Source organism: Triturus cristatus, chromosome 1_1, assembly GCF_964204655.1.
Source record: "Triturus cristatus chromosome 1_1, aTriCri1.1, whole genome shotgun sequence".
Classification (NCBI taxonomy): domain Eukaryota; kingdom Metazoa; phylum Chordata; class Amphibia; order Caudata; family Salamandridae; genus Triturus; species Triturus cristatus.
In genome coordinates, this window is record NC_140579.1 from 298,778,424 (window position 1) to 298,922,602 (window position 144,179).

The 144,179-nt window shown below is 44.9% G+C and overlaps 1 long non-coding RNA gene across 1 annotated transcript; it reads right to left on the bottom strand.

Annotated features, from left to right (window-relative positions):
- Window positions 1-28,393: 28,393 nt before the first annotated feature.
- LOC146870148 (uncharacterized) lies at window positions 28,394-97,001 on the bottom strand. The gene is made up of 4 exons (XR_014959055.1): window positions 96,801-97,001; window positions 82,039-82,149; window positions 29,879-30,026; window positions 28,394-28,977 (listed from the first exon to the last, which is right to left on the bottom strand). It is a non-coding gene; the product is annotated as an uncharacterized LOC146870148 (long non-coding RNA).
- Window positions 97,002-144,179: the final 47,178 nt, after the last annotated feature.

Sequence of the window (144,179 nt, forward strand, 5' to 3'; positions counted from 1 at the left end):
AAAAATATCTCAGAGGCCATCATCCGGCCGGGTTGATCATTCAGAGGTAAACTTAAGATACAATAAAATCTTCAGTGTTTACAGTGCATCTCTAGCGAGTAAACGGTCTTACTTTTCTTACAGTGCTGCTGACAATTGAAAGATAGCGAAAATCAATGAAGCCGCCCCCGAGTAAGCAGCAGTCAACCACCCGCTGCAGCAGCCTATAAAAAGGATGTGTCTGTCAGCACCATGTTTCTCCCAACAGGACCCCCCAACAAGCTAAACCAGAAACTTCAAACATAGGTGCAAGTACTTGGAAACAGCATCCATACAACACTCCAGTTCACAAAGGGGTCGCGCGGGCCCGCCACAGGTTGTCCAGATAGAGGGCCAGCCATGTTCAGGGCGGGCACGGAAAGGCATCTTGGCTGTGTACGAATTAGCGAAGGACGTATGGGGTGGGGGGGAGGGGGGGAGGGGCAGTGAATTGTCCACAGGAGGACCAGTAGGACGGGGGGGGGGCAGGGGACTCCATCCGGGTCAGTGGAGGCAGTAAACGCAAAACTTGCGTCTGGGCAGTTCCTGTCAGTGTAAGCGCGGGACAGCGGGACCCCTATCATTAACCTACGCAGCGCGTACCTTTAGCCCATGTCGTCTGAAATACTCGTAGCACGTGAGGTACCTGTGGAGTCAGGGGCCGTGCGTTCTGTAGTCCACTGTACAAACGGGCCCCATATGTCAGTGGGTCTGGAAGCGGTGGGCATGGTCTCCCAATAGTGCGTCAGTTGTGTGTGGCCGTAAGTCACATCCCTGATCCAGCTCTCAAGCGTGGGGAGGGCCGGCCTGCCCCAGTGTATAGCGATCTGTCGTTTGGCATATAACAGGAGTAATGCATGTAGTTTCCTGTCGCAGGGCTCAGTGTGCTTAACATACCCCAGCAATCCCAGCAGTGGAGACGGTGAGTCACTCCTTTGTGTGATTTGATTGATGGCATTGAAGATCCCTGACCAGTATGCCCTCAGCTTGGGGCAGCTCCAAGCCACATGAATAAAGGTGGCATCGTCACCCCCACATTTCCAGCAAGAGGCATCCTCACGGATACCCATACGGCGTAGTAGTGTCGGAGTGCGGTAGTATCTGTGTAGGAATTTGAAGTGGATAAGCCGCAGTCGGTAACTAGGGGATAGAGCTGTGAGTTGCGCGCAGCACTACTCCCATGCGTCATCCGGCAGCTGGTCCCCCAGGTCCTCAGCCCAAGCGGTCTCGGCCGTGGCTACTGTCACCGGGGCTTGTTCCTGCATGCAGTTATATAATCTGGACACCAGCTTCTTAGGGGAAGGTCGTGAGAGCAAGTTTTGGAGGGCGGCTAGTGCGCAAGGCTCTTCCGGGAAGCACGGTCCTATCTTCTTGCAAGATTCCCTAAGGGAATGATATAGTAATTTGTCAGCAAACGTGCAGGGCTGGTCATCCCCATCCGCAGGCATCTCGAAAAATGAGCCATCTGGATATAGGTCAGCGAAGGTGAGAAGTCGATTCCCACGGATAGTGAGGACGTCACCTCTTGCCGTCAAACAAGGCAGCATCGGGTTGCCCCTCAGAGGAACCGCCGGCGCATAAAGCAGGGAGAGACCAGCTCGTTTCCGAAGTTCACGCCAGGACCAGCGGACCATTTCCACTGTGTCTACACCACGCGACGGGCACGTAACCTCTCCATATAGTGCCACTCGTAATGGCAAGGGGGCGACCACTGCCAGTTCCACCGCCACATGCGGCTGGTAGGGGGTGGGGTAGGCCCAGAAATGCAGGAACTGAGCTTGTGCACAGAGTGAATAGAGCTTCAAGTCCGGGGCCCCCAGGCCTCCCTGTCGGAGCGGAAGCGTGAGTAGGTCCCAGGAGACTCTGGCTTGGCCGCCGGCCCACACCAGTTTCAGCAGTAGTGAGCGGACCCGGGTGTGGAAGTGCGTTGTCATAGGTAGTGGTACGTTGACGAACAAGTACAAGAATTTGGGAAGGACCACCATTTTGGCCAGTGCAATTCTAGCGACCAGGGACAGCGGTAGCCTATTCCAGACTTCGACCTTTCCTTCCAACCAGTCCACCGCCCTACCAAAATTCAGCGACCACAACTCCTGCACATCTCGGCTGATCCAGATGCCCAAATACTTGACAGCTTCCGTCTCCCACCTGAGGGGGTAGTCAGGGGCAGGTCTAACAGTGCTCTCCGTCAGGGGGAAGGCCACTGACTTCGACCAATTAATGGATATCCCTGCCAAACCCTCAAATCTCACAAATTCTCGAAGTAGTGGGCTCAGGTTGTCTTTAGGGTTCAGGACGTACAAGGTGACATCGTCCGCGTACAGCGAGATCAGTAAGCTTCTAGCACTAAATCCGATGCCCCTGGCAGTGTGGTGCTGCCGAACTCGAGCCGCAAGTGGCTCCATCGCAATCGCAAAGAGGAGCGGGGACAGAGGGCAGCCCTGCCTAGTACCCCTCGAGACATCGAATGGCTTGGAGACGAGACCATTAACGCTCACTCGGGCTCTGGGTTTCGTGTAAATGAGCTTGATAAGGGTCAGGAAGTTTTGGCTGAATCCCATCCGCCTCAGTACACTGAAGAGGTAGGGCCATTCTAAGGAGTCGAAGGCTTTGGTGGCGTCCAAAAACACCACCGCTGCCTGTACTGACGGGTGTAAATAGTGAAGGACCGAAAAGATCGTTCTGAGATTATGTGATGTTGCTCGGCCAGGGATGAATCCCGATTGATCTGGGAGCGCTATCATCGGCAACATCGGTTGTAATCTATCGGCAATTACTTTTGCGTATATCTTGGCATCTACGTTTATAAGGGACAGGGGCCTGTAAGAGTCCAGCTGCTGGTCATCTTTGTCTGGCTTGAGGAGCGTGACAATGAGAGCCTCACGCATGGAGTCTGGGAGGGAATTTGACTCGAGAGCCTCGACAAACACAGAGTGTAGTCTCGGCGCTAGTTCAGCCACGTAGGTTTTATAAAAGGAGGTGGTCAGGCCATCTGGGCCAGGAGCTTTATTGGCCGGCATGCTTTTAATCACCTGGGCGATATCTTGCACTGTAACGGTGAGGTCCATGTATTGTCTGTGGTTGTTGTTGAACCACACGAGTGCTATGGAGTCAAGGAAGTCCCGCAGTGACGCCGGTGTCGTGGGCTGTCTTGAGGTGTACAGGGCAGCATAGAAGTCTGCGAAGGCGCCTAACACCGCCTCTTGGCCTACTACTAGACGTCCGGTGTTATCATAGATAGTGTGTATGTAGTTCGACTGTGTGCGAGGAGCAATCAGTCTGGCAAGAGTCCTGCTTGGCCTATCTCCCTCCCCATACCTGCGCGCCTCTGCCTGCCTCCCTAGAAACCGCACCTCTCGCTCCGCCTCCTCATTAAATGCCAACAGTTTAGCTTTCAGAGCGCCAGCAGTCGCCAACGATGGGCCGGAGCTAAAAGCAACATCTAGGTCCTTCAGTTCCCCCTCAAGTTTAGCTAACGCGTCTCTTATGGTGCGTAGGACCCCTGCTTTTCGTGCAATACATTGACCCCTTATAACAGCTTTAAATGCATCCCACACAATGGCTTCAGAAGTGGCAGACCCAGCATTCTCAGCAAAGTAATTAGTGATATCCTCTCTTATCTCCTCTACAAACACAGGGTCTGTGAGCGCGTGTGGGGGAAGGCGCCATTGGAACGCCCTATGTGCAGCGTCGGGGGGATGCAATACCAACATACACGGAGCATGGTCTGATAGTGATCTAGCCATAATATCAACATTTGACACCCATGTCGCAACCTCAGGAGACACCAACCAGAAATCTAGTCGCGACCAAGCAGCCTTATGAGAGGTGTAGCAGGTCCCTACTTTTGCACCCGGATTTCTAACTCGCCACACATCTGAAAGTAGACCCTCACTCATGATATCAGAGATCGCTTGGCGCGCTCTAGTGTGCTGCGGTCTGCTCACACCTCTGCGATCCGTGTCATCATTTAACACAACGTTGAAATCCCCCCCCAACACAACCGCCTGGCAATCCAGCAACACAATTTTCGCCCAAACATTTCTAAAAAAGTCAGGATCATCCACATTCGGGCCATAGATTGCAGCTAGGACAATGGGTCGCCCCTGTAAAGCCCCATGGAGCAGGACATATCTTCCCTCCGCATCCCTCACATGGGAGTACTCCCGCCAATCCAACCCTCTGCGAATGAGTATAGCTACGCCCCTCGCATAATTTGAGTAAATGGAAGAATAAACGTGCGCCCATCTTGAATTCTTCAATCTAGCTGAGGGGGTGACATTCAGATGTGTTTCTTGTAGGAAGCAAATATCTACATTGTGTCTTGACAACACGCCATGCAGCAAGCGGGCTTTTTTGAAGTCCCCAAGGCCTCTAATGTTCCAAGTCCAGATTTTGATACCTCCCATTAAAGCATTTGACAGCCCCGAACCCCCATCTCATAACCCCGCCCCCGGAAGCCATCCTGGCACCTAGACACCATAGCCGCAGACCCAGCGCACAGAAATATAGGCATGTGTAGTAGTACATTGCACCCAATACGAACCAAAACTCGCAACATATTAAAACCCCCCCTCCACCCCCTTCCCTCAGCAACCCCCCAATCAGGTCGTGACATATCCCAGTTACATGTACGCAATGCGTAGAAATACCCCAACATCAACAACAAAGGGAGGCACCCCATGAGGCGTGGTGCGCTCGGCTAACACCCCCGTATACGCGGGGTGGCTACTATCAAACTTTAGTGGTCCTGGGTTCTGGCAGTGCCCCCACCCCGTAGTCCTCAAGGTCCGCAGCCAACCAGTGTCCCAGTGGGAGCGCGGAGACGGCAGCACAAGCCGGTGCACAATGGCGTCTCAGTAACTTACCCCCAATTAGTCAGTTCGGGAGGAGCAAACCTGTGCGAGAGTTCAATCCGGCTTTCAACTGTGACACAAAGAGTAAATTTGCAGCCTTGCAGGGTGAGCATGTCAGAGACCTCAGTCGTTGTCACTCAGGTGCTCCGAAGCTTCCTCGAGTCTTGGCGATTTTCTCCTGGCCCCAGCACAAATGTGTTTAGCGAATTTGAGGGCTGATTTGGCGTCAGTGAAGAAGTGAGAGGTGTTTTCGTGGTGGACCTTCAGCTTTGCCGGGTATAGGAGAGAGTAGGGCACGCCGGCTTGTAGTAGAACTTTCTTCGCTGGTAAGAATTCCTTCCGGGCCGCTTGCACCAGAGGGGTGAAATCTGGGTAGAAGGAGATGTGATTACCCTGATGCGTGATCTTACCCTTCTCTCTCGCCAAACGTAGAATGACGTCCCTATCTTGGTAGTTAAGTAGTTTAGCCAGGATCGGATGCGGTGGGGCTCCCACCGGGGGTTTCTTCCCCAGGGACCTGTGTGCCCTCTCCAGCGTGAACACCGGGGACAAGTCCGGGTCGAACAGTTCATGCAGGAGGCTCGACACAAACGATTCCATCTTTCCCGTGTTTGTAGTCTCTGGAATGCCCGTAATGCGGATGTTGGATCTTCTGGAGCGCGCTTCCAAATCGTCCGACTTGGCGCGCAAATTGTCGAGTTCACGCTCCAGCGTCGTGATGTGCCGCTTAGCCTGTTGCTGGAATTCGCAACATTCAGTTTGCCTATTTTCGAGACAGTCCAGTCTCTTCTCGTGGGTGTCCACCTTAGCCTTCACGGTTTCGAGTTGCGCCGTCATGGTATCAAGTTTTGCATCTATGCTCTTCAGGCTGGTCCTCACCTCCATGATGAGGGCCCCAAAGTCTATGTCCGGGGCAGCACCCTGCGATGCCGATGCGCCAACATCCGGCTCCATTGTCGCGTTCTTCGGAGGCTTTCTACTGTCAAAAGTCAGCTTAGGTTGTTTGGCGTCATTTTTCCCCATCTCAGCAGTCAAGAGATATCCACCGGCCAAGCAATGGGGCAGCACCCCTCTGTGCCACCGCTAGCAAGTGCCCCGTATGAACGTGACTGTCCAGGCGGTGCCAGTGCGCGCCAGGCGTGACTATTAACACGCGGCAAGTAGGGCCAGCCGCGTTAGTGACCTCTGTAGGTGCCCAGTGAGCTCAGCAAGCTTCAGCGTTTAACTAGGGCCTTCTCCGGATTCAAAGTGGCGGGCTCCCGCAGTGCAATGAGGGGTCCGCTCACACCACTAGAAAAGCGCAGCACCGGGGCTCAGGGGATTCAGGGCTGCAAGGTGCTTCTCCGTGCGTGCAATTGTGTGTCCCGCCGAGCTGAAGATCAGCGGGAGGTCCCGGCGCTGCTGCGAAGCGGCAGGATCGACAGGGCTCCTCGTCCCTCCATGCCACCCTCTCACCTCCTCTCCGGTCGTCGCCTTGATGTAGCTGGCGCAGGCCAACTTCTCCGATCTCCACCGGGCTCGACACCGGCCAGCGCCGCCTTCGGCGGCTGCAGGATCACCGCACCACGGCGCGGCTGTTCTGCCAAGCCGCGCCGGTCTCCTCTATCTCCCTGCAGCCTTCCGCCAGGGTAACTCTCCGTCGGCAGCAGTGGGGGTTTAACAGCGAGGTGCCCACAGCAAGTACCGCTCAATCAGCTGGGGCCTCTACAGCCGCGGCCCACCGTGTCTCGCGGCTTCCAGCGAGAGGCACTTCCGGCTCGGGTCAGGACCAGCCCGCCAGCCGGCAAAAAAGTCGTCCGCCTTCGCTTCGAAGGGGAACCGTCCCCGCGCTCCCAACTCGGGTCGGAGGATCACCAGGGTGTAGGTAGCAGAACCCGGGAGGTGTGGGGTTCCGCAGTCGCCAGGAACAGGATTATGCAAGGATCAATCGGAGTAGCCGGCGGAGCTCACTCAAAGAGCGGCCATCTCGCTGCTCGGCTAGCCACGCCCCCTAGAATAAATGCATTTTAACATTTTGGAATTTTAAAAGAGGGGGGAAGGAGAACGAGGGAAGGGCTGGAGGGAAGTATCATGAGGAAGTTAAACAAGTATGCGTAATAATGAAAAGCAATTAAATATAATAACATTAAGAAGAAATACAAAATAGATGAAGTAGTCAATCTGGAAAGAAATGTGGTTAGTGGTGACCAAAGCAGATCTTTTTTAATCAAAAGAGGTATTGAAGTAGCATGTGCACGGTCTAGTCTATGATGGTTACAAAGCAAGTTCCACCAGGCTTGATATGAAATTTTTTGTTGTATCCTTCCAGTTGGTGGTAATGATCTGAAAAGTAATAGCTATAAATAAATCGATAAATTTACCCACGTTTCCCTGGGTATCCCATATAGGAGAGGAGATACCCAGAAAAACATGCACAATGTCAAAAGGAGCATTGGTAGATAAAATGTCATTCAATTTCTTCCAAATGAGTAACCAAAAGCTCTTAACCAGAGCGCAAAGAAAGAACATGTGAAGTAAATCACTGTTTACATGAGGGCAAGACCAGTATTTCTTAGAATCCAACAAGCTGAATTTATGCAAATCTGTATGGTGAGAAAAAGCCTATTATAGAAATAGTCTAAAGTCTGCGTTGTACTAGCTGAGCGTGAAGAGGTGTGAATTTTTGTCCCGATGGAGCCCCATGTCTGAAATGAGAATTCCTGTGCCAAGTCTTTTTCCCAGAGAAGTTCTATATTGGATTTGGTTCTAGAATCGGTGGGGCGAGAGAAGAGTGGAGAAATCATTCCAAAATACTAAATCAATACCATTGGGACCATACACATTATAAATAGAGAGCTGGTTATTGTTAACTTCAGTATTCAAAAAAAGCCATCTACAGTGAGTGTCCTTGACCTCATTTTGCAAAAGAACATTTAGTGACTTATGAAATAAAATTACTACACCTTTCATGTTGTTCACTGCAGGGAAAAAAAAAACATCCCCAACCCATAGTTTGCGCAAGGAAGGCAAATCTTGCAATTTAAGATGCGTTTCTTGTAGTAACGCTACGTGACATTTCAATTTAGCAAGGTGAGACAGAATTTGCTGGGTTTTTTTTTCTTTATTTTTTTTTTCGTTGTAGTTATGCATACATTAGAGACGATGCTTCAGCAATCAAGTAGTACATTCGCACATTAACAAGGAAAAAATGGTCACATTTAGATATCATCAATTGCTCGATTCGTATTCCGCCTCATTTCCAGTTCCCTCGTTGGGGAGATACAAAGATTCCCACGGTACACATTCCATTTGCCCCATTTCCTATCCCACTTCTTAGGGCATCCCCGAATTATAAAAACGTCCTTTTCTGCAATCATACATTTATCTACTTCCCGTAGCCATGCTCGTGTGGTTGGAGAACTCGCCACCCCCCACCCCTTAGATATTTCTCTGTTGACCAGGGTATATCCAAGCGTGGCTAGCTGTTGTTCCACCTCTGTAAGATCCGTTTCCGCCCAGATATTGAGCAGCCCCATCCCCGGCGTGAGAGTCATTTCTTTCCATAGGGCCGCTTGGATATGAGTCGTGGCCCCCTCCCATAGCTGGAGAAGCCGAGGGCATTCCCATATCGTGTGGGAAAAGGAAGCCGTAGAGTTACAACCCCTGAGACAGAGTGAGTCAGTCCTGGCTCCTATCTTTGCTAGTGTTACTCCCATTAAATATGATCTATGTAGAATCTTGAATTGTATTAATCGGAAGCAGAGGGTGATGGCTGCCTCTCTAGGGGACATCAGAGCAGCCTGACAATCGTCATCTTCAAGTGATCCAAGGTCCCCCTCCCATTTTTCACTGAGCTTATGCAATGTGTCAGGTATGTTATTGCACAGTTTCTTATAAGTCAGCGAGATGGCTTTGGAATATAGTGGCCCATCAAGCAGTCGATCTTCCAATGGTGACGACTCTGGTAGCTCTGCGGGGTTCGGCAGCGCTGTGGTGAGGGCGTGTCGACTCTGCATATATCAAAACTGCTCCCCTTGTGCCATTGCATACTGATCCTGAAGCACCTTAAAACTTTTTGATCAAGTCACCGACGACGGAGATCCCAATAGTGTCCCACCTATCAAAGCCGGGTTGATGACAGAGAGAACCCAACCGTTGGGCATACCATAGTGGTGTTGCCTTTGTGAGGACGTTTGACCAACCCAATTGGGAGGTAGCCCAATGCCAGATAGCCAATGTATGAGAAAGAGGCCCGAGGTATCGCCCTCGTTTTGCTTTGGAGTACAGCGCTCCCAGGTAACCCGACCGTCCAGTTTGATATCTGTCTAGCATATATGCTGGATCATTAGGAGAGCGGTAAATCCAATGGTTTATCACCACTAATTGCGAGGCCCAGTAGTAGAGTCTAAGGTCCGGGAGGGCTATACCTCCGTCGTACCAACCTTTTGTCAGTTTATTGGTGGCAATGCGGGGGGCACTTCCATCCCAGAGCAAGGTACGAATTGCACTCTCCACCTCTGTGAAATATGTGTCTGGAACTTGGTATGGGCAATTTTGGAGGATATATAAAAACCGGGGGAGTGCCAATTAGTGACAAGGGCATGGATCTCCAGTGTTGAACATCTGTTTTGAGCCGGGCCAGTGGGGGGGGATCAGGTTATGACCGTAAAAAAGGGCAGGGTCAGATGTTGCATAAATTCCCAAGTACCGAAAGCCAGCCTCTGCCACCTTAATTTTGTCACTTAGGGGAAGTCGGGGAACCCCCCTGAGCATAAACAGTACAGATTTACTCCAGTTTATTCGATAGTACTTTCCAAAATTCGTGAAAATGTCCAACACCCCACGAATGGATTGATACGGGGAGGCCAGATACAGCAGGATATCATCTGCGTAAAGGGATATTCGATTTTCCTGGCCCTCTGCCCATTTCAAGCCCTGCAACATCACGTCCCGCCGGATCCAGGCTGCCAATGGTTCCAACATTAAGGAAAATATCAATGGGTACAGAGGACAGCCCTGTTGGGTTCCTCTTTGCATCGTGAATACTCGTGAGGTATAGTTATTAACTCTCAGGCGTGGCTTGGCGCGCGGCGAAATGGCGCCACTGTAGTGCAGCTCCGCCGGTCGCCGCTAAGATCTGCTGAATATCCTGACCTGACGGAGCTCTCCCGCGAGCCAAATGCGGTGGAACTGCTCCCGAGTGCCTGAGGACTGCTGCGGCCGTGTTTGCGGCAGAGTGCGTCGGCCCCGCCGCCATAATCCGGATTGACCTGCGAGGCCCGCATGTAGACAACATGGCGGCGCTCTGAGGGAAGGAGCGGCTTCGGGGAAGCGGCGGAGATCGTGATCAACTGATTGCTGCAAATCGGGCAGAGCGGGGGATCGACGAGGTGTCGGGAGGCCCCCGCTGCGGTCCTTCATTGATATGTGACCCCGCATCTGCATCGGAGCTCGGTGAGGAGACGCGTGTTCGCGACCTGCCCTGTTGTCGCGGGCGGACACCACGCGAGCACCCGGCTTGCGGGGATGCACTGGCCCGCGAGGCGCAGATCGGGGGCGGAGGAGCACATCGGAGGATCGGCTGAAGACATCTAGCAGTGAGTGGTGTAAATGAGATAAGATCCCTCCCCCCCACGATTATATTATAACTGCTGTTGCCGAGAAGCCGCCCCGCATGTTGGAGGGCTCATGTGTGGCTTGATGCTGACCACCCCGTGGACTCTGATTGCTGGATGCTCCCCCTCTTTCGACATCTGATTCGGGACATTAGCGGTACCGCTGTCTTTTGCGTGTGGCCCTCTCCGAAGGCGCTGACAACGTTGCGGACCAGGCCTGTGCTCCTCACCACACATTCGGTGCAAAACTAACGTCTCTGCTGGTGGGAAGCTGGTCTGCGCTGGCTCCGGGTGGGGGAGCCGGCCTTTGGGCCCGGGGGGTATATGCTGGCCTGCGGGGACTGTGGAGCTAAGCTAAGCGGACTCTGGTAGGTGACTGCCCATCCGCGCTGGAGTCTTCTGGATGTGTTGCGAGATATAGGGCCTTGTGAAACAGCGGGCCGGGCTGGAGTGTGGACTAGCAGTGCTATCTCGCAGATCAGTGAAGCGGTGGGCGTCTGGTAGGTGTGCTGCCTCTGTTTGACACTGCATCGCGAGCCGCTTCGGAGAATAATTGACAAGAAGGGACAATACTCGGAAAAATGGGCAAACCCGACAATCATCAGCCTCGCCTCAACTTCGAGTCGCGCAAATCGAGCAAGGCTCCGCAGGGTGCGCCCTCAGACATGGAGATGGACGCGACGGAGCAGGTTCCCACAGCGTTGGAAAAGACTCTGGAGGCGATTCAGAACAGCTTGCAATCAATAGACGGCAAGATTGAGGCGCTCACCAGCCGCATGGACAATATATCAGCAAAACTGGATAAGCAAGGTGCGAGACTGGGAGCGGCTGAGCAGAGGATCTCTGACGCTGAAGACGGATTGCAACAAGTGGCTGCCAAAGCGACGGATATGGAAACAATTCTGGCGCTGATCAAAGACAAAAATGAGGATATTGAAGCGCTCTCGAGGCGTAACATACGCATTTTAGGCCTGCCGGAGTCAACAAATGTGGGCCGTTTGGATGTGTACATCGAGACTCTCCTGCGAGACGTTTGCGGGCCGGAAAACCTTTCTAATATGTTGGTGGTCGATCGGGCGCACAGATCTCTGGCGGCGCGCCCGCCTCCGGGTGCCCCGCCACGGCCCATTATAGCGCGCCTGCTAAATTCACAGGGATGCGGTCTTACGTGTGGCACGTCAGAAGGGAAAGCTACTCTATCAGGGTAACAAACTCTCCTTCTACCTGGATTTCACGGCCTCGGTCCAGGCGGCGAGAAAGGAGTTTCAGGGGGTCAAGAAGGTGCTGCATCAGGAGCATGTTCCATATGCTATGCTGTATCCTGAGAGACTACGGATCGGCGAAGACAGAGCAGCAAAGATCTTTACTAACCCGAAGAAAGCTATGGAATACGCGCGGACTCTGAGTCGCAAAGAACAGTCACCTGGACTCACTTCTGATGTTGAATAACATTTATGTACTAGATGTCCTGATGCTTTCCTTTTTTCTCCCATGCTTTCTTGGCCCGTGGGCCTCCGATGTTACGGCTGTGGTCGGGTCTGCTGAGAAGTAGATTGGCGCATGCCAACTGCCCGCACTGCGGCACATCTGGTCGATTGGTGAGGCCGGGGGTGGGCTGTGCCCTAGATGGAAATATATGGAAGGGTATGGCGTTGCCAGGCGCTATGGTACACTGTATGATGCTGGACGATGGGATGATCATCTGACCTGATACCCTGTCGTTGGATGTGTATCGACGTGGACACCTGGGCACTCGGTTCCTACTGAGATCTATCTGTATGATGTGGGCTACGTGGGGGTGCTTCAGTGGAGATAGAATGCAGGCGGCCCTCTCCCTTTTCTTTTTTTTTTTGATAGGGGAGAGAAATGCGCGTCACTACGACTCCCCCCATGGGAATACCCCAAGTTAAGTTTGCGGGGTGTACTCTTTTGGTTGATGGGACAGTTATAGTAGGGATTGTCTTTGGCGTGTTGGGGTTGCTAAAGTGGGTGGGGGAGGGCCTCGGCCCTCTGCTGGGGTTGTTTGTGTGTTATGTGTGATGAAAGCAGACACTGTTTTTCTTGGATGGTCGGGGTGTATGTCAGCGTGGCAGTGGGGACAATGAATGAGAGTTACAACTGTGTGACATGGAATATACGCGGACTGAACAATCCCAAAAAAGTTCGACAGGTGTTGGCGCATCTGGATAGGCATAAAATTCATATCGCTCTGCTGCAGGAAACGCATTTGTCCATGCGGAGCGAATCTAATGTAGCGCGTAGATGGGCGGGATACCGTCTAGCGTCCTCTTTCTCCACATACGCCAGGGGGGTGCTAATCTTGATAAAGAGGGGCATTCCATTCACCCCAATACGGTCGCAGACTGACGATGGGGGGAGATTGGCTTTAGTACATGGCAAGCTAGGAAATACACTGATTACACTTGTCAACATGTACGGACCAGTGGTGGACGATCCACAAACTTATGGAAAGCTGTTGGATGTGCTCCGGGGCTGGCCAGAAGCGGCGACGTTATGGGGGGGTGATTTTAATACTCATATTGACCCGACCCTTGACAGGTCTCACCCACAAGGAGCGCGTAGAGTGAGGGTAGCGCAGTGTGTACGTAATGCTATGGTGGAAATGGGATTCATAGATGTATAGAGATTACGGAATGCTAACGAAAGAGTGGGTACGCATGTGACGACGGCGTATCACAGCTGGTCAAGGCTGGACTACTGGTTGCTGAATGAGGGTGCTAACTGCTGGGTAGTGGATGTAAACAACTTACCACGCACGCTCTCGGATCACAATCCAGTACTGCTGACAATCCTTATACCAACCAATAGGCACTTTCCGTTTACCTGGAGATTCAGAGCTGAGGCATTATTAGATCCGATATATGACGACACTCAGACAGGCAATCACACAATATTTCACACAGAATGTGGGGTCAGTGGATAGTTTTGCAACGCTTTGGGAAGTATTCAAGGTTACCATTCGGGGCGTATGTATGAGCACCTCTTCGGGGATACTGAGGGACCTTAGAGGACAGTTGTCGAAGATTGAAGCGCAGTTGGGCGTACTTGTAGAACAATACTTAGTGAATCCGACAACCACTCCACTTGATAGGATACACGCTCTAAGAACATGATGACTTAGCGAGCAAAGAGATACGTTACATATCGAAGCGCCAGGTGGCTAGGGCTTATGGCGAGGCCGGACGCCCAGGCAAGAGGCTAGCTGAGACTATTCGGAATCGCGCTAATCACCAGCATATTCAAAAGATAGTAGATGAACATGGGGGTGAACGCTATCAACCACAGGACATAGTAGAACAATTTAAAAAAAATTATGCTTCTAGGGGAATGTGTGACGACGCGGCTCTGTCTGAGTACCTTGAGGGAATTGCATGCGTCTGGCTTGCAGACGGGCACCGCGAATACCTCGGTCGGCCCATAGAGGTGTCGGACATTAAAGAAGCCATTAAATCCCTACCTAATAACAAGGCCCCTGGCCCGGATGGGCTCACCTCGGAATTTTACAAGCAATACATTGACATTGTCACCCCATACCTCTTAGAGGTGTATGCGGAGGCGCATGAGTCCGGGATGCTTCCGCCCTCACTCCGACGCTTATTATCACTCTATTAAAAAAAGATAAAGACCCGGCCAAATGCGAATCGTACCGACCCTTGTCATTAATAAATCTAGATGCCAAAATCTTAGCGAAAATATTAGCTCTTAGACTGCAGCCTCTGCTCCCGGTTATGATGCTTCCGGATCAGGCTGGGTTTATCCCGGGGTGCTCTACTTCCAACAATCTGCGTACGATCTTCGCCATGTGTCACACCCTTAACCCCGATCTACAGGCTGCTGCAGTCATGCTCGACGCCGCTAAGGCCTTCGATTCGATAGAATGGGGGTATATGTTCCACATCTTGAGGAGAATGAGCCTTCCAAATGTTTTCTTGCGATGGCTGCAACTCCTCTACACAGATACCTCTGCGAGAGTGAGGGTTGGGGGAATTACCTCGGACTCCCTCTTCATAGACCGAGGCACCAGGCAGGGGTGCCCGCTGTCGCCTCTCCTGTTTGCTCTTGTGCTCGAACCGCTGGCCTGTGTAATACACCAACGCCATCGACAGGCTGCTCTTAATTTCAAACAACGCCCGGTCCGGATATCCATGTACGCGATGGCATGGTCCTCTTCATACGTGAACCGCAGACTCACCTTTCTCAGGTGCTGAGAGAATGCATCAGATTTGGTTTTTTCTCTGGCCTTATGATCAACTGGGGAACGTCAGTGATTATTCCACTAACCTCTGACACGCGTCCCCCTCCCTTGGAATATCCGTTAATCTGGACGACAGAGCCAGTTAAATATTTAGGTGTCTGGGTGCATCGTTATCCTGAGGTGGTTATCAGGGAGAATTACGGCAAGGCGCTGCATCGACTGGAGGAGCAGGTTGAAGGATGGGTGCATCTCCCTCTGTCTCTGGCGGATAGAGTTGGGCTACTCAAAATGGTAGTTCTGCCGCGATTTTTGTACTTGTTCTGTAATATTCCCATACCATTAACCAGACATCTTTTCGTAACGGTCAGAACTCAACTCCTGAAATTAGTGTGGGGAGAAAGCAGGCGAGAATAAGCTGGGCCACGCTAGCGCTCCCATATGCTAGAGGGGGATTCGGCGCGTCTGATTTTTATCTTTATTATTTGTGCGCCCAGGCTCAGTACCCCTACTATTGGTACCGGCCTCATGACTACACCCCTCAATTGGCGGTGGAGAGCGGAGACGCGTATCCCATACCACTGTCGGGAATACTAACTCATGTAAAAAGAGGTAACACTCAACATGAAATTAACTCGATAGACGTGACGGTAACGGCATGGTAGGCAATTTGTAGGATGGCAGGAAAGCTCCCTCTATATGCTCCAGCGATGCCGCTTGCGGGACATGCGGCGCTATCTGTTATGCAGGAAGCTGGTCCTATTAGGGTGCTGAAAGAAGTAGGAATAACGCACATGCGCGATGTATATTCGGAGGGCATGTGCGTGGTAGACGCTGAATTGGGATTAATTAGCAATCCCACGCCGCTATTCACATACACTACACACCAATTAAAGCGCGCTTTGAAAAGTCATTATTCGGAGTTTCCATCCGAGCCCCCAGCGCTTCTCTCGCTACAGCTGCTGCTGGTGGTCCCCTCCAAGAAGAAACTAATTACAAAGTTATATAAATCGGTGCAGGAGGAGACGCAGAGGGGATTGGACAGTAGTTTAGAGCGATGGAATTCTGCTCTAGAGGTCCCCTTGACAGCGAAAGACTTGGAACAAATATGCACCCTTACAGGACGGTTATCGCCCAATGGTGATCTACGTATGATACATCTAAAATCTATACACCAGGTATACTATACACCTCTTAAGCTGTACAAAATGGGTCTACGAGACTCCGCGCGTTGTCGGAGATGTGGACACGACGGCGCGGACTTCTGCCATCTTGCGTGGGACTGCGGGGCGGTATACACATACTGGAAGGAGATCCTCAGTCATATACGCGAGATGACGGGGGCTCTGAACAATGCACGGCAACGGCGTGTTTGCTCTGTCATCTACCACATATAAAGGGGGTGCTAGGGAGATTTATTCGCGTTGCTCTTTTATTAGCTAAAAGGCGGGTCGCCCTTCGTCCTGGGATGGTCGTTTCTGCCCTCGGATATCAGACTGGATTAAGGATTTAATATACTGTAAGGAAACTCTTGAAATCTTCGCAGAGGAATTACCCTCCGCGTCAAGGCCTAACGATATTTGGGAGCTGCTTAGACAGCATTTGCAAGATTCCACCTCCACTGGGGACACTGTCTCTTAAAATATTAATGATTGTTTGCTCTGCTCATGGGTCTTGTCGAGTCTGGTCGAATGACATGGTTGGAACTGTGGCTAGAGAGTAGGAGATGTGTTGTTGCGATATCTGCACTGTGCACGCATCGATCACCTGGCAATGTTTCCTTTGATTTCTTTTGTTCTCTTTTCATATTACGATATGCGCCCTGCATGGCGCACATGTGTGCTGCTTTCATTGCTTACTTTTGAAATTTAATAAAAAGATTTTAAAAAAAAGAAAAAAAGAAATAGTTATTAACTCTCACTTGGCCCTTTATATCTGCGTAGAGTAATTTAATCCAACCTAGGAATTTCGGGCCAAATCCCATCCTGGCCAAGACTTCAAATAAATACGGCCACTCAATGGAATCAAACGCCATAGAGGCATCCAACGACAACACCACAGCATCCTCTTCCAGAACTTCCCTCCGTGCCAGCACGTTGTGAAGTCGGCAGATGTTCAGTGCTGTGTTGCGCCCCGGCATAAACTCTGACTGGTCAGGATGCACCAGCGATGAAATGACTGGGATCAGTCTGGTGGCCAGAACTTTAGCTAGGATCTTAGCTTCAGCGTTGATTAGTAAAATCGGCCGGTAAGAGCCACATTGATCCCCAGGCTTCCCTGGTTTACGGATTACAACTATAGAGGCAACACGCTGGTCTCTGGGCAGCCTCCCTTGCTCATAGCATTCGTTATACATGGCACGCAAATGAGGGGTAACGTATGAGGCAGTTGCCTTCAAGAATTCGATGGGGAGTCCGTTGGGACCCATGGCCTTCCCTGAGTGGATTTGGCTTATCGCCTTTTGGATTTCTTCATCCGTCAAGTCACCCTCCAGTGCGGCTCTGGCTGAGTCCGAGAGAGTTAATATATTGCTATCATACAGTACAGTGGATGGAGAGTAGATCTGCTCTAAGTGATCCGCGAAGGCTTGAGCTATATCTTTAGGATGCGTTACGATGCTGCCATCCAACATAGTCAGGCTCGACACCCACCTCTCCCCTTGCTCTCTTTTTTCCAGCCAGGCCAGCGTCGTCCCAGTCCTGGCTCCGAGTTCGTATATACGGTGTTGTATGTTAAGATGCTTGGCCACCATGTGTTCCCTAGCTTTGATCCTATACTGTTTTATCTCTAGGTGGTGCATTGCTTCCTCTGAGGGCTCATTTGAGCTCTCATTTTCCAACGAACGAAGCTCATCTTCCAGTTTGGCTAACTGGCTATGTTTCTTCTTAATTTATCCCACCTTCAGGGACAGGGCATGTCCCTTTAGCACCACTTTACTTGCCTCCCACAAGGTTTGCGCTGACCTCACTGAGCCTGCATTTTCATTAAAGTAACTACAAGTTTGCTGACAGAGTTCTGCTCTGATATCAGGTATCTTCAACAACCGCAGGTTTAGAACTATTGTGGAACGCGGCTGTCTCTCCCAATGTGTAAGCTCGACTGTGACCGGCGAATGATCTGATATGCCTCTTGGCAGAACCGCAGGTTTTTGAAAACTCCCAATGGAGGCTGCATACGTCAGAAAATAGTCTACTCAAGATGAGTCTCCGTGCGCATTGGAGTAGTACGTATAGTGGATATCGTCTGGCTTCAGGGCCCGCCCCACATCCACCAGACCCATGGCTGTGGTGAATTCTTTCATTTGTACATTGGGACGTGCACCCGCCCGTCGGGGATATCTGTCTTTTTCTTCCTCCATAACCATGTTGTAGTCCCCTCCCATTATCAAAGTGCCCACCGGGAGGTCAGTCAATATTTTCCCAAGAGCTATCAAGGCTTCTTTGCCCAATGCAGGAGGTAAGTACACTGAAATTATATTAAGCGCTCTCCCCTCCCACTGGGCCTCCAAGACAGCAAATCTCCCCCCCGGTCCACCTGGGTATTCTTTACAATGAGGGCTAGATTTCTCTTAACTAGAATCCCAGTACCTCTAGATCCCGTGGTGAAGTCGGCGTGCACCAGGAGTTTGTACCCTCATCTTGTTAGGGCTTTACTTTTGTTCCCCACCATGTGTGTTTCTTGCAACAATACTATGTCTGGGGCCTGCCGTTTCAGGTATTGCTGGACAATGCCTCGCTTAATTTTATCTCCCAGTCCGTTCACGTTCCAGGAAAATATAGAAATCGACGAATCCATGTTACCCCCCATCGTCCGATGTGGTACGAGCGCAAGTATTCAACAGAAGTATGTGTTGGACAATCTCCCATCGTAGTATAGCCAGGGCCAGACCTGGCTCGCCCCTCCTACAGATAAAATCTAATGCGGACCTGGCATGAAGCAGCAAGCATAACCGACTTTGTGACTCAAACAGTTCTAAAAACAATGAACACCCGACCCCCCACCCCTGTACCTCCCCTCTCCCTGCCGCCCTGCCCGTGTATTTAGAACTACCCACTCCCCAACTAGGCAGAGTGCCTCTCCCCCTCCCAGAAATTCCAAACAGTAAGGGTGTGCGGTCACCCCATCCCCGTTTATAGCAATCAGTGGTATGCCCCCATCCTGGTAGCTCCCAGCCCGGTCCATGGAGGAGCAAAGTGACACCATTCCCAACTGAGGCCTAGCAACCGTAACCATTACTATAGCAAATGCCCTCCAGGCCAATAGGTCACTGTTATAATAAGAACGTTCTCACCAATGTCTCGAATCGCTCCCGGAGGTAGACGGCCCAGCAGCACCCGACCTTCATACATCCATACCACCAGAGTTACCCTTAAGGGTTTTTGGCACCAGCGGGGCCGTCCTCCAGGAGTGTGCCCTCAGTCTCTCTATGCACTCGTGTCCCTGTAGTGCGGTCTCGACGGTGTCCCCCAACTGTGCGTCATCCCTCTAGCCAATCCCACGCGTCTTCCGGCGAGTTGAAGAAGTACGTCTTGCAGTCCTTTTCCACTCTCAGTTTCGCCGGGAACAGCATGGCATATTTCACCTCTCGATCCCGGAGCTCTTTCTTTACTGCTTGAAAGCTGCGCCGTTGAGCCTGGACCCTGGCTGTGAAGTCCGGGAAGAAAGTGATGTTACCGTTCTCTACTTTTAGTGGGGGCCCGGTCCGCGCCGTTTGCAGAATAATATCTGTCTCTATAGTTAAATACACGGGCTATTAGTGGTCTCGGAGGAGCACCAGGTTGTGGCCTTCCTCCCGGAACTCGGTGCGCTCGCTCGATTGAGAAATACCTGGAGAGACTTTTGGGCTGCAGATGCTTCTCTATAAGGTCTTCGACGAAGAGGTCCGCAGCTGGCCCCTCCGCCCGTTCTGGCACACCTAAAATTCGTATGTTGTTCCTGCGGGCCCTCCCTTCATACTCATCAAGCTGTTGCGCCATCCTCACATGTTGGCTCTGCAACTCGGCTACCTGTGCCTGGAGTTGAGCCGTGTCATCCTGCAGTGCGACGTGACCAGCTTGAGGTCTTTTACTTTTTCGTCCATTTTCTGGAAGTCCGCTCGTAGTAGGGATACTTCAGTGGTAACAGAATCCAGAGAGGACCTCACTCCACTGATGGCCTCCATCACGTCTCGTAAGGTGGGTTCCGGCTGCGGTCTCGACTCTTTTGGCGACCCGTGGTCCTCTAACCGCTGCGTTTCCTGGTTCTCCCCGGTTTTAGTCCGTGCGAATTTTGCGAGTTTGCCCTGTACACTCCCCTTTGGGCCCCTTCCCGTCGCCATGACCGTTCTCGCGGCCCAGGGGGCAACAATAGATAGATGGGGGGCGCCACTCAGAGCACTCCAAACCTCCGGGTCACCTAGCTTGCGTCGTCGCAGGGCCCCTGCCAGCTATGTCAGAGAATGGTCCTCTTAAATCTAGGTACAGGCTCAATACGTGTCCCCAGTAAATAGATGTTTCATATACCTAGACGTCCCCCAGGCAGTTCATATGAGGGCGTTCAGGTCAGGGACCTTTTCTTATTTTGGCCGCCTACAGCAATCAGGTCAGCAGGTCACAACCTCTTCCTTCGGGCATCGGAAGGGGGTCAAACCCCCACCCCGGCACTTCTGGTGGTTTGCTGTCTGCCTCTTTTCCACTTTACTGAGTGGGCCTTATGGTAGCCTGCCACGAGGTCTCCCACCTCAGTCAGAGCCCACAGGGGCGGGCCTCACCCCCCCCCATGTTGCACCGATCTACTCCAATCCTCTGGGGGGTAGGCAATATGTGATCACAGCCCACAATCCACCGAGTCTCCCCGGAGCCGACAGCAGCTTAGCGCCCACAGCGCCTCCCAGATCCTCCCGATGGCGCACCTCCACCGGTGTCCGCAGCCCAGCACGGACCGGAGATCCCTCTGTGGTGGTTCAGGGGGCCTGAAGTGCACACTCCCTGGTGGCGGCAGCCCAGCCGCAGCGTCGATCCTCACGCGGCCGGGTCCCCACCTTCGATCTTCCTCTCACCGCTCCAGCTTCTCCCGCAGTAACGCCCAGGCCCGGGGCGGCAGTCGAGCCGTCAGCGCGCAAGGGCCTATACGCCGGGGCCTCCAGTAGTGGTGTCACCCGGTTGAGACCGGCCCTCCCGCGCGACTCCGTTATTCTTCCGGGCAGGCTGTGAGTGACCTCTGCAGTGCAGCCGAGGGGAGACCTCACCGGTCAACTGCTGGCTGGAGTCGCTGGAGACTTCCCAGGAGCTCCCCGGAGTCCGGACACCGCCATGCGTCTCCACCGCCGAGCACCGCAGGCTTTATCAGGTATTAGGGACAGTGTTAAGAGAGCCAAGTATCCGCCGACAGTGGTCCCGGTGCCGGGAGTCGTCTTTTTCCCAAAAGTGCTATCGGTTGGGGTCAGGATAATATCGGATGTTTCACCGGGAATGCGGAGCTCCGCTAGCCAGCCGCCATTCTCCTCGGCTGCTAGCCACGCGAATTCGCTGTTTTTTAACTGGATTACGGATACCTTTAACACTCCATGAGATAACACAAAGGCCACTCATCGAAAAAACCTATTCAAAATTAAGCATAGAGATGCATGAAACTTGAAGAAAGTTTGATAAGAAAGGTGCAAGAGGCGGAGTGACAATGGGTAGTACAAGTACCGAAAGGAAGTAGAACCTGATAAGAGAGGGTATTGCTCAGGCCAAGAAAATTGACAGAAGGGAAGGAAAGTAGAACAGCTAGCTTAATGTATCCAGTTAAACATGCCAGGTTGAAAATAGTAAAATACCACAGAAACGTAGAAATAGAAAGAGATTGCAATAAAATGGAGGGTAAAGAGGAGAGGAAACGAGTGGGAGAGAGGGAGGAAATAAAGGAAATAGAGGGGAGAAGCGAGCGGGAACACAGTCGCCCTGTGAGTGTAAACAAAGAAATGATGACAAAAAGCCAAAAGACTTTGATCATAATGATCACAGACAAAAAGAACATTAATGGAGTGGGGGGGAGAGAAAAGGATAGAGTCCACTCCAGAGAGGGACACCAAGAAAGAAGAGGTTCACTGATACAAAAGAAAGAAAACTGAAAATTATCAGTAAAGGTAAACATAAGCAACACAATGGAAGGGAACTTACCAAACAATGGGGAAGACAAAGCAACGGAGTGATTCATACAACTAAACAGATAGACAACGATAGGGATGTCGACATCGACAAGTTGCAAGGGGTGAACCTAAGAGACAAGAGAAAGAACATATGAGAGGACAATTAAGATTTGCTCAGTTCCATAGCTTCTCATTTATGAACTTGAATGAATTTCCTAAGCTCGACAGAATCTTCGAAAGTGAAAGTTCTGTCCTTATAAGTCACTTTAAAAAAGCATGGATGAATAAGGCCGTAGCTAGCGTTCATGGATCTCAACAATGGTCTGAGGTCTAGAAACTCTTTTCGACAATTAGCAGTAGGCTTGGAAACATCTTGACTGAAGAAGATTTTGTGGCCAGACCAGAGCATCTGTTTATGTTGCTTGGCTGCGTTGAGGATTGCCATGAGATCAGAATATAGTCGAAAATATGTAATGATTCCACATGGTTTATTTGAGGAAGATGTTTTCTGGGGGCCTACCCTGTGCGCCCTTTGGATATTAAGATAAGTAGATTTCGACAGACCAACTATCTGTGGAACGTGAAACTTCAAGGAGGAGATCATATCCGAGCCTTCAGAACCTTACGGAATTCTGTAAACTCGTAGGTTGTTGCGCCTATTTCGATTTTCAAAATCCTCTGTAGCTTTCTTCAGTTGCGTAACTTCACGAGAAAGAATATCCACTTCGGCAACAAAATCTTGTGCGCCACCGATTTTTTGTTCCACATCTGAAAGTCTTGATTCCAACCGGGACCACTTCTCTTCAATTTTCTGAAGTGTTGCAGTAGTGTCCGTCATAAAGGGTCTAATATTGCGCAATTTGTCCATGATGTCCTCCAACATCAAAGGAAGAGGTGATTTTGTTGGAGAGGACGGATCTTTTTTGGCGCGTTAGTTAGTATTACCAACCGAATCTTTGCGCCCACCAGAATTGGAACCAACAACTCCATGAGTCTTGTTTAAATGTGGAGGGTCCATGACCAGAACACAGTGTATCAATGCAGCTTGTGAAAAATCCCTACAAGGCACAAAACTCCAAGGTCACGCGCAATAGAGACTATCGAGAGGTTGCGCCGACAAACCCTTTATAAAGCCTGACTGAAAATGCTGGCTGAGTAATTTCAGTGCCCCCGGGGAAGAGATGAATGTATTTAAGGGAGAAAAGACATCCGTTGAAATTATGACCATCTCACCATGAAGTAGTGGAAGCTATGTTGAAAATGTCCCAAAAGGATAGAAAATTCCAGTCACAGGAACAAAGCTGCATCGTCGCCCGCTGTGGAAAGCGCTGGTATTGAGCATACAAAATGGTGGCCACAATGCAAGGCTGAATGAGGCAGAAAAAAAATGAAGAAAAAGTATCCAAAAAGACCTCTTGTGGTCTAAAAAAAACTTGCCCCAGCACTCTGTTCAGCTTCCGACTGGAGAATCCATTGTTATTTCTCTGCTCCGATGAAAAAGGAACGCCCTTCGGCTCCGACCGCTCCTCATTGTCACAGAGCTGATTCATGGAGCGGCCATTTTGGTTCGCCGTGTGCCTCAAGAATGTTTCTTTTGACCCAGTTCACTCGGCCCATGAGAGCGATCGGAAGAGGCATCCACAGTTGGGTGTTTAATTTCAATTTCAGAAACTGAAAGTATGATTTTTTCCACACCCACTCACGGGTCCTGGAGATATAAATGCCTATGTACTTGATTGCTTCATTACCAATTTTAGGGAGTATTGATTTATGCAACCCTCCTCAGAGGCCCCACCCCCGATCTGGCATATGTTGGATTTGTTTCACGTGGCACTAATGCCAGTCTATAACCCAAATTGATTCAGAATCTCCATCGCATTTGGACCAGATATTATAGGATTTTGCAAGTATATGAGGAGAACATCTGAATAAAGTGAGATCTTATCTCCAAGACCTTCGCTCCCCTTGAAGCCTTTTATATTTCCACATGCTGTTATCCCATCATCCTGAGGCTCCACCCCTACTCCAAAAAGACGCAACAAAAGAAGAGAACACTGTTGAGTACCTCGTGAAATGGGAAAGAGTTGTTATAACACCCCTTTAACCAGTTCCCTTGCAAGAGGCATGTAGAGAAATTGAATATAGGTTATTAAGACTGAACCCAGTTGCAATTGCTCCAATAGGAGAAATAAGGAATTTCGCTTTAATAAATCAAAGGCCTTCTGGAATACTGCAATTGCCCCTTCCGGTTTATGCACCATGGACAAGATGTTGAACAGTCTCAGAAGAGAGTATCTGGTTGACTTGTGAGGCATAAAGCTTCTTTGATCCCTATGCACAAGGAACTTGATCACCAATAATAAGCCGCTGGTATTTATTTTCACCATTATTTTGACCCCTGCATTCAGGAGAGAGATAGGAATCACACTGATGTGAGAGACTACCATTCTTTAAAAAAACTGTGATCACCGCCTCCCTCGTGCCATTTCATAGTCAGACGGCTTATTTGGCTTCTTGGAACATATCTAATAAATGTGGCACCATTTCAGAGGCATTGACCTTATACTACTCAACAAGTAAGCCATTTGGTCCTGGGGTTTTATCTGATTTCTGAAGGCCGATGGCCTATGTGGTTTCTTCAGTTTTTTTTCTTGATTCAGGGAATCTCTTTCCACCTCTGATAAACACATAATGGGAACCCAGTTACGTAATGTTGTAAAGCATCCGAGGAGGTTGTGCATCCCAAATGGTAGAATTTACTGCAGAATTATCTGAATTCTTGGGCACATGCGGTATTCCTGATTGTTCCATAGTTTTAAATGATTTTTAATAAAGGACACTGAATTCAGTTATATAACCTATGTTCATAATTAAGACAATGGCAAATGTTGAAAAAAAAACTTCTATTATATCAAAGAGACTTTACAATATTTTTCATGACATTTGTAGCCTGATTTGCATCTTTCGATGGCTCGCCTCATGCATCTGTTTTAGACCAAAGTCAGACCTCTGTCTCAGCTCTCCGCAAATCTACCCATATCCGCCTAGGAAAATGCTACGTCTCCTACGGCCTTGCCTATGACTTCCCTTACGACCTCCCCCCTCTCATCTTATTCTCTTCACAACATAATGCTGCCATTCCTTTTGTTTTTCTTTTGTGGTTCAAACCTTTGCCTTTTTCCTGCTTTGCCTCTTTTTCTCCACCCATCTGCCTCGCACATCTAGGGCCATATTATCAAGGACAGAGTTAAAATTATCGCCGCTTTAGCAGCAGGAAACTGCCGCTAAAGCGGCGATAATGGACTTGATAATATGCCCTTGTGAATTCCCATAGAAGCCCATGTTCCGGTGTGAACATGGGCTTCTATGGGAATTCACAAGGGCATATCATCAAGCCCATTGTCACCGCTTTAGCGGAAGTTTCCTGCCGCTAAAGCGGCGATAATTTTAACTCTGTCCTTGATAATATGGCCCCAAGTTTTTTTTGTTCCGACTCGTAACATAGTATTAAAGAAACCATAAGAGTTTTGTGTTGCCGGCATATCAAATGGATTATAAGAACCGGTATATTCTATTCCCTTGCTTTGAGCAGAGGGGCGTGAGCTGCACACGGTCTGACACAGGACGCAGGTATGTCGATTTCTTTTCAGTCACTGGCGCGAGAGGCAAGAAGTCAGCGTCAGATCAGCTGCAGCGTCTCGAGCTCACAAAGCCCTTAATTCGGTTGCATCCGGTTTTTCGTATGAATGATTCCTTGCTGAAATAAAGGGTCAGTCCTAGCTATTTCCTGCAACGTGAGAATGATCTCCATATCTGATAAGCGCTGAATGTGGGCAGGAATTCTGCAGCAACAACAGAACCTTTGTGCACCTGCGGTTACTTTCTCTGAGATGTGGTTGCCGCTGCTTCCAAGACCTATTCCAGTGTCATAGCGGTCATCCCACGACTCAACATCTTAAAATTAAAATAAATAGGAAGACATACCTTTGGCATTGGATTCAAAAGTATTGTTGCGTTCCTCTTGTGAGATGTTAGCAGAGCACGTCAGAACACAGAATGATTGAAGCACCTCTGTCAATGGCCACTTCAAAGTCTAAATACGCAGAGCCTGTTAATATTGAAAGAAATGCAAAGGATGTACTGAGCCAAAAAAGCAAATCAAGGATACAAGGTCAATGGCTACAGGTATCAAATTATACTAGAAATGTAAACTGCGATTAGATTGGTCCTATCCTAAGGCAACAAGATAAGTTCCTACAGAAAAATCATATGTACCCCTCTCCACAAGGGAGGCAGACCATTCTCTGGTATCTCAATTTACACCGGATTGGCTGCAGAATCTTGCAGTTACATTTCCGAAAATAATGATTATTCGTGAGTTGAAAAGACTTAAAACGCTCTGATAATTTTCCGGAAATATTTATTATTCTGTGGCCCAGTCTTTCTTATCTCAGTACTTACCTATCTGTGAGGTGAGCTAGTCTAGTCAAATTAGTTCAAAAAATGGACTAACCTAGAACTAATTGCAATACAATTTCTGTGAGTGGATTGTTATTGAAATTTTTCCGTAGAAAACGATGGTGAAAAGTCTACCACTCTATCATGACGCGTTAATCCAATATGGCGGATTTTTCAAAATGGCTGCCCATTATTTGAGATATAGGGTATAACTGTTTATATGCCCATGTGTGGTATCATTTTATATGTTTGTAGGGACGGGAAAGTCAAAAATAACACCAAAAATTGTTTCTGATGACCATAATATCAAATTGGGATTAATACAATAAACAACGATAATTATATGTTAATATGCCAAACATAGTTTTGACATTATTTTTTATTTACATTTTTTTAACATCATTTGAAAAGGATAAACAAATTTCAACTAGATAATATAGCACTTCTCAATATGACACTGACAAATGAAAATTGTTAAAGAGATAAATTCAAACAGCACTCCTCAGTATAAGAATAGTATGATTTCAATCATCGTCCATGTCCACTTCCATGGAATTGCAACAGCTTATTCCTCGACAATCCGTGCACGCATCTGTGCACACTATTCCCTGTCTTCTGCATATACATTGCAGAGTCGCACATTGACTCTTGCTACAGCCACATTTCACAAATTTAATAAATGATCTGGTGCTGGTGCTGGACTCATTCTAATGGGAGCCAATCTTCCATCTTTCACTTCAAATCCCCACTGTAATGGATCCATATGAATACCCATCCACTGCTGCACCGGATGATATACTCTGAGTGAATGAAATTTGCAGGCATCCTCTGTAGGAGGCAAGACTTCTGGTTTCACATGTATTGTTGATTTTGTTGCCTTTGAAGTGAAAGTTCGAAGTCTCATATCATGTAGTGTGCGGTCTCCTGTTATTCCTCCATACAACTCTATAATAGCATTAAGACCAGCATTTTCAATTTCTTCTGTTGATTTTTGTGAAATTTGGAATACGGCAGCACTTTCTTTGAAGCTGCCTGATTTTCTGAGCAACTTTATGGAGTCACGTTTTCCTAATCCAAATGGTTTGGAGGTGGTATCACATCCTAATATGGCATGAGCAAATAAGATCTGAGAGCAGACGTCATTACCTAAAGCTTTTGCTAATTTCCTAATATCATACACAGTTATGTTTTTGGAAGATTTCTTAGGTTCTGGGCAAAGGAAAATATCAAATTGTTTTTCTTGAAAATGATGAAGGAGTAGTATGAGAAGATCGGTGTCCTCGCCAACAATTGCTGTAGGATGAGTTTTGGCCTACTCAATAGCCTCCAAAATGACCATGAAGTCTGCATCACTATGAGCTTGCTTTGTTTTACACCCAGCTTCTTGTAACTTTTGCGATAATTGATCAATAAAGGCTTGTTTATTTTCATTATTACTCAGAAATAATTGTTTCCACAAGGACAGGTATAGTATTTCCTCTTTCTGCTGCAGCTGAACGTTCAAAACGAAGAACTTCTGAATAGGAGCTGCAGAATCCCATATGATTTACTGCTTCAACTACAAATCTCGAGCTTGTGTTGTCATTTAATTGAACTACCAGCCCTAACTGCAACGGTGCAACTAAGACTCGTGGGCGCACAGCTTGCATAATTGCCTGTCCTATAGAAGCTACTTTTCTCTCTCTCTTGGTTTTATTAGTAACAAAAACTGATAATTAGAGCCTTAACGAATCAGGAATATAGCTCACATTATAGTCAACACTACTCATGTTTTCAATGGGTGGATATGTTTCTGGTTCTACAGGGATATCTTTAATATCATTTCTTATTATTTCAGCAGCTGCCATAAGGAGATTGTTTTGATCCTCTTCAACATCTTCATGGCTATGACTGTGGTACTCTTGCAATACATGAGCAGCTGTACTTTTAAAAGTAACGACATCAGCAGTCCCTGCAACTATTCCTATGAAGATTTCATCTTCAAAATGCTCTTTGAGTTTTTGTTTCATATACTTCGAACTGTATGGTTCGCTATCTTCTGGCAGTAATTCTCGCATTTTATTAACAAGTTCTTTAACAGTAGTTTGTTCTTCATCATTTGCCTCCATGTATTTAACTACATGAAGAAAAGTTTCCTGGCGAACTGAATCCTCTGGTCGACCTGAAGATATTGGAGAGTTATCAGTGAACTGCCCGGGAATTAATTTTCCAGTATGAAAATTGACGTAACACTGTGGTAGCATGCATCTACAGCATGTAAATCAGACACATTTTGGATACGTCTCTTAACTTTGTCTGCCCATTCATCATTGCGTTCGTTGCATTTTTGTAAAACTGATGATTTGAATTCAACTGTACGTGCATTAAACCACGCATTTTTTTTCCTCTCCCTGAAGTATAAACTTAACTCAGTACCACAGAAAAAACTATTTTTTCTACAATCAAACGGGGTTTCACACGACCGTAGAACATGAGAAGTTGTGTGATCTGATTCTTTCTCCTGGAACGGAGTTTAAGTTAACAAAACGCGCTCTACATTTCTTGTGAACTTTCTGCCCAACACAAACGTGAAACTAGATATTTTTCTCTCCTTGCATGTTTTTTGAATTCCAGTCACTCCTCTTTCAGTGAGTACAGATACATCGTCATCTTCTTGAAACACCACATCACAAATGAAACACTTTTCTACGTCCATTTTCACTGTATCTCACAGCAACTCGCAAGAACCTGAAACACATAAATGAAACATTTTTGATTAACAAAAAAAAAACAATAACAACAAAGTTACAAAACAAAACACAAACAATAGCAAACTTTTTGTTTCAAAAGTTAATTGCAATATTTACGTTCCTTCACACTTTGTCATATAAGTCAACGGAAAAATTATACAAACTTTGTCTATCTGACATATTCCGCGATTATTTGATATTATGGTCATCAGAAACAATTTTTGATGTTATTTTTGACTTTCCCGTCCCTAAAAACATATAAAATGATACCACACATGGGCATATAAACAGTTAAACCCTATATCTCAAATAATGGGCAACCATTTTGAAAAATCCGCCATATTGGATTAACGCGTCATGATAGAGTGGTAGACTTTTCACCATCGTTTTGTACGGAAAAATTTCAATACCAATCCACTCACAGAAATTATATTGCAATTAGTTCAAGGTTCCGCAACAAATTGACTAGTATAACCATCCTTTACTTAATAACTGGGGGAAGAGAGACATGGTAGGATGGTGAGTTTCCATTCTTACATAATTCAGCCAGGAACATGGGTAGCTTTATCTGTATTTTAACGTGTAACCAGATGAATTGCTCATAAACTACCTGCTTCCAAATTCCTACCTGCATCTACGATAAAAACAGTGACATAGAATTTATCATAACTACCTATTTTAGGATACAAGTATTTTTCAGTGACAGTTTCATACAGTGTGAAAGTGCCCAGGATGAAATAGGAAGTTTGGACTTTTTAAAATGCCTCTTTGTTGACAGTTATAGGACATCATTATTGGCACACAATGACGGTGGAGTCCATTAACGTTTTGGAATTTGAATTAGACCATGTCTTGTTTGAGTTTTAATCCCGAGGACAGTTAGATGAAATCTGACCTACCCATTGCAGTGACGAAGTGCAGTACATCACCAGCAGCCAGTGCACAGACTCGCAATTCTTTTGCAGTGGGTCATAATGGAGAGCGGCAACGTCTGAAAGCCTGGCATGGAAGGGAATTTGAAATTCACACTTCGGTTTCAGGTGCAACCTATTGGAGACAAGGTGGGAAAAAGAGGAGGAAATATGGCTCATTGTTGTACATTCATTGATCATAAATAGCTTTAATTAGGATTTTGAGAAAAAAATACAGAACAAGCATGTCTTCCTCATTTAAGAGAAAAGAAAACTCAATGGATAAAATGACTACAGACGAGGCGCTTAAAGTGTGCAGATATAACCTATTCTTCTGAGAAGTATTATATGTTGCCTCAATAAGAAATTGTGTCCTTTAACCATTAAAACTTCACTTGTTCCATAACACGTAATAGGTGGGTGAACTGTTACATAGAATGACAGCCTGGGTAGTTAACTCTCTCCGACTTCTGAGATCATTTGAATGCATGTTTGAATAGTTCAGTTTGCAAAAGATTGAAAAGCTTCGTTCGTCCAATCATCTGCCTTTTATCCCAGCCTCAAGTACTCTTAGTGCATGTTATTCCTTGAACTTTCCCTGTAATTCATAAAAAAACACACCCCTTGTTCATACTCTAAAATGTTAAACGAGGGGGTAACTATGTGCTTCTCATGATGCCACTTCCTTGCTCAATACACACATTTCAGGATATGCAATACAGACACACTATATGCGATACACATCCAACACTCACAATACACAGACTCCCACAACATTTAAACACACGCTGCCAGAGATACATATACCCAAAGCACACACTCCATGCGAGCCAGTCATTTGTACACACTCTTGAAATACCCATAGTCCTGATTTAAACACACATTTTCCTGGCTCAATATGTGCTCAGACTGCTATAGACTGCCGACACATAGGCAAGGCACTCATTACACATAATACAGATGCCCAACTCCTGCCACCTTACTCGTGAGTCTGCACACTCTTGAAAGAAGCACATTACGAACACACACACACTGATAAAATACACAGCCTCTGGACTCTGTATACACTCATACTGATATGCACACAGTTTGCAACACTCGATACCGAAAATACACACACACACTCATAACTGTATACACTCAAACATACACTCCTGAATCCACTCCTAAGTCACACACATACAACTAACTGCGAACACATTTCGAGCGCAAACTCCTGTCACCATGTAAACACTTGGCACATACAGATGTGAATTCCTGACTCTGTAGGCACTCAGAGGGATGTGCAATCACACTAATATACATGATTGACACACATAATTGATGCAAACAATCTTCAATGCCTGAAACACACACTAAATGAGATACATAATTCAAACACACGCACTGAATCCAGCGATACGCGTTCTTGCTCGATACACACATTTCAGGATATCCAATTCAGACAGACACTCCAGGCTCCATATTCCTGACTTTATCGACTCTTAAGAGACACACATGCTGGACTATTCAAATTCTTCAGAGACAGACACTCTTGACGCACTTACACTGCTAAAATATATGCACAGTAAAACAAGGGGCCAATACCACTGTTTCTTATTAGATGTTAAAACTAGGAGTAGTATAACACTGACACACCCACTAAAATGCCCTACGCTAACTCAACTCATTTTGAAAAACAAAGAGATCTTCCAAAAATATGAATTGTGTTCTCGTAAACTATTGTGATTTTTATGTTCACCTGTGGTTATATTTACTAAAACCTATTTCAAGTTACCTTGATCTGGAGTTATATTAGTAAATGTATACTCTCCAATATATGATTAACGTGTCAATATGTTAGATATTGATATTGTGTCTGCTCTCCATCTGCCCCCCGACGCCTGCCCTTATGTAATAATCCTGGCAGGCGTACCTCAGTTAAGGGAGGGACAGAGTGAGTCATGGATGCAGCTAAACAACAAGTGTATAGACTGGCTATCTAAACACAAAGGGGTAGGCCCTAATATTATGAGAGAAATTTTGACTGTTCGACGGGTGAGCTGGGTTGGGCCACTACCTAAGAATATAGAAGGGGACTGTATCGTTATTAATTTTAGAAATCCCTCTACAGTTAAATTTATTCTTGGTAGTACCAATACGTGTTTTTCCCCCTCCACTGTCATAACCTCTCTGCCATTGGGTTATTTCTATAGACCCCACTATAGATCACCTTGCCCTGCTTTACCACCTTTTCCCCTGCACAACAGGTTCAGTGCTCTGTCTGATTTGGGCACCTTGGACTGACTACCAACTACCCTCCCAGATTTAGTAAGCAGGAATTATCCTAATATATCTGGCCCAGCGGGGGATCTAACTATTGATCCGACTACAGTGACTGCTAATGATGCCAAGGCACCTAAGGGCAACAGTCATGTCTCTACCTTGGGTACATCGATTAATAATTTGACAATCCTGAGTTGGAATATAGCAGGTCTCAACGCTAAAGTAACAAATGGGGACTGGGTGGATTGGGTTTCCAAATTTGACATCTTGATGTTTCAAGAAACTTGGTGCACTACTTCCCTACTTTTTGATGGATATAGTTGTTTTAACCAAACCGCATCAATCCCAGTTTTGGGTAGACCCAGTGGGGGACTTTCCATCTGGGTCAAAATTAGTGCAGATGTTAAAGTCGAACAGCTGGAAACATATGACAGGAGCTTTCAGGCATTATTTTACATCAGTAGAATAAAAATATGTTTAATAAATTTTTACAATAATGATTTTAAAACACATCCTAATATGAATTTTATAAAGTTGTTTAATTTTATTGATGACATTACAGAAGGACAAAAGTGTGGTAAACTTGATGGGATATGTTTAGGAGGAGATTTTAATGCACACATTCACCGTCAAACCCCTCCTTGTAAAAGAGGTAAAGAACTGTCTAACCACCTTGCCACAAGGGACTTAACTAATGTCATGGAAAAGGCAAATACTAATGAAAATAAATGTCCTGTGGCTACTTATGTTGGGCATGGGTGTGCATCTACAATCGATTACGTATTCATAACCTCCCCACTTGTGGATCTTTTATCAGAGGCCATAGTCGCTAGGACGGCACATAGCGACCACTACCCGATTTTATCTAGTTTCAAATCTATTAACAAAAAGGTGAAACGGACAGAAATAGGGGCTAAAAACATAGTCGCGTCGACAGACAAACTCAGGGTGGTCTGGAAGGGGATTGACAATAAGGGGGTGTTAGTTCGTGTTATAAAGTCTAACCCCCAATTAGTATCCACCTGTATATCCTCTCACTGCCCCGGACACGCGATTGTGGAAGCATTTTCGGAGCTGTGCAAGACCATAAAAAAGGAGATATCTAAGCCAGCTTTAATTAACACTAATACTAATCCGAGATGGTTTATAACTCCTGTTCTAAAGCAAATAGAGAACTGAGAACTGCCCTAAAAGCTGACCCACCTGATCAGTTACTGGTGAGGTCTCTGAGGTCTAGTTATAAACGCACTTTAAAAACACGCTCCGAAGAGCTCTTAAAAACCCATTGGGAATCCCTTGTACGCACAGCAGCAACGAAGGATGTTGCCGGGTTTTGGAGCGAGGTTAAGAACCTGAAATCGTTTGGCTCCAACATTACTCCGATAAACTGTAGCATACTAGGGGATGTATGGGTGGAGCATTTTACAAATATTTACACGGCACCGATCCCTTCCGTGGTAAATTCCCAAACTTTTAAGTTTCCGAACATTTCTATAATGGAGGTGGAGGACGCAATTTTTCAAAGCGCAGGAAATAAAGCGCCGGGGCCCGATGGATTATCCATTGATTTAATAAAATCAGAGCCTGACTTTTGGTCACCATTATTGTGTAATGTTTTTAATAATTTATCCATTACTTCATTGCCCGATTCCTGGTCTAACAGCACCATCGTACCTATTTTCAAAAAAGGTAATAGACTTGACCCTGGCAGTTATCGCCCAATATCACTAATTGATAATACATTGAAGATCTTGGGTAGGGTCATTTTTAATAAGATTAGTACTTGGGCTGAAGAAAATAAAATTTTACACCCATGTCAGTTAGGTTTTAGAAGTAATGTAGGGACGGTGGAGCAGTGCTTAAACTTAAATTTAGTTTTAGATAAATATACCATAGCTAAAAAATCCCCACTTTATTTAGGTTTCATGGATTTAAGTTCTGCTTTTGATTTTGTTAACCGTTCCCGTTTATGGACAGCCTTGCTGAGATATGGTTTGGATGAACCGTTGGTTCAATTTTTGGCCCATCTACACAGTGATTTAAAAGCCTGTGTCCGTATTAATAACGATGGTGAGGTTTCGGGCGAGATTTTAATTGGCAGGGGTGTAAGACAAGGCTGTGTCCTGGCTCCCCTGCTTTTTATTTTATATATAAATGAATTAAGCACATCTTTGGGTAAACTAACCACCGATGTTCCGCTCGTCAATGGCAACCCTCTCCCCGCACTTCTTTATGCCGATGATGCGGTACTTATAGGTCGTACACCCAATGCACTGCGCACTTTAATCTCAGGCTTCGTTTCTTATATGGCTGATCTTGACTTATGTACAAATTTAAAAAAATCCTACATAATGTCTTGCGGGCCAAAGAAACACAAAATTCGCCATATTATGTCAGGGAATAATGTTTTAAACAGCACTTGTACCTTCCCTTATTTAGGCTTGTTGTTTTCTGATTTTGGATCCTGGCAACCTCATGTTGCCAGAGGGAGGAACAAACTGGGCAAAGCCATCAATTCCATAATTACCCTACGCCAACCAAAGCACGTCGAGGTCATCCCATCCCTTTTACAAATTTACAAGACCCAGTGCGTCCCTACAGGAACTTACGGTGCCGAGGTGTGGGGTTACTCGAATTGCACCAACATTCAGACAGAAGAAAATTAATTCTGTAGGAAGGCCCTGGGGGGGGTTTTCTCGGCACCCTCCTATGTGTGCCATAGAGAATTGAATCTCCCCCATATAGAGGATTTTATAAAATCAAGACCCGCTTTGTTTTGGTTAAAAATTTGGCGTAACCCCGCTGCCTCGTTGACCCGTGATATCATTTCAGACTGCCCAAAAAGCAAGCGGGCCAATTACATTCCCTGGCTTAATGCGGTACAGAAGAGTTTAGCAAGTGTAGAAATGGGGCAACTTTTCTTAGCCCCTGAAACAATAGACTCTTCGCATAAGAATAGTAAGAAGGGCCTTATTCAATCTGTACCGAGTGAATCGAGAAAATATTGAACTCGCAAAGCCAGCAATCCTCAGGTATATTCCTATTCAAGAACCTTGTGTTAGGCCACATAATATGCCCCAAGGTTATTTGCGCAAGAAATTGGGCAGATGGAACAGGAGCTTGCTATTTAGGTTTAGGGATGGAAGTGTGGTAAATTTACTTTGTTTCCCCTTGGGTTATACCCATAATTTGGGAAATTTAGATTGTCCATGTAACCAAGGTGGGAAGCAAAGTTTGCTGCATTTTACATTGTTTTGTGGCTTTTATGCAAAGTATACCAAACGCTTCCTAATTCCCTATTTTAGAGTTAGTGCTTTGACGGATTTTAACGAGGCTTTCAGAACTTTACGGATGCTAAGCACTGACGATGTAATCTCCAGAGTTAGCCATTTTCTCAAAATTGCTGTTCGTTCTCGCGCCTCAATGAACACGGCCTGATAGGTTGCTTACCATCTCGCACCATTTGCACATTGCACCTTTTGTATAATGGGTGTTTACATACCATAATGAACTTGGCCTGATAGTTTGCATCACTATTTGCACATTGCATTTTTGTACAATTCGTTCCCTTAGATGTGCTTTGATTAATAAGATCTGTTTTATCCTTGCTCATTGGGATGATTTTTATGTTTTATATATATTTAAATGGATGTATTTTATAGAGTTTATCAATTTTATCTCTTTTAATTCTTTGATGTCGAACAAAATGGAAATGGCCTGTTAGATCCAGAAGTATTTGTACTTTGTGTACATTGTTATTTGCACTTTTTTGGCGGTTTTGCACATATCCTAGTTATTATTGATGATGTAACTTTTATTGTGTATAGGGATGAATGTTGCAATTTGTATGTACTTTTATGGATGTTTTAAATATATCCGAATAAAGATCATTTGAATTGAATTGATATTGATATTGTGCAAACAATATAAGTGTAGGTCGATAATCATGACTTTAGTATTTTGATATAAAACAATACTAAATTACCATGTTCTATTATATTTCTTAAGCTAACATGGATTTAAGGTTGACTAACATGATAACGGTGGCTTCACCATAAAAAATAAGAAGTCAGGAAATTGAAGAGTTAAGCTAGAAATATGTATATTCTTTGTGAGGACCAGAGACAAAGTGTATTCTAGTTCAAATCTTGCTTACAGTCAATAAGGCCACATCCAGTACTGTTTCAAATAAAAATGTTTAAATGTGGATTCTGAGGACCAGTTGGTTTCATTCATCAATTCTCCAGTCAAGTCCCCAAGGTAAAAGCCTTAAATTCCATTGCCCCCTTCGCTGCGTGTGCTCCAAATTTGGACGCATCAATACCGGCCTCCTGCATAATTCATCATACCCACCTGGCAATAGTGGGAGAACAGCACACCAGAAACAGCTTTCTGAACAAAATCAATGACTGATTGACTCACAGAGGTCTAACCTCATCCATCATGGTTTCATAAGCCTTCGTGCATTGCACCACACACAATATTGGGCAAACTTTAAATTTAGGGTATGAAATCACATCAGTATTTGTTTTAGTCCCTCTAGAAATTGCCAACATTACTGTTTTAAACATTCTGTCAGAAATGTCTATGGCATTAACATCTGACACCCTTCTACAAAACACTAGACAAAGTAGAATGGCCAGTTTACCCGACAGTTCCGTCCTTGATAAAAAACAAATTTCTTTGCTAAGAAAGGAATATATTCTGTGCTCTGTTCACATCCATCCCCATTGGGAATCTAGGTACAGGAAAAATGGAAAGCCTCTTCCCTCTCAACAATTACTGCATCAAAGGGTGCTCCCCTACAGACAACCCATCAAAAAACAGACGACCTGCTTGAATTGCCGATCTAATAAGTATTTAATAACCTGTAAGCTTGTCCCTCTTGAGCCATCTCATATAGAAAATTCAGGATATGAACTATGCTGGCCCGCACCGGGTCCATCTTCTGTTGTAAACACCAATAAGCCTATTGTAATCAAGCTGATGTAGACCTCTTGACTGTAGCTTCTGACCAGGTCCATTTGATGAAGTCTTTAGCCTGTCTAGAACGTCCTGGCATTTCTCAGCATTCCAGTTAATACTTCAAGCCATGAGCCTGAGGGTCCCCTCAATCACCAAGTGGTGACAGAATCCCTTTGGATTCAATAGAGTATTCTGATGCTGAAGAAGATGGATTGGTAAATCACAAGAAAGTTAACCAGACCTGGAAATCAAACTTGAGATCTCCAGATCGGTGTCATCAATGTCATGTCCACTTCTCACCTGAGCCATTACCCTCTTATTTATATCGAATAGTGGAAATGTATAGCCTTTTTTCATCTTCCAATCCTGAAGAAGAGCATCAGTGGCCATGGCCATGATACTGCACAAACTGATGAACGGAATTACACCACATTTTGCAGAATTTGTTTGATTTGGTGTAAATCAGTTCAGTAAATTTTGAGAAACTAAGGCTAAAAATGTTTGTGTATTTCACACCATGGTTTAGTGTGGCTCCACTGCAGTGGATCTGCAAGCCCAAGCATGCGCTGAGATTGGCTGGACACAACCTGAAGGAAAAGTTGCAGCTGCCATCTTAACACTTGGGTATCAAGGCCACAATCCTAAAACAATAAAAAAAATATAAAATATAAGCGGGTAGGGTATGTGTACCATGACCACTATGCCATGTGGGGGATCCAGTGGGATTCCCCATGAGTTAAATATAAGAAATAAAATTGGGTTGGGGTGTTCTTTAGCTACTTGGATCCTTCACCAGTTCCAGTGCAGCCGTCTAGAGAATTGTGGCAAATCTGCAGAGCAACAAGCAAGGCAATAGACATCTTACTTACCCTAGAAATAGACTGCAAAAAAATCAAAGGTTAAAGGAACATTATAATTAGGTGAAAATTTCAGTTAAAACATAATTTTCCAAATTTACAAAAGCACTGAAATTAACCAGTGATAGTTATCTCAAGTAACTATAACTCATTCCCTGAAGTAACTGTAACTCGCTTCCTTGCCATGCACTGCTTGTACCCTTTCATATTACATCACTCATGACATATTCAATAAATGCATTGATAACATCCCTATTGACATCTGAAATTACATCATTGATAACAACACTATGTATGGCGAGGGTGTAAGATATAGTTATTTTAGGGCATGAATTAATGTTATTTGAGATAACTATACCTAGTGAATTTCAGTGTTTTTGTCAGTTTTAAACGTTATGCTCAAAGCACATCCTCTTTAGGTTCTTCTTGACAAGATTCCTGCAGATCTGTAATACAGGGGCCTACAAATCAGAGGGTCCCAAAAGTGACATTTTCCATTTAGACTCCCATAGGATTACTTGCTTCTATATTTTTAATAAAACAGCAGAAAGGGATTACTCACTGTAAATAGAAAAAAAACAAAGGTTAAAGTTAAGGTATTAACATGTATTTGATACTGGTGCCAGAGGTAAATCTCACAATGATGAACAAGTATATGTGATTGCAGGAAGGGAGTTATGTTCACCAGGCAGACCTCAACTGTATTTGTAGATGTATTTATATTTGTATATCTTGTATATGTCTCCTCTGGTTTTTGGTAAGCAGGGTCATCAGAGGAGGCAGCTTTGAGAGCTCCACAGATCTTCAATTAATTTGCAAGCGAGGGCAGCCAGAGGTTAATAGTAAACAAGCATTTGCAATGCAATATGTCTCGCAATTGCAAAATTTTGAGCTATTGGCATTGTAAATGACAATGCTTTTTATTTATATGTTTAAAAAACCTGCAATACGAAAAGGCATTGTCATATACAATACCGATAGGTAAAAGTTTCTAAAATGTGAGACCTATTGCATTGCAAATGCTTGTTAAAAAGAAGCTGCTGCTACTCATATAGAGGAAGGTCTAAGTGAAACACTAGAGGTAGTTTGAAATCCGTGGAGGCCTTCAGACACTCACTGTGCTCTGTAGGATTCTCTTGGTACAATCCAAGAGAGTGTCTGACAAGCCTTGGATCCTGTCAGTGTTGTGGTAATACTATGCTACCAAATGATTTTTGTGTGGAAGCCTAGTGCTACACAAGCCATACAGATCACTTCCCTTCCCTGTAAAGAAGTGTGGCTCAATGATTAGAGCGGCAGACCCTGAGGCAGAGGTCTAGCCCGGGACCAGGGTTCAATTCCCTGCCTCGGCGGGTCTTGGGCTCAAAAATTCCACGGACTGTATAATTCTTGCCTCGGAGCCTATTCCAATCATGGAGTCCCACTCTGGGCAATAGCTTGCTTAATCTCCACAACGGCCCCCACCACGCTAAGGATGCCTGGCCTCCACCTTGGGGGCGCCCAGGAGTGGACGCCTCACAGGGAAAGCAAGGATGGGTTCCACAGCGGTATTTGTACAAGCGCCTTGAGACCCTTGCAGGTGAGTAGTGCGCTATACAAGTATCAAATTTACATTTAATTTAAAGGGCTCCTGCGTGCGGCTTAGCAGCCTTCTCAGCTGCATCGGATAAGAAGGCAGACTTTAGTTAAGACACTGTCAGCATTTTAAGGTCAGAAAACAGGAAAGAGGAAGTGGAAGACTACCATAGTCTGCACTATCCTAAAAATATTACTTATTGCACTAGCTGCCGGAATTATATTGTGGCAGCCAGTGTAGCGCCTTGGAATGTCTTCAAATGTTGGCTAATTTCATGGAATGTCAGTAAATTGCACTTAATGTCCACTGTTTAATGGTATCAGTGAACTGTAATGTGTATGTTTGTGCACTATGCCATTTGCGGGGGCACATTACTCAGTGGGTGATGGTGCATGGTTCTGAGAACAATGATGCAGTGTGCCTCAGGTTAATCTTCAATGTGCTATGGGTTGTGGGGCACTGTTCTGCAACTGCTAGTGCATGTGCTATAAGTGGTGGTGACCTACGTCATTTGGGCCCAGAGCATATGGCGTTGCACTGCTTGGCATGCCTCTGGTATGATATGATGATTTCGGACTGTATGTGTGGGGTTTTTCAGATTGTTGTCTCTGCTCCTTTTCTATCACTCATTCAGGTTTCTGGGTTTTACAGTGCAATTCATTCTCTCGCTCATGCTCTTTCTCTCATTCTCTCTCTTCCTCTCATTCTCTCTCTCCCTTTCATATGCTGTAACAAGGTACTCTACATTTCTCTTCCTCCCAGCATCTGGACAATTACTACCTGTGAGCTGGAAATCCATGTTTATCAACAGAGCACTGCTTCTGGTACTGTCATTCATGGTAAGGGGCAGAATTGTGCAGTAACTGTCCTTTATGTCAGTTGTCAAATTTTGCAAATATTTGCCTGTGTTTAAACTGTAAATAAGTCCAGTTACATAGGATGCTAAATTCTGCATTATACAAGTCAAAGAACATACATCTACTTGTACTTGTGTCAGCAGTCAACTTACTTGCTGTTATATTATTTTGTGACTTACATAGAAGTGTCCGTAAAAGTAACCCTTTGTACTGAAATTGGATCTTTTCTCCTGAATGTTTACAGCGTCTGCCCACAATTTGCCTCTACTGCAGTTAGTCACCCCAGTCAGGCGCGCAACAGCATTAGGCTCAAAGCACTTCAGCCCCCCACCGTCGTGTGTGTCAGCCCGGGCTGAGACAGCTTCCCAGGCACAAACAGACAGTTTTTAGGTCTCGCAGAGTCAGCGCGCATACGCTGCTCTGCGAGACATTTAGTAGGTGAGTTTTCAAAGTGCTACTGGCTGGCCTAGCGCTTGCGTTCATGCGAGCGTGCACTTGTGTAGCCGGCCGCCATATATCTGCTTTTGACCCTCGCGATCACTTTCAGTTTCGCAAAAGTAAAGAAATAGAAAAAAACATCTATTTCTTTACTTTTGCTATAATCGCGGCACCCGCGCTTTACTTTGAACATTAAAAGTAAAGCGCGGGTGCCGCGATTATAGCAAAAGTAAGGAAATAGAAAAAAAACATCTATTTCTTTACTTTTACTATAATCGCGGCACCCGCGCTTTACTTTTAATGTTAGAAGTAAAGCGCCGGTGCCACAATGCTTGTCGTAACTAGCATTTAGAAAATTAGCATGGGATCCACGACATAACATTTTATATCATTCATGAGAGTCTCCTTCCTGTTCTTCAACTCGGTAGGCACAGACATTTTTCAGCCCTTCCAGATGAAATACACCGTACCTGTGATTCCATTGCTAGGCTCTTCGTGGCATCAGGGTTACTTCTATGTTATCTGCCTATTTACGTTTCAATTTGTAAGCTCTCTCTCTAATAGACTGCTATATGACCTGTCTACCAAATATCATACTTCTATGTAACTGGCGCAGACAGTTTTCAGATGCTCAGTTCTTCTTAGCCAATATTTCATTATTTGTGTAGGGGGAACAGCCATTACAACGCGGTTTTTACCACGCGCAGCTTTTACATCGCATGCGTTACAACGCATGCGATGTTACAACGCAATGCCATTACAACGCAAGTCTTTACATCGACTTGCGCTAGATGGCGTGCTAACATTACAAATAGTGTAGTTTACTATCCCAACACCTTCCCTACTGTTACGTGGACTGGAGTTGGAATAGTAAATTACACTTTTCTAATGTTAGCACGCCATCTAGTGCAAGTCGATGTAAAGACTTGCGTTGTAATGGCATAGCGTTATAACATCGCATGCGTTGTAACGCATGCGATGTAACTGCACGCGTTGTAATGACACGCGTTGTAATGTCATACATCCTTTGTGTAGGTCGACATTGCCCTTCTGGTAATTAACCTGTCTACGTACATCACCAGTAATGTGTCGGCATCTGTGCTATTTGTCCATGGTCCCATTTTTATTAATAATTTCAAATAATTAATATGTTTACATAACCAACCTTCTCCTTCTGATCACATCTCTCCATGTTCCTTACTCCTATGGATTGTCTACAGGTATTCACATCTATGCAATGTGCTTAGTCACTCTAAGTAGTTCGCAATATATCTAGTCAATCTTCTACGTATGTGCATGTTACCAATTAATTTTCCAACCCTATGTAACCTGTACATTTATTTCATGAAAGTCATTATAATCTGCTCGGTCATTTATTTTTCGAGGGAATCTTTTTAGCCACGTTTAGCTTGAATGTAAGGTCGTCAGTCATTCCTCTATTTAAATGAAATTTAGGGTGGCAGATATATCGTTTTAATCATCTGTCCAGACATTATTCTACTTATGTAGAACCTGACTATTTATTTTTTTAAGTCTGGCCATTGTGCCCAGTCATTATCCGATTCTAAGGTATCTATTCAGTAATTCTTGGACCTGTGGGTAATTACTACTTGTCCTGTCGCCTTTTGGTTCTATAAAATACTTCTACTTGTTGCCATATCGTTTTGAGCACCAATCGCAGCTTCATGCCCTATATCTCAGTAGTTCATATTAGCCTATCGACCTCTCTTCATTAGACCCTTCGCTGCTAGGCCTTTTCCCAATCCTGTGCTAAGCCTTTTTTGGGCTATTTGGGGTAGTGTGAGCTTAGGCCCCTGTAACTTTTTGACCACATAAGGTATCCATGCCAAATTTGCGTCCTTTTCTTCCAACATCATGGGGATTGTAAAGGTACCCAGGGCTTGTGGATTCCCCTGGAGGGGTCCCAGAAATTAGCCAAAATACAGCAACATTTTGTTTTTTTTGGGAAAAAGTGGAAAAACGGGCTGCAAATGAAAGCGTCTGGGTTTTTCTCTGCAAATGGTATCAAAAAAGGATTTGTGTGGCTGAAATCACCATTTCCCCAGCTTTTAGGGAATTACAGACTTTTGTCAGAAAACCAAAAATTTTTACACAGTTTTGGTATTTTTCTGGGACAAAGCCTTTTTTTGCTATTTTTTGTGCTTTCAACCTCCTTCCAGTTAATGGTAGAAATGGGTGTGAAAGCAATAATGGATCCTGGAAAGCTATACATTTTAGCAAAGTAGATAAAATTCTGAATTCAGCAAGGGGTCAGTTGTGTAGATCCATCAAGGTTTCTTTATAGAAACTAACATTTAAATATAGGAAAAATTGAAAATTAGTTGAAAAAACCATCCTTTTGTGTCAACGTTTTTACCTGTAACTTCTTCTAATTAGGACAGCTCTTTGAAAGCAATATATCGTTACATCCGCTGGACCTTCCTGGTTGTGGGGATATATAGGACTTGTAAGTTCACCAAGAACCAGACGAACCCAGAGTCAAAAACTGAGCAGCAATTTGCAATGGTTTTTTATTATGTTCCGGGTATATAGCAATTATTGTGGGAAAATGTATACATGGAAAAATCGGTATGAAATACACCTATGTATTTCGGAAATGGGAACAAATTATAGAGTTTAGAAACAGTACATATTTGCACATTTTCGAAATTAGGAATACTCATACTAGCATGAGAATTATCGGTCATTTTTCAAAATGACTTCTTTTTTACACAATGTCTTTCATTTGGAAGGCAGAAATGCATCAAACATCAATAGGTAATAACAGTTGCCTTACAAATCTGAATTACCCTAAGTCTCCCGATAAAAATGGTCACTTGTGCGGGTCGGCCTAGTGCCCACGACAGGAAACGGCACAAAACGCAACGTGGTCACACCTCAGTTTTGCAGTGAAAAATGACCCTTTTTTGGCACAGTGCCTGGCTGTAGTTTGTGAACCTTAGATCTGCCGGCACCTAGGGAAACCTAGAAAACCTATACATTTTTTAAAACTAGACACCCAGGGGAATCCAGGATGGGGTGACTTGACTGACTCCCACCAGGTTCTGTTACCCAGAATCCCTTGCAAACCTAAAAAATTGTCCAAAAAAAACAAATTTTTCCCACATTTCCGTGGTGGAAAGTTCTGGAGTCTGCATGGATCCACAAATGTCCACCCTCCCCGCGTTCTCCAAAGTCTTCCGAGAAAAATGGTACCTCACTTGTGTGGGCCGGCCTAGTGCCTGTGACAGGAAATGGGGCAAAACGCAACGTGGACACACCTCAATTTCACAGAGAAAAATTACTCTTTTTTGGCAAAGTGCTTAGCTGTAGTTTTTGAACCCTAGCTCTGCCGGCACCTAGGGAAACCTACCAAACCTATACATTTTTGAAAACTAGACACCCAGGGGAATCCAGGATGTGGTGACTTGATTGCCTCCCACCAGGTTCTGTTACCCAGAATCCCTTGCAAACCTAACAAAGTGACAAAAAACCCACATTTTCCCCACATTTCTGTGGTGGAAAGTTCCGGAATCTGCGTGGATCCACCCATGTCCACACACCCCGCGTTCCCCAAAGTCTTACGAGAAAAACGGTACCTCACTTGTGTGAGTCGGCCTAGTGTCCGCGACAGGAAACGGTGCAAAACGCAACGTGGTCACACCTCAATTTCGCAGTGAAAAATTACCCTTGTTTGGCAAAGTGCCTAGCTGTCGTTTTTGAACCATAGGTCTGCGGGCACCTAGGGAAACCTAGCAAACCTATATATTTTTTAAAACTCGACACCCAGGGGAATCCAGGATGGGGTGACTTGACTACCTCCCACCAGGGTCTGTTACCCAGAGTCCCTTGCAAACCTAAAAAATTGTCAAAAAAACACATGTTCCCCACATTTCTGTGGTGGAAAGTTCTGGAATCTGCGTGGGTCCACAAATTTCCACCCACCCTGCGTTCCCCAAAGTCTTATGAGAAAAATGGTACCTCACTTGTGTGGGCCGGTCTAGTGCCCGCGACAGGAAACGGCGCAAAACGCAACGTGGTCACACCTCAATGTCGCAGTGAAAAATGACCCTTTTTTGGCAAAGTGCCTAGTTGTAGTTTTTGAACCCTAGCTCTGCGGGCACCTTGGGAAACCTAGCAAACCTATGCTTTTTTGAAAACTAGACACCCAGGGGAATCTAGGATGGGGTGATTTCACTGCCTCCCACCAGGGTCCGTTACCCAGAATCCCTTGCAAACCTAACAAATTGTCAAAAAAACACATTTTTGCCACATTTCTGTGGTGGAAAGTTCTGGAATCTGCGTGGATCCACAAATTTCCACCCACCCCGCGTTCCCCAAAGTCTTATGAGAAAAATGGTACCTCACTTGTGTGGGTCGGCCTAGTGCCCGCGACAGGAAACGGTGCAAAACGCAACGTGGCCACACCTCAATTTCGCAGTGAAAAATTACCATTTTTTGGCAAAGTGCCTAGCTGTAGTTTTTGAACCATAGGTCTGCCGGCACCTAGGCAAACCTAGCAAACCTATACTTTTTCGAAAAATAGACACCCAGGGGAATCCAGGATGGGGTGACTTGGCTGCCTCCCACCAAGTTCTGTTACCCAGAATCCCTTGCAAACCTAAAAAATTGTTTAAAAAACACATTTTCCCCACAATTCTGTGCTGGAAAGTTCTGGAATCTGCGTGGATCTACAAATTTCCACCCACCCCGCATTCCCCAAAGTCTTACGAGAAAAATGGTACCTCACTTGTGTGGGTCGGCCTAGTGCCCGCAACAGGAAACGGCGCAAAACGCAACGTGGTCACACTTCAATTTCGCAGTGAAAAATGACCCTTTTTTGGCAAAGTGCCTAGCTGTAGTTTGTGAACCCTAGCTCTGCCGGCACCTAGGGAAACCTATTAAACTCACACATTTCTGAAAACTAGAAACCCGGGGGCTTCCAGGGAGGTATGGTTTGCGTGGATCCCCCAAAGTTTCCTAACCCAAAATCCCCTGCAAACCTCAGTTTTAGCTGAAAAAAAATCACTTTTTTCATACATTTTTGTGTGGGAAAGTTGTGGCATCATCAGGCTCACACAAATTTCCCACCACCCAGCGTTCCCCCAGGTTTCCCGGTAAAAATGGTGCCTCACTTGTGTGGGAGACCCAAGTACCCGCGACAGGCAAGGGCCCAAAACGTAGTGAGGCGACATCAAAATTGACTATCTCAAAACCACCTGGTTTTGCAAGGGGGGTCACCTGGATTTTTGGACCCGTGCTCAGCGGCTATCTAGGGAAACCTACCAAACCCACACATTTCTGAAAAGTAGACACCCGGGGGCTTCCAGGGAGGTATGGTTTGCGTGGATCCCCCAACGTTTCCTTACTCAGAATCCCCTGCAAACCTCAGTTTTAGCTGAATAATTCCTTTTTCCACACATTTTTGTGTGGGAAAGTTGTACGGCACAGCAGTATCCTCCTCTAAAACAGACACTTAATCCGCACTGAGAGTAGCTTCATCTACACTGAGAGTTCCTTCATCATCCGAAGGTTCCATGTGGAGAGAAGACACACTGCCTGAATCTTCCCCTCTCTCCCTCAGACGCACTGTCAGTCTCATAATCCTGCTCAGAGGAAGATTCAAGAAGCATACCAACCACCTGCTGAGCAGTCATTCTATGGCTAGCCATACTGCTTACTAATAAAAGTAACTTGTCAAACAAGTCAATAACAACAAACACTTTGTAAAATAAGTAATAAACAAAATGCACCTTTATCAGAAATACCTATATTCTCCAAAACGATACCACTCACTTGCCAAAAGCAGATAAATTCACCACCACCTACTCTGCACAGACACAGTATGGATCAACAATATCCCACTAAAAAAGAAAGAGAAAAGAAAATTACACATAAGACAATGCAAAACACATCGCAAAGAATTCCATGCACAAAACACTAACTAAATAAGCTGCCATTATGACACCACTAACAAAAAAATTCATTCATACATGACAAAAATACTAATTTGGAGTATATACAACAAAAATGCAACTACGCAAAACTGCAGAACACCACTGTCGAAACCGCAAACAGGAATCAAAAGCTTTACACTAGAATAAAAAGGAGAAACAAACATTACAATCACATATGCAAATAATGCACCAGTCCACACACAATCCACCAGCCAAGCTAAGGGGTAGGTGGGCCTAAGAGTATAAATAAAATATTCACCCCCGTAAAAGGGGAGCAACCCTTGCCCTTGAGGCTACTCCCAAACACAATTGTTTTTTTAAAAAACAGGTGTCTCGTGGCTTCTGCCCCCCTTGAGGGCAGATGGGCCTAAAAACATACTGCTATTCTGGCACCCAAAGAGGGCAGAAATGACCACAATCATCCTCCCATAAAGGGGAGCGACCCTTGTCCAACATAAAAAAAAAACCTGGGTGGCCTAGTGGCTCTACAAAAAAACAAATCAGCCGATCTGCCCCTCAGGGTGGCAGAAACGGCCAAATTAATGCTCACCAAATGGGAGCAACCCTTGCCGAAGGGGCCATGCCCCACAAAAAATCCCTGGTAGTCTAGTTGGCCCAATTTTTTAAAAAAATGGCGATCTGGCCCCCTGCGGGGCAGACACAGCTACAAATATTGACCCCCAAAGGAGAGTGACCCTTGCCCAAGGGGTCACGCTCCACAAATAATTCCCTGGTGGCCTAGTGGGCCCTACATTAAACAAGCATTTGCAATGCAATCGGTCTCGCCTTTGGGACCTTATATGTACTTAGCTATGCAGCACATTAGCCTGCGCCCTGAAACATCTGCTGTTCTTTGACATGGAGGGAAAGTAAGCACCAAACTGTGTGACACGCCAAGTATTGGAACACACGGGGAGAAATATTGCCTTTCAGCGGGAAATGGTATAGTCCAATGCTCTGTTTTTAATATAAAATCTGGGCCTTCGGTGGTCATATCACTGACAATACAAGATTTTAAAAAAATATTATTGTCTATGGGTGCTCGTGGAAGACAATTTCTATGGACTGAAAACTAGAGAATGCTGAAGTGATTCTAGTATTTTACTGACCTCTGCTGGTTGTTTTCTATCAAGAAAGTTAAATAGAGTCAGTTGATCAGAAAAAAAAAGTCCCTAAGCAGAAGCAGACAAGTCCTAGGGCTGATCTCCAAAGCACACAAACCATAAAACATATAAGTAAATACTAAAGAATATACAAGAGGTCTCAAATGCTCAACCTAAAAATGGCGAAATCTGCCCCCCATGGGGCAGACAGCCAAAATCATAAGCCCCCAAAGGGGAGTGACCCTTACCCAAGGGGCCACTCCCCACTATAAAATCCCTGGTGGTCCAGTGGGCATTTTTCTCTTTTTTATAAAGAAAATCTGCCCCCCCAGGGGGGCAGACAAAGCCTAAAACATAGCCCCCATAAGGGGAGCGACCCTTGCCTAAGGGGCCGCTCCCCCATACAAAACAGACATATGGCCTAAAAAAAATGGCCCCCAAAGGGGAGTGACCCTTGCCCAAAGGGCCACTCCGCACTACATCTGTTATAATTGCCCAGTGGGCCGATTTTTTTTAAACAAAATGAAATCTGCACCCCCTAGGGGGGCAGACCAAGCCACAAATTATTGCCCCCAAAAGGGGGAGCAACCCTTGCCTATGGGGGCCGCTCCCCCCAAACAGTAAGTAATTGTCCCTTTAAAAAATACAGAAATCCCTGGCATCTAGTGGGCATTCCTGCTGCACGATCGTGCAGCAGGAATGCACAAAAGAGGCATCGAGGGAAAGGAAAACCCTTTCCTTTCCCTCGATGTCTCTTCTGAAGAATCCCCCCCTCTCCAGCCCCAAAACGTACCTCTTTCTTCGCCGACGCGCAGGAAGCAAATGGCTTCCTGCGCGTCGGTGATGAAAGGGAAACCTCCAATGATGTGGAAGGGGGTGGCGGGGGAGGCAGGGGAAGGTCTTCCCCTGCCTTCCCGATTAAGAAACCCAGATCGACCGCCCACGGGGGGAGCGCCAGCGCTTCCTCCATGGGTGGGTGTCATGACGAGCTGGACTCGTCATGAGCACACGGCTACTGTGTGCTATGACGAGTCCAGCTTGTCATGAGCACCGAATGGGTTAATAAATACTTGTCGGAATGGTTAATAGTAATGAAAAGTATTTCCAAAAATCGTTCCAGTCCTTTAATACTCGCGGTGTGTCTCACTTATATTATGTCTTTCATCTATTTTCACGCTTCTTAGTACATTTCGTTCTTCTGCATTACCCACCAACTAGTTTAATTACATTAGCATCCACTCGAATTAGCTACAGATGCTGCCAATCTAGAAACTAAGCCCCGCCTTCCCTTTAGTAAACTAGGAAGTAGAGCTCCCTTCACTGCCGTGTCTGCGCGATCATCACCGCAAACAGCCTTACTTTTCTTCTTAGTCTCACTGAGGGGTTCCTCTGTGGTAGGCGAGAGAGCAGCGCTTGGCCGAGGCTCCGTTGTCGCCTCGGGAGTGTCAGCTGATACCTCTCCAGGTGAAAGTTCTAGGTTCTTCGTTGCTTCCGCCATCTTGGCATCTGGCAAAGAGTAGGAGAGAACTATCGTTCCTGAAGCAGCCGCCAGCATCCAAGATGGCAAAAAACGTGTTTCCGTTTCTAGCATCAAAAGTATTGACTACAGTTACACCCGCCCACCATACTTAAAATTCGTCTTTCCAGCCTTACGTACTAGCCGAGATGTCATATGAACAGCTTTAGCCGATAGTAAACACGAGTAGATTTTTTCAATTAGAAAAGATGCCGCTAGCGATCCATCAAATAGTATTGAAGCAGTGTCCATGGGATGAATGAGTGCATTGTGGATTCCATGGATGGGCTGGGTCAAGAGCGCTCTTTTTTGGGAAATTCTCAGGTTGTGAAAATTTTTATATTAGGACTAATTCTATATCAGGACCAGACGCTCCGATTACGCTTCTCTATCTATCCTGCATCAAAAACATAGCAATCAATTACAGTACAATAAACTTAACAAGCATTAAAAATGCAATAGGTCTCACCTTTGATTAAGTTAAAGCCATTTGCTTTGCTAATGGTATTGTATACCAAAGCAAATGGCTTTAACTTAGTAAAAGGCGAGACCTAGTGCATTTTTACTGCTTGTATTCATTTCTTTACTATTTTACCAAAGTGTGAGATGCGGGATAAATCTCTCTGCATCTCTGTTCTCTTATCAGCTAAAATGCCAAGTAATTAAGAGTAGGCTAAATATCAGCATTACGTTCCATTTAAACCCTTACCATTATTCAGCTTTGATATCGCCTGCATGTTAAGTCTGGAAAAAGGATTGAATGACAAGTTGTGTGGCATTCTATGTAGCAGTGTTAATCTGTTTTGGCAAAAAAATAATTCTCCCACCTACCCTCATACACCAAGAATGATGAGCAAAACACATTTAAATGTTAAACAAGCATTGGCATAGCCAATAGGTCTCGCCTTTGGGACCTTATAAGTGTGTAGTTATCCAGCACAATATCCTTGGTGCAACAACATCAAGTGCTGCATGGCTAAACACTTATAAGGTCCCAAAGGCGAGACCTATTGGCTATGCCAATGCTTGTTGAGCTATTGTGGTCTGGCATCCATCTTATTGCAGCCGCACCCGAGTACTTCACGTCTTTGAAGACCATTTATTTGTTGGGAAGCTTTTTTGTTTTTCACCCCTTCTTAGATCCCCTGCATCCTCACTCTGCCAATTGCTGGAAGAATTAGCCCCTCCCCCCTCGAAATTAGACTCTAGTTGTGCCTCTGACCCCAGTACACAACTTTCTTCGAGAAAACAAAATACTGAGAATGAAATAGGTGGAGATTGAACTAGAGTCATAAAGAAGATTAAACGTGTAGGACGGCGCTTGAGAGAGAAACCATTAGTTGAGAAACAAGACTTACAGTCAACGGGCTGAGGTGAGAGGCATAATTTGAGTGCGGTAGTGTAATCAGCACAGTCACTGTCCCTGATCTAGTAAGCCTTTTTTTTCATGCATTTGGGTGGACGGAAATCCCTAAAGGCACCCCCTCGTACCCATTGCGGCATGTTTTGTAGTGAAAACTATGGAAGGACGCCCTATCTGTAACCTGCTATTCAAAACACCACCACCTCAATTCAGGATTCCTCCACCATCTGAAAAGCGCCTCCTCAGCCAAGTACAAATGCGAGGCAAGAGGAAAACAAGTATTTGCAATACAATACATTCCTCATTTATGAGAGTTTAAGCTAATGTCATTTACAATGGCTATAGCTCAAACGCTTGTAAATGCGAGACCTCGGCCACCATTGTCCCGGGCTGCTTGAAAGTGAAAGCGGGCAGGGCACGCTGAAAAGCATGCCTTGCCCGCAGTAGGAGAAACCCATTAAAGAAAAGAGTGCTTACAAACTAAATAAGGCATGCCTTGTCGCATCCGAAGTAAAGGTGCCAGTCTCCATGGGTGCAGACAAGGCGATACCAAGGAAGGACTAACAACCCTAACAACAACTCACAAGCCAGCCTTTAGGAAGGACAATGACACAAGCCAATGAAAAATATCAGCAGAGAGTGGGCGGAGCTTCTCTTACATACTCCACCACAACAAGTCTCGCAGAGCAGCGGATGCGTGCTGACTCAGGCTCGACCTAAAAGGGACTGTTTTCTTTTCGTGGGGACCAACGAAAAGGAAACTTTTTTCTCACTCACTACTGACAACCAAAATGAATAGGGGAAAACAAACATTATATTGTTAAAGTGTCCAGTCTAATTTCAGCTTGATTTTCTTGTTGGGCTATACTGAGACAGGTATGGCAGGGTTTGATTTCTCATGATGCCAAAATAAAATATCTCTCAATGAGAACTTGTGGTGGTGCTTGTCAAGGAGGGCATGGTGCATCTGTGAAGCTGCACACCTCATTGAGTGTGCCCTCTTCTATGAACAGTCTAATAACTATTAATGGCTCACAGCACAGGACTGCACTGCTTAATTCTGAAGGATAAGTTATTATAGGACTTTGGCTGACAAACATTCCACAGGAAGGCCAATGGCAAGATTGAATCTAGAGCCCCACATGTATATTATGTAGTAGGATCCAAAAGAAGTTACTGACCAGGCCATTGGTTGAGGTAGAGAGAACTTCGTAGTGCTCTCTGTCTGCACATCTGGATTTTCTGGCTAGCTGAAGCTTTCCAATAAGGTAAAGTCAGCATCAGAGCTACAGTAGATTCTCAAGCTTACCGCTTGGCCTTGCGGAAATGGGAAATATGCATCTACACATCCATGAAGCACCAGAGACTTGCAGGTCTGTGTTGGTTGACATTGTATGTGTTTAGTCCTTTCCACTACGGCAGCAGAACACTACCACTCAATTCAACTGCATTTCAAATGTTCAAAAATCCAAAGAGCCAGATTGGGATGGATTTCTCCTTCTCAGAGTCTATGCTGCATAAAGCAGGCCTCGCACTTCTTCCAGAAAGGGCTGAGAAGGCTGGTGGCTATGTGAAACCATGAAGAGTCATTGAGTAGTAATCACCGTTTGTGGGGAAAGTGTATTATTTTTTAAATTTCCTTCATGACAAAGAAGTAAGAGGGAATCAAAAGAAGTGGGTCTAGGCTGTACTTGTTGTATCTCTGTGGACAGTAGCTATCACTATCTTATCTTCAGCTTTCATACAAAAATATGTTTGTGATTATCTAAGTGCAGCCCGAATAATATGTGTAATGAAGGGGCTCATACTTAGCATTCTGTCATGCTTGTTTCAATGTTTGCAAACAATACTGCATATGCAACCTAGATTATATTCACAGATATGGCTATTGATTTCAAAAATAATTTGTCAAGATACTTGATAAAGGGAGGATGCCTGCTGGACCGAATAACCCTCTGTGACCCTCAACGAGGTATAGATGTTGTAGTGTAGCAGCTTAGCTGCAGGGATGATAGAATCAAGTTTTTGAATATTAGTGAAGTAAAGAGAATTCAGCTAGGAACTTCTGAAAATCCCATTAAATTTAGTCTTGGCCACAGACTTGGAATAAGGAATAACTGTGAACTCCAGGGTTTCAGTTTTGATGATGACATTGTAGCTGACATCTTGAAAATCCCATCTCTTTTAGGGAATGATGAGAGTATACTGCCATGTAGTCTTAAAGAAGATTGGGAATCTCTCTGTACTATGAAGAAGAATGAAGTAAAGATGGATCTTCACGGAGCCATCATGACAAAATACTTATGAGCTAATATTGCCCCTAATGGTCTTCTCCTTACTAATTCACCCTTTCTGGAAGATTTGATGTTCCACAGAGATTAGTCACAGATAGATATGCATGCAGGACAGGCTTCTTCATCAATGCAGCCAAGAGACTATCAGATGCTCTCATTGCTATGATACAAATATCAGAGAATGTCCTAAAGAGTATGATTCAGATTACACTGTTTAAAACCTGGTGGAGATTAATGTGGAAATCAATCAAAGTAAAGAATATTTGGCAGCACAGAACAGATCACAAATTTACAAAAGACATGAAGACATTCTTTCTGGAAAAGTATATCCATATTTTAAGGAGGATTATGAAGATAATTCCCAAAGTTCCAGTCGAGATGAAAATGTAACCCAGAAGAAGAAAGGGCGATTATATGGCAGTACTTCATGCTCGTGTGAGTGGAGCAGGGAGGCCCTTCAAAATTCTATAGATTTCATATGGGACATAACCCGTTCCATCAACAAATGTTTCCACCACCCCCCCCCCTCACCTCCTTTCTTCCCTCCTCGACCAATGCGACCTAAAGCCCAACCTTTTTTAGGCAGAGTCTGGGACAGAGGAAGAGGAGAGCAATGAGAATGAGTAGCCCGCGTCCAGTGGCTACTGGAAGAACTACAGATGATCACCCAGAACAAGGGCAAAGATTTAAACAAAACGACTTGATTGTAAACCTTTCTGATAGCGAGTTATCTGAAGATGAGAAGAAGGTCTGTCAATAAAGGTTTAGGGTTTATACCTATATCTCTGGAAGATCCATCAGACTTTACTGTAAATTATGGATTTCTCTTCTGAAAAATTAGATAGCACGTTTTCTTAAAGGCTAAAACACAAGAAGAAGATACCACTGATATGGGATTAAAAAATCTCTCTACATTTGTACCTCCAGCGACATCCATACCACATGAAGTTATGACATTTGAACAGACTGTATTGAATGACATCAACAATATTCATGCAAAAAACCCCAAATCAAAATTTGACCAATGCAGAGAAATTAGCAATTCAGACTTTATCGGAGGATATGACCATCACTATAAAACCCACAGATAAGGGTGGAGCTATAGTTATACAGTTGCTCCGGGCTATTTTAGTATCTCGCAATTATCTACTGGAACCCACTCTGGTCAGATGGAACTTTTTACTTGCCTAATAGCATGGAGGGAAAATCACCGTTATCACAATTACAGTCTGCAATTTTCCGTAATCAAAGACTCGAAACTTAATCTCTTGGCTCTCTGGTTTTTATTATCAACATAAAGATTTGGAGATACAAAGTCCTCAACACGAGGCACAACAAGTACATAGGCACTAAAACAAATGCTACTCTACGAAGAACCCGCATACGGCTAAAAATAACTAAAAGTACAATCTCTAAAAGCATGAGGTAGAATACTACCAAGCAAATGTCGATACTAGGGACACTGAACCATACCATCTCTGTCCCTACTCTGTACTAGATGACATCCCTACTTAGCAATCCCTTGAGACCCTCATCAGAATAAAAGGTGTCAGAGCGAAACTTCCTAAGAAGTCCTCACTTGGAGAGCCTGGTCTAAGTTGCCCCCTCTACCCTTCGCCTAGCCGTCCTCTGCTTTGGGCTGCCCCGCTCTGCTCTGCCCCCACCCTCGGGGCGCTGTCCCTAATACAGTACCCCAAGTCTCCGAACACGCCCTTTGCGCCTCCTCTCCTTCCGGGGTCGTCTTTCAGTACTTTTCCACAGATCGCTGTCCAGTTCCATCGTCCATCGCTTGGCCTTGAGTCCCAGACGCCATCCGCACTAGGAGTTACGATTGGCACATTCCAATACACTCCCATGTCTGGCTTTCTCTACATAATTCAAATTACGAACAAAGAGCTTCTCTACTAACGAGCAACTGTCCTTGCACCTGGGGTGAGATCATGCAAAGCAGACATTCTTCACATCTTTTAAGTTGCAATTTACTACAGCCTAAAACCTCTACTGGAATAAATCCTTTTTGGCCTATTGCCCTTGGCTAACATAAGAAAATACCAGGCCTTTCGCCTCAACGATATATGCGAATTCTGGCCACTACTTCGGTTACACAAGCAGGTTTCAATCACAGTATTGACATTTACGTCTTTCTTTCATGTGTGGTCAACCTAAACAAACTACAGACACGAAGTCTGGGGTACACATTTCTAACACCACATTGCATTTCCCGTAGCTAAACACTATACATTTCTCTACTACGTTTACCATGTGCTTGTACATAGCTAGCACTTCTACTTAAAATCGATATAGGTTATACAGTTGTAATACATTGCACACGAAATCCCTGAGTACACATTTGGTTATATGCGGGTGCCGACTAACAGTGAATATAACGCACCCCTACAATTCTCAAACTTTTAAACGCTACATCAGTTCCCCCCTTTGATGACCTCCGTCATCACACCATTACATTTCCTTCTTCAGAACTGATTTAAACCGAGCTAGTCATAACATTTCCATGTCGGACTCCCTCCAGTTTCTTAAGACTCTCATATTGCTGCTCCTGGAGCTTTGCCAACCTCCTCTCGTTTGCCTTTAGAGCTCTTTCAACCTTGCCTCCTTGATACCACTTCCATGCCTTCACACATCCCCACAAACAGATCACACAAACCACGGCAATAATAATTGGTTTCAACACTGAACCTAGAAATCCCCTTCCCAGATTCGCAAACCAAGTTCCCACTCTTCCAAATCCTAATCCAATCTTCTCCCACACATTCACCTCCGTCAGATCCGTAATCTCCTTGTGAATAGTCGTTATGTTGTCTATGTACTTCCCTATCTCCTTCGAGTTGTCTGGAATATACGTGCAGCATTCCTGAACTTTCAATAATTTGCAGACTCCGCCTTCTTTTGCTAACAACACATCTAAAGCAAGGCGATTCTGCAAAACCATATTCCGGATCGACAACATCTCTCCAGCCACCAATATCAAAGATCTCGCCGTGTTCATAGACAACTCATCAACTACAGTCGCCAACCTTCGGATCTTCACATCATTCAACACCACACCCATACTAGGTATCATTGCTCCGTATATGTCCCCAATCACTGCACCGGCATTTGTAGCCCTACGTTTCCTGGGCGGTCGCTTCGTCTCTAACAACTCCAAGTCCCTTGTGTGATAAATCTTCGGGAATATGATAGCCAAATAGCATACTCCATACCAATTGTCGGGTAGTCTGACATAAGCATTCGTCCCACAAACATAATACACTGTCGGGATTACTTCTACTGGACCTTGCATAAAATTCTTAGCATAAGCTTCCATTGTAAAAGTCTGAGAACAAATGCTATGTCCTACTGCGACCTTCTCCGTCTTGGATTGAGGCCGTGCAATACACAAATTCCCTCTCTGTGCCTCATCCAATGCTATTGGTCCATAACTTCCCTTAGATCTGTGAGCTCTCTCCTCGTCCGTCCAATCTACTGGGCTATCTCCGGTGTGTCGTGTCTCGGTCAACTTTCTATACCTGTCCTCTACTTGGTCTATGAATTTCTTCTCTATCTCTGATAACGCACATGTCAGGTTATTCCTGTGAGCATGCGCCGTATCCAGTTTCACAGTCGGTCTAAAATATTTCAGGAGTCTGTCCTCTTTCTTATCCAGATCATATCTATTCAAATGCTTGATTGCTGGCACCTCGGGAAGTACCGTGTCAAAATTTGAGAAGAAATACTCGAACTGTCTCCTGTCATAAAATAAACTGAGCCATATACTACAAGAAATCCCATAAGTCAATGGGAGATGATGATACTTGATACCCTCATCCACTGAAGCAGGCAACTGCATGCACACATAGCAATCCTTCACATCCATCGCATCAACATACTCATACAGCAACCTTGCATACGCGTTAAGCTTAAAATCGCCCTTTGACAAATCCATGTGAAGTCTGCGAACATCTCTCAACTCCGATAATTCCTGTTCGCTAATACTGACACCACTCTGCCCTGGGGTAATAGGTGTGGGTGCTCCCTGAACCTTCCCCTCTTGCCTGTGAGCCACCATGTAGGAACTGATCACTACCGCAAATATGGTGACTACTACAACTCCGATCAATGTGCCTATTATCAGTTTAGCCCTACGATGTGGGTTTACAGGATCTGCCATCTTCGGAATATGCTCAATGTCCAATGCAGTCTCTGAAAGGATAAGTCTCTTTCTCATTAATGTCTCTTTCGTGAACTTAGGCAACCCTCCCTAACTTTCTTCGTTCTACAACGGAAAAATCCCTAATTTTGTTCTTCTTCCGCTCGGCTCTAGGTAATCTTCTTTTTGCTGGCAACCTTTCTCAAATCAATCTAACATAAGCGCCGGTCCCAACAGCTCCAGGACTCCCTGCAATATTTCGAGCTTAAGGATAATCAGTTCTTGTGGATCTGGCAATGCTGTGAACGTCGGGAACTCTAAATTGTCCAAAATCATACCTCGAATGGTACTCAGGAATGGCGGACTTGGGATATGAATCGTCAGAATCCCTTCGATCTCCAATCCCGGAACTTTCAGCAACACTTCCACCCTCTGGAGCGGGACACTGTTGACCAATGTCATCGACCTCAATCTTCCCGTGCTCGGTAACCCTGGCATCAGTCACTTGGTATGCCCACTCCGGGGAAGCGTACTTCCGACTTGGCACTCGAGTTCTCTTGGACCTTCTCACACCACCTTGAGGATTTTCCTCGTCTCCCGATTCTTCTTCCGGTTCTTCCGAAACTGGTGCAAGGTCGGTGTCTGGGGCCAACCTCAGGTTTACCCGGTTCTGCTTTGCGGGCCAAACCCTTTCCGCTTCGGTGGCACCCCCAGTCTTCTCTCCGATACCCTGTGCACTGACTTCCTCTTCTTCGGCAGAACTCGATTCTGTACTACCCACTGCACCTCTCGCTCCTTCGCCGGTTTCTGGGTCAGTGCTTTCTTCACGTCCTCCCCCAACTCGATTCAGTGCACCATCAGCCGCTTCAGCAACCCTTACAGCTTGACTGGCCCTCTCTGGCGATTCTGTCGGCTCACTGGGATCTTGGTTCTCGAGAGGGGCTGTATCTTCCAAGGGTGCTGGAACTCTGCGGGTATGAGAAGCATGCACCCAGTTCGGTAACCCTCCGCACTTGACAGCAGTGTTCGTAACAAGGATTACTTGGAAAGGGCCACGCCACCTAGCATCCAAACAACTCTTCCTCACGTGCTTTCGGACTAGGACCCAATCGCCTGGGTCCAAGTCGTGGCACCTGTCACTCGCAGCTGGAACCGTTGCTGTCTGCACCTGCTGAGACACAGAACGGACCACGTCAGCAAGGCCTTTACAATAGTCCAGGATCATATCATCAGTGATATTTATCAGAGCAGTAGCAGGTATTGCAGGCAAACGCATCGCTCTTCCCATGAGGATTTCATGGGGTGACAACCCAGTTCTTCTATCAGGCACACTTCGAAGGCTCATAAGGACCAAAGGTAATGCGTCAGGCCATTTCAGAGACGTAGACGAACACACTTTCGCCATCCGAGCCTTTAGAGTTCCATTCACCTGCTCCACTATCCCTGAAGCTTCTGGTCTATAGCTACAGTGTAACTTCTGATCTATATTCAAAGCAGCACAAAGCAATTTCATAACTTCGCTGTGGAAATGAGTTCCTCTGTCCGATTCAAAGGACGTCGGGAACCCGTACCTAGGAATGAGTTCTCTCAATAATAGTTTCGCTACGGTGAGTGTGTCGCATCTGCGTGTAGGATATGCCTCCACCCACCTGGAAAAGACACATACTATCACTAATATGTACCTCAACCCATTACACTTCGGCATTTCGACAAAATCCAACTGCATCCTATTGAAAGGTCCCCCTGACCTCCCTATGTGGCTCAATGTCACAGCAGTTCTTTTCCCTACATTCATCTGTTGGCAAGTGACACATCTCTGGCACACAGTTTCAGCCACGGCACGAAACTTCGGATTGTACCAAGTCTGACGAAACACTCTCATCATTGCGTCTCTACCAAGATGTACAGCACCATGTATCAACCTCGCCATGGGATTCAACAAACTTTCCGGCAACACTGCTCGTCCATCATTCGAAACCCATATATCCACATCTCCCTTCTCACATCCAGCTCGTATCCAGCTGTCCCGTTCCTGATCTGAGACCCCTTCCTGAAGCTGCTTCAGTTCCTCCCATGTGTCAGCCATTGCTAACATCTGACCATACACCACCTCTTCCCCAGTTTCCTCAATGTGGATCTCAGTAAAGTTGCATCCCTGCTCTGCACAAAATCGAGCTACTTCGTCTGCATAGTTATTTCCCAACGAGACAAAGTCGCTTCCCTTCGTGTGGGCTGCACATTTAACAACAGCAATTTCATCAGGACCTTGCAATGCTTTTAACAATTTCCGCACATGATCACCATTTCTTATGGGAGAACCTGAAGACGTCATAAACCCTCTCTGAGACCATAGCTGTCCGAAATCATGAACCACACCAAACCCGTACTGGCTGTCCGTGTAAATAGTTACACGGATCTTGTCGGCTGCCAAACAGGCACGAGTCAGAGCAATGAGCTCAGCCACCTGCGCGGAGTGTACTCCTTCTAAACAAGCGGCTTCAACCACACCCGTAATGGTGCATACAGCAAACGCTGCTCTCAATCGACCGACACTGTCTCTTAAACATGAACCGTCCACGAAGAAAATCTCATCTGACACTGGGAGCGGTTCGTCGACAATGTCGGGTCTCGGTTTGGTGCATAGTTCAGTCACATCGAGACAATCATGGTCCTCACAATCTTCATTATCATCTATTTTTAGAACAGGTAACAGTGTAGCAGGATTTAAAACAGCACACCTCTTCAATGTCACATTATCGGCTGCAAGAATAACTTGCTCATAACGAGTCAGCCTATTATTCGTGAGGTGCTGTGTTTTAGTCCTAGTCATCAACAATTCAACAGAATGTGGCACATGTACAGTAAGTGGATGACCCATCACAATGCTCTCACATCTCTCGATGCTGACACCTGTTGCCGCAACGGATCTGAGACATCCGGGCAACGCAGAAGCTACTGGATCTAGAGTAGCTGAGAAATAAGCAACTGGTCTACGGACACCTCCATGATTCTGGGTTAACACTGCTAATGCGCAACCTTCTCTTTCGCAGCAGAACAATGCAAATGCCTTGTTATAATCCGGCATTCCCAACGCAGGAGCGCTACATAAGGCTTCTCTCAGCCTCAGAAATGATTTCAAACAGTCGTCGTCCCATGGTACCGGATCACTTACATCCTTTCGCGTCAGCCGCTGCAAAGGCTTCGCTTCAAAGGAAAAGTTTGGGATCCACTGGCGGCAATAGCCCACCATTCCCAAAAACATTCTAACTTCCCTCTGCGTCGAGGGAACTGGCATTCTCAAAATCGCATCAATGCGATCTGGAGACACCTTCCTTTTACCCTTTTCAATTCTGTGCCCCAAATACTGTACCTCAGGTAAACAGTATTGCAGCTTGTTTGGTGACACCTTGTGACCGTTCTCTCCCAGGAAATTCAACAACGCAATGGTATCGATCCTGCAAGCGTCTTCTGTCTCTGACGCGACAAGCAGGTCGTCAATGTATTGCACCAAAACAGAGTTTTTCGGCAACACAAGACCTTCCAGATTCTTCTTTAACAGCTGATTGAAAATCGATGGGCTCTCCGTATACCCCTGTGGGATACGGCACCACGTTAATATACGATTTTCTAGCCTAAAGGCAAAAAGAAATCTACTCTCTTCATGCAGGGGAATCGAAAAGAATGCCTGACACAAGTCAATCACTGTGAACCATCCAGCTTCGCATGGGATCTGGAACAGTATCACAGATGGATTCGGTACCACTGGACAACATGGGACAACTATGTCGTTTATTTTCCGCAGGTCTTGCACTATCCTGAACTTCCCACTCGGTTTCTGCAGTCCCATAATGGGTGAATTACATGGACTACCCATGATCTCCACCAGTATTCCCTGCCTAATCATAGACTCAATCACAGGTTTGATCCCAGCAATCGTCTCAGGCGACAGTTTATACTGAGGGGTTCTCGGGAATTCCGCGGTTGGCTTAACCTGTATCTTCACTGGTTCCACTCCCCTGACTAAGCCGATCTCCTCTCCGCTTAGATCCCACACATCGGTCGCAACTGACTCCCTCAAGTCCTGTGGAAGCTCCTCCACTGTCAGAGCCGGGTACACTTCCACGCACCCCTGCTGATTTGCAACCTTAAAGGTCGCGTCGTCATCTCTTGTCTGTACCTCTACTCCCCTCGGGGTACAGTAAATTGTGCAATTGAGCTTACACAATAAATCTCTTCCCAACAGACAAACAGGACTAGAATCGCACACCACGAACTGATGTCGATCCCTAAAGTTTCCTATCCTGATGGGAATCGGTTCCGTCAAGGGGCTAACTAGTCTCTTGTTCGCCACTCCAACCACTTGTATACTTTCTCCCGAGAGGGCTACCCCCGGAACTACTGCTGATCTTATGGTTGACCTGGTAGCCCCCGTATCTACCAAAAAGGTAGTAGGGCGTCCATCGAGTTCGGCTTCCACAAAGGGTCCCTTCTGATCTACTTCTAGTATGGCCCTGAGCAGGCAATCATCGTCCTGACCCAAACTTAACTGCGCCAGCAAATCTGCATCCCTCTCCTCTTCCACTTCGAACATGGGCATCTGCAAATAAGTCCGAGCTCCCTGCTGTATGTTCTGCATCCTGGGTGGCTGGGGAACCTGCACCTGCGAGACGCCTGTCCCCCCTTGCATCGTTCTCGGTACAGTCACCGTCTGTACCTGTTCCGCCCCAGGGACCTGACCCATTCCTCCCTCCATCTGCGGCTGATTATAGGGGTTCAAGGGACACTCGCGCCTCCAGTGTCCCACCTGGTGACACTGGTGACAAGCAGTCGTCTTCTTCAAGATCGCTACATCTATTCCTGTCCTAGGGTCTACGGGTCTCGGCCTTCCCTGACCCTGCATATTCTGATTCCCTGTCTGATAATTTCCCTGTCTTCGCCCCACTGGACCCCCATTCGGCGGTCCCTGAGCCGCTTGCATCTGAATGAGCAATAAGTTATCCTTCATCTTCTTGTGCTTTGACTCAATCTCATCCGTGCAGTACCTAGCGTACCGCAAGATCTCGTCTACGGGCTTATTCTGCCAACAGATCAAATGCTGCTGTATCATAAGACTGACCTCGGGCTTCAAACCCAGCACGAACTTAGACACAAACTGTCCCATGTCCTTTGTTTCCAGCTCATCTAACCCACTGTACTGCTTAAAAGCTTTCAGAAGTCTCTCATAGAATTCATGTACTGTCTCCTTGGGCTCCTGCACTGTCCTGTCTATCTTCACCCAATCGATATCTTGGGGTGAAACCTTCGATTTCAACCAGGTAATTACCTTATCGTACAGCCTCATTACCACGGGCGACGGACCATTTGTAACTATGTTCCTATCAGGCTCATAGTCCGGCCAATCAACAGCAATTTTACACGCGTTCCACAGGTCTCCCGGAACTACGATATCGAATAAGGTGTTCAGATCTATCCACAACACCTTCGAAATCTTAACGAAACGCTCAACTTGCTTGTACCACTCTGCAGGCTTCTCCCTGAGCCTGGGAAAATCATTCGTAAATGAGGCCAAATCCCCCCTGCTCCATGGTACATGCACGTATCCTCCATTCGCCACCTCTCTCAAGGGAAGAATCTTTACCTCCTGCAAATCCCCTTCAGAGCTCCCTCCTTTCGCTCCCCTAGAATTCCTTTTCCTAGCCCATTTCTCTTGCCATTTATCAAGCATCAGCCATATTCTCATAGCTACAATCAATTCCTTGGTATGTGACCTTAGACCAACAACCCTTTTCTCTTCCAATTCCCGCTCGGTACAATGCATCCTATGGCTCCCTTGCAATGCTCTAGTCTTGGATAGATCCACCCCATATTCTCTAGCCAAACCCGCCAGTTTCTCATGTGCCACTCGTGCTTTACGAGTCACATCCTTTGCCACAAAAAGCAATTCATCGGGAGTATAGGTCAATACTCTCTCAAGAGGTAGATTCCCATATATTATTTCATCCGCTTCTGCTTTAAGTCTCACTACATCTATCATTCCTGCCTTCAAGGCTCCTTTCAACACCTGACAACTTGCTCCACGTCCCTCATCATACTCGCATTCCGATTCCTGCTCTCTCCTTTCCTCCGGTAGTTCTATGGGAGCAGAATGGCTCTTAAAGGCAACTGGGGTTGTCCCCGCTCGGCCCATATTCCAGCTCATTTGCTTCTTGGGTGATACCCATGACCCTAAATCTGGTCTCGACTCCATCGGAGTCCTCGACCTCACCGGTCTCTCGTCCTCTTCGCCCCTAGATGTGTCTGACACCGCTGCTAATGGTGTACTCCATTGTACTGGGCTTGGAGGTCGGGCCGTTGCCCCTTCCAACTCACTTTCCCCACTTTCTCGCCTACTTCTCTCTGCCTCTCGTTCAGACCTCTCTCTCGCCTCTGATTCCGGGCTGTATATAGACACAATCGGTCCAATGGTGACCGGTACCCTCAATGCATCCGGTAACCTCATCTCTCCTTCAATCCTTCGGCTAGTCCCCGACTGACCCTGTGAACTCGCTGTATCAAACGAGACCAACCCTTCCACTCGGGTCTCGGGCTGGATCGTTACCCTCCTAGTTTCCTCTCTGTCGCTCCACCTATCATCTGACTCATCCGGATTATAAGGGGGTGGTCTCTCTTCTAGCAATCTTCGTAATACATCATCATCAGAATCACTATCCTCTTTCTGGGCTTTCCCATTCCTTATTCCTGTCTCCTCCATTATCGCGGGATACAGTTTCGCTTCCTCAATTGTCTGCACTCTCCATCTTTTCTCTGCTGCGTCCCACTTGGCATCCTGAAATGCCCTAATCGACTTCCTCATCCTCTCCTGACTTCTTCCCTTTTCCTTATCATGCGCTGCTCTAATCCACGCATGTAACGCTTCAAACTGTGCTGGTCTTGGCAAGGGTTTTAAGGACCCCATCACCGTCTTCAGTTGGTACAGCACCGCTAATCTAAATGAGCCGTACCTCGGGAAAGCTAATTCCCCCTCACCTTGCGTAACCTTGTGCCAATTCTCGATCCAAACGATAGTATGTAACCCCACATTCTGTGCCATGTAATGTGCCGGTGAATCCTCGGGAGGAGCTTCTTCTCCCCCGCGGACAACCACATGCCTATCACCTCTACACAACTCTCGCAAAGCCCTAAGACACTTCATGATGAGCAAATTCGATCTCGCGCTCTATTTACTTCTTATTCTCAAATCCTCCAATAACAGCGCGACTCACACCAACCGGCCTATCACAGCGCGACACCCTCTGACGTCACCTTCCTTCGTTCGCAGCAGTTCCCTTCTCCAAACTCGTTTCACGCTTACTCACGTCCCATTCATACACTGAAATAACCAATTAAGTTATTTCTCTGGCTGTCCGTCCACAGCCTCTGACTGTCCGTCCACAGTCTCTCGACCTTGTTGACCTCGATTGGCGCCCGTCTGCCCCCGTCCGGCCAGACAAAAACGCCTCTGATAGGTTACTAACACTCCGATCTGCTCACCACAACCCACGACCAGCGTTAAGTTGCCATACACACACGCATTCGCTCCCCCTATCTCGGTCCAGGTGATCGATGGTACCTCACGATCTCCTTTGGGTGGTCAACAAAATCTATCTCAGGTGTCTTCTACACCACAATTCCCGGGCTGCGCGCGCTCACAGCCTGATCTCACAATCACACGACATACACAACAACTCCGCAAGACATCACACAACAAATCAACACCGCAATCTACAACATCTCATTATGTTCATACTCACTCCTGGAACTGCTGCTTTCTGCCGCGCTGCTACTCGCCGTCGATGCTCATCTGCCGCCGTCTGCTGCTCGCCATCTGATGATTCAGCATCACTTATCGTCTCTCGGGCCTCAAGGGTCACTTATCCTTATCTAATCTTCCCTCGCTATCAGTAAGAAACCATCCTCGTTTGCTACCAACTGCTCCGGGCTATTTTAGTATCTCGCAATTATCTACTGGAACCCACTCTGGTCAGATGGAACTTTTTACTTGCCTAATAGCATGGAGGGAAAATCACCGTTATCACAATTACAGTCTGCAATTTTCCGTAATCAAAGACTCGAAACTTAATCTCTTGGCTCTCTGGTTTTTATTATCAACATAAAGATTTGGAGATACAAAGTCCTCAACACGAGGCACAACAAGTACATAGGCACTAAAACAAATGCTACTCTACGAAGAACCCGCATACGGCTAAAAATAACTAAAAGTACAATCTCTAAAAGCATGAGGTAGAATACTACCAAGCAAATGTCGATACTAGGGACACTGAACCATACCATCTCTGTCCCTACTCTGTACTAGATGACATCCCTACTTAGCAATCCCTTGAGACCCTCATCAGAATAAAAGGTGTCAGAGCGAAACTTCCTAAGAAGTCCTCACTTGGAGAGCCTGGTCTAAGTTGCCCCCTCTACCCTTCGCCTAGCCGTCCTCTGCTTTGGGCTGCCCCGCTCTGCTCTGCCCCCACCCTCGGGGCGCTGTCCCTAATACAGTACCCCAAGTCTCCGAACACGCCCTTTGCGCCTCCTCTCCTTCCGGGGTCGTCTTTCAGTACTTTTCCACAGATCGCTGTCCAGTTCCATCGTCCATCGCTTGGCCTTGAGTCCCAGACGCCATCCGCACTAGGAGTTACGATTGGCACATTCCAATACACTCCCATGTCTGGCTTTCTCTACATAATTCAAATTACGAACAAAGAGCTTCTCTACTAACGAGCAACTGTCCTTGCACCTGGGGTGAGATCATGCAAAGCAGACATTCTTCACATCTTTTAAGTTGCAATTTACTACAGCCTAAAACCTCTACTGGAATAAATCCTTTTTGGCCTATTGCCCTTGGCTAACATAAGAAAATACCAGGCCTTTCGCCTCAACGATATATGCGAATTCTGGCCACTACTTCGGTTACACAAGCAGGTTTCAATCACAGTATTGACATTTACGTCTTTCTTTCATGTGTGGTCAACCTAAACAAACTACAGACACGAAGTCTGGGGTACACATTTCTAACACCACATTGCATTTCCCGTAGCTAAACACTATACATTTCTCTACTACGTTTACCATGTGCTTGTACATAGCTAGCACTTCTACTTAAAATCGATATAGGTTATACAGTTGTAATACATTGCACACGAAATCCCTGAGTACACATTTGGTTATATGCGGGTGCCGACTAACAGTGAATATAACGCACCCCTACAATTCTCAAACTTTTAAACGCTACATCACAGTCAACACCTTTCTACACAAAAGAATGCCTAAAACAATTGGGAAACAAGGGGCAACCCAGTAACTCTGGGACCCGGTTAGTTTAATTATAAAGAACACAATGGTTTCTAAACGGAAAAGTGTAAACCTCAACTTCCACGTAAATTAGTGAATAACCATCAGAGCGGGACAGACGCTTTTCTCGGCGCTCGCCCCATAGCTATTGCATGCATATAAATAATGAGATTTGTGCAAACAGAATTATATAACAATCTTTATTTTATCAAATTCACATTAAATCTGGGATGTTTTGGCCTGGGTCACAACGCACTGAGTATATTACAGTGATTTTACATCGATAAGGGTACCTTCCCTGAGACCATATACTGAAACCTGTAAGCATACCACTCCCCCTGGATATTTGTGTTTATGTGTCACCTTATAATATTGGTTCTCATTCCATAGTGGATGGACCATTAATGGACCCTTCTCCCACCAAGTTCTCCAAAATGTAAGGAGACTTTTATCTGTTTTTAGGTTTTGTGACCTATGACTTGTGGATCTATTCCTGAATGTTCTTTTGGCATTTGCTACATGAAAGCTATCCAATGGGTGTTCCCATTCTTCAGCCTCATGATGGGCCTGTACAAATAACCCTAATTGACACAATATTAGAGCCTGCAACTCTATGTCAGAGTCTACATTAAACAACTGTGCATCCTCCACAGTCACAATTGATGTATATATTGTATAACACTAGCACATTTCTCATTCACTTACCTCACTCTCACTGCGCCGCTACATCAATTGGGAAACACCACTTTAATTTCAATTGCATATGATATCCATGCTCAATAAGTTTGTTTCCTACGATTATACATATTTTGTAATGGAATGAAATTGTATGTGTTCTAGTAAAATCAGTCCTTGCATGGTCATTTACTAGTTTACTGTGGAAGTTGCAGTTTACACTTCCCCCTTCAGGTACCCTTGTTTCTTTATTGTAAGACAATTGGGAGACACCAGATATTATAAGATCATTACAGAAGATCCAACTCCCCGTTTGAACCAGCACATTCAGATAATAGTGAATGAGGCAAAAACAAATGGATGGATCACGAAGAGATAAGATGGGTTTCTGGTTAACTGACATCCTAGGATTCCTTACTTTTACACCCTCCCTAAGATACACAAAGAAATATTCCCTCACCCAGGGAGACCAATTGTACCTGGGAGCAGATCACTTTTGGAAACACTGACCAAATTTTGGGATCATTTCCTAAAACCAGTGGTGGAAAATACTCGTACCCCTCGGAAAGACCCAAAACATGTTCTGAACTTGATTACAAGATTAACTAGCTTTGAACAACAGACGTCTTGATAACACTTGATGTAGAGGCATTTTATACAAGCATTTCACAGGATGCTACCCTGGAGGTTGTTTTATTCAATTCTGGGAATGGCACTCTCCATTATCTATAGATTTCATAATGAAAATTGGAATGTGCCGCTTTAACATTAAAATAGAACTTTTTAAGATTTTATGACACACGCTGGTCGATGAGGAGTACCTTCACCCCTAGTTTGCACGGTCTATATATGTACCATTTAAAAAAGACATGGATTTGGGGAGATTTTAAATCCCTATAAGGATAACATCTAATTATTGTGTTGATTTAATGATGTTATACTAATAATATGGAAGGGTGAGGAATTCCAATTAAAAAAAATTGCAACTGGATTAAGACACTGAGTCCCTATCTAAAATTTACACAAACAATTGAGGATTAAGAACTATCATTTTTGGACCTTTCTATCTCTATCAAAGAAGGGTTCCTGGAATTAAAGACATTTGTTAAAAGGACAGATTAGAACAGTCAACTTCTGTTTAGCATCCCCAGGCACCGAGATCCAATTTACCTGTTGGTTAAAGATACGCAGAAACTGCATCAACTAACAGATTATGATAAACAAGCAGACAAACTAAATTAAGACAATCCGGAGTCAGCTATCCAAAGAGCTAAAAGGAGGGTGAGGAATAATAACAGGGAATCTTTATTAGAACCAAAAAATGCAGTGGATCACCCAAAAATTAAGGTGTGTAACTGCGTTTATACCAGAATCGAATTCGATCAAGAAAATTATTAACAGAAGATGGAACATTCTAAATATAGGAGGTCTGCAATTTATGACACCTCTATTCTCATACAAATGGTCAACAAACCTGAGGAACCTCCTGCTACATACGAGATCAAGGAGATCACAAACAGAGACTAGTATAACCCGAAATTGGGAGATACCACCAGTTGAAGGACACCATCCTTTTGGCCACTATAATGTATGTGGTTTCATTCTACATACAAAGGAACGAGAGATGGGTCAGAATATCAAGTGGTGATTATACAAACATACTAACTGTAGCACATAAAACTCTGTCTATATGATTGTGTGCCCTTGTCAGTCACAGTATGTGGGTATGACCACACAACCGGTACACCCATGCATAAATGAACACAGGAGCACCAATAGGTTTTACTTGAGACAGTAGCAGAAACCTGGGTCACTCAAATACTCATTTTACAAAAACAGCAGAGATGGGTATTTAGACTGGAAACACACATAAAAGGATTGACTGATGATATTCCTTTATCTCTAACAGCACATTGGAGTTCTATGGATAAGTGGTCTGGACTAAGGCCACCTCTGTATATTGGGGGTCTTTATACCCTATAGTAGGGGTGAAAACACCAGTTAGATGATTCAGAAATCAATAATAAAAATAGAGAAATTTGAATAATGCAATTTTTCTCTCACACATGTCACACATACTTCACAATATTAGGGAATATTAAAAGCCCTGTTATACTCTATCTTGGAGCCCCTCCACCACCCTGTTTTTGGAAAGTATTCTGATATCTCTGTAAAAATTAATTTTTGACTGCCGAAGATCCACTCTTCTTTAAAGGATGAAAACAGTTATGGTAAAATCCATCTATTTTTAATTCCTATGTAGATAATTGAACAGAAAATTACTATGAGTATATAATACTCTTGAGAAATCTAGAGCTGCATACTTCCTCCCCACCAAGATGACGCCCGATGATGAACTACAATATGTTAGATACAGACGTCCAAGTCACGGACGCAAAGCGTGACGTCATGCCTATTGTGTTAAAGGGGCCAACAGGGGACTAAACACTGGGATGCGAGGTTTCCTCACTTTCGGGAAGGCAGAGATCGGTAGGCAAAAAAGCAGAAGACTATCGGAAGGTCAAGTAATTCCCCCCGACTTTGTCAGGGACAGGGTGATGGAGGCCTGAATTGTTTTGTGTCTATTTCCTCCTCAGAAATATGCCTATATCTTTCTATATGACCAGTGGATAGTCGTAGATCCCACCATTACTAGGGGGCCCTTTAACTTCATGATTAGGCTGAGATTACCTAACATTGATATGAACTTTATAGTCACATGGGGATTATTTTAGTGTGTATACGAATTGGCTGCACAAGAGCTTTTTGGCATGATTTTGAAAATACATGATGTATGATGATTGCAAATGACTTGACAGTGGGGTAATTAGAATGAGCAATTCCAAACTTTTGCGATATGCTTGTAACACCAACCAGTCAGTTCACTATGTATATTTATAATGTGTCTTTTAAATATTGGCATTTGTCTGTTTTTAATTTGCAGGTTGTCTATGTGATGAAATAAGAAAGACATTCATGCATATGGTGTAAGTTTGCACATACTAAGGATTCGCTTAGAAGGTAGGAGAATTTCTCTCACAGACCTACTGATGCCTACTCGGGCAGATTAGGTTGAAATGCCACTGATCTACTGAGCTATATTTGATGACCAGGATGGTCCAGATCCATAAATTTGGTTGGTGTCTCATCTTTGTTACGGAACAACGCACCTTTTTGTTTGATTTAGTTGATAAAGGGAGGACGCGTGCTAGACCGAATAACCCACTTTGCCCATAGAGTATTAATAGATGACCAGACTTCACTGACATGGGGAGCCCCTGATTGCAACAACCCCAAAACTATACAAACTATGACATCCCCAGGACTTTGGTAATGAGTTAAAGGGCATACTCCACTTGCAATATGGGGTGGTACTTGAAGTTTAGGATCTTCCTGACTTAGGCTACACCCAGGGTGTCCCTTGAGAGTGCTAGCTTTGCAGTTGGGGTTCCCTTAGCACTTGGAACTACTCACAAGGAAATGCAGGACAAACATAAGGACAAAGGCAAGAGGGTAGAAATGGAACAGCTGGCAAAGCCAGTCGAGGACTTTGTTTTTTTTAGGTCGTGCATAAGCGTACGACCTCTTGTATACTTTAGTATACATCTCTGTGGCCTTAAAGCCATCCTTTCACTTCTCATTTGTTTGTTTCAATGTCCTTTCAAAATCCTTGCTTGCTCATGTCCAGTCCTGCCTCTTTGTCCCTCCTTTTTCCTCCCAGGAGCAGGGACTAAGTACAATATCATTATGCTTTGTTGTGTATATCCGTTTGTGAGGGGACTATTTTGTTATTTTTTTTCTACCTTGTGTTACACTGTGGGTGCTCAGGCTCGTAGCTGCCTACATTGTATTGCAACATTCCTCCTACCAGTTCCTCCCATGTGGCTGACATTCTTTTGTGTAACCATTTCATAAAATCCTCCCATTCCAATTTAAAAAGCAACAGCACATCCTTATGATTTTTTCATGTAAAGCGTCACTCGCATTGTTGCCAATGAATAGTGCATTATAAAAACTGAGCAGCACTTTGGGCCTCGCAAGGGGTAAGAAATTGTTATACAAATAACAATACCAGACAATCACAAAATATGTTTTCGGATTGTATGACAATCCTTTCTTTTAAACTGGTGTTCTTGGGGCAGCGTACAACTGTGTACCTCTTTAAAGCTTAAAATGCTCTTTGCAATGTATTCACAGCATGTAAACAGGACATCCATCTTGGGATGGCAACTGATTAGGTCTGTTCAACAAATGTTTAAGAAAAACCAATAGACACATGTGATGGAGCAGGGATTTGAAGAAAAAAAAACGCTCTTGTTGAGTACCACCGTAACATATACTAATGTTAAGTAGCTAGAATACTAATGTGCACCCATACATTACATGAGGGTAAAACCGCTTCGCAAATTGCATGAAATTAATCTTAACCAAACGTAAATAACCCGAGATGTAATATTATGGTGAGTAGAATGTTTTTCGAATGGCTTACACTACAAATTGTGCGCATAGTATATTAGAAGGCATGTCGTGTGATGCTTAAGTAACACTAATTGCCGTTGCTTTTACTTAAGCTTTGCTGGAATAACTGCTAACCTGGATATGGGTAAAGGAGGGTGGTTAACAGTGAATGTTTCATTACCACATTATTAATAAATGTCCGTTTTCAGTTCTTTTAGTAAATGGACAAGTTGCCATATTTTTAAAGTTGACCAAAATGTGATGAGTGAAACTTGTGATGCGTACAAACCATGTGACATTGTGAAAAAACTTGCTGAGCCTGCTGAAAGAGTGTGATGCGGTGAAGGACACCACGTTTGACAAGTAGCCAACTTCTGTGCTTCCTGTGAAAGTCTGTGAATTTATAAAATGTATTTACTTTGTCCTCATGCTGTTACAATTTCCTCATGAGAGAGTAGGGATGTATATTGAATAGGTGGGACACGAAAATAAACAATGGGGTAGTTAAAGAAAGCATGATCTAATGTGGAATGATCATCCACCCCTCGTTTTAACCAATCCCATAGCTAGAATGAGTGACATTAGCAACTTTAGTGGGATGGACATGTGCGAAAAGGGTATAAAGTATAGGTGTGGGGTCAGGTCGGTCGTCACCGTTATCCTTGATGCTGTCTGGTTGTGGTCGAGAGGCATTTCGAGGGAGACCGGAGAGTGAGGGTGCGATGCTGATTGTCGGGTTGCTGAGAGGCCTAGTTGATCCAATCCTGTCCTTATCCTGATCTAATACTTGATCACTGAAACTCTGATTGGGGGTCTCTTGCTGCTACCTAGGCCTGAGTGGTGGTTTTCCTCGTTCTTATTCTCTTGGGTTGGTATTATTGATAACTCGAGAATTCAATTGATCTGTGCTTTTGTCTCTTCTTCTATCTTTCCGAATGAGAATTTGAATTGATGACTATTGTCTGATGTCTCTTCATCTATCCCTTCCATGTGACAAATGTATTTGTTGAAATTGATTATTTGCTAGTTGGTCGTTAGATTGTATTCTCTCTCGTGAGGTGTTTATTCTGAAATTTATGCATTGAGTTAGATAAAATTAACGACTCACAAAGAAGTTGTGGTTATTTATTTCTGCCAATGAATTTGAAATGACTATTGACCTTCAATGAATCAACTAATTGATCCATTGATCAAGTAGATGAATAATTGACTTAAAGTGATGAAATGAAATTTTGTTTAGATCTGTGACCATGCATTGTCTGTGAAGGAAACGCTAACTTGACCACCAGCGCAACAGGGACAACTGGGTGTATGTGTATGGGCAAAACCAAAGGAAATGATGGACGGAGTGTTGAACATTGCAAACACTCACCCCTAGTCAATTGATCTGGGTTTAATCCATCACCATTCTTTAGCCCACTCCGTCACCTCAGTTCAGACATGGCCATATGCAAATCAGTCTGACCCTGTGCCTCATGGGAACAGTCCAGTCCGAACTGCCAAGCCATGTCTTCCCTGGACCGGAAACAAGCTTCCTAGGACCGGTTTCTGGCATTTCAGCCGTCTTCAGCCAGGCTTGCTTGAATCCAGTGGCAAAGTGAGCAAGGGACTCACGTCTGAGCATACCCTGCCAACTTACGGTGAACAAAGCAAAACCAAAGGAAATGATGGACGGAGTGTTGAACATTGCAAGCACTCACCCCCAGTCAACTGATCTGGGTTTAATCCATCACCATTCTTTAGCCCACTCTGACTCAAGAAAATGTCATAGACATTGGTGTTTTTATTCCTTTATATGCAGGTATTTTAAGTGCTTAGAAACGGCTCATTTCAGGTTGTGAGTGCTTAAAAAACATTGACATTTCCCAAACAACGTGGGCAGTTCATTGCCAATGCTAATATGTTTGTTATAATTGATATGTTCTAGCTATGGAGCTCAGAAACATGACATCTATGCTTGGCTGCACCTCTTTTAAGCAATGTCCATGTAATAACCATTTTATTAAGAGTATGTTTAGACCCCGCCTCCCTTAGCCCCCCCAACAGAGTGGTATTTCTCTATAAGGGGCAATATCATGGATTTGCCATTATTACTATGCCAGACCATTTTGTGGTCTAGCAGGCAAGTTGGAAACTGGAATCCGAAGACATGGGATTTAATGCTGGCCTCGCCAAACTGTCAAACCTTGTACTCTTGTGTCTTACTTTTTTGAACTTCTTCGTCTGCTGCCATTTTTTGTCAGGTTTCTTACTACTTGGAATCAAGCTTAAACATTATTAGTAATTGTGTATTAACAAGTCGGACTACAACACAAGTTTTGCTATTTCCTTTAGGGAGACAGTGCTCAGTCTCACAATCTAGTTGCTGAAATGTGCAATACTAAGAAATTTGCAGTATTTGGAGCAACCATTACTGCTTTGCAATAATGATTCTCCTTCTTTGAACTAATCATTCTCTACCTCAACACCAAAGGCATACTGAGAGGACTGGCCCCAAAAAGGATTTCTTTCACCTATCATTACAACGTTATCACATTTACATAGCCCAGTATCTGTAGCTGACAGACAATGTCCACCTGATCCCCAACCAAAGCAAATAAAAAAACTAAAGTAAAACACATTGTCATTTTCAACACCAAAGGCTCTAGCTTTCACAAATGCGAGACGAATTGCATTGCAAATGCTTGTTTGTTCCCACTAGTTAAATAATTGCAGTTCATTTCCTCAAGACATTCAATGAAGCTCACCTTTACTGTACCAAATGGTTAACTTTGAAGGTACTCCTTTAGAAAGATTAATCGTAAAATCTAGTTCTGCAGTTGACAACAATATGAGGAATGTACCAGAAGACAGGGCTAGTAAATTTAAACCTAGCCTACATTTTAATAGGCAACAAAAAGAGAAGGGGTCGTTGAAGGAGACAGCAGATTTCCATTCAGGAGAAGAGATGGCGTGACTTGGAAATAAAAATAAAATATTTTGCTCACCATCTTTTAATTCAGAAGATGATTTTGGTGGATGTGGACCTCCTTGTGACAACAAAGAAAACATGAATACTTCAATAAGTGTTTAATAATTCAAAAGAATGGCCAAATACCTTGTTAAATTTAAAGTCTGCAATAAAAGAGTCTCCAGATCTGCTGGGAAATTACCCTTACCGAAGTTGAATACTACATTTAGTGGTTAACCTGTCTTTTTATAGCATTCGAAGACTATTTTATGCAAATTTTAGTATTCAATAGTGTTCTTTTTGGGAAGGCTAGTGCATGAAGACTACTGATATGTGAGTGGTACTTCTTGAATACTAACAGTATACTAAGCACATACTTATTTGTAATCGCATTGTCTTCATTTACAATGCAGAACATTTAGTGAATACAAACAATTGGAATACTACTGGACTTTACCCAGACTACTATTAACAATCTATTCAAGCTGCATACTGAATGGTAGATCGGTGCCTTATTTATTATGCTATTTTTATGCCTTATTTATTATACTAGTGTGGTGTTTGTGTAGGGTAGTGTTTTAGGGTTTAGGGTAGTGCTGGGGGATCGTGCAGGGTAGTGATTGAGTGTAGGGACTGGACTGGGGGTTGGGGGAGGGTCGTGCTGGGGGTAGTGTTTTAGGGTTTAGGGTAGTGTTGTGGTGTTTGGGTAGTGTAGGGTAGTGTTTTAGGGTTTAGGGTAGTGCTGGGGGGTCGTGCAGGGTAGTGTTTGAGTGTGGGGACCGGACTGGGGGTCGGGGAGGGTCGTGCTGGGGTTAGTGTTTTAGGGTTTAGGGTAGTGTTGTAGTGTTTGTGTAGTGTAGGGTAGTGGTTTAGGGTTTAGGGTAGTGCTGGGGGGTCGTGCAGGGTAGTGTTTGAGTGTGGGGACCGGACTGTGGTTCATGGGAGGGTCGTGCTGGGGGTAGTGTTTTAGGGTTTAGGGTAGTGTGGTGTTGTATAGTGTAGGTTAGTGTTTTAGGGTTTAGGGTAGTGCTGGGGGGCCGTGCAGGGTAGTGTTTGAGTGTGGGCACCGGACTGGGGGTCAGAGGAGGGTCGTGCTGGGGATAGTGTTTTAGGGTTTAGGGTAGTGTTGTGGTGTTTGGGTAGTGTAGGGTAGTGTTTTAGGGATCACGTTTTAGATCAATAAAGAAAGAGAATGTCGATAGCTTCTCCTTGTTAATCAACTACTCTGTGTGTTCGCAGTGTGATAAATAGCCGTGTGCCGAATGCCAATTCTTTGAAGTTGTGCTCTTTTCATCCCCTCGAACAACAATATAGGCCTATTTTCGTGATCCTGTGTGGATTGCATTCTGTAAATATCTGGCCTGTCACCCGATTCTACAAGCTTCCATTAAATGCAAGTGTGTTCTTCACTGTGTCCCTTCAAAAATGATGTCGGTGCAATACTTACTTGAATACCCGGTACTGTTGGTTTGTCTTATTGACCACAAATTCACAGGACAACACGTGCTTAAAGAGCAGGATCTTTTAGGATGAGCTTAATCATTCACTACATCCAGTGTTTGAAATCGAAACAATCTACCTACACTTAGACTGACATCTTAGATATGACTGCAAGAACTCAATATCACAGTCCCCGATCTCTGAATGGGTGATTCCTTTGGGAGAAGACAATCTAAGACAATGCAAACCTCCTGTGCCATAGCCTAACCCTGAAAAGTTCAACATAACCGGACCAGGTTTTATATCTTTAGTTTCCCAGCAGATTTGTAGACTCTTCTTAAGCACACCTTGTCCAGGTTTTATATCTTTACCCTCACCAAAATGGAAGATCTTCACTTAGGGGCCGATTCCGATCGGAAGGGCTCCGACCGATGGTCGGAGCCCTTCCGACCGATTCGGATCATGTTGGCCGGATTCCTTTCCACCCGAGCCATTCCGATGGGCTCAGTCGGAAAGGAATCCAACACGGATTTCCGGATTGCGGACAACAGGCTCGGAGAGCCCGTCCGCCGTCCGTAAATCTCCCAGTACTCCCCCGGCCGCCTACTTGCGACCGAGGGAGAACGATGGCAGTTTTTCACTGCCTTTTCGTGCCGGTTTTTCCGGCACGAAAAGGCAGTCGGAAACTGTCTTTGGGGGACCCCAGCCGGGCCCCCATGGGTGCGCGGCTGCCGTATGGCGGCCTGGGGGCACCTATGGTGCCCCTCTGTGGATCCCTGCACCCGGTGGCAGGCACCTTGGGGTGCCGCCCACAGGGTGCAGGGATGAACTGCACCCCTGCTTTCCGCGATGCTTGCATTGTGTTGGATAAGACTGCGACCGAACCCTGTTCGGTCGCATTGTACTAGCAGGGCCGTAACCGACGACAGCAGGTCGGTCGGTTACGGCTCCTGCACGATGTCGGATGGACCTGAGTCCGTCCAACATCGGAATCGGCCCCTCTGTGTTTATTCCAGTGTTTACAGCGGTATTCATTTACTATTAAAATATAGTATTTATTTAGTATGCATGAAGACTATGTAGTATGCCCACAAGCCGAAGTATGCAAACGAGGGAATACTAGTTCTACTCAACTACCCTTCAAATACATGATGACCACTTCAATTGATTGCTAAAAAAAGACTAGTAGTATTCCAAAAGAATAGTATTTGAAGCTTAGTAGTATTCTGGTAGGATTTATTTGCAGCTCTTGTGCTATTTCAAGAGCAAAATGAAGGTTAGTCTCATTGATTGTGACCACTGTTTGAAGACTAATGGTATTCTTCGTGAGCAATATCTGAATACTAACGGCAATGATTGTGAAGACTCAAGTAAGACTAGCAGAATTTAAAGCGAATGTTAATTGAACACTATTGTGCTATTTCAAGAGCAGAATTAAGGCTAGTCTCATTTATTGTGACCGCTAATTGAAGATTAGTAGTATCTTTGTGAGCAATATCTGAAGACTAATGGCAATGACTGTCAAGAGTTAAGTAAGACTAGCAGAATTCAAATTGATTGTTAATTGAACACAAGTCTCAATAATTCTGATTAATTTATAGCAATTTTTTTCATTTGGTTGCTTGCACAAGGCTTCTTTTAATCATGGCTTTTGGACTAAATTTTATGTTACATATCTTGGGAGTCAATAATTCTAATACGCCTGTTACAAACTCATTAGTCATGCATTTAGTAAGCATTTTATAATTGTGGAATGTGAGAAGACCGGAGCAAGAGATCGTAGGAGAAGCACAAAGCAAAAGAGCCAACCCAGACATACACAGGATTGTACCAGGAGACCCCTCCTCCTGCAAGTAGAGAGCCAGTTGAATTGTCGAGAACCTGACTGAATTCCCACTTGGTCCATGACAAGACAGGATCACCACCGTTTGTTTTCAGGTTACCCAAAATGAGCAATTGTGCAAAATTCAATTAGTTGTCAGATAAAAAAGTAATTGTTCTAATTCCTCCTGTGTTGATTGTCCACCAGACTCCATTAATGTTAGAACTTATAAAAACAATTCACTAAACACGTTTGTAAAAGGCGTTTATGGCGCTGACTTGTACATTTTTTTTAAAGGAAATGCAGTTGGACACAAAAGTGTGTGATATGACATTTCAATGATATTTGCCTATGGAAGAGCTATTGGCTTTGCCAATGTGTTTTAGGCATAGTGGTGTAGAATGGAGTGGCAGATAGTGTCATGTATTGGAGTGACAGTGGAGTCGCGTAGAGTGGCGTACAGTGGAGTGGCATAGAGCAGAGTTACTAATCTGTTGCTGCATAGTGGAAGTCCTTTTGTGAAGGTTGATGGGTCACCTTTCTGTAGCCTATTGCTGTATTTGAGTTTTAAAGTAGTACCAATGGAGTAAAACCTTCGCTAAGCCAGTGTTAACAACAATAAAACTGCCAAAATAATAAATGCTAAAATATGTAAAAACATTTGCTACATTCGTCTACAAAATTTGCCTTTTCTTACCACATATTTTAGTCAACTATGCCCCATGATTTGGTCCTCTTCAGCTGCATAATTCCAGTGGCCCCTACATAGATTGACAATTTCTTGAGATAATGGAAATACAGTTGCCTGTTGATTCTCAAATATTTACCAGCAGCAGCGAATAAGAAGAAAAATGTTTAGAAGTGAATAGTGTTACTAGGATGTGGTGTGAGTGGGTGATGGTATAGCGAGCAAGAAGCACAGTGGCTTTGAGTAGGGTCTGGCAAAACTGAGAGGGATATTGAGTGGTTTTGTTAATGACTGCAGATTAGTACTTCAACTGGCCTACAATGCAGTAGGTGGTGTTCTTATTTTTTTTTTTTTTAAGAGTCTGCATTTGGTAAACAGAAACTTATTTCCGAGATATGCAGGTAAGGAGTACAAAGGGAAAGTGCCAGAGAATTAGGTGTTTTGGGTTATGTGGTCCAGAAGTGCTCCTCAGTGGTCCCTTCTTTTTTTGTCTCATTGAGTTTATATTTTAGGTTCTATGGAAACGAAGAAGACTAAACCTGAGGTTACCACTCCACAACAAAGACTACCATACCACAATTACTGTCCATAACACATAATCCCAGTCTACATAATTCCTAAACACTAAATACCACATACTTTCTATCCACATAATTTGACTGCACAACATACAATATAATTCTACTACACACAACGTACATCCACTCCACTCCAAAAAACATTATCAAAAAACTTTTACATTTACAATGCCAATAGCCCTAACTTTCGCAAATGCGAGACCTATTACATTGCAAATGCTTCTTTAACTAGTTATCGCATTCGCAGAGTGATGGAGAAAGGGGGCTGGGCATCCGATCAGCGTTTAGGAATTCCGGTGTGTAGGACTTATAGGAGGTACCAAGAGGGCTTTTTGGCCCCCAAAGTCCTTCAGGAGTAAAGTGGACTTCATTCCCCAACCAGTAGGGTGCCAGGAGGCACATTTGCAGAATGGTAGAGAAAGGCTGTTTAGACCACTATAGGGGAATGAGGGTTGGGGACATTAGCTGGTTAATTATTGTGGTGCATGACTTACCTTGAGACTGTCTTCGCCTGCCAATATGCCATCAGATACACTAACAACTCCAAACCCTTTCACAGGCTTGCATCAGATTCTCAGATTACCCAAAACACTCTACAAGCACTAAAATAATTCTAAAATGTCCCCAGGATTTCTTCTCACAACCTATATTCTCATAATGCACACATTTTCTCAAAGTGAGGTAATGCATTATCAAATTACCACAGACCTTTACAAAGTCCCAGGCACACTAACAACTGCAAAAACGCACTTACAACTGCCTCAACACTGTCAGACACAACACTTAAGCAAACAATCCTAAAGTACACAAGATTGCCTCATGCACCACCACCTGACACCCTCTGAATGCCCCAAACACTCTTAAAAGACTACACAGCTCGACAGACTTCACAATGAACTTAAAACAATCCCTCAGACAACCTCACATCAACCCCAGTAATGCCAAAAGTACTAAAGACACCCATTACAATGCAACCATTCACCATGAAAATTCCCCTAAACATCATCACTCAGCCCCCGGTCACTCTCACATTGCCCCAGAGTGAAACAATAAACCAGTTGAGTGCACAGCTCCCTCCATGTGCAAACAGGCACCCTTACCAGCCGCACACACATTAGACCTCCCAAAACCTTAAAACAGATTCAAAACATCCCTCAGACACATTCAAGAAAATCTTTCAACACATTCAAAACAAAGAGAAAAAAAAAGATACATTTAGAGATTTCCAGTGAGATATGTGGCAATGCCAGACAGGCCAGTGTAATTTTGGTTCTGTAGGCCATGAGAGGGCAAACTAAAAACAGAACACACACTGGCCCTTTCAATCAGACCCTGTTGCCAGTGCCAGACTGCCTGACAGGCCAGCCAAACAATGTGGCATGAAACACAGGTATCACAAAAACCCACTGGAGTTCAGTGTTGGACTAGCATTTCCAGCAGTCTGGCACTGGCAGATGAGCAGATTTAAAAGGCCAATGTCTGGACTGATCTTTATATTCCTGTGTATAGTGACAGGGTCAAAAAACAGAAAGCCTACACAATGGCCATTTTTAGTTGGTCCACCTGGGGTGGCGAATTGAGCTAAAGAACGATGATGGATTCAACCCAGATCTGCGACAGGGGGAGAGTATCTGAAAAGTTTCAGCGCTCCGTCCATCATCTCCTTGTGTTTGCTTTGTCCACCTGGCAGTACCAGACTGATCAAAAGGCTAGCCCTACACAGCAAGTAAGAGTTGTGGCTCAAGGAAAATGCTTTGTGAGGCAGGAGTTCACTACGTTCACCTTTGCAAAATGCATGCCACTGAATACATTCTTGGATAAAATGCTTGGTGCAGCCTGAAGCCTTTCCTCAGCACAAACATAACTCACTCAGGGATCCATTCAAAAATGGAGATTCAACATGACTCCACATGAATAAATTTCAATTTTCAAACTTGCACTAAGTAAAAAGTACAGGATCAGAAACTGAACTAGTGACAGAAATGTCACAAACGCATTTGTTGATTATTACAAAAGTGAAACACATCATGCTTACTCATGATGGCTAACTGAACTGTCCGGGTCTCGTTATTGCTCTCCTTTGAGCTCCTGTCTGACTGATTATGTGGGGGGCTCACTAGCAGAGTTCAGGCCTGGCTGGGGGATGCATGCTGCACTGTTTCTGGGGCTGACAGCAGCACGCAGCAGATCTCACTCACCAATAGCTGGCCGAACAGCTTATGTATCCTCTGCAGCCTGTGACACATAAGTGAAATGCAAAAGTCAGACACAAAATTCGGCTTTCTGAAACTGGAGATCAGCACGCTCAGTAATCTGTCCCTGGGCAAATACAATCATAATAATTGTCACCCATGCTCCCTAGCCAGTACGGCTTAACTTTGTAATTTGAAAAGTATTCCAAATGCATGCTTTATATTTTGTGACATAGTATAGAGTACTTGTAAAATGTGTTACGAAATACAAGTGATGTTTTAAAACCTTGAGGCAGAACTCTAGCAATCAGTGTTGGAGGCGAGAGGCAGATGTTGGAAAAGTGTAGAAAATATGTCAAGTGCCAGTGCTTCAACCTTGGGTTTTGAAAAGAACAGGGGCAAAACAGCAATCGAATATCAGGTACAACAAGCAGAGGAGAACGTGGAAAATCAATGACTTTCACTAATGGCTAATTAGTGGTAACCTGCATATGCACAAGAAATATACAAAACATATACGCCTGAATAAAATAAATAATGCAAAGAACTAAGACTATAGCACATTAAAAATGTATCTTCATAAAAGACCTGAGGTGAGCAGTGGATGTAGGACTCTAACCTTAACAATAAAAAAATTAATGAGCTGGATAGTGGTGGCTTTCAAAACTTACCTGTTGGAACAGTTCCACACCTCCTGGTCCTCACCATCTTCCTTTCAGCCTTTCACGGTTCATCTGGCAAAGGGTGACGACAAGACGTGACACCCAAAGCGTGAAGCACCCCTAGAAGGAGAGAGACAAACTCTGCTTCACAGGCCCTGGGCATGCATGTGAAAGTTGGAGGAGGGAGATCGTATGCTTGAGCTTTGTAAAGCTACTTGGTGAAGGAAGGCATCTCGCGTTCACTGAGACACAAAAGGCAAACCTAAACATCAAGAACGATATAGTATGGTAAAAATCACAGCACTTGCATACATATGGAGTAGTTTCTGTAGTGAAAGAAAAAGACACACCCCCGAGTTTCAGTGGTTCAGTCTACCATCTGCATTAACAACAAGCATTTGCAATAGGTCTTGCATTATTAAAGTTTGAGCTATTGGTGTTGCATTATTTAGCAATGCCAATAGCTCAAACTTTAATAATGCGAGACCTATTGCATTGCAAATGCTTGTTACTAGTGCTGACACTACCTTAAGGTGAGGCAAACCGTTCCTTTAGTAACAAGCAGGTGCCAGATTGTAACTAAAGGCATCAAATATGGTCCCTTTGCTAAAGGAGTAGCAAAATTGAATTTCAACATGACTTAAAAAACGCTTGCACTGTAGATGGCTGCAGCATAATCTTTATCTCGGTTGTGCTGCAATGCAGAAGGTGAGAGATTGTTTTTTTTTTCAAGATCTCGTCTGCAACAAAGCCTGCACTGTTGCTGGTGAGATGCTTTGTTACTTGAGAAACAACAAATAAAAATAAAAAAACAACAAAAAAACCACACTTAAAACGCCCGTCCATTAATTTCAATTTGTTTGTTTCATCGTCACTTATATATTTAGTTTTTATTGGCCAGCACCAGCTGGTTTCAGTTTTGTGGTCTTGCTACAGATAGCTTTCTGAGGATTTTCGATTCACCTTCTTTAGATTCGATACACACAAAATCACTGCTGGGAATCAGCTGAAAATGCTTTACAACTTCTCCCCCTTGTTCTCTACAGTTCATTACACAGATAACACAGCTGCCACAACTTTCCTTTCTGTCTGGGGAATAACTCATTCCTAAAACATCCTGTGAATTTACAATAAAACATCTTGTAAGCAAACGCAAGTAGCGCTTTTAAGTCCTGAACTATCGTCAGAGGCGCCTCACCCTGCAGCTGGAAACAGTATATTGCGCCATGGCCTCATTCTAGTATTTGATTTAAACATCTTTGCATGTAGATTTATTTGTTTTTGTATTACTCATGGCTATGTTTTCCCTGATAACTTGTTTTCTTTGGTCACAAAAGAAATCGCTGCCTGTAACTTTCTATATCAACTTTCAGATTCATTTTTTTAAAAGTGAAGCCAGACGTAGTACCCCATTATTATTCATTGCAACACTAACACTTTAAACACATTCAGTGAGTTTGATCCAAGATAAATCACCTTGTGCAAGTCACCGTGCGACTCACCTAGGTAAGCATGTGACAGTTATTCTAATTATCGGTTAGTTGTGTAGTATTTTCATCAAAATGCCTTACAGTGAACGTTATTTACAATCATCAAATACTGAATTAAAATTAGTGCACATTTTACCTCGGAAGAGAAAGGCTGAGCTCACCTGCTGTAGTATTCCACCTACAGTCAGCATGTTATTGCTATGATACGTGTATTTATATAGTGTTTACTTCCCTGGGAGGTGCTTGAGCGCTTCACAGATGGGTAGCGGGGCGCTCCATAGAAGTCCAGTTTCTGTCCCAAGCATTTAGCTTGCCAGCCCAATACTCGGCACCCCTTCCATTTAAGTTACTTTTCAGGCACAGTTAATATACGGATCTTGCTGGTACACACGCGTGCAAAACAGATGCGTTTTAGTCCCTTCACTTCAATATTAATTCAATGACATATGTGCATACCATACTAAACAATGACAGCCCACACTATAGCATACCACAATATACAATCACAGGCCACACCATAGCATACGACACTTTACACCACAACAGCACTCTGGGCTCATCAGATCCTGCCCGAATTCCAACACCACAGACTAAACCGGCTAGAGATGAGTCTCCTCCTGTCTAACGATACATGAAGGTAAATTTGGACTGGCGTGTGCTGTCTGACTGGTCAAATGAGCAGGAAAGTGGATGCACAAGTGCATTTCTGACTTAGCCACGAAAATTTGACTCAGCATCTCCTTGCTCAAATAACCAAAGCAGCAGTTAATAAAAGAAAATGGCTCAGCGACTCTCCAAGCCAGCAGGAAACGCGCTTAGCAGCCCCCTCTGGCTCACCCACGCAAGCAGTGAAATCGGGCTTAGTGGCTGGATTGGCCACACTGACATGAAATCTGATTTCCCAACTTCCTATAATGTAAGCATGCACGGGGCTGGACTGGTCACACGCGACACTAGGGAAACCTCCGGTAAGCTGGGGTGCTCCCCTCTATAGAGCCAGGCAAACAACTTTTAGGGAATGCACACTCATTTTTGGCAGACACATATAACATTTCAAGCCCTTGCCCTATGAAATCCTCATTGAAATGTTCAGACTCAGTGCCTTTTGGGAATGGGACGAAGACGTTTTCCACCACTGACCATGGGTACAGGGAAACCTGATTCCAAACACCGCTCCAATTACTGCCACCTGGGAAAACTAGTTAGCATGCATGCATTCTAAGCAAGGCCGACAGCGGGAGGCAGGACTGCTTGGGAAAGAGATGTCAAAAGACCGTTCTGAACCAGCAATGAACGCAGGGAAGCTTTGAAAAAAGAACTCACGATTAAAAACACAAGCCCCTCGAGTGGTGCGCGCTCGTGCCACAGCGAACATGTGTTTTCAATTATCGCGCCCGTGTCTGGGCACGATAATTGAAACCACATCGCCTTTGGTGCACGTACCAGACACCAATAGGCCATGGGCGGAGCAATGCACCCGCCTTTGGCCTATTGCGTGCCGTCTTTCAGAAAAACACGCACCAAAGGCCAATCGAAGAAGCCAAAAGGAAAAGCACACGCCCAAGCGTGTGCGATTCCAGGCTCCATTTCTAAACTCCCTACAAAAGGGCTCTCGCCTGCGCGAGCAGTGCTGCGCTCTGCAAAGCAGGGCGCGAGCCCTAAAAACCGCAAAGCTAACGCCAACATACTATGACAAATACTAGCACTTAATCAGCAGCAGCTTTCGTCCCCCTAAGGTCATCTAAATGCAGCCTGAAAGCTGTGACACCAGAAAAAAACACATCAAAAGGAAATGCTGCTAATTTTATAATTTGAAGCTGCACTAGTTGAGACACCATCATAAGCGCTTTTACTAGAGGTGTGCCATGCACCAAGAAACATCTTTACGGAACGAATATCAAACGTTCAACCAGGCCTCGTTCGCAACATCGGGACACTTCAGATCAGTGACTCCATTACTCTGTAAAACATCCTCAGATCAAAGGACTTAAGGGGGTTAAACAAAAACCACAAATGTACGGCAACATGAAGCATGTGAAAAAAATATCTCGACTGCCAAAAAGAAGCCTTCTATGCCGGTTACCCTGGTGATGGGTTAAAAAAGGATTGCAAGCTGAATAGCTGTATATGAAATTTAAATGTTTCACGTTGAACAATCCAAAATTAATTGGAAAAGGTTATAGAAGAGGAGAATGACGGAGAAATCAATTCACCGATGGCAAATAGTGAATGGGGAAGGCGCATAAATAGGATTTGCCAGTGGGGTGCAACAGCTGGCAAATATCCTGCAGCCAAGGCATTACAATAATACTGATGAAGTGTGCAAGAGCTTTTGGAATCATTGCAGGGAACAGAGAAATACCCCTACAATAATGAGCCTATTCTATTCCGCCGCGGCCCATGCAGTCCCTGCTGCAGAATTCCATTACAGGACCGGAGGCTTCGTATTATGCTTCTCTTTCTCATTTATTGCTACTCACAGCAGCCAATGAAAACTTATATTATGTAAAACAAACTACATTTCCCATGATGCATGCACCACATCACTTCCTGCAGAGCTCCATAAGAGCCAGCAATACCGGAACCTGTCCTCTTTCTTTGCTGCTCACGCAGAAAGTTAAGTTGCTGACATCGTTCTTCCTTTTACATCGCTAATTGATATGTAATGTAATGGATATCTTTATTACAAGCTTCGCGACGCATTATTTATGCTTAATTTATGCCTAGAGCCGCTTTGCTGTGTAATGTTTATTTGGTGTTTGACTTCCGTACTTAGCCGTGTACGCGTGTTGGTTGCGCGCCTTTGGCGCTGTGAGGCTCCCGCTGGGAGCGGCAACGTTTGGAGGCATTAGCGAACCTCAATTTTCAAGTTTGGCGGCATTAGTGACCCTGAATTTTCAAGATCGGCGCTCGATGCGTGTGCATCGCGCTCCTTGCTCGGAAGACACGGCGCTCAGCCGCGCTGCTCTGTGTGCACCCAGCGCGTTCAGCGCTTCCTCTAACAGACACAAAGGTACCGCTTCGCCTTCGGCGGAGTATAATTAAATGCAGAAATAAGCGCAGAGGCTCCCCTCATTAGCCGTGAGCTGGGAGCCTGTCACTTTTGCTTTCTGTTACGTTCCCACGTGCGTAGCCCAATTGGGCTATATTTGGTAGGATTTAGGCTACGCACGTCGTTACTGCCCGGTTTTCTGTCGTTTTTCTTTCGTTTTGGTTATTCTGGTCTGGGATTTCCACGGAGAGCACTGTTTTATGCCTGGCTGGCTGCAAAAACGATCTGGGCCTGGAGGGAGCACACCTCCTTGGATTTCCTTGCTCTTTTTTGGCTCCACTACGCCCTGTGGGCTGTAATAATTGGGACACAGCTTTTGCGGAGGAGCTAGGTACCTGTGCTGTTGTGCTGTGGGTTGGCTCCCCCCCTTTTACTCCTCCTTACTGTTGCCTTATGAGCAAGTACGTCTATAAATTTGGCTCCACCATGGAAAATTGGGTGCACTATGAGGAGGATGACACCTTATATGAGGAGGAAGTAGGTACACCTTCCATCGAGGAAAATATTGTTGAGGCCCTGGACGCTTCCGTGCAGGAGTCGGTCAACAAGGCCCTGGAGAAGGCAGTTCCGGGAACTGTGCAGCAGGCATTGGCGACTGAATTGAAGCCTATTACCAGGCAATTGGAGAGGTTCGTGAAGCATCATGGCTTCACTACCCCAGCAGGGGTTCCGTCAGAAGGCACACTGCCTAAGCCCTGGCCTCATTCTGCCTCTTATTCTTCACTTCTGCGTCCGGATACGGAAAAAGAGAGGGTTCAAGATACCGATTCGGAACCTGGTTCCACCGAATCTGACACCCCAGATGATTCCCCTCCTAAGAAGAAAACTAGGAAGGCCAAGAATGTGGAAACTCCACAGACGACCCGTACTCCCTTTACCTTTAACCCCTCAGACATTGTTCACCCTAGGTCCTCTGATTGGCTGCCCGCCCCAGAGGTGGCGGCGTACCTGCACGAAAATGTGCGCAAAAGTTTTGACAAGGAGGTGCGCAACAGACTGAGGTCTGAATGTCCCCGGCCGGATCTCTCAGACAAGGTGGCCGAAACGCCTGAAATTGATTCCAGCCTATTAACTTTCCTTAAAAAGTTTGCTAAGGACCCTAAGAAGGGTATAGATCGCGCCTGGCGAGGGTGTCAAGACAAGCTTCTTGATGTGGTCGGTCCTTTGGCCAAGATCTTGGAGATGGCTCTAGAGGCGCAGGAATCGAGAACCACCATTGACTCCCCTGTGTTGGCGGGCTGGACCCAGCGGTCCATCTGCCTCTTAGGGAATGCCAACTGCGCAATTTCCACGGAGCGCCGAAAGTCCATTCTTATGCGCATGGACTCGAATCTAATGGAGTTGGCGGCGGCAGAGCTTGGGCCATTGGCGGACGGAAACCTCTTTGGAGACCATTTTGTCAAAGATGTGGCGAAATACGTGGTCACTTTCACGACCCTGGATCAAGCACAGGCAGGAATCAAACGTGTGTTTCAAGCTGGGGTTTTCAACAGGGCCGGACGAGGCCGGGGACGCTCGTTTGGCAGTCAGTTCTCCCAAGGTCCTCAGCGAGGAGACTTCGGTTGCGGCAGGGGAGAGTGGGACTCTACCCGCGGCGGCACCTTCTACCCTACCAGGCAGCGCTTCAACAAGCAACGCTTTAACAAAGGCTCCTATCGGGGAGGATTCCAGAACACTGAGTCTTCAGGTGAGCGCTCCAGACTTATTCCTTCTTCCATTGGGGGGACGTATTCAGCAGTTTTATCACAATTGGATTCCCACATGTGATGCGCCAGAAAGCGGAGGTGATATTGGTGACTCCCTTGTGGAAGTCGCAGCCCTGGTTCCCGTTTCTGCTGGAGGAGAGTTGCGACTTCCCCACGAGGATCCCATGGTCCTCGACAATGCTCCAGGACCCTCATGGAGAGATGCACCCGATGGTACTATCGGGGCAGCTGTCTCTGATGGCCTGGAGACTTTCCGGCAGCATTGGCAAATGCCAGGTTTTTCGGAGCAAGCTTCAGGCTTCATCAATCAAGCGTGGGCCCCCTCTACCAGGAAGCGATATTCTTCCGCCTGGGGGTGCTGGGTTTGTTGGTGCATGGGACAACATGTGGATCCCGTGGGGGCAGAATTACCCTTTATTGTAAACTTCCTGTCCGAAAAAGCGTCTGAAGGTTTAGCGTATCGCTCTGTTAAAAATTTCCGTTCAGCCATCTCGGCGGGCCACTCTCAGATTGAGGGCAAACCTGTCGGGATGCATCCCTTAATATGCAAACTCTTAAAGGGTATCAGAGTAGATAATCCACCCAAACCAAAATATTCTTCCTCGTGGGATGTCTCGCTGGTTCTTTCCCTGTTTAACAGATGGCCCAACAACAATATGTTGTCCAGGAAACAATTATCGGCCAAACTGGCCATGTTGACATGTCTGGCGGCTTGTAGACGTTCTTCGGCTGTTAAGGCTCTAGATATTACAGGTAGAGTATTTACTCCGGAGGGAGTTTCGTTTAATATTACGTCTAGAACTAAAACCATGTCACGCAGCGTAGACTATCATACTTTTCCTGACAATGCTAAACTTTGAGTGGTTCAATGTCTTAGGGCTTATGAAGAATGTACCAGGCCTGATGGTGTGGTACAATTATTGATTGCTTTGCAGAAACCGTACAAACCTGTTACTGCGGCTACTATAGCCAGATGGTTAAAAAATGTTATGCAGGAAGCAGGTATTGATACTCAGGTTTTTGGTGCACATGCTGTTCGAGGCGCTATGGCCTCTAAGACCTTCATGTTGTGTTCTACTGTTCAAGATATCATGCATTCTGCGGATTGGTCTTCTGAGTCAACATTTAAGCAGTTTTATTATAAACCGGTGGGTGACATATCCTCTGTCGTTTTTAATCAGCGTTAAACTAGCATAATACGAAGCCTCCGTTCCTGTAATAGAATAAAAAATTAGCTAGCATTCGCGCCAAGAATTTTCAATTCTATTAAGGACACGGAGGCGAGGATTATCCCACCCGGTTAAATTACAGTATTGTAATTATTGCCCACCCGTTTGCATATATATTCTGGTTATACAGAAGTTACGGGTTGTTCTATCTCTGCTTCTTTCAGGATCCGAAAAGAAGATGGATTAGTCGTAATCCTGCTTGAAGTTGACGTTCCTCCCAGCTGGTCTGGTTCTTCCACCTTGGAAGCTGTTGTTGGACTTTTTGTTTATATTATTGGACTTTAATGTTCGGAGCAAAGAAAGAGGACATGTTCCGGTATTGCTGGCTCTTATGGGGCTCTGCAGGAAGTGATGTGGTGCATGCATCATGGGAAATGTAGTTTGTTTTACATAATATACGGTTTCATTGGCTGCTGTGAGTAGCAATAAATGAGAAAGAAGCATAATCCTCGCCTCAGTGTCCTTAATAAAATTGAAAATTCTTGGCGCGAATGCTATCTAATTTTTTATTCAAAGGCGGAGAAAGGACGGAAACTGAAATCCAATGGCATATTCACATAAATAATGGACTGTGTGAAGCGGTGCCCCTAAAACGGACCCTTTTCAAAAGCATGTCCAGTCTGCGTCACAAGAATCTATAAAAAAAAGCCTATACTAAGTAAACCATCAAATATGCTTTCCCTGCTCAGCCTATGGATTCTTAACTCTACCTGGTTCCAGAATGTCATTCCACCGTCAGTGCAGTACATATAATGTTGCTGCGTTAACTACGCGGCTGCCAACTTTTCCTCACATAGTTTTGAAAAATAAAGCAATCACACTTTCGGCGTCTGCTAAGAGAGCGCAGCATTATTTGTTTAACTCGCACAACGAGGCTCCTCCGCACATGACCGGTCGAGGCGAATGTAAGGAAGCAATGGGATGGAAGGACGGGGCAGGCAACCAAATGCTGTGTTAAGTACTCCAACTCGAAGTCGCTTAAGTACGTTATTTTAATTATTTTAATTATAAACGCCAACACATGCGCCTACAGAAGCCGGAGCTAGGAACGTCATGTCAGTTCGGCGATCAGCTGTTAACTGTCAACTGACAGTCAACAGCTGGTGAACTCACTGAGGGTATGGTGTCCGCGCAGGGACACTAGAGCGCGTAGCGTGAACGGTGTCCAAGGGTGGACATATGTTAAACGTAACACATCTTCCCCTTTTGCAAATAAGAACACAATAACAAAATATAGATAGTGACAGTTAATTCCTGGGCACTGTGAGAATCACTCACAGACATAGTCTTTTAGTTTGACCGGTGGACCTAACAACCTTCCAGCCCGGCTCCTGCTAACTTGCGGTGAAGTTTCACTAGGCGGCGTAGGCGGCAACAGGCGCCTGGATCTCGTAGCACTTGGTTGATCATTAGTTCCTGTAGCAGGAGTCAAGATGGATCTAGAGTTGCTGCTCACAGATGGTGTCGATGTTGAAGGGAACTCGTAGTCGGACTCACAGTCTGAATAGTCAATGGTTGTCCTTTTGCTTTTGGTTGTAGGAAGAGAGTTCTCCATGGATACTGTCTGTTCAGAGTCTTCCTTTCCTTTAGTTGGATATTTGTATGCTGAAAGAGCGGAGAAGTGCGATACTCTTCCATCACTCAGGAGTGCTGAATTGCAAAACACATTTTGCACAGACAAGGGAGTGGTATACCTGTTCTGTGTCTTGCCTACATGCCCACTTCTCCTTACTTTGACCAGGTCTCCCACCTTGAGTTCCACATATTTACATCCATGTTTTTTGTCGTAGTTTTCCTTAGATTTGTGCTGGAATTGTGTAAGTTTCTCCCTGACTTCTCTTGTTGACCAATGTACTCTTTTTGCTGCTTTAATCCAGCCAACATTATCTCTTGAAAGCGGTGTCCTACCCCGCATGAGTTAATAAGGACTATGTCCCGTCGTTTCACATGGTGTGATTCTGTACGCCCACACCGTTCTGAAAACTTCTTGCTTCCAGTTGAGGTTATTATTGATTGCCAGCTTGATGGTGCCCTTTAAAACCCTGTTAAATCTTTCAACAGCACCATTTCCTGCAGGATGGTAGACAGACGTTGTCTTATGTTTGATGTTATGTCTGAGAATGTAGTTTTTAAACAAACCTGATGTGAATTGCGCACCATTGTCACTTATAATTTGTTTGGGAAGACCTTCCCGCGCAAAAGTTTCATCCATTAATTTGACTATACTTTGTGCATCCGGTTTGGTAGTAATTTTAACCTCAGGCCATTTGGTGAAGTGATCTTTTATTACTACTAAATACCATTGCTCAAGATCCTCAGACACTGGTCCCATTACGTCAATACCTATACTCTCCCAAGGCATTGAGGGGCAGGCTATGGGTTGCAATTGAGGTCTAAACGCAACCTGTGTTTTATCAGCATCCATGCACAATTTGCATTCTCTGACTGTTCTCTCGACATCAGTACTGACCCCAGGCCACCAATACATATTCTTGACTCTGCTTTTAGTCTCAGCAATTCCGAGATGCCCTTCATGGCATATTTTAAGTATTTTAGAACGTAATGACTCAGGTGGCACAAATCTCCCACTTCTCAGTAGGAATCCGTCTTCTAGGGACAATTCATCCTTGACTTCCCAGAAGTGCTTGAGGGGTTCCGGTAGTTTGTTTTTAGCAGACCATCCCTCATTGATTTTTTCCAAGACTTGACTGATTATGTCATCCTTTTTTTGTTCATTGAACCACTCATTATTTTCAATCCCGCTGTATTGTTCTAGGACATTCGCTATACACATTTCTTCTTTTTCGTTGTGTGTGGTCTCTTTATTTTTGATGGGCATCCTGCTTAGATAGTCCGCCACCACATTTTTCACACCAGGAAGATATTGAACTTTGTACACAAAATCAAATAGGCGTACAGACATTCTAGCCAATCTTGGTGAAGCAGTGTATAATCCCTTTGTGGTGAGTACTTTAGTCAAAGGCTTATGGTCAGTGCACAAATTTACCATTCTGCCCCAAATGTACTGCCTGAAGTGCTCCAGTGCCCACACACAAGCTAGTGCTTCACGTTCAATTACAGAGAATTTCTCCTCTGCTTGTGTAAGCGAGCGTGAGGCAAAAGCAACTGTGTACTCGACCCCTTTGGAGTCTCTCTGAGTGAGAACTGCGCCTAAACCCCTATTGCTTGCGTCTGTCGTTACATAATTTTGTAATGCAGGATCATAGCCTTGTAGGGGTAGAGCCGTGCACATATCTGTCTTCAAGTTTTGGAAGGCTTCTTCGCAGTCTTCATTCCATTCAAACTTGTTCATCATTTTAAGTTGTTGTCTAAGTGCATACGTTTTTAGTGCGAAGTTACTGATGAACTTAGAGTAGTGTGAACGTAACATACTGTCAAGCTGTGAGGACTCGAGAGGCCAAAGGCCTTGTGTTTAGATTGGGTGGGAGGTTTGACTGAGGAGCGGAGGGCGGGACTTCCGAGAGAAGGTGCGTCCCAGGAACGCGGCTAACCGCGAGGACACTGCCGGGGTAGGCAACCGTGACAGGTGGCGAGAAAGAGGGTTCGGCGGCACTCTGAAAACTTCTCGACTACACAGGCCAGAATGCAGCACAGCAGTTCAAAAATAGTTTGTCTTTTTGAACAATTATTCTAAAGATGGTAACATATTCCAATCCTAAAGAACGTTAGCGCTCACCCAAAAAGATGCATGTTGCGCATTCCAGACCCTGCTTTCCTAATTTGTATTTATTTATTAACATGATTACATAGCGCAGTGCAACAATTAAAATGTACACACATAGGGACAATTCACAGTTAAGTGAAGGGTCAGGTGAGGGCCACGGAGTCAAAAATGGCAATTCAAATGAACGGCGTGTGCATTGCTCATTAGTTGCTTATTATGAGAGAGGGCATTAAGAGATAGAGGCGATATTAAACAACATTGATCAGATTTTTCGTTTTTATATTGAGAGGTTTACGTTTAAATGGCAGAGCGATTCATAACATAAGGGCGGGAAACAGGGAGTTTAATCAGTAAAATTTATAATACATATAATGGGTAATGATGATGTGGTGGGTCAAGTGAGATATCCTGACCAATCAGGAAGTGCAGGCAAACGCCTTACGGATCATTTCAGCAGTAAAACAAACTCTAAATAATCACAGTGACAAATTCCAAGCACAAACCATTTGAAGAGTCAGCGATAACATAGCCACAAGCGAGAGCATATACAACCGTTTACGTGGTTTCTCACGAAAAAATTTCTTTCGAAGTGTTTTAAAGTTCAGAAAAGCAACGCCCTTCCTGATGGGAGGAATCGGAGCGTTCCAGATTCATTAACTCCGATGGATCTGGAACCCTCTTTGAAAGAGGTGGGAAGATCCATATTTTGCTTTGGCTGTGTAGTGTATATTAGCCTCCAGATTGGGATAATTTATCGGGAAATATATTTTGAAGTGTGGAGTTTTTGGTCTTTGTAAGTGAGGCATGAGGTTCTAATGGCACAACACGTCTCAACCAGGAGTGATATGATCACATTTTTGGTGCCAGTAAGAGAACTGAAACAAAACAAGCACGCGAGTGGTGCGTGCGCGCGCGCGCCACGCCCTATTGGTGTCTATAGACACCAATAGGCCATGGGCGGAGCAATGCGCCCGCCTTTGGCCAATTGCTGCAGTCTTTTATAAAAAGACGCACGCGAAGGCCGATCGCGTACCACAAAAGGAATCGCACACGCACGAGCGTGTGCGATTCCTAGGTCAGCCTGAATACCCCGTTTTTCACCTACTAAATGTCTCGCGCTGCGCGAGACCTAAAAACTGTTACTTTATGAAGCAGTCACGTGTCCCTGAACACAAAAAAGGGCAATGTGTAAGTAAGCGCAGCAGGTGACAGAAAATTTATTAAATAAATGGCACTGTTCCATTTCAGTAAGCAAACATTATTGCTCTATTATTCCCATTCCCGACCGCGAGGAACAAACTCAATCTGATAAATGATCTCAAGACACTGCAAAAACCTACATTTTGTCGCTTCTGTGAATTCTGAACAAGAAACGTGTAGTAGGGCAGTGCCATGGTAGTCTCTTGCGTGTTAAGAGTCTTGTCTGTCATTCCTTCTTTTTATGGCACGCTAAAAGTGCTGTGAAAACACATTTCAATACCTCAAATGTGTCACAGTTTGTGCTTGCAGGCCCGTTACATTATGAAGCAAACGTGTCAGTAAACACAAAAAATCTAATAAGTACAGCGCGGTAAAAGATAAGAAATAAAATGAAAGGCACCCAAGTCAAGTGACTATGTTTTTATATAAAGTCCAGAGTCAAACATCGCTTTAAATTGTGCAAAATGCAGTTCTGGCTAAAATGCATTAATTTGCAAATCTGTTTTTAAGTAGCAGATTGGAACGCTTTTATTTTCTAGATGGCAGATCCTTTTCGAAAAAAAACGCACCACAGGCTGGGATGCCGATATGCTGTGAAGGTGCAGATTTTCAAGCATAAAGGCTAAAAATGGAACCATGTGAGAATATATGTCGTTACTACGCATTCCGTTGCAACGCATGCCTTTACCACGCATGCGTTACAATGGAATGTTTTTTCTACGCATTGCCTTTACCTCTATTTTTCCTTTACCCCGCTTTTTCTTTTTTGGAGGGGGGGGTGGGGGGGGGAGACCCCCCCAAGCCCCCTTTCTTCTTCTTTTTGCCTTTTTCTTAGGTCTTCGCCGACACTAAAAAAGGACTGACGCATTTTTTTCTGATGAGGAAGACGTTGTTCCGTGATGACGTGGCTTGCGTGATAAAGACGGTCGTTGAATCAATACGCGTTGTGAAGACGTTTATGAGATAAGTGTACCGTTGTAAACGTAACGCATAGAAAATGCTTCGTGGTAAAGGCTGTTTCCCCCATCTGAAGTATTTCCTACATGTTTCTCGAACAATAACAATCGGGGTGGACGTAACTCGGGACATCCAATTCCCATCTCTCTGAAACGACCCAACCCTCGGCAATGTTCACTGCAAGCGGAATCCTACCTCTAGCTCGCAAATATAAAGGAATGAATTAAAGCACCGCGTTGTAAAGAAAGGCAGCTCCCGCCTTCCAAACAAAAGCGCGCACTTGCAGAGGACCCCAAAGTGGAGGAGAGGCTGGAAATCACACCCAACTCACTTCCACGTCTCACCCCCACCAACCAAAATACCAAAGAAACTGAGCATTTTTCTTCTTTCCCTCAGCCAGATCCATCTGCACACACTCCGGTGCAGCAGCACGTTAGACTTCTCACTCGGCCTGGTTAGTACAACTCGGATCGACTTCCGCTTCCGGTCCAGCCAGTGTTAGGAATGGCTGCTGCATGGTAGCCTGGATCCTACCAAAACTAGCCCAAAGGTGGCACATAGTGCTACTCTGAGGCAAGAGGGGCTGGGGCTATTCATGCAGCCTGGAACTCCCACCTGCCTCCCAAATTGAACAGTGTTCACATCAGAATCAGGGTACAAAGGCTCTGCACAATTATGTTAAAATGTCCCAAATACTTTATTCAATCAGTCCAATATTTTATATAGCTTATTTATCTGCAAATTGCGAGTAAGTCTGTTCCTAAAATGTCAAGCAAGTATTATATCATAATAAAAACAAGTATCTAGAATAATACAAACTGTGTTAAAAGAAGCTTGGGTGCCTTACCTATCAGGAACAAAAAACGCACAAAGCAGTTCTAAACCCTCTATAATGCACCTTCCAACAAGCATTGAAAATGCAATCGGTCTCGCATTTGTTTGTGATAGAGCCTGGTATTCAAGTGGGATTAAAAAACTGGGGGGGGTCTCTCACAGGGGTGTGGCCGATGTAATTAAGGTTGTGGCTTAAAACACATTGAAAAAATGCCTTCACGTTTCCCCGCTGCTCTGTGAGGGGTGAACTCGCCCCATCAATGCCATCCAGTGCCAGAATTTTGAAGGTGAGCTGGATGTAAATATGGACAAAAGTGGCAAGTTTAAAAAAGCTGCTGCTCCTATTCACTCAGCTGAATGTATGTACGCTAACAGAGCACAAAACTCTCATGTCGTCAATGGAGCACAGCAAGTGGTTGTGCAGTGCACGACGCTCATGCACCATGAGCAGAGACACGAGGACATTGGCTGTGCTCTCTCAGGTCATGAATGGAACCTCAGCGCGGGAGAGTGCACATCACCCCCACAGCACGAGCACTTGACAAGACAGGAGTGCAGCCTGCATAGGGACGCCATGCCATGGGGTTATGATATGAATATTTATTTACTCGCACTAACCTCAGTGGCAGTACGAGTCTGCAGACGGTGAGGCAGAGCCTGAGACTCACGGCTGAGAAGAGGACTCTTGTCTGGTCTGGTCTGGTCGCATGGCATAATGATGTGAGAGGCACAGGCGGTGCGCAAAGCGGCCAGGCAGACTGCAAGTAAACTTTCAAACTTCGACCTGCTCGCCCCTCCCACTTAGCTTACTCAGGCGGCAAATGGACAATGTTGCGAGTACGCCGCAGAGCTACAGTCCGCGAAAGCAATGCTGACTCAGCCTGGTCGGCGTGATCGGAACCACCTCCTGGCTAGAACATGAGATGGATTGTAAACACGTAATAAACACCGGAGCAGAGCAGCAACTGCACAGTGTAGTAAAATAATACAGAGAGAGGAATTTGCCATTCCCCATGGATTCACTGCCTCCCTCACCTCGGCCATCGCGTCTCTCCCATCTCTCCTACACCAATTCCCATTCTGCCAGACGTACTTGATTTAAAACCTGCACATTTCTTCGTTTTTATCTCAAAAGAGACACAAAGAGAATAAGAGTATAATTCCTCTAGTTTTAGCTCCATGCTCGCAGCTTCAAATTTCCCTCGTTTTACAGCTCCATGTAGAACAAAGGCCAGCGATCTGTCGGCTAGCCATTGCTGCTTGTTTGGACACCAATTGCCGTGACTGATTGGCCGAAACAGCCTGGGAGGCGGAGACAGGGCTACGAGGTTGGTTGCAGTATAGCCCTTATCTAGTTTATTTTAACAAACTTTATTGAACACATGAGAGTAACAAGAAGACGGTAAAACTAATTTATTCAAACGTAGTGAAAATCTGAACTTATCATTTAAAATATTAATAGAAGAATGTCGGCTCGGAGTCTGGAAATGAGAAGATCTTACTTTAGAAGGGTGCAAGGGTGTATTATAATATTAAATGGTGCTGCGGCTGCTTACAATACTTAGACAAGAAGGAGGGATGTGGCGAAACAGCCAGGTTCTAGGTTTCCAGTCTCGGATCAACATCCTGTGATTTTGGGCAAATTACCTAATCGCGCCGTGTATACAAAAATGAACGTGTTCATGAGTTACCGGTGCTTTTGTAAATCCCTCAAATACCTTCGGGTTGACTTTGTGCTATACAAAACTGAAAAAAAAAAAAAAATTATTGGACTTGGCCCTTTTGCAGGGTCATCCCTAAACTTTTTGCCTTCCTCCTGCATTTTTTCTGACCTGTTGTTGGCTGTTTTATGACTCTGGGCACTTTACCACTGCTGTTCAGTGCTAAAGTGCATATGCTCTCCCCATTGTAAATGTATATGTTGGTTGGATTCCATGATTGGCTTATTTGGTTTACTATCAGACCCCAGTAAAGTGCACCAGGAGTGCCAGGGCGTGTAAATACAAATGCCGCAGGTGGGCTTGCAGCACTGGTTGTGCCACCCACAGAAGCGGCCTGGTAAAATGTGTCTAGGTCTGCCATTGCAGAACCTGCGGGCAGTCTGGTACTGACATGCTGACTGGCAAGTGCACCCACCTCCCAGTCCCTAAACCTTCCCTTAACTTCATGTTAGTCACCCCTATGGTAGGCCCAAGGGCAGGGTGCATTGTAGCATAAGGTAGGACAAGCCCTGATGTTTGTGGCATGTCCTAATAGTGAATTACAGCCATTTTCGTTTTTCACTATTGTAAGGCTACCCTGTTCTCATAGGCCAGAATGGGCTGTTAAGATTGTTACATCCTATGATCCTAACAGACCTAGGGAACGTGGTAGAAAATCGAGTTTAGTATGCCTGAACTCAGAATAATAAGGAACATCTTTTAGTAAGGTTTATTTTAATATTCTGCGTTTGCAAATGCCACTTTTAGAAAGTTGGCCTTTGCTTGCCTAACCATTTCAGCCCGCCTCTGTGTGATGTGTATCTGCTGTCTGGCTTGTGTGAGTGACAGGGCTGAGGAAACCCAGATGGGCAGGGCTAGGTAGCCTGGTGGTGAATAGAAAGATTGACCTGTAGATGGGTGGGAGGAGTACACCTCGACTCTGAATAGGGCTGTGCTCTGCCACCACAATGCTGGCTCCACCCCCTGTGGAGCGTCTGCTGGCTCTGTCCTGCACCCTGAAAGAAGAAGCCTGCATTGCAGCAACAAAGTGCTTCAGAACTGGACTGAACTAGGCAAGGGCCCCCCTGGCCTGAGAGAACAAAGGATTTGTGGTATGAATGTAGGAGCCCTGCTCCTAAGAAACTAGATCCTGTCCTGCCAAGAAGAAACCTCTGTCCGACCTGAAGGAACTGGAAAAGCTGCATGGAGGAGTACTGTCCCTGACCTGGGGGATTGGCCTGCAGTGGTTGCCTTGCTGCTGAAGAAGAGGAAGAAAAGACTCAAGGAACTTCGAACTGCTGCGTACGTCTCGCTGATCGCAGCGTATCCCCTGAAAGCTGGTATTCCGCTGTCCGGCCCGAACAACGTGACTAAGGCCCCTCTACGAGCCGTAGCTTGCACCGCAAAGGAAGGTATCGTCCGGCCTGAGCAACGCGACTAACAGGCCCCTACGAGCCTTAGCTCGCACCGTAACGGAAGGACTGCGAACCGTACTTGCTACTATCCCCTACGAACCGTACTGCCGGCGTACGCTCCTTTCCCCTGCTTTGGAAAGGCTGCGGTGCGTACGGTAGTTGCGTACGTCTCCCCTGTGCGGAGCGTACTGTTCACTTGTATCCAGTGCTTCGAATCAAGATTGCCGATCTCATGGTACGGCACGAACGCCACGACAAACTTTGAACGCACTGTACCTACGCACCGTCCCCTGAAGCCCTGCACGCCCAAGGTCTAACGTACCGTAGTACGCATCGCACCAGGAGGACAACGCACCGTACATCGCGCTTGATGTCAGCGCAGCATCCCTGAGGAACTCACCAAAAGTAAAGGTACTGTGCCTGTTCGCACCGTAGGGTGTATGCTTCATCCCGAAATGCCTACAGTGCATGTGAGATCCGTTCCCAAGCAGTTTTTACCGCCTACGAAGCGTACAGAAAGGAACGAAGTGCACAGAACTTTAAAATTACGCTAAAACCAAGAACTCTTTGTCTAATAAGTATTGTGGGCCGTTTAAACGTTATCTGGTCTTGTGCTAAGCCTAAACTATATATATAAAGTGTTATTTTTCTATATTTCCCAGTGTGGTGTCCATTTGTGGGGTTGTCACTGATTTGCTGTGTGTATAATTACAAATGCTTAACTGTGTACGCCCTGAAGTTTAGCCTTGATTGCTCGCGCCACACACCTAGAGGGTGAGCAGGGGTTATTCTAAAGAGCCATCCTTCGCCCTGACTAGAAGTAAAGGGTCCCTTCTTGTCGCTGGTACTTACCTGCACCAACCAGAGACCCTTCCTTTCTAACAATATTGAAATTACACAACTGTTCTGTTCTCTTTATGAAGGTCAATTATTCCCCCCCTCCGTGTCTCATGTGCAGCTGTGGGCTCGGCTGGGCAGTGTGTGGAGTCTTATCTCCGGCATGCCAAGGTTTTTCACAGGTCTTTAAAGACCATTTGCATATTTGCATACCTTTGCAAACTGGTTACCGAGGCTTCATTTTTTTATTCAGGTTCCAGTACCCCCTTGAACCTCCACTCTCTGCCTATACCTTACATTTGTATTTTAGATTTACTGCCATAGTGTGAGCATGCATTTAATCAAAATGAATATAAAGTAGGGTTGCCAGCACGACCCTCCCCGACCCCCAGTCCGATCCCCACACACAAACACTACCCTGCACGACCCCCCAGCAATACCCTAAACCCTAAAACACTACCCTACACTACACAAACACCACAACACTACCCTAAAACACTGCCCCTAGCATGACCCTCCCCCGACCCCCAGTCCAGTCCTCACACTCAAACACTACCCTCATGACCCCACAGCACTACCCTAAACCCTAAAACACTACCCTACACTACACAAACACCACAACACTACCCTAAACCCTAAAACACTACCCCAAGCACGACCCTCCCCCGACCCCCAGTCCGGTCCCTACACTCAAACACTACCCTGCATGACCTCTCAGCACTACCCTAAACCCTAAAACACTACCCTACACTACACAAACACCACAACACTTCCCTAAACCCTAAAACACTACCCCAAGCACGATCCTCCCCGACCCCCAGTCCGGTCCCCACACTCAAACACTACCCTGCATGACACCCCAGCACTACCCTAAACCCTAAAACACTACCCTACACTACCCAAACACCACAACACTACCCTAAACCCTAAAACACTACCCCAAGCATGACCCTCCCCCAACCCCCAGTCCGGTCCCTACACTCAAACACTACCCTGCACGACCCCCCAGCACTACCCTAAACCCTAAAACACTACCCTACACAAGCACCACAACACTACCCTAAACCCTAAAACACTACCCCAAGCACGACCCTCCCCCGACCCCCAGTCCGGTCCCTACACTCAAACACTACCCTACATAACCCCCCAGCACTACCCTAAACCCCCGAATCAGCATAGAAATAAAAGAAGTCAGAATCCTCAGGGCCTCAAGGAGTGAGGGAGGGAGTGCTCACAAATGATTTAAACACAGTTTAAATCACTACCCTAAACCCTAAAACACTACCCTACACTACACAAACACCACAACACTACCCTAAAACACTGCCCCTAGCATGACCCTCCCCCAACCCCCAGTCCGGTCCCCACACTCAAACACTACCCTGCATGACCTCACAGCACTACCCTAAACCCTAAAACACTACCCTACACTACACAAACACCACAACACTACCCTAAACCCTAAAACACTACCCCAAGCACGACCTTCCCCCGACCCCCAGTCCGGTCCCTACACACAAACACTACCCTGCATGACCTCCCAGCACTACCCTAAACCCTAAAACACTACCCTACACTACACAAACACCACAACACTTCCCTAAACCCTAAAACACTACCCCAAGCACGACCCTCCCCCAACCCCCAGTCCGGTCCCTACACTCAAACACTACCCTGCACGACCCCCCAGCACTACCCTAAACCCCCGAATCAGCATAGAAATCAAAGAAGTCAGAGTCCTCAGGGCCTCAAGGAGTGAGGGAGGGAGTGCTCACAAATGAATTAAACACAGTTAAGTTTGAAAGGATGCCGGCCCCTGGGGAAGCAAGGGTCGCAGACCAGTCTTCACCGTGGGATTCGCGCATGGCCATGACATAGGTGGGAAGGGGTCCCAAGGGAGGTCACAGGGGCGGGTCAAGGGTGGGATATAAAGGTGTCAGGAAGGGAGGTTCCGGCCTCTTTCCTGACATCTCACGCCACTGGGATAGGGAAAGTTAAACTAGTCCACCCACCCACTCTGCAGTTAAGAGGGGAAAAGCAGTGAAGACTCAAGTGTGCTAGTTTAGGACAGGTTGTAAGACTCCGGGGTTTGCGAAACCTTTGAGGGGAGGAGTGAAACAGGTGAGACGGTTTGAGAATGGATGAGGAGTTTGAGTTATTGTTGAATAAAGTTATATATTTGCATTTTATGTTTATAATGTTGTGGAGTTATGATAACCGTGTCCTAATAAAATGGACTTTTATGCTTTAATAACAGCTTAGAGTGTAGTTATTGCGTCTTGTTTTTTTGAAGATGTGTAAGATCTTTTATGGCACACAAGAATAACGGTCCCATTTTGCTCATTTACACCGCTTGGAAATGCATAACCAACAGATTTGTTTTGATTGGATGCGCTTTTATGCTCTTTATAGCTGATTAATTGGAGAACTGCGGCTTAGAGCAATGCCCGAGGCTGTCGAGTCACGTAGTGCAGTGCATCTTCCAGCATGGTCCTTGAAGACCAGTCTTAACCCTGTTGTTAGGCTCATGCACGGACAGGTGAAGCCTGCAGCGTTTTACCCTTCTGGAAGGAATGCAGTGATGCAGAATGTTTTGATAATTCTGTGCTCATTTGTAGAGTTCCGAAGCACAGATATTATTACAAGCCCAGGAATAAATGAAAAATGAGTTGTATTAGGTTGTAGGTCATTGATTAGTCAGTGCAGGCCACCACCGAAAAGACACATATGAAGTAGGCTTTAAAGTAACTTCACTGCGCCCCCACTACTAATATAGAAAGGACCTGGATGTGACATCTGTGGGGCTGAGGTACTAAACACAGATCAATCTCTCAACAACGCCCTCAATAACAGTTGAGGAAGTTTTTAATAATTAACATCTAGTAGAGGCAAAAACAGGTTTCAGGAAGTAGCTGGTCTGACAAACCATGATGATAAGTTCTAGTTACTGTAGTGTTTCAATGTAGTGCTGGGAACTAACACCAGTCCATTTGTCCTGCTCCACTTTATCTGGCAAAGGGCTGAGTGTGCTCACCGGTGCGTTTTGTCGGAATCATGGACTTCTGATGCCCATGTGGTATTTATTCTCTGTGCCTGTGCATGCGATGGAAGCTTGCACTGTTTCTGCCTGCTCTAAGGCTATTCTGTGCATTCAAGGGGAGCTTTCTCTGCTGCTGACTTTGTGGTACCTTTTCTGTACATGTGTGTGTGTGTCCATCCTGACTGCTGTTCTCAAGAGCCTTTTCCATGTGACAGACCATTGCTACTGCACAGGATGCATTTTTTTTGCACGGGGGAGGCTGTTCTGCTATATGTCTTGTAGGTTTTCTGTGTGTGCGAGAGAATCTTGCATTTCTGATGCACATACCGGCTCTTTGGTCTTACGGAAGCTTGAGAAAACCTTTTCATTATAAAAAAAGTCAAACAATTGATATTGCCAATGCCTCGTTTTTATGCACCATATTTAAGGTCTCATTCTAAATTTGAAGGATTATGGCGGGGAACAATCGTCGCAGGGAAAATATATTGCCATACGTTCCATTTTGCCCTGGTGATTGCAAGATTTTTAGGTCGGAATGGAGGCGCAGTTTACTGTGCTGCAAATTTGTTTATTTTCATCATTGCAAAAGTGTTTTTCCTTTGCAAATATCTCTAGGTTGCCTTGAAAGAATTTGTACGAGATTGCGGTAGCTTTGCACAACATGAAGTTGGAAGTCAGGAGAAAACACAGAGGCATTTTTACAAGCCCCTAGCGCCATCGGATCGTCACTTTTTTGATGCTCAGGTAGTGCGGTGTGCTGGCCGATATTTACAAGGCCACACAAAGCCACTTTGCGTGGCTTTACACAGCCTTGTAAAATGTGGCCCTCATTTATGCAGTACTCTGTGTCATAGAGCCTGTCATGTGTGTTGCTGTTGGGGTGTTCCCATGCAACACTCATGGCTTTTTAACACTGCCCCAGATTTACAAGGATTTGTAAATCTGAGGCAGTGCCAAAAACTAATGCCTTTCCAGGGGAGGCATTAAAGTGGAGAAACTAGGAGAAATACTTTCATTTCTCCTCGTTTTTTCGCTCTTTCCATGTGTGCTGCATTCTGCATCACACATAGAAGGAGCAAAATGTCATTAATGAATGTTGTTGTGCAGGAAGGTGACCCTTCCTGCAAAACAACAATCATCCCTGCAATGCAGGCACCCTTGCATCATGGTTCAAGGGTGCCTGCACTGGAGTATGGCTGCTGTTTTAGCACCAGTGCAGGGGACAGCACAGGAGTGCATCGTATTCTTGTAAATACAGCACATCCCTGCATTTTTTAAATTACGCAGCTCAGTGCAGCAAATTTTGCCTCGCTGTGCTGCACTATTTCATTGTTAATATGCTCCACAATATACGCTGGCCTTCTGTTTTTCTTCGGTACTTGAATGAGAGTCATAACGGAGAAAAACGTATGTTAATTATAAAAAAAATTCAGGCTGCTGTTGTGTGCTGCAGGTTCCTGCTTTTTAATGTTGACCGCTACATGCACCACTCATAAAATGAGTAATGGATTAGCTTATAACTGAAAAAAAATGTGCAGCTCCTTTAACATACATATAACATTCAACCACAGGCTCCAAAGTATTTATTTACACCACGTAATCAAGCTGTTTAAATGCAAATTACAGGCTGTATCTGGGAGCACTTGGAGTTTTACCCTGAAGATGGAAAGTTAATCTTACTACATATTAACATTTCCCAACTGGTTGGAACTTGCCAGCTCGGGTATAGTTAACAATAAATGTACAAGGCCTCGGCGGTTTGCCTCGGAGGAGCATTGTGGTTCACCCGTCTATAACATTGGCCTATTAACGAAGGACAGGATAGGCGTGGTTCCTCTTACCTCACCCTGGGCTCTGGTGCTATGCCGAGGATAGGAACTTTAACAGGGCCCATGCCAGCTAACTCTGTGAAGCATAGAAGAGGATATTGTTTCAAGAAATGAGGAGAGTAATGCAAGGCTTTAAGTGGGATGAAAAAAGTGTATGTGTGTGGGGTCCTCTAAAAGAAGTGTGGCCTAAGAAACATAACTATGAATCCTGTGAGTCCCATAGGGTGCCACCCGACCAGTATTTTGCTGCCTCTATATGAGCTTTCTTTTATTGCATGTAGATATGAACAGCACACCAATTGATATACACCTAAAACAAGCCAGAAAGATTGGCTATTCCAAGGCTTAATAGCTCTATAGGATAAATGAGTAACAGTGATTTTGAGGTGAATAATTTGAATTGACTTCTGAAAATATGAGACAGTGAACTAAACATCACTAAGGTCTGGGGATGGTGTGGTGTCCTTTGGAATCTCAGTCATACAGCATCCATTTCAGGACATCATCATTCCTCACTCCTTATCCCTACTTCTCATCCATCAGCCCCGCCTTTCTTCCATCATCCCTACGTCTTATCCCGGATTGTCATCCCTACCTCTCATCCATCATCCCTACTTCTCTTCCATCATCCCTACTTCTCTTCCATCATCCCTACTTCTCATCCCTGCTTCTCATCCATCATCCCTACTTGTCATACCTACTTCTCTTCCATCATCCCGACTTCTCATCCCTGCTTCTCATCCATCATCCCTACTTATCATCCATCATCCCTATTTCCCTTCCCTACTTCTCAACCATCGTCTGTACTCATCCATCATCCTTAGTTCTCATCCCTACTTCTCATCCATCACCCCTACTTTTCATTGGACATCCCTAATTCTCATCCCTGGGTGGGTTAGAAGTAAGGATGAGAAGTAGGGATTATGGATGAGAAGTGGGGATGATGGATCAGAAGAAGGGACGAAAAGTCGGAATAAAGAATGAGAAGGAGGGATGATCGAAGAGAAGTAGGGATGATGGATGAGAAAAATAGGGACGCGAAGCAGGGATCAGGAATGAGAAGCAGGGATGATGGAAAAGAAGTAAGGATGATGAATGAGAAGTATAGATGAGAAATAGGGATGCTGGATGAGAAGTAGAGATGATGGATGAGATTTAGGGATGATGAATAAGAAATTGGGATGAGATGTAGGGATGAGGAGTGATGGAAAATGGATGCTGTACAGTCATTACCTTTCTTCCCTTAAAACCACTTTGCTCTGCAGTCTCCCTATGTGAGACACTTATGCCCTTTTTCTCTCCACATCTTTATGAAATCTTCCATCTGAATATCTCGCACCTCATCTCTTTCATTTAAGCACCCTCTTTTCACAATTTTCTGTATGTACTTCCTTGCATCTGCTTCACTTTGCCATCTCCTCTTCACACACAACGCGCTGTCACCTATAAGCACTACATTTTCTTTAACTTTGGCCCTGTCAATATTTTGATAGCTGTGTACTTCTTTGTTAAACAACAAGCAACTGAAGATGAGGCACAGTACTTTATTTAACACAACTGTGAGTCAAGGGGAAGCTACATTTACCTGCCTAAAGAAACTGTCAAGAACAGAGTCTCAGCATGGCCAGGGGCATGGCTATTGACACTAACCGCTGTCAGTGGCCGCTGCTGATTGCTGTCCTAGTTAACAGAGTTTTCCTTGGGTTGAGGACAGAATCCAGGCCCAAGAGGTGTAATGGGCCACATCACTTTGTTGGCGAAGGTGTTAGTATCTGCCTACTTGGAGTGGTGGTAGATGATATTTGAAAGTGGTGGCAGCAAAAAGCAGTCTGAGTAGACGCTGGTCCTGCAATATTTGAATCACCACCTATTTGCTAAGTTCTTGCAACTCTTCTCAGCAACATAATTATTGTATCCACCATCTATGTGTATAATTTACTGAGACTCCATACTGTGGAAGGCATTCGAAGGCTGCAAGCCTGCCACACCGACTGACTCCAACAACAATGCGATAATAAAAGCAAACTTATAACCACATCAATCCCCGGGCACTAACTTCAAACTCACTAATTAGTATTTAAACTTATTTTTACTAACTTGTGTCCTGTGGAACTTAAGGCAGCTCAGCGGACTCAGCTCAGTCTTAATCGTATCGAACCAAAAATGGGGAGAGACGAGAGAGAGAGACAGCCTCTCCTCCCACCCCATGCTGCCTCACATGACACTGATGAGCACGCATTGCTAGGAGGCCCCTAATCGAATCCACCACATCTCTCGCGGAGCCAATCTAGGCACTGCTCCTGCTGCAACAGCAGCACCAGGATTGACTCCATCAGGTGGCCTCAACCATCAGTACTGAAACCAGGGGCTGTGGCTTTGAGTCACCCCCTGCTCTCATGTGCAGGTGGAGATGCTTCTAGTGTGCATGTCGGGTTGGCCGGAGAAAGGCAACATTCCAACACAAAATGCGTACTTGAAGCCAGGTGCAAGCAGCATGCTGCTACTCTACTTCACTAATACTGTCTGTCTAGTCTGTGTTAATATAAGCCCCACCATTTCAGGCCCAGCTGCAATGGTTTCTCAAGGACCTTCCTCATGTGCTCTTCCACAGCAGAGACTTTATGCGTCTGAAATAGTATTCACCTTTAATTGCGGGGGCCACAGGACCAAAATATTAGTGGGGTAATGCCCCAACACTCTAAGGGAAGCACCGTCACTGCTACAGGGGTGCATTGAGCATTGAGGTTAGGTGCGTCACAGATGTCCTGATGAGAACCCAATTTTTGCAAAATATTTGTGTGTTCAAAATGCGTCGACAAGTTTATAACTACCAGAGAGGTGTTTCACTGTCTTTGAAAAAAGAGTGTTGGCTTCAAGGGAACCTTTATTGATGGACAATCTGATTGATTTGTGATTGAAGTTCACAGCCTGAAAAACAGCCTAATTCTAAAAAATGTTGTCCTTTCCCGCTGGTATTTGTAAAAATAACTGTATAGACTGGGATTCATTTATGTTAAGCTTTAAGGTCAGTCATAACACGTGTGTTGGTTTTTGTATGCATTCTTGAATTATGTTTTAGTTATGCAAATTATTGTTTTGTATATCTGTTTGGAAAGATATAATATGTTCGTGTCTACTGTATTGTCTCAATGTGTGTGACAGATATTGGTTGTATTATTGAATTGCATATCAATAGCTGATGGTTATGAAAAAATAAAAAGAAATAACGTTATTATGTGAATTTAAAACCGTGATCAGCAAAAAAACGTATATATTAAGTTGTCAGTGCTGGCTTTTTGTTGGTATTTTCATAGTTTAAAGAGGCCTAGCCATGCTGACAATAAATAGGCACGACCCTCTTTTTGTAATTTTTTCACTTTTAGAAAGGTTGCATTTTCTTACTTTAGCCATTTGGTGCCTGCTGTCTGTCTCTGATCACATATGGCGTGGGTGACAGTTGGGCTTTGTGTATTTCCCCTAGACAGCCAAACACAATGGGAGCTTAGGTGTGACTTAATGGGCCATCCTGGCAGGATGGGAGGGAGGAGCTGGACCCAGCCTCACGTACACCTGAATAGGCTGTGTATTGTTTCCACAAAAAGGGCTGTATGCCCCCCTGTAGTGAGTCTGGAGCCAGAACAGGAAGGGAGGACCTCTGTTGACTTCAAGGGCCTGTTTTGAAGTCTCCCCCACTTCAAAGGCACAACTGTATATAAGTACTGGACCTAAGACACCACCACTTCTGGGCCTGTGAGGACTCTGTCAGGAAGAAGGACTGATGAGCTGCTGAAGGACTGGCAATCTGCTGGACTGCAGCTTTGCCGGATTCCTGTCTTGCTGTGATGCCCTGCTGTCTGATGTTACCCTGCCTGGGTGAGAAGTACTGGACCTGCATCACTTGAACCCAGAGTGACTCCAAGGGCTAGCTGGCCGGCCTCCTGATCTGAAGTTTCAGGGACATAAAAGACTTCCAACTGCCCTGCCTCTGCATCGGTGAGTCTGCCCTGCCAAGTGGTGCCACCCCAGTCCTGGTCCTTGGAAGTGGGCCTAAGGTGCTTGTTCCTATGCAACCGACGTATCTGCTATTGAACCACTGCATCACTGCTGCTGCATAGGTCTGAACCAACGCATTGCCTCTGCGGCATGGATCAGAACTGGAGCATCACCTTTTCTGTCTGGATCGGCACTGACGCATCACTGCTGCTGCAATGCCTTTGGATCCACCACTGCGCAACGCATTTCCCAACGTAAAGTCCTCACATCTCCGTAGACTGCAGCCTTTTTGGCGATGATGAAGCCTCTACATCGTAGCTCACTGCTCATAGGAGCTGACACATCGCTACTGCTGTGTGGATCAGTACCAGTGCATCGTCACCGCTGCTTGGATTGGCACCAATGCTTCAACTGTACCATGCATCCTTGACGTCAACGAACCCAGGATTTAGGTACTTTTGTTCAGCGGGCCTCACGGGTCCCCATATCTGGCCCACGCTCCAATGCAGTTGGCCTGAATTTTTCATTTTATCCCGGTCTGGCGCAGCTAGATGTCCTGAATATCATTTTGTGCTCCCAGGTGCTATTTCTACCTCAAAACTTTCTACTAATTAGATTTTTGTCATTTTGGTCTTGTTTAATTTATGAAAGTAAGAACTATGTTTCTAACCTGGTGCCATATTATGGAAAGGGTGCACCTTCCCTGTTTGCACCCGGCGCACCTTAAAACGGGTGCGACAAGCGTAAACAGGGAAAGTGCACCCTATTACATGGAATGCGCTGCCCCCAGGACAGCCTCAAATTTGACTAGGGCTCATACCCCAGTCAACCTACAACCCAATTTTGGGTCCCAGAATTCCCTCTGCAAGATATATCCAGCCCATTCAAAGATGACTGCCCTGCTTACTTCTCCTACCAGTTTTTCCCCAATCAAAAATTGCGACGCCTGTTTTTGATGTAATTTCCTGTTTCCCAGAGTACATAAGGGAACCTGTCCATAATCCTTTGCCTCGCAATGCTTTCTAGTGTTAGGTGTGATTCCTCGTTCCTGATTCTTGTCCAGAGGTCTCAGTTTCTTCCTGGAGATTTAGATTCCAGCGCTTCCAGCTTCTTTTCCTGCTAAATGTTTCCTGCTCCATTCTGTTACCCTGTTCTTCAGCTGCCAGATTTCTCGCTGTCACCTCGAGGTTTTTTTGCCCTTTGGCTTTTTCCTCCGCCTGGAACTCCTTCCTGGAGGCACTATCTGCTAGGCACTACATCATAGCTACTCAAAGGGGTCGTCATTATCTCTGGCAGACAAAACAGCCAAGGCTGCGGCCTTTCAGGATCCTCATACTAAGCATCCTCCAGATAGGCATCCAGACAACATTTGACTAGCTTTTTTGACACTCTCATTTGCATACTTTTAATTCAATGGCTTTTCTTCCTCTTCGTTGTTTGTCCGCCCCCTGGAGAATAGCTTCTTTGTCATCATTTTGGCAAGATGACTTGTATTGTTCCACTCCTATATAGAGGGAACTACTTTTTAGGTCGAGCATTCGAGACCTATTGTAATTTCTTATTTTGGGTTAAAGCCATCCCCCAGATTTTGATCTGTTTTTTTCAGTGTCCCTCAAAAATCCTTGCTTGCCAGTGGTCAGTCCTGCCTCTTTGTCCCTCCTTTCTCTCTTCTATTCCTCCCATGCACCAGGGTGTAGTGAAGGCAGCTTTTAGATACATACATTGCTATGTTAGCATAAGCGCCTTAGACGTTAGAAACGCCATCTTGCCACTTTTTGCTGCTTCTGCATATGACACTGCAGATACATGTTATTGTTTGAAAACTGCTTGCTTGCCTTTTCTTCACATGAGAACTGTCTGTTGTTCGCATCCCTAGATGTGCACTGCGACCTTGGTCTGAACATTGTGTGCAGAAACAATCTGAGCCACCAAACAATGTATGTTTTTGAGTTCAGGTTGATCGGCCCACGCTCTAGCCATAACACGCACACAGCTGCAAATATCTGAAAGTCAAGAGCCTTTAATATTGCAGTTTGCATGCATTAGACACACATTCTGGAGAAGAACTTTTCCAGGCGCAGAGCAAAGCTGATCCTGTGATGTGATTCACCTAAGCGGATCTTTATGGAATGGGTTTCCCATTCAAACCTAGAGACCTTCTATTAGTATAATAATACTAGCTCACTAGTGAAGGGAGGGTGGTTGTGTTCCACGGTCATTTGTAATATGATTTCTCCCTTCATTTTCAATGGTATTGTAACAATGCTGATGGTTTTAATCTTAATCATTTGTCTGCTTATGTTAGCCAAAGTACTGCATCTTAGGACACGTAGTTTATAAAATAAACATTTTAAACTTTACCGTGCCTCTGATTACTCTTGTTGTGGACTGATATGAGAATAATAACGAACAGGTATTTCTGATTCCCACCATTCCTGAGAGTACTCTAAGTCGCTTGTTCTGGGTTGTCTATACATTGGGACCTCTGAGAGAATACGGATAATGAATGGGACACTGATGCTAGTCGGATTGGGGTTCTGGGTACTGAGGTGAGTTTTTGGTACACCGCAATTCACTGAGGTCCTGGTTTCCTGCGCATAGTTCTGTGCATGAGCAGAATCCCTGCAACATGGCGCACCTAACGTTTGGTCTTTTGATTTGAAACGCCTTAGTAGTGCTTATATTAGTCCACGACACCCTCACTCTTGTTTCCGGATAGCGGGAGTGACGGTCTTAGCCTTCCTGTTTGTACAATAAGTTCCCTCAAGCTTGTTAATTCAAAAGGTTTTAATATTTCTGAACCCTTGTGCTACTGTGAAATCCATTGCTGTTCTTCTCTGTGTCCTTATGGCGGTCGATATTGCAGCGCATAGCCGTACACCTCTGTGGCGTCATTTGACGCAGTTTGGGGTACCGGACGATGGGATGGCTGTTAGTTTTGTGGTGAGTGCCGATCCGTCCTACCCCTATGAGTTGTTTTACTCTTGGGTGACGATGCCGGCAGTAAATGCGGATGATGATACGTTTCACTCCTATACTCCCACGCGGCTCCCAGCAAACTATACGCCATATAGGACGCAAGAAATTCCTATTTCGGCTTGGCAGCATCGTATTTGGTTTAATGGCGCCCTTCCCCACGCGGTTACACCGGTTAGAATGGGCCCTTTGTCAATTCCAGGGGCCACTTGGCCGGTGCTGGCCTGATTTACGCCTCATCCTCGTTATTTGAATGTTGCGGTGGATGAGTTGTGTGTCCTCCATACAGCCCTGATCACTGTATATAGGGCTTTAGTGCAATACGTTTCGTGCAACGTGCAGGTGGGGGCACCTGCTGTTGCGGGACACCCAGCTGGCCAGGCAGGGGTTATTTGTCCCATCATGGTTAATTCGGTTATGGGCAAGCGCCCCCAAAATAAGGACGATTTGCCTTATTGGCTTGCTGAGAAATTTGACCAGCTGGAAGCAGTATTTCCGCCCTCTACTCCTGTGGAGAAACACAGGATCCTCACCATTAGTTTCCAGAAAGACTTAGTCCCGGAGCTGTCCGATTGTGTCAACTGGGGTAAGGTTTTAGCTACGGTCTACTCGAAGTGCTTCGGCACCCCGTCTATGGCCGTGCTTCCCTCCGTCATCAAACGTGTTCAAGATCAACACGGTCCGGAGGCGGCAGTCGAGTTGGGAATGCGGCTTGTCGGTGTTTTCGACGTAGTTGCCACTCTCGTCCTCGGAAACCTCAAGGGAGATGCGGTACAATTTCAAGTGGCTAATGGCTTAGCCCGCATCGATGAGCTCGATAAGCCCCAAGAGTTGCCTAAAATTATTACGGAAGCTTATAGAACTATTGGCCGCAGTAGTTTAGGGATTAAGCCAACTGTTGTCATTCCAGACTTGATACAGCAAACTAAGGTGAGTTCGTCTGTCAAAGACGATCGTCCAACTTTCCCTAAACAAAATTGGCGAACAAAGAAACCGGGAAAGCAGCAACAGAAACAGGGGTCTCGTCCTGCGTCTCCAGTACAGGCGACTGGTGAACGCACATACGATTTGCGCGATCGCACTAGTATTAGGTCACCTGATAGATTTCAGGTTACTGAACAACGTTCTCCTCGTTCTTCACAGGAAACATCGGTCTCACAGTCCGGTGGCGGAGAACGTGGCAAAGGTCGGGGTGCCCAACAAGGACGTGAGCAACCCCGTTCGCCTGACGGTAAATGCAAGCAGGACGAGTTTGCACGTCAACGTCCCCCGTTTCAGAAGAAGAAAGTTGTTGCATTAACAGCGAGATATGCCACAGATAGTGCGGACGCAGCTTCGGAACCTGACATGGGCACTAACGCTGCTCGACAGCGCAGCGGAGGTTACAGTAGTGCGGCAAGCACTGCGTCCATATCTGGAGGCGACAGCAACTGACACGTTCATTACTGTAGAAACTGCTGACACTAGAGTGGCTCCCCCTGACAGTCTATATGACATAGTCCTTTTAATTGAAGGTGACATACAACGTACAATACAAGGGATTTTTTGGGATAATCTGACCTCGTCCTATGATATTCTCTTAGCGGAGGCGGACTGGCTCCCGGCTTTCATTTTGGATGCTCCTAGAGGGGAGGAGGTAATCCTCCCGTCCTTTGCGCACACAGTGCCGAAGGAGCACGCTGAAAGGTTTGCCGAAGAGTGGGCTCAGGTGCTTGCTCCGGCTTTGTACCGTACTCAGGTTGGGTGGGATAAATTGTCTCCAAGCCATGAGATTCCTTTACGGTCTATGCCCCAGCCGCAGCCCCAATATCCCATGCGCCGCGAAGCTAGATCTTACGTCGCAGAAATCCTTGAGCAATTGGAATATCAGGGTCTTATTGAAACCTTTGTGTCACCAATGAATAATCCTTTATTCACCGTAACAAAGCCTGATGGGTCGTACCGCCTAGTTTTGGATTACCGGCATTTGAACTCTCATTGTTGGACGTGTGCTGTACAGAATACCCACAGTTCTGCCCTTATTGATAGTCTCGTGAGAAAAAGGTTTACGATCACACTTGACATATCCAATGGCTTTTATAGCCATAACCTGTCCTCTATTGGTAGTCAGTGGACAGCATTTACTTCTGGCGGCAAACAAAAACAATTTAGAAGATTAGCACATGGGCTATAAAAACAGCCCTGGCGTCTTTGCCGTACGTGTTGTCTCTTTGTTAGAGAGCATTGACCCTGATGCGTACTCGTATGTTGATGATATCTATCTCACGGAGGACGAGTTGTGGCCGCATCTGTGTCACGTTGATCGCATCATTGTTATGTTTGCAGACTTCGGTTACAAATTCAACTTTGCGAAGTCTCACATTGCAGAGTATACAGTGTTGTTTTTGGGCTACGAGCTCAACAATGAAGGTCGTGGATTAGCTCCCCACTTTCTGGAGAAGTGCGCATGCTTGCGTGCTCCTACAACACTGAAAAAACTGCCGTCTTTGCTGGGCTTTCTGAATTTCGGTCGAACTTACATTCCCGATTATGCCCAGCGTATCAAGCCGCTATATGCTTTGGTACAACCTACTTTTTTCAAATCGAGCTGGCTGCCTGAGCATTCAGCTATTTTGCAATCTTTGCAGGCTGATCTTCTTGCTTCGAAATACTTACTGACACGTGATAACCACACTAACCTGGTAATAAGAATTGTGCCGGGCGCAGTGCGTTTCACGTACTTAACGTTCAATGAGGGCGACACTGTCCTCATTGCCTACAAATCACACCTGTACACTTCGGCTGAACTGCGCTTTTCCACAGTCGAAAAAGTTTTGACTGCAGTACAGATGGCGATTCTTAAAGAACGAGCGCTGTCGCAAGGAAAACGCATGTTGGTGGTTACACCATATCCTGCTCTAGAGGCAGTGACGAAAGCCAGTATACCTAATTCTAAAGCTTTGCATCCACGTTGGATACAATGGGAAACTTCCTTGACATCGCCAGATGTCACCTATATCTTTGATGCCTCCTTACAGGCTCAGGGGTACTTGCAGTATGAATTCGTTCATCCAGCTCCTTTGTCTTTGCGCCCGCTTGAAGATTACCATTGTATCATTTACACTGACGGTTCGGCGCAACCGGCGACGGTGTCGAAGCATGCCTATTCAGCCGCCTGCGCAATTGTGGCAGGTACTTTAGTGAATGGAGAATTCAAGTCTGATGTCGTGCATACGCAGTCATTGTGTGATTGTACCGCACAGTTGGCAGAGCTCCGAGCTCTGGTGCTTGCACTGGAGTTTACTGATCCTTGGGTTACTACTCTTATAGTGAGTGACTCGTTTTACTGTGTTCAGTCTTTTAACGACAATCTATTCTTTTGGTCTCAGAATGAATATCGCGATTCCAGACGTAGCACAATTAAGCATACAATGCTTTGGGTTTGAGTGGCAGAACTTAAACACCATCTGCCTCTAGTGAATGTAATTCACACTCTTGGTCACCAAAGATTTGGTGTCCACGCTGTCGGCAACAGCTTAGCTGATGAAGCAGCGAAAACAGCAGTGGCGACATATCTAGTAGCTGCGGTTACAAGATCCAAAAGTAGGATCGATTATGACATCTTGGCACTTATTGCTGCTACAGAGAAGGGAAGTAATTACCCGAGAAGTTTCCCTTCCCGGTATCATTATCACTTAAGTCCTGATAACGTCCCGTATGTGAGAATTAACGATGTTGGTGACAGATTGATTCCCAACGCGGACTGCAGACTGTCTTTGATAACAGCGGCTCACGAGGGTATGGCCTCTGCCCATGCCGGCGTGTCAGCTACTGTTACTCAATTACAACAACGTTACTGGTGGTGTGGGTTGTATAAACAAACTCACACTTCTGTTCTTAATTGTGACATTTGCCAGCAGATTAAACCTTCAACTGCTGCGCGCCCTCCACAAACTCAGTTGTACATATCTAATAAACCACTTGGGTGCGTTTATTTAGATCACTGCGGTCCTTTCTCCTCTGATACTGCGTACAAGTACATCTTAGTTGCAGTGGATTCGTGCACATGTTTTCTTTGGGTGTGGCCGCAAAGGAGTGCTGATGCTCATACTGTCATAAGGGATTTGCGTGTCTTTGTGGGAATTTTTGCGTGTGGTACCTTCCATTCTGATCAGGGCCCTGCGTTCGCCTCTAAGGCGTACAAAGAAGCCATGAAATCTTTGGGGGTCCAAGTCAAATTTTCCTCTCCATACCGACCTGAGGGTAATAGTGTAGTGGAGCGAATGAACCGTGACTTAAAGCAATCATTGACAGCCAGGGTTTTAGGCACTGGCCGAAACTGGTTAGCCCATCTGTATAACGTACAACGTGCACTTAATAATCTCCCTAGAAGGTCTCTGGGTGGGCGGACCCCATACATGATGCTCTTTGGCATAAAAATGTTTGTCCCGGACCTTGATGGTCTAGACATGGCGGCGTCAGCCGCACCCTTTGACGTAGATGATCACTGTAATGTATTGCATAGTCTCAAGAGACCAGAGACAGTCTCGCAAAAGAACACTTGCCCTGCACATCTGATGCTGTGCTTCAGATTCCGGTAGTCGGCTGGCTACCTCGAGTTGGAGACCTGGTCCGTGAGAAGGTGGAGAACAAGAAGGAGTTCGGCCCCTCTTATCGTGCTCCGGTGCCAGTGCATGGCGTGCAGGGTACAAGAACAGTCATTTTACCTCCACTTCCTGGTCGCAAGGATAACAGGTACATCTCCATTGACAATGTCAAACTACAGCGAGTGGCCGATTTCTTCTTAGTATGACTCCAGCGGTTTCTTGCCCTGCGATGGTGAGAAATTCTGTTTTGGCTCCAGCCACCTTGCCTGATGTTGCCATCGAGATGCATACAGTTGCTGAACCATTGTTGACACCACCGGCTGGTGGTCCACCTGAAGATACTGAGTATGCTTATCCCACAGTGGTTACATTGCCTGTTTTACAATCTACCGCAGTTAACCAGTCAAATTCCTCCTTTGACACTGATTCTATGACTTCCAGTACTCCATCAAAAATTTCTATTTTTTCTGTTTGGTTAAAAGACATTTTTTAATCCCCCTTGGACTTACATTTGGCTGGTGCTCATATGTATTTTTTTGTTTATGTCCATTGGATTTGTGGTGGTATTTTTTCGTCTTGTAAATGGACAATACCTGAAGGAAAGATCTACAATTAGACTAATTGATGGATCTTTGGCCCCTCACTCCTCATCACACATCATGAAGAGAGGGACCATACTTTTGTGAATATCACTGCCTGGCCTGTGTTAGATGGGATTGTGTGGGATGCTGTTAAATTTCAAATTCGTGGACCCACTGAGGTTATTAATGTTCCAAATGTTCTTCGTGTTTCTATGGGGGATGTAGTGAAACAAAACATCCGCTCTGATGATTGGGACATTCAGGCCATAGAAGCACTGTTTTCTGATTTGAAATATTATGTCGCATTTGATGCTGAAGACTTGTATTTAGACACTGCTAATTATGGGGAACTGTTTTGCTATCAGCATTATGGCAATCAGTTCCTACATAAGGCCAATACATTTCGAAATTTTGTAAATTATACGCAATGGGAACATTGTCTGACGCCAATGCAAGGCAGCTCCAACCCACTGGTGAACAAATTTGCATATTTGACTGATTTCAGTGTTTCAAAACCTGCCACTTTTTATTTTAAAGTAGCAGCGGAGTCTGCCTCAAAGGTTAGGCTGGCACACACTAAATTATTGTATTCCAAATCCTTTATGGATGATTTGGCGGTCAGGGGTTATGATCTGTGGAAAGCTACAATTGATCTTAAATCTGGGGTTCTAAAACGTGGCAGTTACAAGGAACAGAAGCTTTGCATCGTGCCTGCCTCATCCCAAACCACATATTATTTTTGAATTCAACTATTTTTCAGACCACCTGCTTTGGATTGGCTACCTCTAAAAAAATTGAATTCTCCCTCTATTCCGGATCTGGGTGCTTATCCAAATTGGGATAATCATACAGATCTGTCCCTTGATGCGTTGCAGTCATACATCACTAATACATCCTTCAATATTTCCAAATTAGATCCAGAAGGATGGTTAACGTGGCAGACGAGCTCAGATTCCTGTCAGCATCGTTTTCTGGGTCTAAATCCGGGGAATACGCAGGTTCGCATAGACCCCCGCTTTGCATCTTCCCACTCAGTTACTACCTACTCTTATTGGGGTTCTGGGTACTGAGGTGAGTTTTTGGTACACCCCAATTCACTGAGGTCCTGGTTTCCTGCGCATAGTTCTGTGCATGAGCAGAATCCCTGCAACAAGGGACTAAGTACTGTCTCATCACACTACAGTTCTTTGTCTGTTCTCTGGGGGACTACTTTATTTCTTTGTTTCCTGCTCTGTTTTTGTTTGCCTGTGTGTAGTTTCGGCACCATAGCTGATTACATTTAAATATAGTTTTCCTCCCTCCCACCTCCTCCTAATTCCACAGTTTTATTGGGGGTACTTTTTTCGCCATGTCTTTGACCAAGGCAAAACCTGTCTCCTAATCCTCCTCGGCATTCATACAGTCAACCACAAAACGCTCCTGGACTGCTTCAAACTCCGAATGGGATTGGATGGCACCGTTCTTGAATGGTTTAGGTCCATCCTCCAGAATCGCTCACAGAGAATCCTTATCAACAGCAACTTATCCACTCCCTCTCCGATTACAGTTGGAGTTCCCCAAGGATCAAGCTTGTCCCCTACCCTCTTCAATCTTTACCTGGAACCGCTCACAGAGGTGCTACGCACCGCCAACATCGCCTATCACATGTATGCCGACGACACACAGATCTACATTAAAATCTCTTCCCCTGAGGACATTCACTCCCTGAATGAGGCCTTGAAGCTGACTGTGCATTGGCTCACCTCTAACCAGCTCAAACTTAATGCAAAAAAACTGAATTTCTCCTTAGATCCCCACCCAAAACCAATTCAGATACTCAGGAATGGATCAAGGCTATCACAGCGTTAAACTGCCCTCCGACCATTGTGGACTCTGCTAAATCCCCGGGAATAACCCTAGACTGCAATTTGAATATGCTTGGCCATATCAACTCCATGGCCAAAACTGCCAGCTTTCACCTGAGCTACCTAAGACACCTGAAACCTTTCCTTGATACCCCCAACCTAAAAATGGCAACCCAGGCACTAGTCATCTCCAGACTAGAATATGGGTGCTCTACCCTTGCAGGTCTACCCAAGAACTCTTTGGCCCCATTGAAAGCCTGCCTCAACGCCGCCGCCAGACTCCTAACAAGTTCAAAAAAATGCAACCATATCTCTCCCCACCTCAAAGCTCTAAACTGGCTTCCTCTCGAGGCCAGAGTTGAACTTAAGCTGGCTTGCATCACGCACAAGGCACTATACTCCAAGACCCCAGCTTTTCTCGCCCAGAAACTCGTTATATCCGGAGGATCCAGAAACTCACGATCCGCCAGAAACCTTTTGCTCCAACCAGCACGCTTGCTGAAAAAAAAACGTACAATCGGGCCTTCTCTGGGGCTGCTCCAAGAATATGGAACTCACTCCTGCCCACCATCAGAAGACTTCCATCTTTGGCACATTTTAAAAAGGAGGCCAAATATTTCCTTATGGGCAAATTCCTCGCTTAACGCTTGCATTTCAATCACCTCAGTGATTTTGTTTCTCCTTCTATTCGGCATTACCCATGGATCTTCTGGATGATACCAACCCGGCACTTCTGGGCATCCCACCCGGGAATTAGGACAGCTGCTCTCTCATATAATGTATCTACCTGTTTTTATCCCACCTGTATCTGGGATATGTTACTGCCTAATATTTCTTTCCTTGTTTAATGCACCTATCTGTTCCTATCCCAATTGTATACACCCGTCCTAAGACTGTTTGTACTACCTGTCAATCCTGTAAAGCGCTCTGATACCCACACGGGTCTGATTCGCGCTCTATAAAACTCTAAAATAAATAAATGCCTCCCTCTTCGTGGTTATATTTTTTAGGCTTTTAAGCAATTTTCACTTTCCACCGTCATGTGGGCTTCTTTTGAGTAGGATGTTAGTTTGGGTTTGGGCTTTGTTTTACGCAGGACTGGGCTTGTTTTATGGTAGAAGAGCAGAACAAGCCTTGGCAGCGCAAAAAGCTTGCAGTGAATGTCTGACTTTTTGGCTTTGTCAGTGCTTGTTTAACTTGCGTTTTTAGACTTCACACTAGTGCTCGTGTTTGGAGTTACAGCGCTCTTGCTTGCTGCAGGAAAACAACCTCCAGCAGAACCGTAGGCAGCCAAGTGCGAGCTCCTCGGCAGCTCCGGCCCTCGGAAACATCCATGCCCCTCCTCTGAATTTTGTAACAGTTCCCAAATACCACAGTGTTGCTGCAAAGCAGAACAGCCTGGGTGAACAGCAGGTCTAAGCCCACTCCGCAGCAGGCAGGCACACATACTGCCGTGGACCTGACAATAATATAAAATGCATTTTCTTCTTTTTAAATGCTACAACTGACCACGGGAAAGCTACGGCTCCACCCGCATGTCTCCTCCCTTTTTCCTGTGCTCTCCCTCTCCCAAACCTCACATTCGTGTTCCGAGGCCTCTACACCCCCACCTCATCACTCCTCCCCCTGCGTGTTAAGAGTGCCAGTGGGCTGAGGCATAAACAGAATCAGGAAGGGGTGCCCAGGCATTCCTGAGGAAGTAGCAGTGCGCTGCTCTGCCTGCCAGAGTGTGTGACTGCAGCACACGCACTGGGCAAAGTTAAATAAAGGACTGACTTTTTAATCCATGCCTGGCCAGCCAGGAGTGTGTTGCGGCGGCCTGGGGGCTCAGCTGCACTGGCTGCCTCACTCATTCAAAGTCTCACTTGAGTGATGAGAGCTGGCTTTGGCCACACTCATGTGGTCATCACTGTAACACTCTGCTGTGGATCCGAGCAGCAGTTCATGGTTGCTAGGTTTGCCGTTTCTCAGCGTGCCTCTGCTGTAATCGGTTACGGTACCTCAATACCCAACTGGCAGCATTCATGGTCCGGTGAGAGGTCGCACAGTTCATCGCAGACTAGGCAGGATCATCGTGATGAGATGACCATTATCGCGAGAGGAGACTCTTTGGGGCCGCAGATGACAGGTCTGTAATAATATAGTTTCATTATGGCAACACACCCCACCCACACCACAACAGAGTATGCATGCATAAATAAATACACAACACAACTTCTGTTTGGGAAAAATATTGCTGCAGGTTTATTCCATACAAAAGTATGCAATATGGTGGGTTATTTTACGGGCGATCTAAGGGCAGGCAGCTGTACCAACCTATGCTGCCCTGCCCGCCTGATGAGCCAAGCACTGTGGAGAAACCAATCAGCGCTACCCTTATGGGGGTGATCCCCTTACTGGATCACGTGACACATTGGTCCCTTATTACTCACGCCCCTTTCAGGGCAGAGCGTAGCAAGGCAAGCCCCCGGTTGTTCAGGCCCACAACCGCCCGAAGGACTAACGGGACACCAACGTAATTACTCCAGGACTCTCCCCTGAGGCTCCTGGGATTTGGCTCTGGCACCCTGATTGTGCTCTTGCAGAGGTACCCTTCTGTACCCATATGCTTCCAGATGGCCCTGTAACTCCGCCCCAGCTCTGGAGGCGGCCACCGTCGCCTAAAGAGCCCCCCACCAAAACAGTTCCTTTCTCACTGCAACCTGCAATTTCCCGGGCCTCCTTCATGTTCAGTAGGAAGAGATCCAAGCCCACCTGTGCCAAGTGCACCCCAACTTTGTCAAAATATGTAACAGTGCCTCGCATGACCTGCAAGGATGTGATGGCCTCCCAGGAGGGAGCTCTACTGTTAAACATGGCTAGATTCCTTCAAGCTGATGTGGCTCCCACCTCCTGCAACCTGTAGTTGCAGTCCTTCTAGCATTTTGTGCTTCCTAACACCTGTTTCCCTGATTTATGGAACAGCAGCACACTTGCTTAGAAGACCGCTTCCACAACTAGCCTATATACTCTGGCTATGCGGACGGGGCATTTCGTGCATCACTGAAGCAACCCGTAACCCGACCTGGGAGCATAGTACACCTACTTTGTTGAAGTTGACCAGAAATGTGCACAACCCTTTGCGATTAATAAACCCTGGCGAACAAGACTGTTCGCCTAGCGCACGCTATTGCAGTCACAGCAAACATTTGAAGTGACAACTTACGCCACCTACCAGGCTTGCTTAACTAAAGCTTGATCACAGATACACACATACCTGCTAACCAGCTGTGACCCTTGATGCTTAACCCAGCTAATGACCTAGTACTTGGTTATTCCAGGGAATATTGCCTCCCACAAGATAAGCCGCATATGAGCATATCGCGAGAAGATGGAATCTCATCAATAAAGAAGAATTTCTTAATACACTAGCCGATACTGTTCCAGTACTGGACCATGATGTTAATACCCTGGAAAATAAAGTATCCAAATGGCTTCTTGACGCAAGTAATAAACATGCACCATTTAAAACAGTTAAATTAATGGTTCTCGGAGGATCTCAAGGTCCAGAAACTGGCCGTACGCCAATTAGAGCGACAATGGCGCCAGCAAATACTCTTCTGAAAAAAGATTACAGTATATCTTGGCTCAGAAAGAGTACAAGAAAAGTATCCTGACTGCCAAAACAGCCTTCTTCTCGGACCGTATCCTGAAATCTAACAAAAATTCGAAGATCATTTTCTCTATAATAGATGAACTTTCCAACCCTGAGCGTACTTTGTTGAAGGCTGCTCCTTCCCAAGAACTATGCGACTCATTGAATGACTATTTTATTGAGAAGATTTTCTTAATAAAAGCTAGTATTCCGTCTCATCCCCCTCATTTGGGCTCTCCTAGCCCATACTATAATAATAGCACCCTAAGTGGTTTCCCCATCCTTAGTGATAAGGCCTTTCAAGACCTACTAGTGGAAACCAAATCAGGTGCCCCATCTGATTATTGCCCCCCTCGTATTTTGAAAGAGTGTCTTGCAGTTCATTCTGGCCCTGCTCTCGCCTTATTGAATGAATCCATTACATCAGGTATAGTCCCCCTGGCTTTTAAAAGAGCTATAGTGGTCCCTCTTCTGAAGAAGCTTGGAGCTGATCCTGCGCTTCTTTCCAACTACCGTCCCATCTCTCTACTACCTTTCTTGGCCAAAATCCTCGAGGGTTACATAGCCAAATGTCTCTCTACTTTTTTGGAGCAGTCTAAATATTTGGACCCTTATCAGGCTGGTTTCCGACATGCTTATTCCACGGAAGCTGTGATTTTGACGGCTGTGGACAGCCTGCGAGATTAGGCTGATAAAGGCTGTCCTCGTGCCTTGATCTTGCTGGATCTGTCCGCGGCCTTCGACACGGTCGACCACAGTATTCTGGGCGACCGTGTAAGGAGGGCCGGAGTTCGGGGGACTGCGGCATGTTGGCTCACCTCTTTTCTGAAGGATCGTTCACAAGCTGTCCGCCTGGGTCAGTTCTCATCTAACCCACATACTACCACCTGTGGGGTACCCCAGGGCTCGGCTCTTTCTCCCCATCTATTTAATATCTATATGGCTCCTCTGATTAAGTCACTTAAAGAAAGAAATGTGCAGGTCCTCAACTATGCTGATGATCTTCAGCTACTTCTCAGGGTTAACAGTACCAACAACTCTATTACTGAATTCCAGGAAACCATGTTGTTTATCCAGACTTGGATGGATCTCAATCACCTTAAACTGAATCCTGGAAAAACAGAAATAGTCCTTACTGGTGATAGCCTTAAGCACTGGGGCCCTCACTATTGGCCCCCTGAACTGGGTCCGCCTCCTACCCCTTCTAGTTCAGCTAAAACGTTAGGAGTACTCCTGGATAGTGATCTGTCATTGAAAACCCAGGTCGGAGCGGTGGTGTCCAAGTGTTTTTTTCAACTGCGTAAAATTAGGAAGATCCACCGCTTCCTAACCCACGATGCCTTGGTCCAAGCCATGATTTTTACTGTCATATCTCATCTAGACTACTCCAACTCGGTCTACTTGGGAATGCCTCATTATCTGTTCAGTATAGAGAAAAGTGGTCCCAGCATACAATTCATTCAAAGCAAAACATTAAAGGGACACAATTAGACGAACAACTCAAAAGAGTTCGAATGCCATTTAATCACATCGAACATGTTAGGATGTTTCAAATGGAATCAGCAAATTTAAGCAACAATTTGAAGAAGTAAAACAAGTGCCCAAGGAAAGGAAGGGGGAGTGAGTGAAATGGTGCGGAATTTGGAAAAAAGTGAACACAGTGGTAAAATTACTATATTGCACTCAAATTTGGACGGCATACATAAGTCTCTGCCGTATTTAGAACACAGATCCAATCAAAATCACAATATCTACAATTCTCAGTAATGCCATATAGAAACAATCACAGTGCATCATGTACTGTTGACGGTATTGGCCAAAAACGTTGAGTCGACGTTTCGACCCCTTGAGTGTTGTAGGTGTTGGATGCAACCTTACGAAGTGGGGTCTTCATCAGGACTGGGATAAACACAAAGGGAGGGTGGGCACCTGAAGAAACAAAAGTATAAATGAGTTTAAACTCATCAATCCTTTAATCAGGGGAGCTAAAGTATATTGAAGTGTCAACAAAAGTTACCATTTCTGTCGGAGGACAGGCCTCTAAGACGTCCGAAGGTCGTCAAAGAGAGAGGGATTCAAAACTCCTCGGCGGTAACGAACGGTCGTAGAGAGTGGTAAACACCTAAAATAAAGTTAGGTGAATCAAAATACTGAACCAGAGTAGTTAGTTCAATGAATGGTCGCTCCCAAAGTAAGCGAAAAGTAATTTACCATAGACCGCAACTCTTGGGGGTTGTGTCTTATATTTCGTGAAAGAACATTGCCTGGAGATCAAGCCAGGTAATCTGGATGGTCGAACTGCTGGAAATAAATCACCGCTAGTTCACCAACAGGGAACGAATCTAAACAGAGGAAAAGACAAATCGGTTGGTTGGGAGGGGGGACCTGCAGGTGAAAAATCACAAAGGGTGCTGGAGAGTATACGGTAAAAAATCACAGTTTAGTGAGTGAATCCCGTAGGATCATGTGGACCATGGAGTTAATATTGGAGCATGGTTGGTACTAAAAATAGTATATTACGCACTCAGTTGGGACAAAGTGTCGGGCGCCGACACAGCATGTCATGTACTACATGCGGACATATCATACCAAGATAAACAGGGCAGGGTGTCTAAGACAGTGAACAGAGCCCCAAGGCCAGCATGAAAGGGGGAGATAGCTTACCCTACGTCTCAGCGTCTGCTGCATCAGTTAATGGAGAGTGCGCGAATGGGGCACATCATTAAATAGGGAGACGCGCGGTGAACGCGTGATCTCCGTTACCGTGCTGGCGCTAGATGCCGGTTGGTAACCGTAATGGAGAAAAGACTATAGTTGGAAGAGTCACGGAGTAAACAACATCTTAAAATTGTGCAGCCACGGAAGTATGTAACGTGTCAGTCTAACAAATCACAGAGATGGCAAAGATTGCTCAACTAGAAACATTGTAATCAGTATATACATTGTATACCCAGACGATTTAACATTTCTCATTGGTGCAAATTACAGAACAACAAAACTTTACATGAGGAAAAATCTGTTGGGAAAAGAGACAGATATAATGTAAAATGTCCACACAATCAATGAGTTTAGCAGATCTTGAGCACGACAAGCATGTAAACATTATAGCGTAAAGAGCAATATATGTAGTCATTTGCGAACATGTAGATTAAGAGAGATAACGGATTCTCATCATATTAGTGAAAGAGATAATAACTTCTTAACCTTGGGGGAGGAGAGAAACAGACCTATCGAAAACAGATATAGCTCACACTAATTACACGCGGAGGACTGCTAATTGGGCATTACTGCCATCAAGTTCATTAAGCCCATTGACCACCGTGTCCATCATAGACATCCATTTGGATTCTCTCACATTGAGGATGGCTGACAGGTTACCGCCTCTGGGGCCCAGCTTAACCTTCTCGAGAACTAGCCATTTGAGATCATCCGGTTTATAATTTTTAGAGGTACAGTGTTCAACGAGGGGGGCACCCACCACGTTGCACCGGATTCTGCTGTGGTGCTGCAGAATTCTAGCTTTCACCTTTTGTTGTGTCTGACCAATATAGAGTAAGTCACAGGGGCAACTGATACCATAAATTACATTGGAGGAGTTACAATTCGTAAAAGAACTGAGAGTGATCGAATGTCCTCTATAAGCAAAGATCTTCGTTGTGTCAGTGGAATCGCAGGCCTTGCAGTGGCCACACTTAAAATGTCCGATCACTGGTGGTAAGCTCCACAGTTCTTGGATAGTCTGTGTTGTTGCTGTTTCTAGAAAGGAGTGGACTACGTAGTCCTTCACATTCCTCGCTTTCTTGAAGGAGTGCATCGGCGGGTTCGGTTGGTCGATGTCATCAGCTACTAATTTCCAATGCTTGTTAATCACTTTCTTGATTTCGTTACTCCGTGTCGAGAAAGTGGTGACACAAATCATTCTCTGTAATGCTGAATCTTGTTTAGCCTTAGGTGTTAGGAGGGTTTCACGGGGATTGAACCATGCCCTCTTGCGTGCCTTCTTAACCAGTCTTCTGGGGTATCCCCTAACTAATAGACGATTGCTCAGATCCTCAGATTCAACAAGGTAATCCTCCTTTTTGGTGCAGTTTCTGCGGATCCTCAGAAACTGTCCAAAAGGTAAGTTATCCCTAAGACCACGTGGGTGGTGGCTACTGTATCTAAGTAGCGAGTTACGTTCTGCAGGTTTCCGATACAATGTTGTGTGCAATTTGTTGTCCTCACAGTAGATTTTGACGTCCAGGAAAGCAAGTTCTTTGGCATCCGAGTGTATCGTAAACTGGATGTTGTCGTTGCGTAAATTGAGCCATTCATGGAAGACCGCCAACTCAGTGGCGTCTCCATTCCAAATCAGGAGAATATCGTCAATGTAGCGTCTCCATAAATTGATCTTGCCAGAGAAAGGATTGTTGGTAAAGATGAATTGGCGTTCAAAGTGATCCATGAAGAGTATTGCTAGATCTGGAGCAAAGGCTGCTCCCATGGCAACACCTTTAGTTTGAATGTAGAAATCTCCTTGGAAAATGAAAAAATTTTTTTGCATAGCAATCGTCAAAAGTAGAATTATGAACTCTGTTGGAACTCTCATAGGTGCTGGTCTGGTGTTGAGGACTTCGGTCATTACCTCCAGTGCCGGTATCTGGGGAATGCTGGTATACAGGGACACGATGTCGCAGGTCACCAGTAACTGGGTACTCGGATCGAAGGGTAGTTGGTCAACCAGGTTGATCGTCTGCATCGTATCCCTAAGATAGGCCTCAGTTTTCTCCGCCAGTGGTTTCAGGAAGAAATCCACATATTTACATAATGGTTCCAATAGGGAGCCGCATCCTGAGACAATCGGGCGTCCAGGTGGTTTTTGGAGATCCTTATGAATTTTGGGTAGGGTGTATATAGTGGGCAAACGAGGGTATTTTTGATTGAGATACTCAAACTCGAGTTTGCTCAGTATACCATGTTCGTAAGCTTCGGAGGTAATTTGCAGAATTTCTTCCGCCAGATCTTTAGTTGGATCAGATCGTAATTTGGAGTAGCTCACACCATCTTGGAGTTGCCTCAAGATCTCATCCTTGTATGCAGTTGTATCTTGAATGACGATCGCACCCCCCTTGTCGGCAGCCTTTATTACAATATCTCTATTGTTCTTCAATTTGGTTAACGCTGTTCGTTCCAATTTCCTGGTGTTGGGGATGGTATGTTTGTAGTTACCCAATAGTTTATTCACGTCGGTTAGTACCATGTTCTCATAAGCCAAAATCTTGCTGGACATCGCACTAGTGGGTGGGACAAAGGTGGAGGGGGCCCTGAGCCCAGTGGCCGACTGTATTGCATCAGAGGCAGAATGTTTGAAAAAATATCTCAAACGAATCTTTCTAAAGAAGGCATGTAATTCGACCTTAGTATCAAAGCTGTTAGGATGAGACGTTGGTATGAAGGAGAGCCCCTTTGAAAGAATACGTTCTTCATCTTCAGTCAATGCGTACGATGAAATATTCACCAATGGGTTATCCTTTTCTACCATCTGTAGACCTTGCGTCTGGTTGATATTTCTCCATGGTTCTCCGTCTGAAAACGCACCTGCTTGCCTGCCGATGCCCTGCCTCTCTCCCAGTTGGTTGTATTGGATTGTCGACCTCTTTGTGGGCCCCTTTGCCACGGGCCTCGTCCTCTGGGGGGTCTCCATTGACCCTCGTCTAAAAAAGAGGGAGGGTAATAGCCTTGTGGGGGATACCAATTTTCACGGTAACCTTGGTCAGAGCTGGTAGATGGTTGCTCGTTGTCACTTCCAGAACTACCTGACGATTCAGAGAAGTTGGTAAAGTTCCTTCTGCCTCTGTAAGGGCCTCTTCCCCTGCCTGTGAATCTGCCCTGGTTATCCTGCTTGTAGTAATCCTCTGTTAGGTAGGGATAGGTGTTCTTTTTCTCATAGAAGCGGATGTCTTTCGCAAGTTTGTCCAATTTTTTGTTCTGAGTTGTGAGCTCAAAGTCTTTTAAAGATTTAGCCAAATTTGCCAAGGCCTCCTTGGCGTTAGCTAGGGTAGAATCACCGGCAATTTCCTGTTTGAGGGAGGAAATTTCTCTGGACAGTGATTGTACTTGTTCCGCTGCCGTCTCGACTCCCAACACCATCCAGTGTCGTGAGGCGTTGTTAGCCACAAAACTGAAACCTTCTTTGAATTTTGGTATATCGACAAAAATGGCTGGTTCGTTCTTAATCTGTAGACCGACTGGTATTACATTGGCCTGTAGATATTTAGTGAGTAGGTGACCATGAAGGCGGGTACGTATTAACTTCTTCTCAAGGCGTTCTAAACGTGCCACTTTGTCGTTCAGCGTAAAGTCAATATTGGGGGTATCTGACGATAAAAATTGATTAGCAGGGTCCTGTAACAACCGATTAATATAATCCTCTGTGTATGAAAGAGTCTCACTCTCTGCCATCTTCTGAAGAGTGATTAATCACAGAAAGACCTCGCAGGTGTGCACCTGCTCTGAAGTAGTAAATATAAAGGGTCAACCCATATGTAGTCACTGGGACCTGGGTAGGGAACAGTATAGAGAAAAGTGGTCCCAGCATACAATTCATTCAAAGCAAAACATTAAAGGGACACAATTAGACGAACAACTCAAAAGAGTTCGAATGCCATTTAATCACATCGAACATGTTAGGATGTTTCAAATGGAATCAGCAAATTTAAGCAACAATTTGAAGAAGTAAAACAAGTGCCCAAGGAAAGGAAGCCCTCACTATTGGCCCCCTGAACTGGGTCCGCCTCCTACCCCTTCTAGTTCAGCTAAAACGTTAGGAGTACTCCTGGATAGTGATCTGTCATTGAAAACCCAGGTCGGAGCGGTGGTGTCCAAGTGTTTTTTTCAACTGCGTAAAATTAGGAAGATCCACCGCTTCCTAACCCACGATGCCTTGGTCCAAGCCATGATTTTTACTGTCATATCTCATCTAGACTACTCCAACTCGGTCTACTTGGGAATGCCTCATTATCTGTTCAGGCGACTTCGGCGGGTCCAGAACCAGGCAGCGTGTTTGATTTACCATCAACCTAAATGGCAGTCTGCTTCCACTTTGCTAAGGAGACTACATTGGCTTCCTATATCACAGCGATGTGTGTTTAAGACTGGTTGCCTTATATTTAAATCTCTGCATGGCACCAGCCCGGAGTTTATTAATAATCTTATAATCAGGTATTCTCCTACACGCAATCTAAGGTCCGCCTATCTGTTCCTTCCCGCCATTCCGGACTTTAAAAGGGTTCGTCTAGGAGGTCGCAGATTTGCCACTCTTGCTCCCAAACTGTGGAACTCCTTCTCGCTTGAAATTCGCTCCTGTACCGATCTCTTCCTATTTAGGAAACTCCTGAAAACCTGGTTGTTCACACAGGACTAGCTTTCGCCCTCCCATCTATCTAGAGTTTTAGAGCCATGAAGCCAATTGGCGTACGTGCGCTGTATAAATTCCCATTAACATTAACATTAACATGGCCTTACCTACTGGGCCGAGGTGCAGTGTGTGCTCTGGAATTGTCAGCGATGGTGCTCCAAACACATTTCCAGCCGCTCTTGGAGCCACGGCACATATTCTGGCCTAACCAACTGACGCATGCCACCTGGCTAACTTGCTGCTGCGAGATTTTTGATCTTAACACCACCCTCTTGCGGCTACCGGTGCACATCGTCTATAGGTCTTGCCCCCACTCTAATTTATGCAGCTACCTGCAATGTTCCCTTCTGCCCTTGTATGGGCCTGTATCTACCCTGTTACATTGCAAATCCCACTGCACTCGCATTCTCTGGCAGTGCAGTGGGGGAGAGGGGTCCTTAGAATTGGTTCTGCTACATTGCCTGGCCTTATAGCCCGCAAGCACCCTCGTCTGACAGCAGACTATCTGCTGTGTCGCCCGTGCAATGTCTGCACCCTGGCGCAAGACGTCCCGTTCTATGCCTCTGTTAACAGACTACCTTCCGTGAGGCTGGAGTGAATGGATGTATGTTGTGCCTCTGACCATAAGAACCTTGGTTTGCTTTGGCAAGGATTGCATTGTTGCCTGTCACTCAACATAGTGGCAAAGTGCCGTTCTTTTGCATTCTACATTGCAGATTGTGCCTGGTACGCTCCCAGCCAACCCGCTTTACCCAAGATGCAGAGCACTAGACCTGGTACACTTGGTTACTCCAGACTTTAATTCCTAGTAGTCTATGTGTTATGCCCTACTCCTTTTATGCCTTTTTCAAAGCAGGTAACCCGTTCACACGTGAGACCCGCTGGTAGCAAGTCCAGTATAACCTGTACATGGAATTTAAATTCCCCTTACAACTGCACTGAGGGCAGGCCACCCTCACTGTTACTGGTGTCTGACTAATCGGCCTTTGGAGGCCGTAGCAATACTGCCCGGTCAGCAAATGCGCCCACTGTACAATTGTAATTTAGTAACTCGTGGCGCTGACAACCGCAGGTGCCGAATACCGGGATGTGTGTATGCGGCCCAGGAACCTATGCTATAGGCTTGGTGTGGATGGGTTGTTAACAATCCCTGGCAATAAGTGTACCTCTTTTGTCATTGAGTCCCATATATGATCAACCCTTAACCTTGTACCTACAGCAAGCCAGGGCCCTTGACCTTGTCAATGGTGTAAAGGAGGAACAGGCACAATGAATACTTCCCTCGAGCTGGGTGCTACTGCTGCAGATCGGCGCATATAAAATCTCCCTTCTTCCACGGACAGAGTAAACCTACAGTCGCACGCACATACACACATCATACGCTAGGGCCCATCACACTGAAATTCACACTATTACTCTATCCACACTGAGTATAGGAGAGAAACCTAAACCAATCTGCATCTAAATGAGGTCAATGCGACCATAAAGACATTGTCCTGAGTCATGATTTTAAACAAAGGAAATACATTTGAAAACTCAATAAATGACAAAGAAATAACCACCCGACACTGGAATTCAAACAAATGCTTATTTATCTAAATTAGTTCAAAATGAAAGTCAATCAATAGCAAAATCATTGTTCTCATAGTTACCTATTCTAGCTAAATGGGTCAGGACAGGTCTCTCGGTAAAGTCTCTCGAGCTTCAGGAAGAAGTAGCCTCCGAAATCCAAAACACAATGACCGCAAAGAACACAGACCCTCTCTAGTCTAGTATATTTATAACAAAAATAACAAAAAATTAAGTTACAAAAAAACTTTGAATATCCGTTGAGCCGCTGAGCAGAGCGAGCAGGAAAGGATGTCACTTGGTAACATTTAGGAAACCTCCGCTCAGGAAAAATCACAAAAATAAAAACACGGAAGAAGGAAACTCGAGTTTGCAAGTGATACAGTTATAAATGCTCTTCCTTGGTGCCATAGCAGAGCCACCGCAGATTTATCATTGTTCATTGTGTCTTTATTCTTCTCCAAGGACAATTGGAATCATGCCCAGAGCTGCTGTCCTCACAGAAACTTTTAATTCAGACAGAGGCTGTGGTCAGGTGACTTTCAACCATGTTCAGCAAGGCCTCTCGTCAAAATTCAATCACTCGAGCGCAGGCTGTAAATAGCAGCCATCTTTGTTTAGGCAAAAACGGACCATCTTAATCAAAAGAAACACAAAACAACGTTACCACATCATAATGATTATACAGTGTTAATCCCCTCTAATACCCTTATGTGTATGTAATTACCTAGCTGTCTGCAACACAAAGAAGCATTAGCACACGTTATTTTAAAAGCATAAACTTAAGACAAATAGCACTTTTGCGATACTCATTTAATAAAATTGCACTTTATTATTAAGCAACATATATGCATTCCCATGTGTAGTCTCTCTCATTAGTAATGTTGGTTAATTTAGACATTTTAACAAAACTAAAAATTAGTGATTACAGATTAGTAAGTTTAATCATAACATATAAACAAAACTGGAGCTTAAAACTCAATAAATTTTCAACAGAAAACTCTGCTCCAGCAATCCCCCCTTTGGTGATATATTATCACCACAAAAAACCAACCCAAAAAAAAAAAATTAGTCCCAATTTTAGGAGAAATTGAAAATGTCTTTTATGACACAACATTAAACACCAGACTCTCTCTCATCATCTCTCTTCGTCTCCAAATAAACACTCTCCCTCATTTCTTCTAATTCTATTTCTTGTGGGTCTTTCTTTGACCTCTTTTGTTTCTTTGCAAAATTTCCTCTAATTATTCTCTTTTTCCCTCCCCTGTTTTTACAACACAAACACAACAATCTTAGTATCAATAAAGCAACAATCACACATGTCAAAGGAAATAATATTTTACCAATAATGGTACTACCTATTTTAGCAATAAAACTCTTAACAGCAACTATCTTATTAGCTATTTTAGTCCAGATACTTTCAGCTTCCAGTGGTACTAATTCTTCATGCAAATCAGTAATATTTTTGATATAGACTTTTAGATCTTTGCTTTCATCAGGAATGTAAGTGCAACAATGTTGAACTTTCAGCATTCCACAAACTCCACCCTCCTTGGCCAATAGAATATCAAGGGCAAGTCGATTTTGCATAGACATGGCACGTACGGCAATCATCTCCATATTTACCAAAAGAAACCCTCCAGCGGTACTTGTCGATAAGCGATCCACAACTGTTGACAGTTTCCGAATTCCATATGCATTTAAAGAAATTCCCACTGCTGGAATTAAAGCTCCAAAGATATCACCTACTATTTCTGACCAAGTTTCTCTCTTAAAGCGTGTTAGTAGATTAATGTGTTCTACATCTTCTATCCTATCTATATGAAAAATCTTTGGAAAGACCAGGCCCACATAACACGTGCCATACCAATGGTCAGGCAACTTGTAATAAGCCTTGTTCCCACAAACATAATACACTCCTGGGAAAACTGGATCTTCTCCACCTTTAAAACCCCATCCTGTTGCAATGAAGTATGTATCATGACACTCACTAGTCCCAACAAAATACCTATCATATTGGGATTTCTTCCTAGTAATGCATAGTTTACCCTTCTGTGGTGCATCTAAAGCCAAAGTTGGACTAGCCCCATTCTTCAATTCCTTTCCCATCTCAATATCCCATATTGTCTCACTCACTTTATATTTCCCTGCCTTCTCATGCATGCTCATTCTCCTTTCCTCTACCATGTTTAGGAAAGCCTTCTCCTCTTCTTTTAAACTGCAAGTTAAATTGTTTCTAAAAATGTAATCTAATGTTAATTCTTCTTTCTCAATAAAAATCTCACCAAAAATGTTAGCTTCTTTAGCTGGATTCAGCTTTTTATTCATAGGCAATTGCCCAAAAATGTTATCTTTGTTAGACATCTCATAATCTATTTTCCCTAACAAATAAAAAACACTACTTAGCACACTACATGAAATCCCATACGTAGCTGGTAAATGGTGATAAGTAACACCTTCTGAAACGGATGCAGGTAACTGCATACAGACGTAGCAGTCCCTAACTTCCATTGTCTTCACATATTCATACAATAACTTTGAAAAAACATTGCTAGAAAAATCATTAATTGACCTATCTTTATGTATGTAAATGTTACTAATTCTAGTTGGAACTACTTTTTGTGAACTCTTCTCTACATTGGTCACATTTTCAGGATGTATTCCAAAGGTGTCTATTGTAACCCTAAAGGTAACTAATACAGCTAATACACCCCATAATAGCATTAATAATCCAGTACAGCAGCAGCACATTCTACACCATCTTCTCAAGAAGGCACATCTACTTTGATTATTCTCTGTGTTAGCCATTTTACTATTTTGGCAGTGTCTTTTGACTTAGCCTCTTCTACTCCACTACTGAGCTTTGGAACTCTAGATTATTTCACACAGTTAATTTCAGATTTTCTACATTTCACTTCTCTCCAAGTGACTCCTTTTGTTCACTCAGTTTGGATTTTCATCACTTTTCACTTCTTCTTCAGCAACATCAAATTGTATCAAATCTTCAACAACATCCTGTGCATCCGACTCTTCTCCAATGTCAGTCAGGATAACTTTCAGGATTCCAACAGATTTTCCCTCTCCCTCAACCACTTTTCTCAAGATCCCCTCCGGTTTGACTTGACTCTCTGCCTCTTCTTCTTCTCCTTCAGGCAATGCCACATAAGTCCATTCCGGTGACCTGTACTTTTGGTTGGGTTTTCTTATTCTTTTGATCTCCTCTGGTTCTTTTGATTTCTTTTGTTCCTCTTCCTTCGCTTGATTTTGACTCGACACCTCGTTCACTTGTTCAGCTTTTGATGAATTCACTCGTGTCAGTCGATACCTCAGCCTCTTTATCCTGTTAGGCCAAAGGTCTCCACTTACACTCCTTTTTGGTCTCACTTCTTTATTATTCCTTTCCCCGATCCAAGTTCTCTTTCTCAGAACCCGACCCTCTGATTTTTCATTCTCACTTTCATCTGATTCTGTTTCATTTGCTGCCTCTTGTTCTTCAACAATTTTCTTTCGCTCCACAGTCTTTTCCACCACTGATTGAGATTTCCCTAATTCTGTCCCTCCTCGGGTCTCCGACACGCAATCTTCTTGCTGTCTACTTGTCCCTTCACCTAGCTTATCAGAAGTGATCCCTACACCTCCTCGGGGGTCTTCCGCAATCTGTCCCTCTCTATCTTCTACTGACCCTGCTTCTTCAGGCGTAATCTCAAGTGGATTTTCAACTTCTTCATTTGATTCAGGTGTAGTCCCTGTGGAATTATTCTCTTCTCCTCTTTCTTCTCCACTGTTCGTTGGAACTTCAGGCACTCTTACAGAATCCGATCTCTCTTCTGAGACTCTCAATGTTTCTCTTGAAGCCTCTCTTGGAAAGAAAAAAGAATCACCTGACTCTCTTTCTCCTTCACCCCTTTCAGGATTCTTTCCTCTTCTCACTGGTTCAGTGTCTGGATCATCACTGGAATCTGATTCTTCAAAATACTCCTTACCAGTCCCATCCTTTGGATTTGGAACTCTCAGAGTATGACTCGCATGAACCCAGTTTTTCACACCAGCACACTTCACTGCAGTCGTTGTAGTCAGAATAACTTGTCTTGGCCTTCCCCACCTTGGAACCAAGCAATTTCTTCTTCTGTGTACCTTAATCCTCACCCAGTCCCCTGGACTCAGATCATGGGCTTGCTTCTTCTCAAGTGTGGTAGCATCTTCTCCAACCTGGTGAAACACAGAATGAACTGCGTCAGCCAGGCCTTTACAGTAATCCAAAATCATGTCATCAGTTATTGTCATCAACTTGTTGACAGGCACAAATGCATGTCTCATTGCACGTCCCATTAAAATTTTGTGTGGACTCAAACCTGTGGTTCTATCTGGAGTAGACCTAATAGTCATAAGCACTAGAGGCAAGACATCAGGCCATTTCATTCCAGTGGCTAAACACATTTTACCAATTAGGTTTTTTATTGTGCCATTCATCTGTTCAACGACTCCAGAAGCCTCTGGTCTGTATGCACAATGTAGCTTCTGCTGTATGCTCAATGCTTCACAAATTAAACCCATGAGTTCATTGTAGAAGTGTCCACCTCTGTCAGACTCAATGGTCACTGGGAACCCGTACCTAGGAATCAACTCTCTTAACAGTAACTTTGCAACTGTTATTCCATCATTTCTCCTAGTCTGATAGGCCTCCACCCATCTTGAGAACAAACAGACTACCACTAGAACATACCTCAATCTGTTCACTTGGGGCATTTCAATGAAATCTATATGCATTCTGGTAAAAGGACCTCCTTCTCTGCCTATTGTTCCTAGACTCACCACTGTTTTCTTTCCGGTATTGAACTGCTGACAAATCAAACATCTTTGACAGATGCTTTCTGCAATTAGCCTGAACTTTGCATTGTACCAGGTTTGTTTGAATGACCTAATCATCGCATCCCTCCCCAGATGTCCCTGGCCATGATACATTCTTGCCATTGTCGACAACATGCTATTTGGCATAACTGGTCTACCATCTCTATAGATCCAAACATGATCTGTCTCTCTTGGGGCACAACCTGCCTTTATCCAATCTCTCATTTCCTCATCCTGCAACTGTTTCACTTCATCCCACGTTTCTAGGACATTAGTAAACATCACAGAACAAAAAGACATTTCCCTTTCTCGTGCCCTATTAATCGAATGATTGTTCTTTGCACAATACTGTGCTATGTCATTGGCAAAACGATTACCAAGAGTAACAAAATCATCTCCTTGTCCATGAGCAGCACACTTCACAACTGCTAATTCTTTAGGCAGCTATATCGCCTCAAGCAACTTCCCAATCACTTCAGCATTCTTTATTGGAGTTCCACTCGACGTCAAGAAACCTCTCTGTAGCCAAAGTTGGCCAAAATCATGAACGACTCCAAATCCGTACTGACTATCAGTCATCACAGTCACTCTCAGATTCTTCCCAATTTTGCAAGCTTTTGTCAATGCCACCAATTCAGCCACTTGAGCAGATCTTACTCCTTTCAAAGACGAAGCTTCCATAACTTCTGAAACCTTGCACACCGCATATGCTGCACTCAGCACACCATCATCAGTTCTCAAACATGATCCATCCACAAACAGCACATGATCACTCTCAGGCAGCGATAGATCTCTTATGTCTGGTCTAGGTTTTGTGCAGTAGTCAAGCACATCCAAACAATCATGATCAACATCATCTCCCACATTCACATTTTCAGCATCAGGTAACAACGTTGCTGGATTCACATTTACACATCTTTCAAGAGTCACATTTGATGCTCCTAGAATGATTTTTTCATATTTAGTCAGCCGACTATGTGACATGTACTGAGTTCTGCTTCTTGTCAAAAGAATAGCCACATCATGAGGCACGAAAACCCGTACAGGATATCCCATTATTATACCCTCACTTTGTTCCAAGCTTCTGCATGTAGCAGCTACTGCTTTCAGACAACCTGGCAAACCCACAGCTACAGGGTCAAGTGTCGATGAGAAGTACGCAATCGGCCTTCTCAGTTGTCCATGTTTCTGAATTAACACTGAAAGTGCACATCCATTTCTTTCACTGCAGTACAACTCAAACTCTTTCTCATAGTCTGGCATTCCCAAAGCAGGGGCTTCACACATTCTGCTCTTTAACTCTTCAAATGCAGCCATTTGTTCTGCATCCAATTCCAATGGGTCTCTCACCTCACTTTTAGTCAATTTAATCAGTGGCTTTGCTATCAGGGAGAAATTACTTATCCACTGACGACAATAACCCACCATCCCCAGAAACATCCTCACTTCTCTCTGGGTCATCGGGGCTCTCATTCCTCTGATAATTTTGATCCTGTCATCGGTCACCTTTCTCAGACCTTTTTCAATATTGTGTCCAAGATAATGCACCTCTTTCTTGCAAAATTGCAATTTGGCTGGAGATACCTTTAACCCTCCATCTGCCAGATGATTCAGTAAAGCTATGGTATCTACTTCACAAGCTTCACGTGTCTTCGATGCCACAAGTAGGTCATCGATGTACTGTACTAGTACTGAGCTTTCAGGCATGATCAAACTCTCCAAAGATTTTTTCAATAACTTATTGAATATCGATGGACTCTCTGTATACCCCTGTGGGATACGACACCATGCTAAAATACGCTGTCCAAACCGAAATGCAAAAATCGGCTGGCTATCATGATGCAATGGAATTGAAAAGAAAGCATGACACAAATCAATCACTGTGTACCACTCAGCATCATGAGGAATCTGATACAAAATCACTGAAGGATTTGGCACAATGGGACAACATGCCACCACAATTTTGTTAACCTTTCTCAAATCTTGTACAATCCTGAACTTGCCATTAGGTTTCTTTAGCCCCATTATCGGTGAATTACACGGACTACTTAGTATCTCTCTCAAAACACCCTGTTGAATCATCTTGTCAATTATAGGAGTTATCCCCTCAATTATCTCCGGTGTCAATCTGTACTGAGGAATATTAGGATAAACAATCCACTCTTTCACTGAAATCTTCACTGGATCAACATTATTCATCAACCCCACATCTTCTCCAGTAAAATCCCAAACCGCTGTTTTTACTGTATGTCTCAACTCCTGAGGCAAGTCATCTGGATTAAACACAGCATATGTACCAACAATCTCACTCTCTCTATTGTCCAGAGTCATCCGGTACAAAACATCCTCATCTGGTGTTTCAAAAGCTATTCCATCTGGAGTACAGAAAATTGTACAATTCATCTTGCACAATAGGTCCCTACCTAACAAGTTCACTGGACTAGTGTCACAGACTACAAACCTGTGCATATCTGAAAATTTCCCTATTCTTACCCTTACTGGTTCGGTAAGACGAGTCTTAATCTGTGTATTCGCTACACCAACCACTTGGATTGCTTCGTCCGAGAGAGGAAGATTTCTAATATCTGCTGACCTGACAGTTGATCTCGTCGCTCCTGTGTCTACCAAAAAAGTGACCCTCTCCCCATTTATTTTCCCATCTACAAATGGTCCTGCCTGGTCTATCTCTAGAGTTGCACCAAGTATGCACTCTTCCTCCTCTCTTCGGCACCGTCAATAGTCCCCTTCAGACTCACTCCCCTCATTCTTTAACCAGTACTGCTGTACCGGGTTAGAACGTCTCGGTTTGTTTACCTGCTCATCATTGTAGAATCCTGAGTCCTGGTTATACTTTTGGGACCCTCTATTCTGCGGCAAGGGCGATTTCGGCTCTTGGCTCTGCTGTCTGACAACCTTCTGCTGTTGCTGCTGTTGATTACACCCCTCGTTCTGCACCTGTTGATTTAAGGGTTTATTCTCATTACTCACTAATGGTGGATTGGTACACTCGGATCTCCAATGCCCCAATTGTCCACAGTTGTGACAAGGGAACTTCTTCTTGGCCTCCTCTAAATTCCCCTTTCCTTTTCCTGCATATCTGGGCCTATTTCCTGGATTATTTGCTTGTTCCACCATCTGTGCTTCTTGTCTTTCAGCAACCTTCACCTGTGCCCACATTGCTTTCTCTTTCAGCTTTCTCTGTTTTGCCTCAATCTCATCACTGAAGTACTTTGCATGTCTCAAGATTTCATCAATCTTTTTACTCTGCCAATCAACTGTATGCTCACGTATTCTTTCACTGATTTCAGGTCTCAAGCCATATACAAATCTGTATACAAAATGACTCAAATCCTTGTCACCCAGGTGTTCATCTCCACTGAACTGTTTAAAAGCCAGTATCAGCCTTTCGTAAAAAGCATGAACTGATTCTTTCGCTTCCTGATGTGTTCGATCTATCTTAACCCAATCTGTCTCTTTCGGGGGTACCTTATTTTTCAGGAACACAATAACCTGTTCGTACTTCTTCATTACCTCTGGATCTGGTGCTCCTGTTTTCGGATCTCTTGGATACTCTTTTGCAGGCCAATCTACAACTATTTTACACTCTGCCCACAAATCTGCTGGAACAATTATATCAAACAGACTATTCAGGTCAATCCACAGCACTTTTGACAATTTCACAAACCTGTCTACCTGCCTATACCACTCGATGGGCTTTTCTCTCAGTCGAGGGAAATCATTCGTAAATGATAAAATATCCTGTCTAGTCCATGGGACATGTACATATCCTCCTCCAGGAATCTCTCTCATAGGATAAGCATCCACTGTTTTTTCCTTTTCTCTGATGGGAAAAGCTGAGTAAGTCCTGTCCACCGAATCTTCCCTTTTCTTGTACCACCTATCCTTCCATTTTTCTACATCACCCCATTTTCGCAATAAGGCAACCATTTCCGTAATCTGCCCTGTTCTGCCAACACCATTTAGATTTTCAATATCCTTGTCAGTGAAATCCACCCTGTAAGGCTTCTGCAAAGTTTTTACCTTATCCATGTCAACTCCTTGTTCACTCGCTATTGCTTTTAACCTGTCATGTGTACTCTTAGCCCTTTTAACCTGTCATGTGTACTCTTAGCCCTCCAGGTGATACTCTTGCACATAAATAACAACTCTCCATCATGATGGTTTTTCAGTATATCGGTAGGAATTGTTCCTGCAATAAGCTCCTCCAATTCTATGCGCAACCTGGCTACATCAATTGCCTGTGAATCTTTATCCTTCTTTTGAAGAACTTTCAACCAATCATTCAAATCTTCAGCTGTTATTTCTGTAGACTTTTTCACTGCACCCACTTGTTCCGTCATCCTCTGTGGTTCCAAAATTGATCCTCCCAAACAACCAGTATTCAATCCTGAATTAGGCTGCACATCTAATCCTCCACTACATGTGTCATGTCTCAACTGTCTCAAATTAGTTTCACCAGTCCTCATTCTTGATTCCTCCAAAGTGCAAGAACCAACCAAACCATTTCCAACATAAGGAACTGTCAAACCATTTTCACCCATTCTTTGTTTATCAAAAATAGGCACAACCGGACCTATTGTTACAGGCACTGTAACAGCTTCTAGATTTTTCGTCAGCTCTCTTATTTTCTCAGTCAGCTCAGATGTCGTTCTGGCTAATTCTCTTGTTTTTTCATCACTGACTCGATTCTCTCTCTCTCGCTCTCTCTCTTTTCCCCTTTCCGTGAAAGAGCTATCACTTTTTAGATCAGGTGTCACAACCTCAGTTTTAACAATTCGCAAAGTATCTCTTATTGGAGTAGCAACTGGCGTACTCTCTTCTGGTTCCGGTCTATATGGAGGTGGTCTCTTGTAAATCATGTCATCCAAGACCTCATCCTCATAATCATTAGCCCCATACCTTCTCACTTCTGCATCAGGCACCTTTTCTGTACCCTTCCTTCCTTCCGTTTCTTCAACTGTTCTCATAGGATATAATCCCTCTGACATACTAGCATCTCGCCATCTCCTCATTCGATCATGATGAGTTTCACGATCATATTTCCTCCCAAAAAGGTACCTATAATTGCCTCCACTCCTCTGCTTTTCTCGCTCATGCACCTCATCTTCCCATTCCACCAACGCCTCAAACTGTGTCGGCCTTGGTCTAGGCTCTAGACACATCATTTTTTCCCGTAAATTTCTCAACACGGACAAATTAAATGAACCATGTTCCGGGAACGCTAAAACACCATCTTCCTTAGTGTACTTAGCCCAGTTATCTAACCATATACAGGTATGATACCCATATTTCGCAACCATGAAGGATGCAGGAGTTCTAGTCGGAGGTAACAATTCACCTTCTCTGGTTATTATGTTTTTATCCTTGTCAAACCACCTTTTAATTTTACCGAACAAGGATTTTTTCTTCTTTTCCTCCGGTTGGTAATACATTTTAACGTTTACCAATATTCTCTGGTCCCTTCCGCAACTGTACGATCTTTTTGTCCAGTAACAGCGCAACTCACACCAACGCACCAATCCTGGAACGTCTACGTCAGCCTGTACTACTTCCAATCCCTGCGCGGCTCACACTAACGCACCAATCCCAGCGCGAGCACTGTTCTGATCCACTGCCCAATCACAGCGCGGTCTGTATGACGTCAGCAGTCGCTGCAGTCGCTTCTGCTCTGTCTCCTGTCACTCGTCTACCCCTCCTTTACAAAGCCTTCTCAATAGACTTCGTTTCCGATTCTACAAAATCTATTAGTTACAACATATAAACATCTCCATTGTCTGCTTCGCTAACCACAGAATAGTAAAGAAAAACTCTCTCACAAGAATCCCGCTTTTCTCGCTTTTCTCTAGAACAGCGCTTACCTCTGCTCTACCACGGAATTATTACTTTCATTGACACAGTAGCACATCCCTCTACTCTGCCCTTCTAGCATGCATCCATTAACTGTTTCCTCTAGGACTGCTCCAAAGAGTCTCACAATCAACTAAATGCTCATACATTCACGCACATTCACACCAGAAAATGTAGCACAACCACACAGAATCCTGCCTTTCCCGAGAACAGCGAACAGTCTGTCCCACTACAGAATTATAACACACTTTAACCAAACAGTGCTTACCTCTGCTCAGTCCTTCTGACAAGCTCAGAGAATACCTATTACTACTCCAGCAGTAAGCTTTAACGGCAAACCCTACGGATCCCTGGGACTTAAGACCAGAGTTTCACAGATAACCTTCACTACCATACGCACTCCTTTTATACCAAAAAATATGTCCCTAATAGTAACACACGACGATGTCACTGATTCCGAACCCAGACAATGTGACGCGCAACTTCAGTTGTCACACGTTTTTCCTGCATACATACAGGTAATTCCAACAATCCCGTTTTTCCCGAGAGCAGCACTCACTTCCGTCTGCCCTACTACGGAACCGTCACCAGCTCCCAAGTTCCAGAAGCACTACATAAAACTTCAACACTACAACTTTAACATATAGTATTAGTACATATACCAACATCAACCAATAAATCAACGAATCAAAAGCCTATGTACAAGCAATCTTATCAGATCAAGACAATAATCTAACCATCATACTGCTACCAGGAAACTGCTGCAGATCGGCGCATATAAAATCTCCCTGCTTCCACGGACAGAGTAAACCTACAGTCGCACGCACATACACACATCATACGCTAGGGCCCATCACACTGAAATTCACACTATTACTCTATCCACACTGAGTATAGGAGAGAAACCTAAACCAATCTGCATCTAAATGAGGTCAATGCGACCATAAAGACATTGTCCTGAGTCATGATTTTAAACATAGGAAATACATTTGAAAACTCAATAAATGACAAAGAAATAACCACCCGACACTGGAATTCAAACAAATGCTTATTTATCTAAATTAGTTCAAAATGAAAGTCAATCAATAGCAAAATCATTGTTCTCATAGTTACCTATTCTAGCTAAATGGGTCAGGACAGGTCTCTCGGTAAAGTCTCTCGAGCTTCAGGAAGAAGTAGCCTCCGAAATCCAAAACACAATGACCGCAAAGAACACGGACCCTCTCTAGTCTAGTATATTTATAACAAAAATAACAAAAAATAAAGTTACAAACAAACTTTGAATATCCGTTGAGCTGCTGAGCAGAGCGAGCAGGACAGGATGTCACTTGGTAACATTTAGGAAACCTCCGCTCAGGAAAAATCACAAAAATAAAAACACGGAAGAAGGAAACTCGAGTTTGCAAGTGATACAGTTATAAATGCTCTTCCTTGGTGCCATAGCAGAGCCACCGCAGATTTATCATTGTTCATTGTGTCTTTATTCTTCTCCAAGGACAATTGGAATCATGCCCAGAGCTGCTGCCCTCACGGAAACTTTTAATTCAGACAGAGGCTGTGGTCAGGTGACTTTCAACCATGTTCAGCAAGGCCTCTCGTCAAAATTCAATCACTCGAGCGCAGGCTGTAAATAGCAGCCATCTTTGTTTAGGCCAAAACGGACCATCTTAATCAAAAGAAACACAAAACAACGTTACCACATCATAATGATTATACAGTGTTAATCCCCTCTAATACCCTTATGTGTATGTAATTACCTAGCCGTCTGCAACACAAAGAAGCATTAGCACACGTTATTTTAAAAGCATAAACTTAAGACAAATAGCACTTTTGCGATACTCATTTAATAAAATTGCACTTTATTATTAAGCAACATATATG